Consider the following 114,130-nt stretch of genomic DNA (forward strand, 5'->3'; position numbering starts at 1 on the left):
ATAGAACATGTAATAGAATATATCAGTAGAAGATGCTTTCAGTGTAAACCTGAATCCCTTCATATTGCTGGTAAAGGAGTCTTGTGTTCAGGTTCTTTGCAATGGCAGAACTGAGCCCACATGTAAAATTTTCTTTGACTGTATTGACCTGGCCTGTTTTAAATCAGAGCTATTTTTTCTCTCTTGACCTGTTGGTAAAATATAAAAGATGCTCTTTTTTTTATGTTGCTTTTTAATCTCTGAACTCTCACACATTTTTTTTTTCCTTATCAGCTACCTGGCTCTGTCCTGCTTCTTGTTGAAGATGTTCAGCTGACATTGAATCAGTGAGATATTAGAAATCATCTATTATAAAGTTTCTACCATATATTTCTTTATCTAGTTATGTGCTCCTATTTCTGAAACATGTTACTTTAAAATCTAGTGGAAAAAAGTTTTCCCAAGTACCCATCATGCCCTACAGCTTCATCTTCCATTTTGCTATACATCAGGAATCTAATCTCTTAAAATTCTTTAATAACCATTTGTTGCCATATTCTTTTTTAAGCTATACCGAAATCAATGATTCTCACATTTTAGTGTATTCAGTAGCATTACATCAGGTACTTGTTCAAAATAGATTCATGGGACTCAATTCAGATCTCATTAATGCACTTCTTTGGAGATTTATTATGCAGGTGGTCTCTTAACCAGATGGAGAAACAGTAATCTGCTGCATGTGTGCCCATTGGTCATCTCTTCTTCATACTCTTACATGAAATATTCTTTTTACTTTGTTTCAATTATTGACATCTCAGTTTTTTTCCTATAATTGTTGACATCCTTAGTTTTTCTCCTAAATTCAGTGGTTGAAGAGTTTATCCACCAGATATCCAGGAAACGGTTCAAGATGCCTTTCCTTATTTGTCAGGATTTATCACTTCCCCTTGCCAAAGCACACACGTTTGGAGGTCAGTATATACATACTGGCTATGTGTACATAATAATACATGCACGTATTTCTAATATATCTTGCTAGTGATTTTTAAAGGTCTCTTTCCCAAAGGGGGAAGAACTGCATAATACTTGGTTTTATTTTTAGTTTTTCCTGGCAATAGGATATATTGTAGACATCTAAATATTTGCATTGAATCTTTACTGTGCTATCACTTGATTGCTGCTGACTCTTAAACCCAGTCTACTAAAGGTGGGTTATTGTTTTTCTATATCAGATTTTCCCATATTACATTAGCCTTGAAGCCTGTTGACTTTTCCCAAAAAATTTAAGTTTTTAATAAATTCCATATTGACTGTATAGTTGAACTCCTTATTTAAATGATTTTTCCTAAAATTCAACTTCATGGTTCCACATAGTAAAAAGTCAAATTCCAATTATACACATCAAACACAAACTCAGGATGTATTAGGGCCCTTGCTCTGTAATAGTCTTTATAATTACACCAGCATTTACTTTAAGAATTGTTATTTGTTGACTGGAAAGGTGTGTGTGTGTGTGTGTGTGTGTGTGTGTGTATAATATGGTGATTACCTCTTACAGAGTTAGGATGGTTAAAGAACAGTAGTTTTATTTGTAATACAAATTTGAGTCTTTTTCCCATTTTTTAAAATCAGGTTGTTCAATTTTCAGAGTTTTTATACATTCTGGTCTGCTATCCTTTGTCAGATGTGATTTATTTTCTCTAGAATCTTTTCCTTTTCATCCTCTTAAAGGAGAGCAGAAGCTTTTAATTCAGGTGATATTCAGTTTGTCAGTTTTTTTCATTTATGTATCATGCTTTTGGTGTATTATAGTATCTGAGAACTCTTCTTTAAACCAGGGTCACAAAGATTCTTTTTTTCATCCAGAAGTTTTAGACTTTGAGGCACATTTTGACTCACCATCACTTTGAGTTAATTTTTGTATATGGTACAAGGTATGGTTTGGTTTTTGGTGTTAGTTTCTTTTTGTATACAGATGTCCCCGTTGCTCCAGCACCGTTTGTGGAAAAGCACTGTCTTTCTCCACTGATGCGTCTTTTCACCTCTGTCACAATCAACCATGTGTTTAATGAGTCTATTTTTAGACTTTTCTTTTCCATTAATAATAATACATTAAATGTATAGTTAAGTCTTGAAATCAGATGGCATAGGCCTTGTAACTTTTTCTTTTTAGAAAATGTTTTGGCTATTCTGATTTCTTTTCCCAAGTAAATGTTAGCAATAGCTTGTTGATTTCTTTACACACACCCCACACATACACTCCCCAAATAAACAACTTGCAAATTTGATTGGGTTTTACATTAAATCTGTAGATCATTTTAGAGAGAACTGACAACAATACTGAGTCTTCCCATAACTTTAGTTCATTTTCTTACCAGCATTTTTAATTTCCAACACAAAATCTTGTACAAATTTAAATTTATACCTTAGTATCCCTGTTTTCAATGTTATTGTAAGTGGGTATAATTATTGTATAGATGAGGGAATAAGTAACTTGCCCAAGCTGAAGTGGCAAAGCCAGTATGAAACCTACATTAGGTTATAAGCCACTATCCTGGTTTTCATTATGATACTGGTTTTCTTATTCTGAAATCATGGTTATAGTGGTGGCAGAGAGGAAGCCCTAGTTTTATGGCAAGAAAAATCCCATTACCATGCAGGTATGATTTCTCCAGAGTTTATGGATTTCCTGAGTTTAGGTTTTCCAGATCTGCTCAGATCATAAATCATGCTTATCTTAATTTAGAAGCCTCTGATCAGTACAGTTGTGAACTAGTATTTTTAAGTATATCTTACCCTTTAGTTAACTAGTATGAATTATTTCATTTTTAAAAATACCCTTCACATTTGAATCCCTACCGTATGCTCACCAGTAAAGATACAAAGATGATTTCTTGAACAACTCCCATGGGAGGCTAGGTGGGGTGGAATACATTTATTATAGTAAGTATTAAACACTGTAATAAATACATACACATGGTCAGTAAAAGCTTTTACTTGGTTGCAATTAAGAGTAGCTGTACTCTTGTTTCATGTTTTAGAATTCCTTTTAAAAAATAATTTGAAAACAGTTAAGTGGAAAACATGTAAAGGGCTTTGAGAGGGAGAAATCTGTCAATCATGTCATAAGGATTGCTTTTGCACTTGATGGGGAATCCTTAGGAAAGACCAGTTAATAAATAACCTAGGCATGATAAATGCAATATGGTGTCATACAGTGTAGGAAAGTAAAAAACGTTCAGTATGAGTTTCATTTCAAAAGGTGAGGAACAATATTTGAGTTTCTACATTAAGACTTCATTTTTCTCATTTGTGGATTTCTGACTTAACAGCATTTAGATAAATGTATTAATGAGAATTAATTTGTAATCTGAATTTGCTCTTCAAATTTTGAGTATTCTAATGTTTCAATCAGTTAAATATATTGAGGATTTACAACTTAATTTTTCTTATTTTTCAGATCCCCTTGTGAATGATAGAAATGAAAGTTGAATGGATAGTCTTATCAGATAAGTGTTTTTTCAGTCTAAATGTATTTTTTTCCATAAGATGGCTCTAGTGCTAATCTTTATTTGAAACAATTTTGTTACATTGTATCATGACAGCTGACATATCAGCATGCACTTTAAAAAATGTTATAAAAATGGGTGAATTTTTGTGTAGCTATTTTAATATTGAAGATGGAAGAAAAACATTTTCAGCATATTGTGCCTTTTTATTTCAAGAAAGGTAAAAATGCTACTGAAACACAAAGATTTATGCAGAGTATGGAGATGGTGCTGTGACTGATCGAACATCTTGCAAGTGGTTTGCGAAGTTTCATATTGGAGATTTCTCACTGGACCATACTCCCGCTTAAACTAGCTAAAACTTGATGAAAAGCATCTGTAATTAGTCAATAGAAAAAGCATAGTCTTCCATCAGGATAACACAAGACTGAATGTTTGATGACCAGGCAAAAACTGTCTTAGTTTGGCTGGTAAGTTGATTCGTTTTCCATATTCTCCAGACAGTAAGCCTTCAGATTTACATTTAGTTTGGTCTTTAAAAAATTATCTTAATGGAAAAAATTTCAATTCCCTGGAAGACTGTAAAAGGCATCTGAACAGTTCTTTGCTCAAAAAGATAAAAAGTTTTAAGTGTCAGAAGACAGTGAAATAAAACAGTGACTACATTCTTCAATAAAGTTCTTGGTGAAAAGGAAAAAATGTGTTTTTTTTTTAAACTTAAAAATTGAAGGACCTTCCTGGCCAATCTAGTATTTGTAATCTGTAAGCCAAAACTGTATTCCTTAAAACTTTTTTTTTATACTAGTATCAAGATTCCTGAAAATAAATTTGTAACCTTGTGAAAGCAAACTACCTGCCATTTTTTTCTCTCCCCAAGACCGGTTATACCTCAGTTACAAAGTGCCCATGCAGTTGTACCTAGATTATTTATTAATCCTCTGTATAGTGTATATAGCTAGATATATCTGCTTGGTTTTAGATTTATCTGATTATGTTTTGAAGTGGCTTAACTGCTTAAATTTAAATTTCATTAGAACCACTGAGTGAACTCCGGGAGTTGGTGGTGGACAGGGAGGCCTGGTGTGCTGTGATTCATGGGGTTGCAGAGAGTTGGACACAACTGAGAAACTGAACTGAACGGCTATTCCAGTGTGAATTTAAGAACAGGTGTACTTAAAGATGAAAATAGAAGATTCGTGTGCCATTCATACTTGGAAGCAGGAAGTATAGAATGGTCAGACACTGGGTTAGGGTATTAAGCTTATTACCCAATTAAATGTTCTTTCGGTGTTTCTCCAAGGCCACTGGGGTCATTCTCAGTTAAATACATGAGTTGTAAAATGTAGCAGATAATTTTACTTAAAAGCAGCCATGATAATGAGAATTGGTTTTTAGTTGTTTGTATAGTAGTTAACTATTCTTGCATGATTTGCTATTTGAACTATACAAATGCTCAAAGTCCAACAACACCCTACTGCCAAACTCTGACCTCAGGAAACTATGACAGTTGAATGGAGTGACACTGGCATGAGGCCAGTATAGGGTGTGTGTATACCTAGCATACTTGGCCTGAGTTCAGATTGTTCCTCCTGTGAGTGCTACTGTTCCTTGAAGGCCACAAAACTGATTATACCACTCAATAACAGTTTTTTGTTTACAGAGCACTTACATATGCATTCTAATATATTTTTAAGCATAAAATACGGCTTTTTAAATTTGAACTTACAGATCAAGAAATTTTTTAAGTGACACAATAGGGACTTTCTGAATCCTTAAATCCACTCCTCAAAATAAAAATAAAATTCTAAAGGTTAACAGTGGCTGTTAACGAACAATTACTTCATTAAACACAAAGCTGAGCAGTGGCATCAGTTACCTATGAAGCTGGTAGATGCAAAACACAACAGTCCAGCAGGATATGATACAGATGAGCGATGGGGTTTTAAATTAATCTGATTCCAAAGCCTCTGTCTACAGTATTTTCACTAAGGAATTTACAACAGGCATAAAGCTACATCTTAATGCTGAATAAACAGGTGCTCAATTACCCCCACCAGTTTTGTCAGGCAAATATTAACCAAACTTGAATCGTTATAAGACAAAAATTTAATGAAAATTGGTATGTAATAATCCAAAGGGCTACATAGTTACATGGGACTGTATTAGAAATTTAATATACAAGTAAAATGTTACATGTTATCATCATCTGATTCATCTTCTTCCTTCAAAGATTCCTGGTAAGAGAAAAACAGTGTTTAAAATCAATTTTTAGCACTGCTATAACAACCTGAATCTAAGTGCTTGTCATTCAAAATTCTTTATAAGTAAAATGGAACACTGGTTTAGAATACTACACTTTACATTACACTTTACTTGAATGTCTTAAGTACATCCTGCCCTATCAATGACTATATTCTTGATAGGATACACACAGTATGAAAGCATTAAATGTTCTCAAAAAACCTTGCCATTTTCACATGCACAAAAAAATTTTTTTGGAACCAGGGCAACTCTATCCCCATTGAGGATAACCTAGAAAGTTTCTTTTAGTTCAGCTCAACTCTTAAGTATTATTTAATTGAATTCAACATATTTCCACGATGCTTTTACCTTGAGCTGTTTTCATGCTATGGCTTACCTTGGCATATTTCTCTGCCTCTTCCCTTATATCTTTAGGAACTATTTCATGTCTTCCATTAGTTACTGTAAATTAAGCCATATATTTAAATGAATTAAAAATGAGAAATGTCACTGTGATTTGAAAAGACTAAATAATCTAGCCAATCCAGATAATACCAGATTCTTTGACCTCATCTTTGTTCTTCCCCTACATAAGCACTTACAGTAAAGAAATTATGCTATGATTTATCCTTGTGCTATAAATCCTGAGCATTCATTCACATACATATATTCACAAACACAGTCAAAGCTATGGTTTTCCCAGTAGTCGTGCTGATGTGACAGATGGACCAAAAAGAAGGCTAAGTGCCAAAGAACTGATGATGCTTTTTTGAATTGTCCTGGAGAAGACTCTTGAGAGTCCTTTGGACTGCAAGGAAATCAACCCTGAATATTCACTGGAAGGACTGATGATAAAGCCAAAGCTCCAATACTCTGGCCACCTGATGTGAAGAGCCAACAACATGGAAAAGACCTAATGCTAGGAAAGGTTGAAGGCAAAATGAGAAGGGGGCAGCAAAGGATGAAATGGTTACGCAGCCATCACTAACTCAATGGACATGAATTTGAGCAAATTCTAGGATTTAGTGGAGAAGAGAGGAGCCTAGTATACTACAGTCCATGGGGTTGCAAAGATTCATGAGTCAGCGACTGAACAATTTATTCACAGCATGATTAGATTTTAAAATCTGTCCCTGAAGCCCTATGGTTGCCTTCCCAGAAAGGAAAAAGGTTACTTTCCAATATGTTTCAAAGTAAACTACTCACAATATATAGTCTCTTATTAAGCAGAACTTTTCCATCAGAACTTTTCCATACCTCCTAAATTTATTCTAGCTTGGTTTGTGTTAGAAAAGGACCCAGCAGTCAGAACACATTGTGGCCAACACTGCAATTGAATGAATGCTTATTTCATGATCCACCAATTCCACTCTTAACATAAATTTCTAGAATGCTACTACACATGCATGCCACAGTAGATGTAAAGGACATCCACAGCTGCGTTATTCATTTCAGTAAACACTGGAAAGAGCCCAGTTGTCTACTGGAATTCAAGACAGTGGTTACTTTTGGAGAAGGTAAGGGTTGTTGACTTAATGGAGGCCTACGGGTTGAGTTATTCCAAATCCTAAAATATGATGCTGTGAAAGTGCTGCATTCAGTATGTCAGCAAATTTGGAAAACTCAGCTGTGGCCACAGGACTGGAAAAGGTCAGTTTTCATTCCAATCCCAAAGAAAGGCAATGCCAAAGAATGCTCAGACTACCGCACAGTTGCACTCATCTCACACGGTAGTAAATCAATGCTCAAAATTCTCCAAGCCAGGCTTCAGCAATACGTGAACTGTTAACTTCCAGATAGCTGGTTTTAGAAAAGGCAGAGGAACCAGAAATCGAATGGCCAACATCCGCTGGGTCATCGAAAAAGCGAGACAGTTCCAGAAAAACATCTACTGCTTTACTGACTATGCCAAAGCCTTTGTGTGGATCACAATAAACTGTGGAAAATTCTGAAAGAGATGGGAATACCAGACCACCTGACCTGCCTCTTAAGAAACCTGTATGCAGGTCAGGAAGCAACAGTTAGAACTGGACATGGAACAATAGACTGGTTCTAAATTGGGAAAAGAGTATGTCAAGGCTGTATATTGTCACCCTGCTTATTCAACTTATATGCAGAGTACGTCATGAGAAACGCTGGGCTAGAAGCAGCACAAACTGGAATCAATATCAATAACCTCAGATATGCAGCTGACACCACCCTTATGGCCGAAAGGGAAGAATAACTAAAGAGCCTCTTGATAAAAAGTGAAAGAGGAGAGTGAAAAAGTTGGCTTAAAGCTCAACATTCACAAAACTAAGATCATGGCATCTGGTTCCATCACTTCATGGCAAATAGATGGGGAAACAGTGGCTGACTTTATTTTTCTGGGCTCCAAATGCAGCCACGAAATTAAAAGATGCTTTCTCCTTGGAAGGAAAGTTATGACCAACCTAGACAGCATATTCAAAAGCAGAGACATTACTTTGCCAACAAAGGTCCGTCTAGTCAAGGCTATGGTTTTTCTAGTAGTCGTGTATGGATGTGAGTGTTGGAATACTGAGTGTGGAAGAATTGATGCTTTTGAACTGTGGCTTTGGAGAAGACTCTTGAGAGTCCCTCGGACTGCAAGGAGATCCAACCAGTCCATCCTAAAGGAGATCAGTCCTGGGTGTTCGTTGGAAGGACTGATGTTGAGGCTGAAACTCCAATACTTTGGCCACCTGATGCAAAGAGCTGCCTCATTTGAAAAGACCCTGATGTTGGGAAAGATTGAGGGCAGGAGAAGAAGGGGACCACAGAGGATGAGATGGTTGGATGGCATCACTGACACAATGGACATGCGTTTCAGTGGACTCCAAGAGTTGGTGATAGACAGGGAGGCCTGGCATGTTGCAGTTCATGGGGTCACAAAGAGTCGGACAATACTGAGTTACTGAACTGAAAACTGAAGGGTAATTTGGCAGGCTGGTCTACTGTTGACCAAATTAGTGTTTCACTAATGTATCCATGCTGTTTGTTATTTGTGTACTTTTCTATGGGTACATGCCATTACTAAATTTTTTTTAAGATTGAAAAAAAATGGCAGTTAATAGTAAATTAGGCTTGGTACAGATGACTGTGAGAGCAAGTAAGTACAGAGTAATCACTTACTTTCACCAACCCAGCTGAGCTCTAGTTCAAAAGCTTTATCCTTAACTTCATCGTGTACTATGTAAATTCTAGAACAGAAAGAAGAAATTCACATTTGGCCATCTACAAACATAGTTCATGCACCCAACTCAGCAAATCAACATCCATTCCTAATATAAGGACTTATAAAATTATACACACAGTATAGTCTATATTATGAAAATTAACTAGGACTGATAAAAAATTAAATACTACAAAGGATTCACTATACCTTATACCTTTATACAACGCAAGCTGTTTACTTTGATACATTCTTTCAGAGACAGAACTAAGATGTCTCATAAGGAACATTCAAATGGGAGAAAGCTATTACCTGTGCCTTTCCAGGATATTTGGTATTTTCTATTCATTAACTGATTTTTAAACAAAAACTAATTTATTAGCTTACAATTAGTATTCATTCTGCACTTTCTTGGCAGGAATATTTTTAAACCCCTTTACTATTCTGGATGTCCCTAAACCTGGCCTTTAAACAGTGCAAGACAAACTGCAGCAAACAAGGAAGCAGTGTCACACAACATATGAAAAGCAGAAGTAAAAACAAGGCTTCCCTCATGACTCAGTGGTAAAGAATCTGCCTGCCAATGCAGCAGATGGGTTTGATCCCTGATCCCAGAAGATCCCACACGCTGCAGAGCAACTAGACTATGGGCCCCAACTACTGAACCTGTGCTCTTAAGAGCCTGGGAGTTGAACTACTGAAGCTACCAGGCCACAGTGAGGAGCCTGTGCAGGACAAGAGAAAAAGCCTGAGCAGCAATGAAGACCCAGCACAGCCAAAAATAAAATTATTTATAAAAAGTAAAAACAAGTATCAGCAAAGCTTTTTTTTAAAAAATTTTATACTTTACCATCTCCCACAACAAAGTAGCAAAAGTAATTTGGAGGGTATTCCTAAATCCTTGCTATAACAGCTGTAACATAAGAAAGCATCTTAAACTTTCCAGAACTAAAAGAGGCACAGTGCTCCGTTTTATTAAATGATGAAAGGATGGCTTTCCTACACAGAACAATATAAAAATAAAAGCTGTGGTAAGAACTGATAACCAGATGACTTCTCGATGAAGGAAAAAACTGTTCTACAATTCAATGATTATTTACTTCTTATTAGTTCTATTATATGTTAGTTGCCAGTGTCCTCTAGGTTGTCGTTATTAATAAATGACAATCACAGAATGGAATGGATTCCCCTTCACAAGAAAGGGCAAGGGTCTCATGGTAAAAAGGCAGTAGGGGAAGGAGGGCGTCAGTAGCAGCAGTGGTAGATTAGTATAAAATTATAAAACATTTGTGAGTTTAATATTTTGTTACAACCATCAGTACACAGATTAAGACTATCAGTCAAATAATAGGTTTATCATGATAGACCCTCCTGGACTTTTTTTTCCCCTTGCACATATTATTAGATGTAAAACCTGCTGACTAGACCATGATGACGTAGTTCTAATGTGGAACAGAGGTGTTATGAATTCTCTGGAATATTACATTTATTACTCTTGAACTCTGAAAAGCTGACTACAAAACCAGCATTTTATCAGATTTTTTGAAATACTAAATGCCTGCATTCTTTGATCTAAAAAAATAATGTATTTTGAAGCATGGTCACTGAGATTTTACTGGCATTGTTGCTGCTTACTGTTACACAGCTTTCTACCTAGGTATCTGTAACATAAACTACTTCAGGCTTTCTTAAGCTATTTCTAGATGTTCTGAAATACTTCTCTATTCATCTTGTTATAAGAACTTCAGCTGTAGACCTTTAAAGCTATAAGCTAAGGTTAATATTATTGGGACTTCTGAGATTTAAGAAGTCGAGAGCTAGCAAATGAAGTCTCTAGAGGTTCACTATATCCTCTAAACCTTGAACTCTGTCAATGGAACAGGAGTATATTTTATCAAAAGCTGTTTTTTCCCATCCTATTCGCTGTCACTTAAAATGAAGCCTCTCAGAATGTTGGATTCACCTAAAATTAATGCAATAACTAATTTCCAAACAAAACAGCCTCTTAGGATTAATGTATAAGGTAAGGTCAAGTGAAATATTTGTCAATACTAATGAAAATTTCAACTTACATTTTTGCAACTTCTTTAACAACATCACGGCAGGTCATTTCTTTCATCTACAGAAAATAAAATATATATTCATTATGTTACAAGTCAAAGGAAGAACACTTTCCACTTGTGTAACTTTTCAGATTCTTTTTGCAACTTTTATCAGTAACCTATGCTCTTAAGATTCTTAAATATAAAACCAAGGAAAATAACCTTAAATTCAAAAAGACCAGAACTTAAGTTTTTTATTGTTTAATGTTTTTTAATGATTATCCAAAAAAAGCCTTGGGCACCAATAATTTTGTGAATTAAACTTTATAAAAATCTAGACTCCTTTATGAATTTATTCACAGGCAGACCGTGACATTTAAGATTACCAAGAAATGTTTTTTTCTTTATAGTGAATTCAGGATGAGAAGAAGTAAACAAACCACAAATACTTCTGTATGTTAGATAAACAAGGATAAATTAACCCTCATGAAACTGTTCAAGACAAAACTGCAAAGGAAAAGCTCTGAAGGGAAACTGTCAGGGAAAGCTCTGAAGAACCAAGATCTGAGTGGAATCTTAGAACACAGATTTATCTGATTTGATTATGAGGAAGATAAATGAACTGCAAAAGTGAACATATGGAAATCAAGGCAGAAAAATAGCGTTTAGATGCCCGGCAGAAAAGTCTATCATACTAAAGGTACTTCAAGTAACCAGTGCAGAAATTTTTTTTAAGTATATGTGTTTCTGAACACATTTGACAAAATTTTTTAAAATGTGCAAACCTGGTATTCATATTCTGAATATGTGGAGGATGGAAAATAGTGAAAAAATAATGAACTATCATACAGCAATCTAAACTAGAGGTGGTTTAACTACTGTATCTCTAAATTGGGCTTATTAATATTTTATTTTTTGTATTTTTTTAATATTTACAAATCTTGATGCCCAGGCTCATAGAAATAGGAAAAATATTGGAAAGCAACAACTGTTCAGTCTAGATAGAGATGTTTGTTGTATGGTATTTTTCCTAATTGAATTTCTGATTAAACTTTTTCATGGCAAATTGGGGGTGAAGAAAAGGAAAATACTGATATTCATATTTTTGCCCTTACAAGTTACAGTTTATATTTAGTAGATTAATTGTAACATACAAAGGTAAACTTAAACTTGAAGCGATACATCTTAAATGTCAAATACATTGTTACATACGTTGGTAAAGTTTACTTTGTAAAATTACATTCTTGGTAAACAGAACACAAGTAGAAAAGCAGACCAGAGTAATGATTGAGAGCAGGGGCTGGCAAACTCTGTTAAAGGGCCAAGTAGTAAATATTTTAGACTTTCATCATAGGGATAAGGTTTTCAGTCTCCATTCCAACTACTAAACTCCACTGTTGTACTAGAGCAAAAGCAGCCCGTGACTGGATATGGCTATGTTCCAATAAAACTGTAAAAAGCATTCCAACTAGAGATTATCATACAAAGTCAAGTAAGTCAGAAAGAGAAAAACAAACACCGTATAATATCACTCATATGTGGCATCTAAAATATGACACAAATAAACTTAATTATGAAACAAAACCAGACTCACAGATTTAGACAACAGAGTTGTAGTTGCAAAGGAGAAGGGAGAAGGGGGCTAGTGGAGGGATGGAGCAGGACGTTGGGATTAGCAGATGTAAGCTATTATATATATAGAATGGATAAACAAGGTCCTACTCTACAGCACAATAAACTACATTTAATATCCTATAAGCCCTAGTAGAAAAGAATATATGACAGAAAAGACCACTGGTCTATGAGTTATAAGGTCTTGGATTGTTTGTAAGCAAGTCTATGACTCTACCCAGTGTGTTTCAACCGAGGGTTGGACTTGGGCTAAGTGATCTCTAAGGTCCTTTTGTCAATTTTATCAATCCTAAAATACCAAACATAAATTAGGCTTTTACAGGTCTAGAATTTGGTGTTAAATTCCAAGCGCTAAAAGCTTAGCATTAAAAAAGCTGAAAGTGAATTAGCTGAACAAGGTTCCAGTACAGCATTAACATTAAATGTACAAGAAATTTTTGTCACTAATTTACCAAAATACTGCTAAATCATATGCCTGTCTTTTAAGGAAGTTTCTGATAAGCAATGAAGAATTTGTGGGTACTATTTCAATGTCAAGTTCATCAATTTATAGCTAAAAGGAAAGCAAGCAAATTTTTAAGAAACTTTTTCCACACTAATAGATGTTGGGAACAAAGGAAAGAGAAGCAAAGGAGCACAGACTTTAATGTGTAAGACTTCAGACAAAAGCTGTTTTCTAGATGAAAGAAATGATAGAGTAAAAGACCAAAGTTCTGAACCTAAGGGGCACAGGGTTCAGTGAACGGGTCTCCAGGATTTTGTGAAATGATATGAAATTTTTTTTTTTAAGATTAGACAGCCATAAAAATCATAAAAGGACCCATGACACACCTCTAAAGATAATATGCTGCCAGCTTTCCTGCTCAACCAATCTAGCAGCTTCAGAAAGCTTGACTCAAAATGGCAAACCACACTTGGGACTAAAAGCTTTAGTCTGTGGTGATGAAACTTAACCACATGAGAATAATGGTATAGCAGAATTTTAAACAATAAAAATTATTACCTGAAGCTTTTCAATTTCTGTCTTTGCAGCCTGCCTGGCTTTGCCAATGGCACAGCCCCAATAACCCTATTTAAAAAGAACATACACCAAAAAAAAAAGTATTATTAAATTAATATACTATCGTAAGTCATTAATGACTACTGTTTCTATTTAAAGATTAATAGAAGGATGCTAAATGATATTCAAAACCACATATGGACAAATACAGTAAAAAGACATTTACTAAAATGAATAACAAGGGACTCAAAACGTTTAAAATATCAAACTTAAGTGTAGAATAACCTGGATTATTTTTAAGAAATATCCAAAGGAAAACAAATTATATTTTACACACACACACACACACACACACAGACCATGAGCTAGAGGTGTATTTGAGGCTAGAAATAGAAAAACAATTAGCTTTATGAACTGGAATGATTTTTGAGAGAAAGAAATAATCCCTAAGAGTTAAATACGCTAAGCCTTCTAAATGAATATATACACATTTTTCGGCAGCACCAGTGCAGCTTGTGGAATTTTCAGTTTCCCAACCAGCAGGCAGTGAGAGCACAGAGTCCTAACCCATGGACCACCAGGGAATTCTCTAATTTATATTGTAAAGGTTTTTTTTTTTTTAATTAAGTATGTCCAGTCATACTTGTATAACTATACTTGTATGTAATGACAAAACCTAAAGAGCCTTAATTTTGTTAATGAGTATAAAAACCATTAAAATCTCAGAAGACACTTCAAGAAAAGATTATTAGAGAAAGATCCAAGAAATCCCACTTAAAATCCTTTGTACTGGGGAATTCCCTGGCAGTTCAACAGTTAAGACACAGGCTTTCACTGTCATGGACCTGGGTTAGATCCCTGGTTGAACCCTGTTCAGGAAACTTAAGAGCCCACAAGCCATGTAGTGAAACCAGAAAAAGAACAAAACAAAACCCCAAAACAACATCAAAAAACTTCAAAAGGGAGGGCATTATATTCATTTTAAAGACACTGCTAATATTTATGGTAATAAAATAGCACATACCCAAAATTTTATGTTGACTATGCAGTTTCTACATGGCAACCCACTCCAGTATTCCTGCCTGGAGAATCCCAGGGACAGAGGAGCCTGGCAGGCTACATGGGGTCGTAAGAGTTGGACATGACTCAGCGACTAAACCATGCAGTTTCTACAGTAGCATATTAAAAGCCACAAATCTGGGACTTCTCTGGTGGTCTAGTGGTTAAGAATGCACACTCCCAACACACAGGGCACAAGTTCAATCCCTCGTCAGTTCACTAAGATCCCTCATGCCATCTGGCACAGTCCAAAAAAAAAGTCACAAATCTTTGCTCTGTCTCATACCCATAGGTTCTTATTAATGTTAAATAAGACAATATTAAATGAATATTAAAGAAACATCATATAATCAATATATGATTTAAGTGAGAGACCATTAAACTGGAAATAGAATTTCAGAAGATTCAAAATTAACTCACATATGAAACACCCGATGGGTCAATCATGTAGAGTTGTGCACCGTCATTCACACTGTAAGACCCTAACATGAAACTGCACAAAAGTAATCATTTTAAACCATGGTTCTTAATACCAGAAAAGTATTAAAAAGTACAGTGATAAAAATCCAATTTACTTTCTAAGGTAAACATTGACTAATACCCATATAACTGACAGTAAGCACTCTGATAATATAGTCTGGATAAAAACTAGTATATACTTGAAAACGTTCAAAATTCATGTGCCTTGGTTTAGTATTAAACTTTCGAATCAACCTTTCCTGCGAGGATAGCTCTGCAGGGAAAGGAGTACTGATACACAGACATAACACGAGGGCCCAAGAGCTAAAGGCATAAACATGAAAAAGCCAAGGGAACAAAATTCTTGCTATGAACACACTGAAGCTACCTCAAACTCTTGTTCCACCCTTCATTCTTTCTTGGCTATTCCCGAATATTCCTCCAATTATTTTCCTGCAATAATCCAAATTGATTCAATGCATTTTTTATGTGCAACAAAATTAAAATTAGGGTACTGAACAATCATATGAATTACTGATTCTTTGGAAATTATAAATAGAAACCAGCCTCATCTTATATTACTACTTCATGTGCAGAATACCGTAACAACCAATTCCCATTTAAGTGCATTTTACCTGTTGCTTACACAAGATAAGACAGAAACTAATGAAAAAACTAAGATGTCAGTACAGTTGACTACGTGATAACAACAAATGAACTCTATTTTAAATCAGTTTGGGGGGCTTCCCTGGTGGCTCAGTGGTGAAGAGTCTGCCTACCAGTGCAGGACACACAGGCTCGATCCCTTATCTGGGAAGATCTCACATACTGCGGAGCAACTGAGCCCATGCACCACAACTATGGAACCTGGGCTCTAGAGCCCAGGAGCCACAACTGTTGAAGGCCACGCACCCTATAGCCTGTGCTCGGCAACAAAAGAAGCCACCACAATGAGAAGCCCACGCATCACAACTAGAGAGCAGCCCCTGCTCTCCACAACTAGAGAAAAGCCTGCACAACAACAAAGACCCAAAAATAAAATTTTTTAAAAAATTTTAATAAAATCAGTTTGCAACTTCCTGAAAATGTCTGGATCTAATTTCAGAGAATCCTGCCCCAAGTTTTATTAATAAATAATTGACATGCATCACTACATTAAATTTAAGGTGCACAGCATAAAGGTTTGATCTATATACACTGTGAAATGCAATGATTACCACAGGTTTAGGTAATATCCATCATGTCACATAGATACAATAAAAAAAGTTCAAGTACATCTTGATGAAAGTTCATTTCTTAAGGGTATAAAAGGTTAATAAGATGCTGGGAAAACAGATAACTGTAGTACAGATATCACTGAATATCTCACTAAATTTCATACCTGCAGCCAAAAGGTCTAACAGCACTGTAGAGCGTATACGCGTGTACATACATGGCCACTCTGTCTGCAAGATGCTGTGGGGGTAAAACAGAAGAGTTTATTAAGACTCTTCTCTTGCTGTTCCAGAGGCTCAACCGTTACCAACTTACTTTTAGTGGAATGTTATATCCAAAGTTAGATCTAAAGTTGGAAGCCTCTTCTCTTGCAATGTCTGCTAAAGAACGAGCATCTGCCAACAAACCTGCTACTGCCTGGAAAAAAAAAAGTACCAATTACCATTCCTATCACAAATGAAGGAAAAGCACGTGACTGTGACAGGCTTACTTGATAGTTTTAACAAGCATCTTCATTAGAATCAGTTATTTAGGCTTAAAGGTCTTTGCAAGAATCAGACACAAATTAGTGACCAAACCACCATCTTTGCAAGGCATCCTGGAACTTCGATGCTTGAGTATGGGATAACAATTTGGAAATTTCCCAACTGTGACTTCATTCTTTTGTCAAATGACCACATTAAAAAAAACTCCATGTCTCCCTATTTCCCACTTCATTATAAAGACTAAAACAACCACAAAGAAGAATAAAACCATGCATGGGTTTTGGTTACAACTGGTTTTTAATTTAAAGCCATTCTATCTTTAAAAAGTTATTAAAAGTTTTGATTTAAAAGGCATAACCTCAAAACTCCTTTCTTTTTCAGTGTACTAATGAATTGTAATGCCAAACCAAAACATGACAAACCACAAATCTAGTGGCTTAGAACTGCAATTACCAAACCACACACTGAGATATCCCAGAGAACTCCAGTAAACTCAGAGTTGTGGGGTGTTGTAAGTTTTGGGGGAAACACATATTGAAGTAGTTCAGTTTCAACATCAGATCATTCCACATTCCTTTCAATGCCATTGGATCACTGAGAAGCTGGGGCTGCTGTGATAGAAAATAAGCACTGTGCAAAAATCAGTGTGAAACAGGAAGCAGAGTCGGGCCATCTAATCCAGTTCCAAACTTTAAGACACTGAACAGTACACGTTAGTAGTAGTTGTTGTTTGAAAATAAAAACATTTTTATTTTACTGTCATATGGTGAGGTTTTGTTTTTATAGCTACTAAGTTTTTAGAACATAAATATTTATTTAGACCTACATATATAACACACAGAACCACTGGGTATTTCTTTGGGTCTAGGGAAGCCATGAAAACAGAAATGTTGAAACAGTTACAGGTACTGGAAACCACTGTCATAAGAAGATTTTTAGAATAAATGTTATCAAAAATTTTAATAGCCTTTTCTTCTACTGCTACCTAGTCATAGCAATGATTATGAAAATCCTTAATCCATTATTGATCACTCATGACATGCTAAGCATTTTACATAATTACACATGAGGATAGGCACTATTACCACCATAGTTTTGCAGGTGAGGAAACTGGAGTTTAGAATAACCCAGGTAGTAATTTTCATGATTTAAATAATCTTCCATTGCTTTGGATAAAACTCACTGTGAAGTTTAGTAATTTGTCAAATTACTTGAAGATGACAACTGTGGAGACAGACTATCAATCCTTTTTTTCTCCAACCTTCTTCAATGTCTAATATTTTGCCAATTTCCAGTTGGATGGAATGCCATCAGTTTTTAATAACAAATGGGACAAATTTGAAAATTCTAGAAAAATCTTTCCACCACTGAACTACCTATAAGCATATATGATTTTTTTCAAAATACACCTACCGAAAGCTATCTTTTTTACTAAGTAAAAGAAAGCAGAATTCACTAATTCCCTTCTACCAGTTAGGTTACAATCTGGCCAAGTTTATGTCATACCAGCTGCATGAAATAAATATAGTGATGCTTATGAAGCTACTAAAAAGGATGTACTCACTTTTCCTTTTGTCAGACATCCCTTCCTGATACTCCACCTTACTATGAAGGTATTCTCTTTCTGATAACATCTTCAGTGTGACAATTATCCCCAGAAAGGATACAAAAAACTAAAGACTTATTGCCTCTCAAGCATGTGCCTTGATTGGCGATCTATGCTGCCAAGATTTTTTACCCAAGCTTCTCACTCCTCTCCCCTCCTCATTTGCTTCAACTTGGTTTTTTGTATGTATCTCCAATTGGGTGATAAGAATGCCACCAGTATTCTTCCTGGAAAATTCCATGGGCAGAGGAGCTTGGTGGGCTACAGTCCATGGAGTCACAAAGAGTTGGACATGACTGAGCAACTGAGCATGCATGCCTGCACCTTTCTTTTAGACAGTGAACTGTTCACAAACCAGTCTTTCTGATTATTTCTATGGCTGCTCTCTGATCTGTTTTTGCCTCAATGCTAAAGTCATAAATAGGTTCTTATAATTACATTTTGATATATTCCAATTAATTACGTCACAAGAAACAGGACAAAGCAAAAAGGAACATTTTTAAATGTGACCTTACCATTCCAACATGTCGATCAACATTAAAAAGTCGTTTGTTGGAACCTTCTTCATAAAGTTTAGACAGGACTAATTTTTCTACCCCAAAGACGACGCCGTCTTTACATCTGATTCCAATAGCTGTACTGAAACAAGTAGAAAAAAAATCAATTTAACTGAAAATAAAACAAACTTTGTAAACTCAAGTTAAAAGAAACAAAAAACGGGCAAATTTGTTTCTTAGAATATATCAAGTTTTTAAAGCAAATACATTTGAAAACTAGAAAGGGCAAGTATCCTAAAGTGTGATGAATTGGATCCATACAAATAATCATGTCATGACATGGAAAGACAATAATACACAAATGAAAAAGATGCTAACAAAATGTGTAACAAGTGGCACAGTATCTAGCATATGCTGGCTATCTTATGACAAATGCTGACTAGCCATGTCCATTAAAAATGGTATATAACATGCACATAAATGATAGGCTACATACAAACTAAAAAGTTGACGGTTTCTAATCTGGGTGGAAAGATTATAATCCTTTCCCCTCCTTTTGCTTTTTCTGCATTAACAATGTGTTCCTTACAGTAAGTGTAAAAGAACAAACATTCTGTTCTACTGTTTAAAACAAAATTGATCAAAAAAACAAGTAAAATGTGGAGAAATTATATATCGCCATTTTAAGAAAAAACAATTACTTTAAATCTTCTAATTCTTTTAACAAAGAGAATTTATCAGAAACAACCAGAAAAATGAACTGAGTCACATGCACAAATTTTGTAAAGAATTTCAGACACTCCTTCCCCCACACTTCAGGTACCTTTTCAAGTTTAAATTCCTTGGTCCAAATTTCCTAACTCCCAAGAATCTGCAAAGCCCATCTAGCTAATTCAATTTCATATTATAAATTCTGTGCTCTACTGAATTCAACCTCATTGTTGTCCCTCAAACACCATTTTTGCTTTCAAGTCTTTATCGAAGTTATCCTGGGTACTAGAATACACTTCCTCCTCACCACAGCACATTTAAATAAATTTCCACAAACTTTCTCAAGTTTACCTGAATAGTCTCAGACAGCCTTTCCCAGTTATTACAATTTCTCATCTTCCTCATTTTTCAGAATCTAAAATGTCTTTTTCCCTAAACCAAAAGTTCTCAAAGTGTGGTCTGTCAGGTCAAAACTATCTTTATAAAAATACAGAAACATCATTTGACTTTCTTCATTGTGTGGATGTTTGCACCAATGGTACTGGCTGACAATAAACGGTAGCAGTAAATACCACTCATTGTATTCTTTATTGCTACGCTCAGTTTTTTTTTAAAACATTTTTAGTTAAGCATGTCCCTGATAAAGTTGTAGTTAATTTTATTAGACATTAATCCTTAAGTATCTATTTTTTTTTTTATCCTAACAAAAAGCAAGTTAGCCAAGTTCTTCTGCTGCACATCAAAATATGATGGTTGCATATAGGAAAAAGCACTAATAAACTGCTTTCAAATGTAAATTTTTTCATGGAACATCTGTTTTTACCATCAAAGAATAATAACTATGGTTATTTACACTTAGGTACGTGGCAGACTTTTCTCTAAAATGAACAAAACAAGCCTGTCACTTCAAGGAAAACAAAAGAGTATTTTCTTGCCAGTGATAAAATCTGAGTTTTCAAACACAAACTGGAGTTTTGGAAAACATATTGGTGGTGATATTTAAAAATGTGATGTTTCTAACAGTTTATAATGAAATATGTCTACTTTGGAAGGTCTGTTGTAACTCAGTGAACCAATATTTTCCAAATGACCAACAATGTTACAAATCGTGCACAGATAAAACATGCAAAGTACAAAACAGTGCAATAGATTTTAATAACAGTACAAAATTCATTATTATGTTTTCAGACTCCACACTACAATTAACCTTTAAGATACTAAAATTTGTCCAGTACGGTACAGTATTAATAAACAACATGCATAAGGTTATTAAATGACTCCTCTCTTTTCCAACTACGTATGTATATGAAGCCTGATTTGTGGCACAGACTTCAACAAAAGTTACAACATACTGAAGCAGCAGCAACTATGAGACTCTGCCCTTTATTAAGACTCAGTTCATCACTGAGATTTTCAAGAATGTAAAACAACATAACTCTTCTCACCACACTTTTTTCCCATGCTTTGGAAAAGTAATTTTCATTAAAAATGTTATCGTTACTTAAGTATTTTAATAAATGTTAACATAATTTTTGTTAACATGCAATTTTATTACTGTTATTTAAATAAATTTAGAAGTATTTTTTCTTTTTTGGTTTTAATTTCTAATACAGTAAATACTGATGAACCAATAACCTGCATAAATAAATGCTCTTTGGGGTGAGCATTATGGTAAATACTTATAGAACCTAAGAGACTACTTAATTAAATACTCATCAAGGTTCTAATGATTTTTTTTCAAGTATAAGGATGTCCTAAGACCACAATTTTGTGTACATTTTTGTTCTAAACAATCTAGCCTCACAATTATGTTGCACAATCTTCCTTTCATATCTTTTCCCCTCAATGAGGATAAACTGAAAAATTATAATTTAACTCCTTTTTTTCTCTTGCATATTACCTTCTAGGGGCATCCTTTTATAAAATAGTTATGATCATCATATGTAGGTTTTTTTCAATAGTGTTTTAAGTATCCTCTCATATGTTCTTAATTATATGTTTTGGTAGTTCCTGTCCCTAACAAAGTGAAGTAAAGTGAAGTCACTTAGTTGTGCCCGACTCTTTGCGACCCCATAGACTGTAGCCTACCAGGCTCCTTGGTCCGTGGGATTTTCCAGGCAAGAGTACTGGAGTGGGTTGCCATTTCCTTCTCCAAGGGGATCTTTCTGATCCAGGGATTGAACCCTGGTCTCCCGCATTGTAGGCAGACGCTTTATCGTCTGAGCTACTATTAACCTCTCCCTAACAAAACAGGTACTCAAAAATATCTAACTTTTAAATCCCCAAGATTGAATTTCTAAAGAATTTATCTCTAGGACTTCCTGGTGGTCAAGTGGTTAAGACTTCACACTTACACCTCAGGCACACAGGTTTGATTCCTGGTTGGGGAACTAAGATCTCGCATGCTGTACAGATGCAGCCAAAAAATAATAATAAATAATGAAAATAAAGACAAAAATAAACAAATGGGTCCTAATGAAGCTTAAAAGCTTTTACACAGCAAAGGAAACCATAAACAAGATGAAAAGACAACTCTCAAAATGGGAGAAAATAATCTGCAAAGGAAGCAATGACAACAGATTAATCTCGAAAATATACAAACACTCATACAGCTCAATATCAAGAAAACAAACAACCCAATTAAAAAATGGGCATAAGACCTTAACAGAAATTTCTCCAAAGGAGACATAAAGATGGCCAACAAATACATGAAAAAATGTTCATCATTAGTTATTAAATAAATGCAAATCAAAACTACAATGACATATCACCTCACACCAGTCAGAATGGCCATCAGCAAAAATTCCACAAACAGTAAATGCTGGAGAAGGTGTGGAAAAAAGGGAACCCTCCGACACTGTTGATGGGAATGTAAACTGGTATAGCCACTAAGAAGAATAGTATAGAGGTGCCTTAAAAAACTAAAAATGTAACTACCATATGACTAAGCAATCCCACTCCTGGGCATATACCTAAAGAAAATCATAATTCAAAAAGATACATGCACTCCAATGTTTACGGCAGCACTATTTACAAAAGAAAGGACATGGAAGTAACCTAAATGTCCATCAACAGAGGAATGGAAAAAGAAAGTGTGGAATATACATACATACAACAGAATATCACTCAGCTATAAATAGGAATGAAATTCTGCCATCTGCAGACACCTGGATGGATCTAAAGATTGTCACACAGAGTGAAGTAAGTCAGAAAGAGAAAAACAAGTTATTATATAGTAATGCATACATATAATGATTTCCAGTGAAAGCTAGAAAAATACTATACATGAATTTACTGCAAAGCAAAAATAGGGACACAAATATAGAGAACTAATATATGGATATCAAGGGGGGAAAGGGGGAAATGTGGTGGATTAGGATTTACATATGTACACTACTAAGAAGCAAGAGAGTTTCAGAAAAACATCAATTTCTGCTTTATTGACTATGCCAAAGCCTTTGACTGTGTAGATCACAATAAACTGTGGAAAATTCTGAAAGAGATGGGAATACCAGACCACCTGACCTGCTTCTTGAGAAACCTGTATGCAGGTCAGGAAGCAACAGTTAGAACTGGACATGGAACAACAGACTGGTTCCAGGAAAGGAGTATATCAAGGCTGTATATTGTCACCCTGCTTATTTAACTCATACACAGAGTACATCATGAGATATGCCAGGCTGGAGGAACTGGAGGAAGCACAATCTGGAATCAAGATTGCCGGGAGAAATATCAATAACCTCAGATATGCAGATGACACCACCCTTATGGCAGAAAGTGAAGAAAACTAAAGAGCCTCTTGATGAAAGTGAAAAAGGAGAGTGAAAAAGTTGGCTTAAAGCTCAACATTCAGAAAACTAAGATCATGCCATCTAGTCCCATCACTTCATGGCAAATAGATGGGGCAACACTGGAAACAGTGGCTGACTTTATTTTTTGGGCTCCAAAACCACTGCAGATGGTGAATGCAGCCATGAAATTAAAAGACGCTTATTCCTTGGAAGGAAAGTTATGACCAACCTAGATACCATATTAAAAAGCAGAGACATTACTTTGCCAACAAAGGTCCATCTAGTCAAGGCTATGGTTTTTCCAGTGGTCATGTATGGATGTGAGAGTTGGACTGTGAAGAAAGCTGAGCGCCAAAGAATTGATTCTTTTGAACTGTGGTGCTGGAGAAGACTCTTGAGAGTCCCTTGGACTGCAAGGAGATCCAACTAGTCCATTCTAAAGGAGACCAGTCCTGGGTGTTCATTGGAAGGACTGATGTTGAAGCTGAAACTCCAATATTTTAGCCACCTGATGCAAAGAGCTGATTCATTTGAAAAGACCCTGATGTTGGGAAAGAATGAAGGCAGGAGAAGGGCACGACAGTGGATGAGATGGTTGGATGGCATCACTGACTCAATGGACATGAGTATGGGTGGACTCTGAGAGTTGGTGATGGACAGGGAGGCCTGGCGTGCTGCGGTTCATGGGGTTGCAGAGTCATACGTGACTGAGCAACTGAACTGAACTGAAGAATAAAACAGATAACTAATGAGAACAAATTGTACATCCCCAAAAACTCTACTCGGGGCTTTGTGATGACCTAAATAGAGAGGATATATATGTATACATGTGGCTGATTCACTTTGCAGTATAGCAGAAACTAACACAACATTGTAAAGCCAATAAACTATACTCCAATTAAACAGCAAAAATAATGATAAACTAAAAAATAATTTATCTCCTTTCAATGCAGGCATATAATCTTATTTAAAATTATTTGGTTAAATGTTTTCTAAGAATCAGTCTATATGTCTCACTCTTAAGAAGATTCACATCTAATTTTTCTATTTTCCACTTAGGGAATGGCTACCCACTCTAGTATTCTGGCCTGGAGAATTCCATGGACAGTACAGACCATGGGGTTGCAAAGAGTCGGACACAACTGAGCAACTTTCACATTCACTTTTTCAAGCTCACAAAACACGTAAAAATTTTCCAATTTCATTTTTCTGGTAAGGTATGGGAAGCAGTTAGATTAGATGTCTGCATCCCAGTTTTACAGATAAAAAAGTGACATTCAGGGGACTGAATACTGGAACCTTATATATTATTACCATTTGGCAGCAGCTAGCAGGAAAATTCACATCTTCTGATCCTCATCCAATATTCTATCATACCAGGTGACATAGGTCCCTTTAAAAAAGGAACTTTCCAAGTGATTTTTCTTTATGTAAAAAAATATTCGTTTTTAATGTTTCCAGTTTTTAAAATTACATTTAAGTTTGCTTAAATGTAACTGTTCACATGACCCTCCCAAAATTAAATGTAACTGTTTAAAGTCACATTTAGAAATAATTTATAGAAAACAAATTGCTAAAATACACAGACCTCACAGCCTAATCTCAATTTTCTCAGTTACAGATGGTTTCAAAATGTATCTCCAGTTCCTCTTAGTCAAGACATCTTCCACCTGTTTTTTTACACCAATGAAAATGCAAAGACGCAAAGGAGGAAAAGAAAAACAATAAACTACCTCAAATCTTGCTCCAACTCATTGGCCCAAGAGCCTATCTTCTTTTATCAACAGGGGAAAAAAACGTCAATTTTTCTTGAATTTGGCTCTGTTCTGAACTCTTTCAGGCCTTGTACACAATGACAAATATAGTTCAACCTAAAATTCTTGCCTCACTTCTACTTTATTATCAGATACTGACAGTTTGTAAGTACTTATATCTATAAAAATACAACATTTAAACACAAAATCAACTAGCTTCACTAACAAATCCCATAAGAAGACTCAAAATGTGTATTTGTTCAAAAATTTTTAAATACTATTTCATAAACCATTAGAAATCTATACATCTTCTTTCTACCACCAAGAAAATGGCACACACAAAAAATGAACATCTATTTATTCAGTATCTACTGAGGGCTATGAGGCTTCCTAGGTGGTACTAGTAGTGGTAAAGAACCCGCTTGCCAATGGGTCAGGAAGATCCCTCTGGAGAACAGCATGGCCACCCACTTCAATATTCTTGCCTGGAAAATCCCATGGACCGAGGAGCCTGGCAAGCTACAGTCCATAGGATCACAAAGAATCGGACACGACTAAAGCAACTTAGCATGTACACACTGAGGGCTATGTGCCAGCACATGCAAAGACCAGTTACTATCTATAACCTCATGAAAATTCCATAATCGAATATTGAAGGTATTAGTAGAAAATGAGAAAACTACATCTACACATGGGCTTTTCTAATATTCTCAAAACATTTTCCTATTATACAACTTTTCATTACATTTAAAACATTGAGCTCAAACATCAACACAGCTAATTTAGCAACCTAAAAAAAATTTAAGAGGTCTGAATGACATGAAAGAAAATTTTTAAAATCTTTTATCTCATACCAAAGCTGCTTTATATTCAAAAATACAATGATTACTTATATATATATTATATAGATATATGTATAACTGAATCACTATGCTATACACTTGAAACTACGTTATAAATCAACTATACTTCAATTAAAAAATTAAGAATGAAACCTGTCTTGGCAGACTATTCAATTAGAAGTGATTTTTTTTAATGATCATATAATTGATAAAAATCTTCAATATAAGACTCAGAATTTGTCAATAAGCCAGTAATTCAACTAAGATGTTACAGTGGTCATTTTAGAGAATTACTCTAAACAGAGTGTAGAGAAGGAAATGGTAACCCACTGCAGTATTCTTGTCTGGGAAACCCCATGGACAGAGGAGCCTGGTGGGTTACAGTCCATGAGGTCACAAAGAGTAGGACATGACTGAGCGACTAACACTAACACTTTCACGCTCAGGGTGGATTTTCTAGCTCCAAGTCACCCTTCAAGGAACTGCTTCATTTTGTACTGCTTTGTGTAAAAATAAAGATTATTGTTTAAGACAAAAAAAAAAAAAGAGTGAAGGAAGTAATCCAACAGGAAAATATCTTGGTGGTCCTACACCTTTTGGGGTATGGCAGCAGAAGAGAAAAATAAAAAATATCCCTGCTGAGATGATCAAGTGACCAATTGCACAGGGGACTGAAATCACAAGGAAATAAAAGATTAGACAATAAAGTCACAAACCTATTGGCCAAGGAAACCAACGATATAAGTCAAGAATCTGAAAAAGGGAAAAAGGACTAGCAAAGATGTTGATAAATTTGGCTTTACACACTTGAGACATGGTAGAATGTTTAAGTGTGTAATTCTGGAGTCAACTGGAAATATAGTCACATGGAAAGAGCTGGCCTAAAGAGAAATGTGGAAATGACTAATAAATTGAGATTATTTTAGGGCATGTATTATTTGTGCCAAAGCAACATAACAAAGCCTAATTACCAAAAACAAAGAGAAGGAGACATTTAATATTTGGCTAAAACACACTAATTTCAAGTAAAACATTGTTTCTTACCTACTATTTTCCACAGCCTTCATAGCATATTCAACTTGAAAAACTCTTCCATCCGGAGAGAATGTAGAAGCTGACAAATCATACTACAAGGAAAAGGCAATAACAAGCTTAGAAGGATGCACCTTTGGCAGTAATAACAATTTTTTTCCTAAATGGCTTACACATCAGAAATGTGTGTTCAATCTCAGTGAAGATTTTGCTGTAAAGAGAAAGGGAAAGCATGTCAAAGCAGGAACAGCAGCTAAGAGAAAAGTTACACACTTTAGATTTCTGCTATTGACAAGCAATGAACACAAGTCCTGGGTAAAGTCAGAACTTTTCCCACACAGAACATGGCTCATTTCTGAAAAAATTACCATTACCAGTGTAGAAACAACACTGGCTTCTCTTTAGTACCACAGCTTCTCATAGCTGCGGCAGTAATGAACTAAAGGAGCTTGGATACATCATTCAGCATTCAGATATTTAATAAGCATCTATTATATGTCAGTCACTATGAGAAAATACAAAGACTACTCATTCTTAAAGCCCTTTATTTTCAAATCAGACCTCAAACAGATCCAGGTGCTGGAGATAAAAGGTTCTAAAATAAGACAAAGTGAACTTATGGTCTCAGGGAATACCACAGACTACCTGATCAGGAAAGGCATTGCTACAGAAATTATATTTATGTTATTTAAGCTAAGCCAGACCTAAAAGACAAGTAACTACTCATTTAGAATATGGAGGAGTGTCCTGGCATCTGGTATAAAAGACCTCAGGGTAGAAATAAGAGCAGCAAAATTAAGAAAAGGAAATAATAATGCCACTGAATCTTGAGCACCATAAATGGTAAACAGAACAGTAAACTATATTAGAGGCATATAAGGGCCAAGTTATGCTAAGTCTTTTATTTTAGGCTGGAGCAGGAAGTTTACATTTTATTCTAAATGCAATAGAAAGTCATTGGAGTTTGGGGGGGGTGAGGGGAAGAGGTTCTAATTTTTTATTAAATGCTGTTCATCTGGTAAATGAATTACAGAGAAAACAAGAGTGGAAGCAGAGATAGGGTAATCCAAAGGGAATGTCTTAGACAAGAGAGAAAGACGTGGAAGGTGTTACCCTTTGAGTGTGCAGTCAAAAAAACCTTGCTAATGGATTGGCTTTAGGAATCCAGTAAAAAAGAACTCAGAAGTGCATCATAGATTTTTTTTTTTCATTTAAGCAACTAAAATTGAACCATTCACTGAAATGTAAATTGCAGGAGATGCAAAATGGCAACAGAAGTAGAAAACTCAGATCTACTCTGGACGTGTCATTTGAAATGCCTATCAAATAATCAAGTGGAGAGAAATGTCAAGACAGGTCTTCCCATCTGGAGTTCTTGGGACAAGACAAGCGTTAAGTCTTCAACAGTGGTGTTTCTTGCCTCTCAGCTTGTTGGTCTGTTAAAGGAAGATCTTTAACTCTACCAGCCTATTTATATCTCACCTATTTATATTATCAAACATTTTTAAAGGGTTTATAGAACCTTTCAGAACACTATTAATCTAGGGTAATTGGTCTGTTGGTCTGCCAAACGAAGATCTTTACCACTGTAATACTCAAAATATATCACCTATTTATATTATCAAATATTTTTAAAAGGTTTGTAGAACCCTTCAGAACACTATTAATCTAGGGTAATATTAATGTAGCTGCAAAGTCAATTTGCTACAACATGCATTACTGAGCATCAACTAATCCAAAAACGGTATGACAACCTTAGTATAAATTGTCTATTATCCAACTCGGAAAACCTAATGGTGAGAATCAAAAACTAATGGGCCTAATGGTGAGAATCAAAATCTTATGCACAATGGGAGTAGATGAACTGAGAAACCCATTACCCAATGCCTCTAGTGGAACCAATCAATAAATATTTCTAAACACTATGTTTTCTATATGGGGAAATACATAAAAGGAACAAGCTGAAGACTGTATATATGCAGTACGTTTAACAAAGGAAAGTTAGTAGGCCGAACAAGTTAACAAATCTAGCTCCAAAATCCTGGACAGTCTGTTCAAAGAAGCGGTTAAGTCCGTAGCTAATCATTTAAACGCTTACGGAACCGAGACCTCACACTGCTGTTATTCCTCTACGAGAAAAGCTGGGACAACGGAAAAATGGAAAAGATTCTTCAGATTCCGCTTTTTAGACTATTTTCCTTATCAGTTCTCAGAAGGTTCCAGGGACTCATACAGAGAGGTCCATCGGTAACCTCGAAGGTAAGGCAGAGAATCCCCGGGAGTCAGCAGCACCCCAGGAACCGCAAGGGTGGGGAGGCGGGGAGAGGTTCTTGGAAAGCGGCGTCACAAACTTTGGACTCTTAAGCCGCCTTGCCTCAGTGGTGCTCAAGAGCTTAATTGTTGCCCAAGTCCTTCACAGCGCGTGCACACACACCATTTCAGGCCTCAAGAGTTTCCACTTTCGGTTTCCCTAAGTGGCTAAAGAAAGTGACTCAGCAACCTTTTAAAGAGGCTCCAAATCTCACTGCTGCGCGGCCAAGCCCGCTACACCTGAGCTGAGAAGCGTCAAGTCACGGTCACCGCAGGCGCGGGCCTAGACCGCCCGGCACCGCACAGCTGGAAGCGGCCCACCTGCCCCCAGGCAGTCCCAGAGGACCCCGAGTCCGCGCACCCACCGCGGTCTGTCCGCGTTCCCTTCCACGCTAATCCTTAGCCTATCACACAGAGAAACAAAGAACTCACCCCGGTGCCGATTGAGCTCATGGTGCCCAAATCACTAGGACCCTTATGGCTTCAGGCCTAAAGCGATCCCCCAGCACCACAGTAAGAGACTAGTAACAAGCTCTCTCATTGACTATTCTTTCAACCAATAGTCTTTTCTGTAGCTCGTTCCTGGAGCGTTGGTCCACGGAACAGAGGATTGTGGGAAAGGAGGGGGCGGGAAATGCACCTGGCAAGTAACGCGCATGTGCAAAAGCAATCTCACCGGGGTTAGGTGGGCGCTTGGTTGTTTCGTCTTCTGTTTGGGTTCGTAGATTCATTCTGTCTTCTGGTTGCTTGAGAAGCTCCGCCAGTCCTTTTCCTAGAATTATTATTTATCTTTTATCCTTCTCTTTCGCTTCCTTATTTTTATTTTTTAAAGCAAAACGGAGAGATGTTCTCACACCCTTACAAAGTCCAGAGAAAATGGTAAGGGAGAGGTCTCCCTCCACCATTGGCGGCCTGGTTCTAACCCGATATATTGAGGCAACCCTATCATCCACCTATTCTAACAAGAAGGAAGAAAGTTGTATTCTTGCATTCTAAGGGTATCACCTCTGGGCTTAGGTCGGAATTTTACAGGATTAGTACCCTTTGTATAACTCTAGTAGAATTGAGGATAAGCTTGATTAAATATTATTTGTTGAACTCTGTATGTCCCAAATACTCAAGTTACACCCTGCTGATGAAACGATGAAAGAGACGGCACCTCATCCTTTACACTCAATGGGAAGAAACAGGCAACAGGGAGTAAATGGGCAAATAGTTGCACCTTTTGGTAAAAAAAAAAAAAAAGAGAGAGAGACAATGGAAGTTTGAACTTTAAACCTGTTATTTAAGGAATGACTTTCCGAATAGGTGATACTTAAATGGAAATTTGGGATTGTTATCTCAGTATAAGCTTGGCTTATAGGAACTGTCAGGTCAGTATGGCCTTAAGCGGGAGAGAGTGACAGGAAATGAAATCAGAGAGGTGGATATGGAATCAGATTTCATAATAGTTCGAATTTTAATCTGATTTTAAATGGAAAGCTGTCAGCATTTTTTAAACTGCTAAATACTTCCGTGTGTATTTCCCCCAAAAGAACATCATTTTAAATATCCACACTGTAACTGTGAAAATAGAAAAGTACCATTCCTTTTTTTTTTTTAATCTGCAGACTTTGTTTACAGATTTTGGCAAATCCCTCAATAATGCCCTTCACAGCCAAAGAAAATCCAAGATCACATGTTGTATTCAGTTGTCATGTCTCTAGTCACCTTTAATCTGGAAAACACTTTCTTAATATTTCTTTAGATTTCATGGCATTAACACTATTGACAAAAAACATTTACTTTATAAGATATTCCACAGTTTAGGTTTGTATGATGTTTTTTCATGATTCGATTTGGATAAATGCATTTTTGTCAGGAATATGACAAAAGTAACCTTCTATTCATATTAGAACTTTATGTTAGGAGGCACATTGTGTCAATTTGTTCCACTAGTGATGATGTTAACTTTGATCACTTGCTTTAGATTTCTCCACTGAAGTTTCACTTTTGCCCTTTGTAATTTATAAACATCTTATGCAGAAATACCTGGAGACTATGTAAATATCCTGCTATTCCTCAACCTTTTACCTGCTAATTATAGTATCTGATGATTCTTATGATGATGGTTTCCAAATGGTGATTTTCTAATTTTTCTCTTCCCTTTGGGCTTTATACTATGAGATCATCACAGTTTTGTAAGCAGAATGATATAATTATTAAATGAAGTCTCTTGCTTCTGTATGGAGAATGATACATATATGAAAGCGTAGAAGCACAGAGACTCCTATGCTTTATTGGCGTTAGAAGAAAGAGTAGAAGCACTGTGCTTTACTGGCATTATACTATAGGAAAAAGAGTAGAAACACAGAGACTTCTGTGCTTTATTGGCATTACACTATGAGATCATTAGCAGTTTTTTAAGCAGAATGATATGATTATTAAATGAAGTCTCTTGCTTCTGTGTGGAGAAAGATAAATACAGGGAAGAATAGAAATACAGAGACTAGTTGGAAATCTTGCAGTCCAGTGGGCAAGCAGTAATGGAGAGTGAGTAGAGTTGTCGCAGTGGAGGTGGAAATATGTGGATGGATTTTAGATGTGCAGGCTTGCTGAACAATTAAATGTAGAAAGTAAAGGGAAAAGGAAATTCAATTGCTTCTTCCTATTAATGAAGCATTATAATCAAAAGTTTTTATTCATGAATAACTGGATAAAAAGGATATGGATATACTTGGAAGACTAGCAGTTTAATTTGTCTGACCCTCACTGAAATATCCTAGCTGCAATTTTTTCATGAAGAGTCCTGAGTTAGACCACTGTAGGCCAAGAAAGGACTTCTTCCCAGGTGTTACTAGTGGTAAAGAATTCTCGTACCAATGCAGGAGACAGATGCAGGTTTGAGGCCAAGAAAATGCTGAAGAAAGCTAGAGTATAGTCCTAGAAGGGTTCACCTTGAAGGTACTAGTATTAGTACTCCAAACTTGTTTAAGGATCCAGTGAAACCCTTAATTAACTTTCCTGTTTGTGTGTGATAAACACAATTTGAGTGCCTACGGCCTACTGTGTATTCATTAACAATTATGAATTTGGAGCTCTTTCTGAACCCATTATCAGATTAACTGTTTATGTGGGGGCTGGATTGTTGATTTATCTTGTACCTTGGAAAAATGCATTGAGTTTATGGTCTAAGGTTCATGATTATTTGCCTAATTCATTAGAAAACTTAAAAGGTGTGAGTATGGATGTGTTTTAATTATTTTAAGTTACTTTTGGAAATAGTACATCTAAAATCAGTATGTAATCTACGCATATATCTTTCTTATAGGGTGATAAAGGCTTTTGAGGTTATCAGAATCTGTTTATACTTCCATCTATTGGAATAGTGCTTTGCACATGGTAGGTACTTAATAATTGTGTTGAAAATGCAAATAAATACAAATTCATTTCCCAGGTACATTCTGCCAAGTTATAAAATAGTTACAATACACCAGAATTTGCAACTGCAAGAAAAAAAAATTGTTGGTGAATAATTGCATTAATATTTCAAGCTTGAAAATTGTAAATATTCTACTTAAATCCTAGGGCACTTTGAGGAATCTAAACATAGTTTATGCCACAGTTTATGACTCTGTTTTAATTAAAATAGCCCTGGAAACATGGTGCCCAATGTGTTTAACTTGTAAATAACTGTGTTTTAGGGTTTCAGAAATTACTATTCCTAAGAATTCTTTGTGACTCCCAGGTTTACAATTAGGTTTTATCTTGCTGTTCTGAGCAGTAGAATAGAAATCTGCAGATTTCCTTATCTAGAGAACTGCACTAGTATCTCAGAATATATATATTTCTGTAGATTATTCCATTATCTCAGCTTGTCATAGTTTGATCAAAATCAGTTCTTTTCTCCTAGAATTAATTCTTTACCATAAGACTCAGACTCTACAATCCTTTCCTCTCAGCATGTCTTTTGTGATGGATGTGTAATAACAACCTCTGAGGGGCCTATCTCTGAATTGTCAGGCAATTATGAGAAAGGGGGCTCATTTTAACTGAACCGGTTTCCTCTTCCTCAATTTAGCTTTCCTTGACTAGATCATATTAAAGGGAAATAACTAAGCTCCACTGTTATTCCGCATGTGTAACTAACTTCATTAAAAACTGTATTTACGCTGCGTCCAAAATGGTAAGAATCCATTATGACATTCGATAGAAAGTGAACAGTCTTGATACGTGTTTATGTAAAGAAAACAACTTATCGGGTAGTAAATATTTTAAAACACTTCAGAAAAAAGATTCAGTGATTCTGTAATGACAGACATAAATTTTCAGTGCTCTTGTGATAGGCCCACGCTAAAAAATTGCTAAATATAAGTACAGTTAAAGAATTGTTTTAAAGAATTTTTAAAACCAGTTTGGAAGTTAACGTCTCATAGCATGACATAAATGTTTTTTATACCAATAAAGAAGTATAAGAAAACAAAATCAAATATAGTTAAACACTTTAAGAGGAGAAAAATCAACACCTTCAAGCAGGCGCCCGGCTAGCTCAGTCGGTAGAGCATGGGACTCTTAATCCCAGGGTCGTGGGTTCGAGCCCCACGTTGGGCGTATGAAGTGTTTTTGGTTTCTCACTTTGCTTTAACATTCCGAGGTCTCTCCACAGCATTGTAACACACGAGGGTTTTTTGTTTCGTTTTGTTTTTTAAACCGATTTTAGATACTGTCAGTGTTAACCAAATCTCTGGAAAAAAGACGAGTTTGCAAATTAAACAGTTCTCAAATTGCGCTTGCGTACTTAAAAAGCACTCGTTCCTATTCCTTTCTCCTATCCCTCTCCTAGCTCCTCCTTCACTGAGGAAACTGAAACGGCCAATGTTTACAGTTGAAATTGACTTTCTGTGTTACTGTGCCTTGCTGCATTATTGCTGAGAGAGGACGGTTTTTTATTTAATCAGAACAAAATTCAGTTCAGTTCAGTTCAGTCGCTCAGTCGTGTCCGACTCTTTGCGACCCCACGAATCGCAGTATGCCAGGCCTCCCTGTCCATCACCAACTCCCGAAGTTCACTCAAACTCCTGTCCATAGAGTCCGTGCTGCCATCCAGCCATCTCATCCTCTGTCGTCCCCTTCTCCTGCCCCCAATCCCTCCCAGCATCAGGAACAAAATTAGGAGCCTCAATACTGGCAACTTTTCTAAAATTTAAGCAATCCCATGGAAAAGCAGAGAGTCGGAGGACTTCGAAGTTCTCTCTTGTTTATTTTACGTTTTTTCTCAATATAGGGCTTTCCTGGGGTAGGGACGGGGAAATGTCTTCTGGCGAAACATAGAGTGAGAAATGTTCCATGCTGTTGTGAGAACCAGGGCGCAATCAGGTTTTCTTCCACTGTTCGTGGGACTTATTTGGAATCTATCCATCCAGTTGGATAAATATTAGCAAGTTAACATTCCGGTAAAGGGGAGGCTCTTTGAAACGAAAGCACAAAAGAACTGAGATGTGAAACTTCGAAAGGGCAATTGTTACTAAGTATTATGGAATGTAGGACTTCCGCTTTTTTTACCCTCTTCGCTAAGAACTTTGAAATAACCAGGAAGCGAATGTGCACACCACAGCCAGTCACGTTCCAGGATCTCACTCACCGGCCGCTGTAGGTGAAGCGCCAGGTTCCAACCTGAATTACTATTTCCTGTACGCCGCATGTTATCCGCTAGCTTTCCTTCTACTAAAGGACAAATTTGTTTCGGTTTTTCCCCTCAACATACAAACATGCTGTTAATTCTCTATCTTAAAACAAAACGAAGAACTTTGACCTAGTTTCCCTGCAAGCTACCATTTTACCGTATTTCTCTGTTCCTCTTTGAAGCAAGTTACCCCACAGTGGCGCAAGGTCACCATTCTCTCCTCACACCTGACAATGCCCTTCAGCCGAAGACCAAAAAACAAAACTCCTGTAGTTGAACAAGTTTGACTTATAACCCCTTGCGGCGAGGGAGACCTGTGGGGTGTCTCAGTAAGAGGGTGTTAGAATCTACTACAGGACTTGTGTTTTAGTCAGGGAATTTGAGAGAGGGTCTAAGGAAATGACCCTGGTGGCTCAGAGGTTAAAGCGTCCGCCCGCAATGCGTGAGACCTGGGCTCAATCCGAGTCAGGGAGATCCCCTGGAGAAGGAAATGGCAACCCACTCCAGTACTCTTGCCTGGAGAATCCCATGGACGGAGGAGCCTGGCGGGCTACAGTCCACCGGGTAGCAGAGTCCGACACGACTGAGCGACTTCACTTTCACTTTAAGGAGATGAGGGCGCCCCCTGGATTTCTGGTGTTCTCAGGAAGCAGGGGCCATTCTATGATGAGAAGGCGATGGCAGCCCACTCCAGTACTCTTGCCTGGAAAATCCCATGGACGGAGGAGCCTGGTAGGCTGCAGTCCATGGGGTCACTAAGAGTCGGACACGACTGAGCAACTTCACTTTCACTTTCCTCTTTCATGCATTAGAGAAGGAAATGGCAACCCACTCCAGTGTTCTTGCCTGGAGACTCCCGGGATGGGGGAGACTGGTGGGCTCCTGTCTATGGGGTCACACGGGGTCGGACACGACTGAAGCGACTTAGCAGCAGCAGCCGCATAGGGAAAGCAGACTAAAGGAGGAATAAAGCTTAAACTGATAAAGTCGCTCGTTTAGGACGAAAAGTTGTTCAGTGTTCTGAGTGGGATACGGACCAACTCGTAAAGTGAATGTTCTATGAAATGTGGATTCCACGTCCAGGCCTCCCCAATTTGTGACCAACCCACCATACGGTCTCTCCTGAGGTTTGTTAATTTCCTGGAATGGCTCACAGAAAAGGATACAACTCAGGAAGAGCTAAATGGGAGAAATGCTAAGGCAAGGTGCAGGAAGGAGCATGGAACTCAGGTTCTTTGGCATGCTGCTCTCCCAGCACCTGAAATGTTCACCATTCTGGAAGCTCTGTGAACCCTGTATGATAGGGATTTTTATGAAGGCTTCATCACACAGGCATGATCAGTTATTCACTCAATTTTCAAACCCTGTCCTCTCCCTAGAGGATGGGGCAGGCAGGGGTGGGGCTGAAAGTTCTTCAAAACATGACTTAAGACTTTCTGGTGACCAGCTCTCATCCTAAAGTCATCCAATAGCCCTCCAAGAGTCACCTTTTGGTGAAAAGTACAAAAGGCACTTCTATTACCCAGGAAATTCTAAGGGATTTAGAAGCTCTGTCCTAACACCCCTAATCATGCAGGAATCAAGGATTTTAGGAGCTGTGTCAAAAACTACAGGCAGAGAGCAAATAGATTTCTTGTGTCACACTTGACTAATTTGTCTGAGTCACTATAAGCCCCCAATCACCCTATTCTAATTGGCAATTAGCAGCCCCCCCCATTCACCTCATCCTACATTATTTTTTCTATAGAAGATATCTTCTAATTCTTGTTATTATTTGCTTTACTTTCACATCCTTGGAACGTAGATCCACAAGGGCAGGATTTTTGTCTTTGCTCTCCAATGTATCTCAAGCACCTAAATTAGTATCTGGCAGATGTTCAATAAATGTGTTTAAAATTAGTGAATTAAGAAGGCTTTATTGGTTTCTTAAAGCTGCCATAAACAAAGTGCCCCAAACTGAGTGACTAAAGAAATGTACTGTCTCCCAATTCTGAAAGCTAGAAGCTTGAAATCAAAGTGAAAGGAGTCATGATGTTAAAGGCTCTCTTGAAGAATCTGTTGCCTCTTTCTCTTAGCTTTCTTGTGGCAGAAGCAACCCTTTGTGTTCTCTGGTTTGCTGGTGCCTAACTCCAATCTCTGCTACATTTTCCTGTTTCTCTCTCACATGGCATTTTCCTTTTTGTATAATGACACCAGTCCTAGTGTCTGATTAGAGCCCACCCTAACAATCCCATCTTAATGTGGTTACACCTGCAAGTAAGGCCACATTCACAGGAGCTAGAACTTGCAACATCTCTCTCTAATGCACACAGTTCAACCCTTAACAGAGGGCTCCATTTCTTAACCTCAGTCACTGGTGTCTGCCACTTTATAGTATCTATAAAGTTGTATTTCAGCTAGAGACCTTATGTTTTACATTATTCAGTAATGAAAACCTCCTAATAAATCATCCAAATGCTACAAAAGACAATTTTATGTTTACTACAAGAGATAATGTTAATACTGAATCCATACAACTGACAATTAGTAGTACACCTATTCCTGGCCTAGTACACTTACAGAGATTTCAAAGTTAAGAAATGGAGCTTTGTTCTTATGGAGCTTACATTCCAGAAAGAAGATAAAACCTGAATAGAAACAAATACAAGGTGAAATTTTAAGTGCCTTGTTACAGATAATGTGCTTATGGGAAAGAGCACTACTTTGGGGAAAAAGGTGCTGTGGGAAATGGTAAGTCGAGAGGACAAAGGAGTCTCACTTTAGGAATGAATATATTGGGAAACTGAATTTTCAGTTTTATTTACTGGTTTAATATGGCTTTCAAGTTCTTTGTGGTCTAATTGTAAATTATTTTAGTAATGCCTCATCTCAGTGTCAAATGCGTTAAGATTTTTGTGCAGAGCAATCAGTTCAGTTAAGCTAGAGTAATCCCCAATTATGGATATTCTCTTCATTCTTCAGGAACAAGGTCAGAAGCCTCCTCTACGAAGTTTCCCTGGCGCACTGGTCAGAACTAACTACATCGGCAACAAGCAATGGATCCCTTGATGGCACATACCACATTCTGTTTTGTATCACTGGTTGTGTACACATCCACTTCTGCTAACCTGCAACCCTTCCAAGGGCAGAGGTCCATGTCTTACTGTTGTAGCATTTACAGGATCTAAAACTATACAAGGTACACAGCCGAGAGTCGATAAATACTGAATAAATCATAGTTTGGGGCTACTAAAATAGTAGTACACGGTGACAAAGTAAACCTAGATGTATTTTAAAAAGCATCACATACACAAAGATAAAAATGAATCTTTTCCTATTCTTCATGCCAGGATCCAACTCTTTCAAGAGCTACTTGGTGTTAGTATCTTCATATACAGAGCACACAGCAAAACTAGGCAGGCTATAGAAAAAGGACAAACAAAATGATCAAACTATAAGTAAAAACAGACTTGGGACATATAGTCTAAATAAATTCTTACTCAGTCTTTAGGACTACAAGAATACATATATATTTCCTATCTTCACAGGTACTTAGAATGAAACCAGCAACATTCTATTGAGAGGTAGTTCATTAAAAACAAAGGAAGATAAACAAAAATAAAAAATTAAACAATGACTGAGTACATATTACAAAGAACCCTGCTTTTAGAAAATAAAAAGCACAAAAGAGTAAAGACATTATGAATACATGTTTAAATAGCAGTTGCATAAAAATGCATGAGTATCTTTGCATTAAAATGAAATATCTTTTCCTTAGAAATTCACAAACTATAAAGTTAAGAAAGTGAACATTTCCACATTTTGCTTACCAAATGCTTAACTATGCTACCCAAAATTATCAGTCCAAAAGTAGCATTATTATAACCTGGATACAAACATCAAAACAAAAGGATCTTAAGACACAGACCCATGTAAATATTTGAAATAACTAGAAATGGTAACATTATTCTTTAGATGAAATAATTGATGAAAATAATGAAATTAATGAAGTCTCTGATGCCCAAGACAGATTATGTGAATTATGGAGAGATGCTTTTCCTCTTTTTGAAAACTGAACTATGTAACAAATCTCCAAAATGAAACCGTTTTAGTATATTTTATTGATATAAATACAACTAATATCATAAGCATCAGCTACCATTCTACCATTACACAAGAGAAACCAGTCAAAATGATTAAATATTAATGTGACATATAATTACAGAAATGCTTTCACTTCTACTAGTGTCGTCTCTAACAGCATTCTATACACTTTGTACAATTTGCTTCTAATTGATGAGATATTTGAAAAGAAGCAAAGTTGAATTTTAATCAAACTTTCATTTTTCAGTGGAAAATGCTCTCTTCATCAGAGGAGGCTGATTCTTCCCAACATCGAACATCATTTCTAAAGGTGGATTATTAAGAGAACACCAATCAGGTATACGGCCTGTCTGGTTATAATAATCCTTAGAGACTGAACGGCTCCCAAGTATGTCTTGAAGTGCTCCAAAAATAGCTCCTGTGTGGTAAAAAAAAAAAAAAAAAATTTATAGCTGATATGAAAAATTTTACTGAAGATTTTATGTACACATATATCCACTTCATTATATGACAAGAGAGAATGGGTAAAATTCAGTAAAGCATATTCACAGTCTTCAGATTAATTCCAGTTAAGCTGTTCCATATCCTATATTTTGAAAAACAGGGTAAGCCATAACTCTTGTACTGAAAATAACTTAAATGGCCTAAACTAGATTATAGTGAAAATGACTGTGTTACTATGTTTAAATGCAGGTAGAGTACGGTGGAAATACTTTCAACTCTGTACACAAAATAAATAATCATCTTAGTTTTCTTAGCCAAAACTATACGTGGGATGACTTTAATGGAGAGAAGTTCATTTAAAAAAAATCAAAGTGCAAATGCCAAGAGAAAATAGATACATAATTCTGAAAATAATGTAAGGAAAAGTAAATGGTCAAAGAAAATTGATTAATTAATTGTTCTATTAACTAAATAGGCAATTTCTAATAATGAATCCTCTATAACCATTAGTAATGTCATTCAGGAACCATTTACTATATAATCATTATTTTAAAAAATGAAATTCTTGAGAATTCCCTGGTGGTCTAGTGGTTAGGACGGTTCAATTCCTGGTCAGACAAGTAAGATTCTACAAGCTGCAAGGTAAGGCCAGAACAAACAAAATTAAAAAAAAAAAATTCTTACCTCCCAGCCATGCTACACAATTAGCCTTTGCAGGTGGAGTATGAATTCGGAATGTCTTGGTAGCAAGCGTTTTTTTATATTTTGGTTTTTCTACCAAATACCTTATTTCTGCAAGTAGTCTGTGAAGGAAACCTGGCAACATAGATGTGCCACCTATGACTACCAAATTCTCTGCTAGCTGCTTCCTGGTGTCTATTGGGCACTGTTAACAGAAAAAAAAAAAAGAATTAACTTTAACCATATAAATAATGCCTGATTGAATTTAAGAAAATATACAGATTATTAGGTGATCATTTGTATCACAAAAAAGGGTCACAGCAAGGTTTCTTTAACAAGGGATTTTTTTTCCCGTAACAAATATACCACCATGATAATATTACCATGTACTTAAATAAATCCTTAAAGATTTAAAAGCTAATAGTGCAGAATTTTAAATTCCAGAGGGCATATAGTAGTAATATGGGAGTATTCTCATTTTCAGGGCAGAATGTCTGAGTTGAGCACAGAACATAATAAGAAATAACTTTTTGTGGAAACCTAATTTTTCGAAGGTACTATTTTCATGATATCCAGAGTCAGCTGTCAAGAGATAAGATAACATTCTTGGAAAAACCGTTTCCACAACAGTTCTCTCTAAGCATCAGCAATGTTAAAATCCTTCACTGATGTTATGATTTTCAAAAAAGTCCCTAGGCAGAGTGGGAGAAGTAGATAATATCTCCCAAAGTATTTTACAGGAGTTCTATGGCTCCACAGTCATTACATAAAAGAGACATAAATACCCTGTGGAATGAAAAACTTAATACTACACAAACATGCATGTGAAGAAACTACTAAGTACAAAATAAAAATCTGGTATTGTTACCATGGAAAAGAATGCATGATACATCTATAGCACAAACTACCCTGGGTTTGAAATGCTGTCGGTACCATATCTCAGTCTAAAGTAAAACTCAGTAAAACTTCACATAAAAGATAAAAATGTAACCAATGGCTAAAATTAAAAATACAGATTTTTAAAAATTCTTTATAAAGGACTGTAATCATAAAAAGAAACCATTTACAAAATAAAAATACCTGCATAAGGGAATCCAATATTAAAGTGGCAACTGATTTCTCTTCATTATCTTGCTCAAAAAGGATCTCCACAACAGAATCTCTAATGAATTAAGAACAGTGTTTTGTTGGCATCACATAACACAACACAATACAACAGGTCTACAGACACATTCTTAAGTGCCAGCTCTATGTGAATGTAGAGTAACAATTAGAACACAAGGTGCCTGCATTTGTAAATGAGAAGAACAACAGTACCTGCCTCACAGGTGTTGCAATAAAGATGCAATGACTTAGTAGAACAGCGCCTGGCACATACAAGGAATGCCCTAAGTACTAGCTGTAACTATCACTATGTATAGATTTTGGGGGCTTCCCTAGGGGCTCAAACAGTAGAGTGTGCCTGCAATGCAGGAGACCCCAGTTCAATCCCTGGGTTCGGAACAGCCCCTGGACAAGGGAATGGCAATCTACGCCAGTATTCTTGCCTGGAGAATTCCAAGGACAGAGGAGCCTGGAAGGCTATATAGTCCATGGGATAGCAAAGAATGGAACAGGACTGACCAACTGACACACACATGTATAGATTTACATATATTTTGTCCACCTTAAACCTAATAACAAAAAGGAGTGAAAGTCTGTAAAAGTTAATGGAATTCAACAAATATATCAATAGTGATACAACAGATTTAAAAACAAACCTTACCCCACCCAGCCAAAAGTATTTCTTTGTTGGTAAAAACAATACGTGGCAAAGATGGCTATTTGCCTAATAAAATACTTATTTTCCTGTTCATTCTCAAATTAAAAGAACTCTGTTTTTGGTAGCACAAGGAAAATCTTTGTTGTGATGTAATATTTCTCTACCTTGACTGTGGTGGTGATGAATGCAGAAACCTACACATGATAAAATCACAGAACAATATATACATATTGGACCAATGCTACTTTACTGGTTTTAATATTGTACTATGGTTTATATAAGATGTATCCATTGGGAGAAACTTTTGAGGAGTTACATAGGACATATCTATATTACCTTTGCAACTTCCTATGAATCTATAATTAGTTGAAATTTTTAAAAAAAGATAAAACTACATTTTAAGCTGGATACAAAGCCCCTCCCCAGTTGAAATACTATATTTAACAGCCTCTCTTGCAGCAGAATGTAGCTAAGCACCAGACAATGAGATGGAGGCAAAAGTGGTACTTGGGACTGGTAGAAAGTCTCCTTTACAAGGAGAAAAAACACTTTTCTCTTTCCCTTCCTAGGACTGCATGCTTGAAAAACATATGTAGTGGCTAACTCCAGCAACCACCTTGGAACCCAAGAACAAGGGCTATGCCCCCAAAGATGATAGGTGGAAGGAAACTTGGGTCCCTGATGGCAATTTTTATACCATCCTTGGACTATCTACCTCTGAACTTCTTTTAAGTGAAAGACAAATTCTATCATGTTGAAGCCAGTATTTTCAGGTTTGTATATCTGGTAATCAAACTGAACCCTAACCAATGCAATACAATACCATATATATAAATATACATATAATGTTAAAATAAAATTTGGACCACACTATACATACTAAAGTTTTTTGAATCTTTTTCGAAACATAAAATTCTCTTCCTGATATTAACATACTTGCTAACTGTCTATCTCATAAGCATAGATATCCTCTATCCCATGAGAGGATACTGAGGCCTAAGTATGCTGAACACTCATTCACTCATAGTTAGCCACCTGCCTCTAGGCCTGCACACTTTTGCTTCTACCAGCTGAGCTGATGCTTACAAAGCATCAGTTTTCTTTTTCCAAATCTTTGTCAGTTAATGTGATATTGAAAAGACATAATTTTACAAGTAGTACTTTAGAAATGAGGGCTTCCCAAGTGCCTCAGTGGTAAAGAAATAAGATGCCAATGCAGAGACACAAGTTCTCTCCCTGGGTCAGGAAGATCCCCTGGAGAAGGAAATGACAACCCACTCCAGTATTCTTGCCTGGGAAATTCCACAGACAGAGGAGCCTCGTGGGCTATAGTCCACGGGCTCACAAAAAGTTGGACACAACTGGGTGACTGAGCATGCACACACTTAAGCAATGAAATAGTAGGGCAGAAAATAAACACTTATTTTCTTCATTTTTTATTCTGGGCTCCAGTAAACAATCAGGAGAAATTTTAAAACAGTACATTAGTGAAAATAATTTAAATAAGAGGTAAAATGATAAAAAGTTACTACCAAAGAGTATTACATTCTCACATTTTTGTTTCCCCAATCTACTATATTTAACATCTGTATGTCTATGTTTATCCTTTTAGTATCTCAAACTCTATGCTAACTATCTAAAACTCTTAACAGGATCATTCATATTTATATAATTCTTTTCTGTGCATCTTCTGATCTAATATTTTACAGATGAAACTTTTATAATACAAATTTCATATAGCTTGGGTATAAACAAAAATTACATTGTTACCAGTATAATTATGTAAGTCCTTGGCAACTTACACTGCATTATCATAGTAATAAAAAGGTGAATTACAAACTGGTCCTAAAGATTTAGTACCTTTGGAAGAATGTGTTCTTTCTAACTAGACAGTATTTTAAAACAGGAATCAGCAAACTATGGCCTGCAAGTCAAATCCAGTCACTCTTAGGCAGTCAGTCTGTTCAGCCGCTCAGTCGTGTCCGACTCTTTGCAACGCCATGAATCGCAGCACGCCAGGCCTCCCTGTCCATCACCAACTCCTGGAATTTACCCAAACTCATGTCCATCAAGTCAGTGATGCCATCCTACCATCTCATCCTCTGTCATCCCCTTCTCCTGCCCCCAATCCCTCCCAGCATCAGGGTCTTTTCCAATGAGTCAACTCTTCACAAGAGGTGGCCAAAGTACTGGAGTTTCAGCTTCAGCATCAGTCTTTCCAATGAACGCCCAGGACTGATCTCCTTTCGGATGGACTGGTTGGACCTCCTTGCAGTCCAAGGGACTCTCAAGAGTCTTCTCCAACACCACAGTTCAAAAGCATCAATTCTTCGGCACTCAGCTTTCTTCACAGTCCAACTCTCACATCCACACATGACCACTGGAAAAACCATAGCCTTGACCAGACGGACCTTTGTTGGCAAAGTAATGTCTCTGCTTTTGAATATGCTATCTAGGTTGGTCATAACTTTTCTTCCAAGGAGTAAGCGTCTTTTAATTTCATGGCTGCAATCACCATCTTCAGTGATTTTAGAGCCCAGAAAAATAAAGTCTGCCACTGTTTCCACTGTTTCCCCATCTATTTGCCATGAAGTGATGGGACCAGATGCCATGATCTTAGTTTTCTGAATGTTGAGCTTTAAGCCAACTTTTTCACTCTCCTCTTTCACTTTCATCAAGACGGTCTTTAGTTCTTCTTCCCTTTCAGCCATAAGGGTGGTGTCATCTGCATATCTGAGGTTATTGATGTTTCTCCCAGCAATCTTGATTCAGGATTGTGCTTTCTCCAGCCCGGCGTTTCTCATGATGTACTCTGCATATAAGTTAAATAAGCAGGGTGACAATATACAGCCTTGACGTACTCCTTTCCCGATTTGGAACCAGTCTATTGTTCCATGTCCAGTTCTAACTGTTGCTTCCTGACCTGCATACAGGTTTCTCAAGAGGCAGGTCAGGTGGTCTGGTATTCCCATCTCTTTCAGAATTTTCCACAGTTTATTGTGATCCACACAGTCAAAGGCTTTGGCATAGTCAATAAAGCAGAAATAGATGTTTTTCAGGAACTCTCTTGCTTTTTCCATGATCCAGCGGATGTTGGCAATTTGATCTCTGGTTCCTCTGTCTTTTCTAAAACCAGTCACTGTATGTTTTTGTAAATAAAGTTTTACTGGAATCCAAGTCATGCTCACTCATTTACATACTCCCTAGATCTCCTGGAGGAGGAAATGGCAACCCACTCCAGTATTCTTGCCTGGAAAGTCATTAGGAGGAGCCAAGTGGGCTACAGTCCATAGGACACACACACGCACACGCACACACACACACACACACACACGGCTGATTTTGCACTCCAACTGTAGAGCAAAGTAGTTGCAAAAGAGACCATATGGCCCACAAAGCCTAAGGTATTTAGCATTTGGCCTTTATAGAAAAAGTCTGAGGGCTTTCCTGGTGGCTCAGTGGTAAAGAACCTGCCTGCCAATGTAGGAGACACCGGTTTGATCCCTGGTCCAGGAAGATCCCATATGCTGCAGAGCAACTAAGCCAATGCACCGCAACTACTGAGACTGTGCACTAGAGCCTGGGAGCCACAATGCCAAGCCTATGTATCACAACTGCTGACGTCTATGCGCCCTAGAACTTGTGCTCTGTAACAAGAGAAGCTACCACAATGAGTCCCCTACAACTAGAGAGTAGCCCTCACGCACTGCAACTAGAGAAAAGCCCGCACAGCAACGAAGCTCAGCACAGTCAGAAACAAACAAAGAAAATTTTTTTTTAAGTTTGATGAATCCTGTTTTAAAGCATCATACTTTATTCTCCAACTCAAAGAATGGCTAATTCTGAATTACTCTGAAGAAGAGGAAAAAAAATTTTTTTTTTAAGTTTTAAAAAGCTGAATAATAAAAATAATGATAAAGTGTGTTAGTCACTCAGTCGTGTCCGACTCTTTTGTGACCCCACTGATTGTAGCTGGCCAGGCTCCTCTGTCCATGGGATTTTCCAGGCAAGAATAATGGAGTGAGTCGCCATTTCTTTCTTTCTCCAGGGGAGAAATTCTACAGGAATTGAACCTGGGTCTCCTGTATTGCAGGCAGATGCTTTACCATCTGAACTACCAGGAAAGCCCCAGTGATGAATGATGAAGCTTAATGAAAAACACATAATTAGTAAATTAATAATACTAAAGGCTTCAAAAACATTAATGCCAAAAACTTATTTTAGTTCATTATTTTGCTTGTAAAAATGAAAGTCTAACCTGATTGATCCAAGTACATGTAAAATCTTCTCTCCATCTAATGGGTAGTCAACATCTGGGGGTGGTGAGGGACGCTGAAATATAAATATCACAAGCGTAAGTATACAAAGTACAACCTGCTAAAAGAATATACATTTCTTTTTCAGCTTACCTCAGTATTCCCATCAATATTAAATTTTGCTGCCTGGATGTTTAGTCCACGCTTCAGATCACTAACAAAGCAAGTGCGCACTTAAAAGTAAAGGAGACATCATTATGGTTTGTGATTGAGTCAATGTCCCAGTTAAAACAATTCAAGTAAACATGTTAATCATCTGTTCTTTCCGATTTTATAAACTAACTCTGTCTTTAGTTAGCTTACAATTTATTCACATCTAAAAAGCTTTTCATTCACCACAGAATCATAAGACATGCTCCATGTTCTTGCCACAAAGCCACATTAAAAAAAAACTTGGTTGGTCAGAATACAAAGCTAAATTTTGGCCTTAGCTGCAGTAACACTCTTTAGTTTATGGTTTTTTCTCCCTCTTTGCACACTACATCCCCTTCTTTTTTTCACTTTGAACATTTATTCTTTTAATTATTATTTCTGCTTCAAAGTACCTTTTGTAATAAGTGGCTTCAAATTATTTTCATAAATAGGTAAGAAATAAAAAATTTTTTCACAAAGGGACAAAACTGACATTGAGAGCAAGAAAACTAATGATTTGGTTACTTACTTACAAAACATGTTGACATAATGTTATATTATACAAAATTCTTCACATTTACTGATTCAAAATATACTTGTGAAGAATCTAAAATATGCCAAGGACCTACTGCATAGCACAAGGAACTATATTCAATATCTTGTAATAATGGAAAAGATTCTGAAAAAGAAGATGTGTAAGTGGGGACTGCCCTGGCAATCCAGTGGTTAAAACTCTGTGTTCCCAGTGCAGGAGGCACAGGTTTGATCTCTGGTCGGGGAACTAAGATCCCACATACCTCATGGTGTGGCAAAAAAAAAAAAAAAGAAAAGAGAAAGGATATATATAACTGAACCAGTCTGCTGTTCCCTGAGATACTGTAAGTCAACTATACTTTAATTAAAAAAAAAAAAAAGGAATTTACAGTATGCTAATATGTTAGACAGTAAGCTAGTGCTCAAGTTACGACTTTAAGTCTTCATTAACTATTTAAGAAATGTAAATACTCAGATCCTCAGCATCTTACATACTTAGCACATGAAGGTGTTCTAATTTAAGGAAACTAAATTCACTGAATTAATAATCTGAGAACAGATAAATTACACTTAAGGATTTTAAAATAATTGAAAAAAACTTAGGTATTACATAAGTAACATAATGTGTGAGAGTAATTATACATACTGCATATTTGTTTTTAATATAAATGGGTTCCTACTACACATTTTTTCCAGCAACATGCTTTTTCCCTTCATATATTATTGATACCCTTCCAAATCAATACATCTATCCCGTCCTTTTTAGAAGTTATATGGGTCCCACCTGGGGTACCCAATAAATAAATAAAAAGCCATATGGTAATCCTTACGATGAAGGTATCAAATTTCATTCCACATTCCCTCTTGCATAGGGTGCATATTTTTCAATTTTTATAAATATGCCAGAGTGCCTTCCAAAAAGGTTAGTTTTCAATTCTTACTAATAGCAATATATTAATTTTCCCATAATCTCACAAACACTAAATGTCTTGTCTTTCAAACTTTTGCCAATCTGATGTTTGCCTGGCTAATGGAAACTTGTTTTCACAAGTTGGAAGCTATATGGAAAGAAATATTCCAAGAAGTTATCAACTGTTACATTATGGAGAATAGGACTGGAAGAATGGAAGAGAAACTATTCATTTCATTTGAGATATTTCCTCTATTATTTGAGCTTCTGCAAAAAGAATGAACAAATGACTGAAGTTTTATAATAACTGAAGAGGTTTTAGATAATTATGCCACGTAAGTAAGCAATGTAATGAAGAACAAGATCCATTTTGCAGCCTTAGCTCTCACCTTACCCACTGTGTGACAATGAACAAATCATTCACTATCTCAGGGACCCAGCTGTGTCAGAATATCTCCAGGCCCATTTAATTTTAAAATTCATTATTGTCTAATTCTCAATTAAACATTCTAGAGTATTAATTTTACATGACAGTAATGAAGAACATTATAGTTTAGCTGATTTCCTTTCAGTGAATCAAGATACCAGAAAACTCAATTTAAACATTATCATAAAAATATACTCTAGCAAAGGAGGAATACTAATAACATATCTTATTAAAGTGAATCTAATATATTTACCCAACTGTAGAATTTCTGAAGTCAGTAAAATGATTTTTTTAACATCATAAAATTCATTTAAAATACTAAAGAATAAAAAAAATGCTAAACAACATAAAATCAGTAGTTTCCATAAGCAGTATAATTGTTAATTCATACTGTGAAAACTACTAATTCACTAGTAACTCTGTATCTCTATCACTGAGAAGTTTCTTTAATAGTACATTAAAAGTAATGACAGAAGGGAATTCTCACGAAGTCCAGGGCTTAGAACTCTGCACTCTCACTGCTGAGAGCCTGGGTTCAACCCCTGGTCAGGGAACTAAGATCCCACAAGCTGGTGGTGTGGCCAAATTAAAAAAAATAATAATAATGCCAAAAGCTTCCACAAATTTGAAGAAAAACCAAAATTTTATATACATTATTCCACAGGATATATGTTAAGTAGTTTTAGGTTATTGCATTATAAATTTAATACATTTTGTATCTGTATAAATACTTAGAAACATGCCCTCCAAATGAATACTTAATGATGAAAGGAAAAAAAATAGGAACTTAGTTTACCTTTAATGTCCTCCAAGATACCTTCTGGAATTGAACCTAAAACAGAAATTTTATTTACAACTATAGAACTTTAATAAGCAGAAACAGTCTATTAAATTGCACTCACATTTCCATCTTCCATTTCAGCAAACTATTAAAAAGTACTATAATTTTTTTTAAAAGACAAATAGAAAAATCAGGTTTACTTTTAGGGAAGAAACGTCAGCATTCAAAGTCAAGCCAAAGCACAGAAGTTGAAGCCAGATGTACACAAAGTACTAAAGAATGTGACTAATACTCATAAATTTGATTTTTAAAAAAAAGACCTTAAAAATATAGCAGAATAAATGGCACTGGATAGGAACTGACCAAGGAAATCTTTTCTACCATAGAAAGATTTGCTGGTTTTCTTGTGTTAAAATACTTACAAGAAATAGGCTTAAAAGTGAGCTACCTACTTTTCTTCTACAAAAAGGGAAGTTTCAAGTTTGCTTATCTTTCCTATGATAATGAATGACTGTCAGTGAGTGACATACTAACTAAATACATATTTGTAAAAAGAATCATGCATAGACAATTTTCTTCAAGGTAAACATGACATTTTTAAAAATGAGTGAGACAGTACCTATTATATAGATTTCTTTGAAATTTTAGAAAGATTTTAAAAGATAATGTTTGGATATGTTAATTATTTATGTCAAGAAAGAAATTTATAGCTATAAAAGGAATCATGATTTAGTAAGGGTAATCATGCACTTCTTCCATCTGGAGCTACATATCTTGTCAGTTACTGAAACTGAAAGAATTAAAATTAAAACCCACATCTTTAAGATGCTAAGCCATAATCTTTAAAAATTAATAAACTATTTAATCACACCTTTTTTGAGAGGGAGCAAAAAAATTTACTATTAGTAAATATGACTTTGGAATTATTATTTTACCTTTATTATATGGTCCTTCCCAAATTCTTTTGTGTTTTGTAATATAGTAATAATGATATACATAAACTTTATAAATTAGTATAAATGTAAGTGTGTATTGCAGGTACATATTCAAAATTTTTTACTGGTGAGGCCAGTGTGTGATTAAAAAGTTTGAAGACTCCTAAAGTTAAATGTTAAAATTTATCCCATGGAGAATATAAAGATTTCCAAATCAATTTAAACCTGGCTATATACAGATGAGAGAAATGTAACTAGATTATAAAGAATGTACAAATTTAAGAATAAGTGCTAAAAACTGTAACATTTTACATGTGCTAAACTCTCTCTAGGAATATTCAAATGAATTCCAATATGTGCCAAAGACATTTGGTAATGTGAGAAAGTTTTCTCTAGGCAACATGGAAGGCAAGCTTGAAAATAAAAGGCTTATTTTAGTTAGGAGTAGATGCTGGCTTTTGGAAGGAGCTTCTCAATCTTAGCGGTTTAATCACAGCCATTTAGACACTGCAAATGAGGCATTCATTGGCTCTGGCTTTGAAAAGTCGTATTTAAATTTCAGCTAATTTAGAATAGTAAGTATAATATTTTACATATAATTTACTTTTCAACTACACTTTTCAAATCAATGTATTTAGTCTTTGTAAGTTTTAAGTTAGTATATTTATTCTTTTTTGAACAAGGTTCTAAATACTAAATAAAGGTCACTTAAGGATACCCAAGTATATGTAGGTCTTAGATCTAATCTTTGCCAAAACCATGACAAGAGATATTTAAATATATTTGCATTTCTGATCCTAAGTGGAAAGTAAAAGTGTTAGTCACATGTTTTTGTCTCTCTGCTATCCTGTGGCCTGTAACCCGCCGGGCTCCTCTGTCCATGATTCTCCAGGTTAGAATACTGGAGTGAATAGCCACTCCCTTCTCCAGGGGAGCTTTCTGACTCAGAACAAAACCTGAATCTTCTACACTGCAGGCAGATTTTTTACTGTCTGAGCCATCAGGGGAGTCTCCCTTCTAAGTGAATCCTTCAGCAAACAGTGATATGATTTAATTCCTCAACTACTGGGACTATATGGCTAACTATGACAGAGTCAAGATTTTGGGGCATATGAGAAGGAAAGATTAGAATCAGACTTTAAGATAGTTGGTTAAGAAAAGGGTGTCCAACCTAGATGTCCATCAACAGATGAATGGATAAAGAAGTTGTGGTACATATATACAATGAATATTGCTCAGCCATAGAAAAGAACGAATTTGAGTCAGTTCTAGAGAGCTAGATGAACCTAGAGCCTGTTACACAGAGTGAAGTAAGTCAAAAGGAGAAAAATACCACGAATTGACGTGTATATGTATGGAATCTAGAAAAATGGTGCTAATGAACTTATTTGCATGGCAGCAACGGAGAGGCAGACAGAGAACAGACTTGTAGATACAGCAGTGGAAGGAGTTCAGTTCAGTCGCTCAGTCGTGTCCAACTCTTTGCGACCCCATGGATCGCAGCACACCAGGCATCCCTGTCCATCACCAACTCCCAGAGTTTATTCAAACTCACGTCCATAGAGTCGGTGATGCCATCCAGCCATCTCATCCTCTCTCGTCCCCTTCTCCTCCTGCCCCCAATCCCTCCCAGCATCAGGGTCTTTTCCAATGAGTCAACTCTTCGCATGAGGTGGCCAAAGTACTGGAGTTTCAGCTTCAGCATCAGTCCTTCCAAAGAACACCCAGGACTGATCTCCTTTAAAATGGACTGGTTAGATCTCCTTGCAGTCCAAGGGACTCTCAGGAGTCTTCTCCAACACCACAGTTCAAAAGCATCAATTCTTCGGCACTCAGCTTTCTTCATGGTTCAACTCTCACATCCATACATGACCACTGGAAATACCATAGCCTTGACTAGACAAACCTTGTTGGCAAAGTAATGTCTCTGCTTTTGAATATGCTATCTAGGTTGGTCATAACTTTCCTTCCAAGGAGTAAGGGTCTTTTAATTTCAAGGGTGGGACAAACTGAGAAGTAGCATTAATACATATACATTACCAAACGTAAAACAGACAGCCAGTGGGAATTTGCTGTATGACACAGGGAGCTCTAACCCGGTGCTCTGTGACAACCTAGAGGGGTGGGATGGGATAGGGGTAGGAGAGAGGTTCAACAGAGAGGGGAAATATGTATATTTATGGCTGATTCATGTTGATGTATGGCAGAAACCAACACAGCACTGTAAAGCAATTATCCTCCAATTAAAGATTAAAGAAAAGGAAAAAAAGTGTCTAAGAACACACAGTTCAGAATTTTAAGGAAACGTTAAAGTCAATTTTAATGAAGACTTTTATTAAAAATATCTTGGGGGACTTCCCTGGTATCCAGTGGTTAAGACTCTGTGCTTTCACTGCAGGGGGATGGGTTCATGTCCTTGGTTGGGGAACTAAGATCCCACATGCCGTGAACCAAAAAGAAAAAAATCTTGGGATGCTACACTAAACTACACTAAAAAGGTAACAAAGTTTATCTGGAATGGATAAACAATAATCTGATCTACAGAATAAAGAATGCTATTATCTTAACTATCTAAAGAACAACAGGAAACAATATATGTAAGGATAAAAGTCCTCTAACAACCTGCCCTTCTCTTTCCAGGCACTTGAAAATAAACAAGACAGGGATTCTCAAAGTCTATTGATAGAAAAAGTTAAAATGTACTATAATTAATACTGCTGAGGGTGTAACAGAGAGGGGAGTAATTTATTCTGCTTAGGGAAATAAGGAAGGCTTCACAATTCAAATGACCTTTCTGTCAAGGAGAGAGATCAAAAACTCAAATAGGTAAAGAAAAACATTCCAGGTAAAGAAACAGTATAAATGAAGGCATGGGGTTATGGAAGAACAATGGTGCCAGGACTATAGCCTGGAAGAGGTATGAAATTTACTGCAGCTGAAATAAGGTGCAAAGGGTTGAGTTTAGTAGTTAAAGCTAAAGCTAAGTTAAAGTTAAAAGGTAAAAAGTTGGATTGTAAAGAAACATGTGTGTCGAACTGATCATCTGGATTTTAACCTGTGGAGACCAGCAAAAATTCTCAAGCAAAAGAACAATGTAATCAAATTAATTCTGTGAAAGTTATTCCTGGCAAGAGTATGAAATAGACTAAATGGGTCCAAAGAGTCGGCTCCAAGAAAGAAGCCATGAGGACCTAGTTTACAATGTCTTTGTTTTCAAATGTTCTGTGTCATGCAGGACAGAAAAAAAAAGAGACAAAAAAACGATTTCTGAGGGAGAATTGAAAGGATTGATACACTAGTTTTCTAAAATGTGAGCTCAGGAAGAAATAATCTAACAATGATTTGTTAGAATGAATTTAGGGGAAGAGATAATGTGTTTACTTTTAGAAGCCTTAAGTTAGAGGTGCCTAAAGGCATATGTAGTTTCTATCTAAAATGAGCTGAAAATATGAAGTTTAGAAGAAGGGTCACGCTCAGTGATACAGTTAAGAATCAACAGCATACAGATGTAGCTGAAGTTATGGGAACACATGAGATCACATTTAAAAAGCCAGTAGGAGAAAAAAAAAGGAACAAAAAATGGATGCCTAGAAGAACATCAGCAGGGAAAGAAAGCAGGAAACTAAGAAAGAATAGTTGGAGAAATAAAAGAAAACCACAAAGGAAGAAAAGTCCTGAAAGCTAAGGGAAGACATAGTATCAGGAATATATGACAATCCAGATACAAACTAGTACATATAGCAAGGATAAACAACAAGGTCCTACTGTATAGTACAGGAAACTATATTCAATATCTTGTGATAAACCACAGTGAAGAATAATACGAAAAAAGATAAATATATATATGTATAACTGAGTCACTTTGCTACACAGCAGAAATTAATGTAACATTGTAAATCAACTATACTTAAATAAAATTTTTTTTAAAAAAAGAGAGTATATGATAATCCATGATGTCAAAAGTTCTGGAAAGAATGATTAAAATTTAACTACTAGATCTGGTGATTAATAACAGCTCAATAATGACCTTATAATTGGAGCCAGGACATCAGAGTGATGTGAGAAAATGAGAATAAGTATGCAATGTGGAGGGGGGGGAATGAGTTGAATGTAAACCTTAAGTAGATTAAAATGATTTTACCCATCACAGAGGGAAGGCTCTGTTCTTTAGCAGCACCTGTGTCAACAGTACATTGTTCCAACAGTTGAGTTTCCAACTCCCTGAAGAAGAAAAAAAAGTTACTGTAATTAAAATATTGCAATTGATATCCTTTTCCTATTTAATACTTTTACTTCATAACATGATGCTTTAAATAACAGTGGTTTTACCCTTAAAAGATGAACATACTCAAGGTTAATAAAGTGAAGTCGCTCAGTCGTGTCCAACCCTTTGTGACCCCATGGACTGCAGCCTACCAGGCTCTTCTGTCTGTGGGGTTTTCCAGGCAAGAGTACTGGAGTGGGGTGCCATTTCCTTCTCCAGGCGATCTTCCTGACCCAGGGATTGAACCCAGGTCTCCCGCATTGTAGGCAGACGCTTTACCGTCTGAGCCACCAGGGAAGTAAACAATGGAATAAATAGCAATGAATGTCCACATTACAAGTCTTCTATTGATCACTGTCAAAAAAGCAGCATCTTTTTTTTGTTGTTGTTATCTTTCGCTTGTTTTTTATTTCTTCAGCATCTGATTTTTTGGTACAGGTGAAGCAATGTCCTAAATGCCAAGAAACTTACTTGTGAAGAGCTTTTCCTCCTAAGGGGAGTGCTCCCCAACAATTCAGTACTGGGATCCCTTCATATATCTGTAAGGTAGTCAAGGATATTACTATTTGAGGAGGTGAAAATGTGTTTCCCTCACCTCTGCACTGTTATTCTACATCAGCCTGGCTGGCTAAATTCTTTAAGGAGTTACAGAAAAATCAGTCTTTTTTTCTTCTCCAAAGAAAATAGCTAAATATATGCATACAAATACATGGTAAACAACACACACAGAGAACTCATCTGTTAGTGCTTGGGTGTCCAATAAAGTAGCCACTGTCCACATGTGGCTGGTCTGAACTAAGATACACTATAAGAATAAATACCACAACAAATTTAGAAAACTGAGTAATTAAAAAAAAACCTGTAAAATACCCCACTATAATTTATTATGTTAATTATATATTTAAATAATATTTTAAATATATTGGACTAAATACACTACAATTTCATCTCCTTCATGTGTATTTGTAAAATTTGTAGCTCTTAGAAACATTTTAAATTGCACATGTCTCACACTGTATTTCTATTAGAGCTGAGAGAACAGTGAACGATACTGTACTATGGATTTGCTACCTTATTTTACATGTTGTTTTTCCTGATGTTTCATAAAGTACATTATTTATGAAAAGCAAAAAGTCTATGGGTTAGGAACACTGGCTTTGAAAACTAATGTGGGTTTGTATCTTGGCTATACACTTCTATTAACTTGGGTCAGCCACCTATCTCAACTTTCAGCTTCTCCTTTATATAATAATACTTTTTGTTATGAGACTTACACACAAAATACTTTCTATTTTAAAAAGCTATTGCCTAATTCAGTTCCTGAGCAGCTAATGATCCTTGATCTCCTTCCCATGATTATTTCTTATAACACACATATAGATCTCAAAATTCCAAGAGTTTTGTACTTACGTACTTCAAATTCCTTTATCTACTCTAACGTTTACAAGAAATATTTATACCTATACTCTACTTAAATTCATTTAATGACTGGGAATGGACCAGTTTATAGTCAGTAATTTCATTTTGTAACAGCTGAAATTACTAGGGAGTTCTTCCCTATGGCAAATGATACAAAAACCATAGCACTTACTGTGCAAGTTATGTGCCAGGTTCTACACCAAATACTTCACACATATTATCTCACTCTAGTCACACAATACCCCTATGAGGTGCAATTATTATAATTCCCATTTCACAGATGAGGAAACCTGGGCCAAGGGGAGATTAAGCTACTTGCCCAACATCATACAACTAGAAAGCTTAGCTGAGACTTAAACTTATGTATTTGATTCCAAACCCCAAACTCATAAATCCTACGCCATACTGTCCCCATGATAGCCTCAGGAAATTGAGAGAAAAAAAAGGAATTTACTTTTCGACAGTGAGCCCTTCAGTTATTTGAAGGCAGATCTCATGTTGTCATTAGGTTTTAATTTTTCTTGATTTAACTTTCTCATTTGTTTCCAATTACTCTTCATATGACTTATCTTAAAACTTGACTATCCTATCCAACTCCTTTGATCCTAGGTCTGATCTCTGGAGTATATACTGGGATCAAACCATAATTGCAATTTCTACAGAAAGTACATTTAAATCTCAAAATCCTGTTAATTTTTTCCACATATATCCTATTTGTACATGATAATCCAAAATAGCTTGATGCAACAAAAACAATTTGTAATAAGCCTAACTAATTATTTCAAACTAGAGTAAAAACTGCAAAATTAGCTGGTTTACAAAAAAGATACAGGTAACACCAGGCTCTCCCTATATCCACAATCTAGGACCATGGCAGAGTTTATTCCAAGTGTAAGAAGAGCCATTAGATGACTTGGAGCAAGCAAGACAGATGGAACCTAGAAAACAACAAAACCAGAATGAAAATCAGTAGTTGAAGGTGTTTCCTTTACATTTCAAATATATTTGAAAAAATTCATAATTATGATTCTTATTCAACCATTTTATAGCACCTAATAAAGAATTAACTGATCTACTTGAATTCACACATAATCAAACTATACTGTAATACACAAAAACGTTCTATAAGTTGTTTCATTTTGAAATGACAATTATAAAGCATTTCTATCAACTCAGTTCTCTTTTGGAAGAAAAACTGAAAACAATAAAGGGATGGTCCAGAAACATACATTCAAAGAAACTGCTAAATTAAAAAAAAAAAGAGATGTTTTTATCATCTTTTTTTTTTTTGCTCAGCCTGTGCACACGGGTTGTGTGAATGGGTTGTGTGAAGCATTAATTGATTTAATTTTAGTAATTTTTTTTCTTGATTTCTTTTTTTTTAAATTTATTTATTTTAGTTGGAGGCTAATTATTTTAAAATATTGTAGTGGTTTTTGCCATACATTGACATAAATCAGCCATGGGTGTACATGTATTCCCCATCCTATTTCTTTGTTTCTATCTACACCAGATAAGAACACTAACATAAACACAACTCAAATAAAGATAAAGACATCTCTTTCTTTTTTAAATTTAGCATTTTCTTTGAATGTATGTTTCTGGACCATCCCTTTATTGTTTTCAGTTTTTCTTCCAAAAGAGAAAGAACTGAGTTAATAGAAATGCTTTATAATTGTCATTTCAAAATGAAACAACTTATAGAACTTAAAGAATGTTTTTGTGTGTTACAGTATAGTTTGATTATGTGTGAATTCAAGTAAATCAGTTAATTCTTTATTTACTGCTATAAAATGGTTGAAATAGAAACAGAGAAAAAGAATTCCTGACTGTCCTTACAAAGTTTATAATATGAATTATATTTTTTAAATGTTATAATACAGTAGTTAAGAACAAAAGTGAAGAACTACAAAAATCCTTAGTTCTAAGTGACGCTTTTCAGTGAAAATCCTGCCAAATCTAACACCCTAAATATCAGATAAATATTCAATCAAAATATGGAAGTCCATTATAACCAAATGGCAAACAAAATAATGGATATATTTCCCTTACCTAAGTACAGCAGGTATTCCAGTAATATACTAGATAAGAACACTAACATAAACAAAACTCAAACGCTAAGTTCCAGTAAAAATACAAAAAATCATCTATTTTATTTAGATAAGAGCTGAAGTAACTTCTTACTATGTTTTGCATTCTCTCTACTGCAAACCAAATTCCTGATTTAGTGACATCAGTTAAGTATAGGAGGGTATGTAACCTGTTTCTCTGTATCTGTCCTACTAAATTATAACTTAGAAAAATTAATTGCCCTTATCTCATAAATAAATTGTAATTTTTGATATATTTTGTGTTCAGTAGAATGTATGAAAATTAAATTTATATGTGCTCAACTTCTTATATATTGTACACATTTTATATACTCTTGCTAAAAAACTTTAAATTTCCAAGGCAGAGATTTTTAAAATGTTGAACAATAAAGATTTGGCTTACTATGAAATGTAATCATCTTATGTCATAATTTTGGTCTTTAAAATAATCTTACTTAACTCATATAAAATGATAGTTATGAATAATATCACTAATATCAAGATCTAAGAGCCATTCCTGGCATTGTCCACTTACTCTATGGGAGACATTATTTGAATACTTCATTTACTAGGAATTTAAAGCCTACAAAATGAAAATGAAAGAGCTGGAAAATTTAGAATAGTCAGCATACCTAAATAATAAAAACTAGAGAGACCTGGAAGAAAAACATCATGAACTTCACCAAAGAAGTTTTTATTTCAGGAGAAAAAAAAAACAAACCCAAAACTTAAAACCTGTAGTAAAATAAGTAAGAGAAACAGCAATAAATAGGAATCTTCAATTATCCAATTATCTACGTATTAGATAAAATGCTAATTATGCATGAAATAACCATACAAAGAAAACAGATGGTCAGTTTATTTTGTCATCCAATTCCTCTTTTCAACGAAGCAAATAAAATGAGGACCTTTTAGTTTAAGCTTTGAGTACCTACTAAAGACAACATAAAAAACAGGTACCTCAAAATACTTGAAAAGAACACGAGTGAGTGTCTCTCTGAAGTGGGAAGGACATAATACAGACTCGATAACCACAACTCTGCGGTCTCTGGGATTCACCAGTAGATGCCTGAAAAGTGATAGTTTTTAACAGTTTAAAAGTTTGTATTTTTTCACATAATGCAATTTGTTAAGATTAAAGAAACTGTACCAACTTCACTTAAGAAGCTTTATAAAAGACATCTTCATTTTATGATCCACGAAAGACAACGTTTATCGCTGAGTATTTTAATGTTATAAAATTTTTTATTCAATTTTTAAAGGTTATTTTCCATTTACAGTTATTACAAAATATTGGCTGTATTCCCTATGTTGTACAGTATAGCCTTGAGCCTCATACACCTAAAAGTTTGTGCCTCCAGCTCCCCTACCCCTATGTTGCCCCACTGATACCTTTAGTTTGTTCTTTGTGTCTCTGAGTCTGCTTCTTTTTTGTTATATTCACTAGCTTGTTGTATTTTTTAGATTCCACAACGAAGTGATAACATACAACATTTGACTTTCTGTCTGACTTACTTCACTTTGCATGTGTTAGTCACTCAGTCGTGTCCAACTCTATGTGACCCCATGCACCGTAGCCCCCAGGCTCCTCGGTCCATGGAATTCTCCAGGCAAGAATACTGGAGTGGGCAGCCATTCCCTTCTCCAGGGGATCTTCTTGACCCAAGGATCAAACCCAGGTTTCCTGCATTGCAGGCAGATTCTTTACTGTCTGAGCCACCAGGGAACCCCTCACTTGGCATTATGCCATTCAAATCCATCCATATTGCTACAAATAGTAAAATTTCATTCTTTTTTTATGGCTGAGAAGTATTCCATTGTATATATGCCATAGAAAGACAACATTTTTGATCTCTTATTATATGTCATGCACTGTGTCAGGAAATTTACACCTATTTACATTTATCTCAGAAAACAAAAACTACAGCCTATTATGAATACTAACTTGAGTAATTAAAAGGATGTTTTGTCTTTTTAAGCTACAAAAGTAGTATACACTCACAAGACTCCAAATATTATAGAAGTTTATAACTTGGAAAGTACAAAAATACCTTATACCTCTTCTAACCAGAAACTATTACTAACAGCACTTTGTGTATTTTCATTACTGTGTGTTGTTGTCGTTTAGTTGCTAAGTCGTGTCCGACCCTGGCAACTTCATGGTCTGTAGCCCTCCAGGATCTCCTATCCATGGGATTTCCGAGGCAAGAGTACTGGAGTGGGTTGCCATTTCCTTCTCCATCATTGCTGTGTATGTATATGTATATATTTTAACAGAAATATTCATCCCATAGATGCTGTTCTACAAGATTTTAATTAACAGAATATCTAAGATCATTATATATCAGTACATATGGATATAAAACTTTTTTGACAATACAGTGTTTCACGATATGGATCTATTAATACAGTAATTAAATTATCCAATCCCCTTTACTAATGCACATAGTAAATGTCCTTATGCTTGCCAGTTTTCTAGTCTTCAAACATGCTTTTGAAAAGACTGAAAATGAAAAAGTTAAAATGGCAATTGGAAATTAACCTCTTCTTTTACATTAGAAGTAATATGACCAAATATCACTGTTATGGGCACTAGGAAAAGCTGGGGGGTAGGGGGCAAGGAAAACACAATTACATTTTACCTGAAATACAGTATATGGATGAATTCCTTTAGGTAGGAATATAGTTCTTCTGTATTGATGTTATATTGTACAACTTTGATAGGCTATAAAAAATTAAAATGATTTATTAATTTACATTAATAAAATAATCTCAAATTAAACATGCTTATTTATTTTACAAATGGATTTTCTGGTAATAAATCAAAAGCAATTTGTATTTAGACTAGATGCAAATATTAAAAATAGATTAATCACTTAAATTAGAAATCTTTAAGAAATGGCATGTCCAAGATGACAAACATTTTGGTTTATAGAATAAGTCTGTACACACAGTGAGTAAAGACCAGTGCTCATTACATTTTTCATCTGACATTATTTTGCCATCATCAGTAAAAAGCACCATCAACTAAAAAGCATCAAAGGCTTCATCAAATACTCCAGACTTGGTTCAGTTCCTGTTATTTAGTCCCAAAACACTGACACTTGTCCTTTTGTAGTATCACTCCACTTGATATATTCACTTTTAGTTGACACAGGGACAGTCCCAAAGTAAATCAGCTCATAAATATGTGTGGAAAAATAAAAACATGCACCATTAGCACTAAAGCAAACACTACCAAACCAGGGTGGTGCTGCTGCTGCTGCTAAGTTGCCACTAATACATCACAAGGGCTCCATTCACTGCATCCTGCTCCAACTTGTGTGTTTTTAAAAACAAATATGCTCATATTTGTTAAATAAGGGAATAATGTCTATATAATAAGGAAGGTTGTATAGTTCATATTAGGCAAGAGGAGCTGAAATGATAATAGCAGAGTTATAACCTTCATCAAGGTAAAGGAAGTCATCAACTCAATGGTCACAGAAATGGGCATTCTTTCAGATTTAGTTTTAAAAAGTTTAAATGATCCAGTATGTCGGGGGCTACCATACCAGAGTGAACCCTTTCAAGACCTTTTATTGGGCTGCATTTCTTCCTGGTCCCACCTTAACAATAGCTCAAGAGGCTCAGAGCTCACTTCTGTATCTTCATTGTCTCAGCACCCATCAATCAACAGTTTCAACTATTTTATTTTATTTTAAATATCTCTAAGAGAGCCTTCAGCTCAGCTGTATCTTAAAGTTATTCCAATTTTTTCCTGAGGTATTAATTTTTGTTTTTGCTAGGGCTCAGATTACAAAGTTACATGGGTTTTAAATTATCTGCTCCAACCCTATTTTCCCCCCAAACCTGTCTGTTTGCAATCAAGAAGAGGTTTTTCAGGAATGCAAATATTGAGTTATGGTAGGAATATTTGTATTTTATTTTAACAAGCAAATTTTATGGCATGCAAAATTATTCTTTCTATTGTTCTACAATTCCTAATCTGCAAAATTAACTTTGGCAAGAAAGTTTCTTTTAAAAAATGTGTTTTTCACAGGTCCTTTGAATTACAGATAAAGAAATGAGAATCTGGCTCATATTTTTGAACAGGGTAAGAATAAAATGAATTCTATAATTACATTACAAGGCTCATGCAATTATTTTACTAAGTTTAAAAACTTTCTCTTAATGTTACAAATTACATTTATATCCAAGTTGTATAGAAAAAGCAAATCTATAGAGACAGAAACAACATCCATGGTGGGATAGGAATGACGATCAACTATAAACAGGCATTAGAAATCTTATTAGAATGATAAAAATGTTCTTAAACTGAACTGTGGTGATGGCTGCATAACTTGATATATTCTAAAAATCACTGAACTGTGTGCTTAAAGTAGGTAAATTTTATGATATGCAAAATTAAACCTAAATAATCAAAAAAGTTTTCTTGGGTTATACTCTAAGCTATACATTTAGCACTGTTTTAATCAATCTTATTTAAAGTCACATTTAAAAATATTTTACAGTACGGCATTTATTTTGCTAATTTGTTTTTTTAAAAAAATACCTTAGGCATGCCAGCTTTTTTTATCACACTGGGAATTATACATCTTGGACCAGTTTCTCCAGCAAATCCACATCTGCAAATAAAATAGAAAATTGATACATTCAACTATTATAACATTCTTTCTATATATTTGTCACAGAAACAAGGTTTTCTGCATTTTTTTCAAAGCAGTGGTCACAAAAACATCTAGAAACATCTATTCCAAGGGGAAAAAAAACTAAGGAAAAATTAATATCACCTATTGTCATGTCCTACTCTTTGCAACTCCATGGATGTCCATGGAATTAATTCTCTAAGCCAGAATACTGGAGTGGATAGCTTTTCTCTTCTCCAGGGGACTTTCCCAACTCAGGGACTGAACCCAGGTCTCCTATATTACAGGTGGATTCTTTACCAGTTGAGCCACATGGGAAGACCTAGAATACCCACCCAGGAATCAAACTGGGGCCTCTTGCATTGCAGGCAGATTCTTTACCAACTGAGCTACCAGGGAAGCCTATTCATTAAGTAAACTAAAAGTAAAAAAAATAAAATCACTTTGAATTAGTACTAGTGAAATAAACCAGCATATTATTTTATGGTAGCATTAACTTTTCAGTTTTCAATTTTATTTGAATTTTAGGTAATACATCTCTACAGCCATGAGTCTGTACTCCAGTTTCTGATTTCATTCCTATAGTTCATGTTACTCATAATTCCATCAATCTAATATTATTTAGTTTCCATAGTGAAGTTTCCTTTGGTCTATTTTTAAACCTATGCATACCTGACATAATTATAATCACACTGTTCATATAACATGAATTCATAAAATAAGCTTCTGCCCAAACTGTTTTCACCGCCATCATTTTTTAAATTGCATATAAGATTTCATCCTTTTTTAAAAAAATTTTTTTCCTTTCTTGACTATTTAAGTATTTCCATTTCTGTTTCCCACAAGACAAAACTTTGCTAAAAATGCTGTTAAAAACGGTTACCATGTAAGTTCAGTCTCAATATTATCTCTTTTTGTCCTGTCTGGTTTTCAGTACTCATCTCCTCATATTCCCAAATAGCTTTCTCCATCTTCTTTTAGCTACACCCCCAGGTTGACCTGGTTCAGTGTTCCTCAAACTCCAGGATGTAACCCACTGGCTGGATGCATAAACCCATCTCATCACCTTCCTGTTGTCTTTGTCAATAACCATTCTCCTATATAATAGCATTCCACTTCTCATTTCCTCAATATACCTAAAGTAATTATCTTTGGGTATCAGCCTCAAGGTACTTACTATGCTATTAAAACAAACCTTTAAAATAAATTTAACAATGCACTTGTGGGAAGATCTTGCATAGAACAGTAAGAATATTATGAACCAAGAACTATGTTTAATCCAATTATGGAGCACCTGATGTCCAATTCTGTTTTTTTTTTTTTGGCCATGCTTGGTAGCTTATGGGATCTTAGTTTCCCAACCAGAGATTCAACCCAGGCCATTGGCAGTGAAAGCACCAAGAACTAACCACTGGACCGCCAGGGAGTTTCCTCCAATTTCTTAAACAGGCTCTTCTGACTGCTTGTTCAACAAATAGTTATTAAACACACACTGTATGTCAAGGCACTATTCAGGGATATACAAAATTTTTTCAAATAGTTTCCATTATATATATGCAATTCTGGCTGTCACGTTCCTTTTTTCTTGAGCCCAGTGCAAGGGTTCTAAATGTGGAATCCACAGACCACTGCGATGGTCCACCAAGCCCTGAAATTGTGTTCAAGTATTTTAAGGTTTGTGTATTTTTTGGCTTTCTTTCGGTCATCAATAGGATCTATGTCATCCAAAAGGTTGAGAATCACTAATCTAGTGTTTACAAGTTGCCTTTTAAAATATGGTAAATTTCTTAATCTAAAAGCTGTGGGGGTGGGTGGGGCAACAAAGGATCTCTAGTGTCTACAGGGTTTCGGGTCGTTACGCATTCAGTCTTCCTAATTCGACGTCCCACTCTTGGGAAGCAAGATACATTTGCATTTCCAGCACCAATAGCATCTCTGTTCAATAAATTTTTAATAATGAAGGCCGTCATCAAGTATTACAGTGCGGCTCCCACCTAAGGAGATGAAACTAGGATAAGCAGGGCCTAGGTCATCGCTGTCATCCCCTGCATAGGTGACCCCAAAGGGTCCGTTCAGTTTGGGGGTGAATACAGGGGCGGCAGTGAAGGCCATTCTCTCGAAGCCTCTTGGGCCTCTCTAGGAATCAGAACCAGCCCGCCCAACGGATCCCCGGGATTCGCATCGCCCACGGTGCAGGTAACAGAGGCCGTCATTTGCGGAGGTCCCGGGGCGAAGTGGAGGCCTAAACAGCCGCCCCCGAGACTGCGATGAGGACCGGGACTGGGCCCGGGGCTCGGCTACCCGACCTCCCTTCCCGGACGCAGTCACTCACTTGGTAAAAGCCTCTCCCAGATCTATCACGACCGCCGTTTTCTCCCCGCCGCTTCCCAGGCCCTCGTACAGCGGCATGGTAGCAAACAGACCGGTAAATACCCGGAGACCTACCGACCCCGGCAGCCGACAGATCTCGGCGCTCGGGGGGCGGGGCCGGGCGACGGCGAGCGTGCGGCGGCGCCGGCGGGGACCTCGCGTGGGCGCGGCGCCCGGGGTCCGGGCTGTCCCTGGCTGTGCCTCACTCTACGTCGGTCCTGAACCCTCGCAGGCGCCCGCGTCCTGGGCACTAGGAACCTACGAGTGCACGCGGCCGCTGTTCTGGATACAGGTCGGGTAGGGGGTGGAAAACACCGAGGGCCCAGGCGATCAGGCGCGCCGGGCGCCCCTAGCTGGGGCGGAGCCAAGCCCGGGTCCTTCCCTCCGGACCGCCCCTTGGGGTAAGGGTCTTAGGAGCGATTTTGTGGCTTGGGTGTTAGAACGTATCCATTGCCGAGCTCTCTTAGGGAAGACACGACCCCAAAAGCTTTGATTCGTGCCTTCTTGGGACGAAATTGCTGTGCCAGGTGTTTTGCCTATCACTTATTCTTCGCAAGAAACACAGAAAGTTGGTTAATTCCTTGCCTGTTCGAACCGAATGTTCCCAGTGCCCCATCTAAAGCCAGGATTGGACCCGAAGACTTTCTGATTTCAAACCCTGTGCTACTTATCCCTTAGAGAAGAACAAGTAAAGACAAATTTTTATTTGGTAGTCATTCGGCTGAAAGGTCATTTTAATCTTAAAAAACAATAGCATCTACAATACTATCAAGGGGGTTTAATGGAAGGAACATTGAACCAAGGGTCCTGTTTAAAACAGAAAAGTTAGTGAACTTTCTTTCTGTGCCCATTCATGCTAAGTAGCTTCAGTCGTGTTCCACTCTTTGCAGTATTATGAACTGTAGCCCCCTCTCAGGGTCCTCTGTCCATGGGATTCTCCAGGAAAGAATGGTGGAGTAGGTTGCCATTTCTTTCTCCAGGGGATCTTCCTGACCGAGGGATCAGACCCGGGTCTATTAGGTCTCCTGCATTGACCTGCGGATTCTTAACCACTGGCGCCACCTGGGAAGCCTCTGTGCCAGTATGAATACACAGTAGGAAGTATGATACGGACTTCTGATAACTTTGTCATGTCACTGCTCTGTTCTTTCTGCTGAAATTGCCCATGAAAACTGGAGTCAGTGGTGTAGGTTGCTGCCTTGTCTCTCTGACTATAGAAAGAGAAATGATCTGTTTTCTGTTTTTCCCCCGTGTGTCTTTCTTACTCTAGATGCCTGAGCCTCCCTACTGAGGGATACGTTCTTTCTGTAAGAGTGAAGGCTACATACAGTGCATAAGCTTGTACAGTGTGACAGTAGAATTCATTAATCAGTGGTCTTTCTGAAAGTGAGTTGCTGGAGGTAACAGGATGTAGTTGGAGTTGTGATGAGGAAGGAAACTTCAAAAAGAGAAAGAATGAAGCATTTTGCTCACTAGAGTCAGACTGTTTGAACAGGACTCTTCTCTTGGATTTTAAGTTCTGTTTCTGTCAAGAGTCCAATACTTTTGATCATCCATTTTCTTATCTTGTAAACTGTTCTGCCACTTCTCAAGGTGTTTGAGAAGATCTGCTGACATTGTTTTCCCTGACTGCTCATCAACTGTATTAGTTTTCTAGAGATGCCATTACAACATTTTCTAGGGATGCAAGTACAACACATTGTTTGGCTTGAAGCAATAGAAGTGGGGACTTCCCTGGCAGTCCAGTGGTTAGGATGCCACACTTCCACTGCAGAGGGCATAGGTTCTATCCCTGGTCAGGGAAGTAAGACCCCATATACCCTGTGGCACAACCAAGAGTAAAGGTTAAACCATACAGATGTATCCTCTTATAGTTGTAGAGGCTAGACGTTTGAGACTAAGGTGTCAGAAAGGTCGTGCTCTCTGTGAAGGCTCTCTAGCTTCTGGTGGGTGCTGGCAGCCCTTGGTCTCCCTTCGTTGGTAGATGCATCACTCCAATCTCTGTCTCTGTTGTCACCTGGTCTTCTTGTGTCTCTGTCTTCATGCAACATTCTCTTCCCAGTGTTTTCACATTTTCCTTCTTGTCGTTCTCTGAGTCCAAATTTCCCTCTAGTCAGTTGAATTAGGGCCCTGATCCTAAACCAGTATGATGTCATTTTAACTTGATTTTATCCACAAAGATTCTATTTCCAAATAATATCACATTTTAAGTTTTCCAGTGGAAAAGAATTTGAGGGGAATACTGTGCAACCCATTTGGGGTCGGGCAACATTTTGCCCGACAGCTAAATGTTCTCTTCCATACCCTTCCCTCAGACTTCTTTTTTTCTTATTGTACACTGTCTCTTTTAATAACCTCTTTCACTCTCCTGCATATACCTAGAGCTAATATTTGTTGAGTTCTATTTGCTAACTCTATTTGTTGTATGTAATCCCATTGATTCTCACAATAGCTTTATGTGCTCAGGGTGCTTCAGTCGTGTCCAACTACTTGTGATCCCATGGTCTGTAGTCCACTGACTCCTCTGTCCATAGCATTCTCCAGGCAAGAATACTGAAGTGGGTTGCCATGCCCTTCTCCACAATAACTTTCTCCATCTTACAAATGAGGATACTGAAGCCAAAAGATATTAAATCACATGCCCAGGGCCTTTCAACCGGTTAGTAATAGAGCAGGAATTTGAACCCAAACTGTCTGACTCCAGGCCAAAACTATATAACTAGATTATAATGCAGTTTTATATTATTTCAAAGAATTATATTTTATCATAGAATTATACAATCTTAGTATCTGAAGTGATATGAAAGTTTTTCGAGTCTGAACTCAACCTAATATAAGACTTTAATGTCCATCTGTGATGAGAATTACCTCCTCAGATGGTTCCAGTGATGAATAGAAAACTCATGACTGGTTGGGATCTACAAGATACTAAAATACATTTGCTAATACATGTAAAGTTTTAAAAAGAAAAGGGAAAATGCTACAAGAATCACTTTTCCCCCTCTTTGGCCACACTCTGCAGCATGTAGGATCTTATGCTGTCAATTGACAAGAAGTGATGGACCCAAATCATTAAGCCCTTTACTAATATTCTGGGGAGTTTTGACTTTATACTACAGTTATTAGTCACTGTTCAAAATATGTACGGGAAAGACAATGTCAAGTTTGTGTTCAATTTAATCAGTTTGTGTTCATTTATTGTGACGTGGGGTAGACTAAGGTGAAACGGAGGGGACTGAGACTGGTGATGAGAAACCAATTTGCAAGCTATTACAAGAGTCCATAAGAGAAATGGGGCTTCCTAACTGGCTCAAGTGGTAAAAAAAATCTGCCTGCCAATGCAGGAGATGCAGGACATGTGGGTTCAATCCCTGGGGTCTGGAAGATCCCCTGGAGGAGGAGGAAATGGCAAACAACTTCAGTATTCCTGCTGACATAATCCCATGAACAGAGGAGCCTGACAGGCTACAGTCCATGGGGTTGCAAAAGAGTTGGACACAACTGAGCACACCCAGTACAGGAGATAAGTGATGACTGTTAATTAGAGAATTATCATGTATATGTGACAAATTACCTTTAAAATGTCATCCATTGGGAAAAGATGTAATTCTTTATTTATCAAGAATAAAATTGCGATAAGGCATTGATCACAGTTTGAAGCTGTTTTCTCAAGCACTGTGTTAGAAAAATAATATTCTGATTTAATCAACCATTAAGTTACATTATCAGAGAGACTTTATAGTTCCAGTTTTTTTAGTGCCTCCTAATTAATCTTTTCTAAAGTACAAGATGTGATCATAATTGCAGGTCTCATAATGTAGCTTTATTTTTAACCTCTTTTTCAACTACTTCTGCAGGTTATGTCACCAAAATGAAAACAATAACTAACTCTTGAACCCATGTTAACAAACTGTTCATTCTTCATCATCAAAACCCTCCTTAAAGCTAATGATCACATCTGTCTCCAGGAATAACTCACTGGCTTTAACCCAGAGGCCAGTTTTGGGTCTAGAGTGGCTGGTAAGGTGGCCTAACCTTTAGGCTTCTTGAGTACATTAGAAAAGCGCTTCAATTTTTAGTTGATGAACAAGAGTTTTCACCAGCACCAATATCTCAAGTCTCTGCATTTATAGCCAGAAACCTGTGTCCTAGTCACCTGTCGTTCAGTCTTTTCCTATCCTAATCAGTTGCAGAGTCCCGCAGTAAGTTTAGTATAAACCTAATCTGCTCCACTCCTGCTCTGCAATCAGGTCATGACTCTAGCTGCTTAATTGGCCTCTGCATCCTCTCCACAGTCCATTTTCTGTATTTCAGGCAGAATGAGCACTCTCACGTGAATGCAGTCATGACACTTTTTGCTTCAAGTTTTTCTTTTTGCTTCAAGTTTTTCTTTTTTCTTCCTTTTAAATCATTGATTTATTTATTTGGCTGTGCTGGGGCATTGTTGTGGCATGTGGGATCCTCAATCTTCGTTGTGGCATACTGGATCTTTAGTTGCAGTATGTGGGATCCAGTTCCCCAACCAGGGATTGAACTCAGGCTCCCTGCATTGAGAGTGCAGAGTCTTAGCCACTGGACCACCAGTGAAGTCCCTGCTTGACTTCTGCTGTTTTTCAGATAAGGCAGCAGCTATATACCAACCTGCCAGTTTCCCAAATGTATCCTGCTGCTTCACACCTCTCAGAGTGCGCCTGGAATGCGTTCTTTATCTGACCTCTTTTTAATCTTTCCAAACTCTGCTGAGGTATGTATCACCTCCCCTGAAAAACTTTCCCTGACCTCAAGTTTATTAGCATATTTAGATCCTCTTATCTGGGCCTTCATGGCATCCTATGCACATTATAGCAGATTAAAATATTTTTTATCTGCTTAGGTTACTATTGTGTCCCTAGTGACCTAACAGAGCGCCTGGCATATAGGAGGTTCTGGATAAATACTTGATAAGTGACTAACACTTATTACTGTAAAGTGATTTCTTATTTACTGTGCCTCCACCCAGACAGCGGGGGGTTTGTAGACGAGCACCAGGTATAGAATTGACTGTGGAGCAGGCCTGGGCCTCATTCATTTTTTGAATGGATAACAGTGGCATTGGGGCTTCCTAGGTGACTCAGTGGTAAAGAATCTGCCTGCCAATGCAGAAGGCTTGGCTTTGATCCCTGGGTCTGGAAGATCCCCTGGAGAAGGAGATGGTAACCCATTCCAGTATTCTTGCCTGGGAAATCCCATGACAGAGGAGCCTGGTGGGCTACAGTCTATGGGGTTACCAAGAGTCAGACACAACTGAGCCACTGAGCACACAGGCAACAGCAGCATGGAAAAGTAGCCCGCTGAACTGCTGCCAGCCAGCTCACCGTGTAGCTGGTTAGCAAAGGACATAGAAAACTGCTCTAGACTCAGCATGCAGCTATCCATCTACATGATTGACCACAGTAGCGCTTTTGAAGCTGACCTCTCAAGGAATATCTCATGCCACATATCATGAACACTCATGACACATTGTAATAAAACTTCAAGTAATGAATCAGAGCTTATAATAGGCTGGAATTATGGTGGTGTGTCCCCTTTTACTAAAGGGAAGCAATTCACTAGAGAATAGCACCAGGAACTGTGTTAAGGTCAGTACACATTTGGGCTGATTTATCATACTTTTCATTTCTGAGGAACTACATAATGAAGATTTACTGCTAACTATGAGGTATGGCAAGATCTTAAACCATCAATCACAAAATCAGTTGCCCAAAGCATATTTAAACCTGTAGAGGCAGAGACAACTGGCTTAAGTATTTAACACAGATTTTAATAAACCATACATTGAGCATAAAAGTATGTTTGCTGAACTAGCAACCTATTTCATTAATATTCTATTATAAATGATTTTCATTCTATGCCTACAAATGGATGGGAAAAAAAGAGGAAGTTTTCTGGTTTTCCCCCAGGCATAGTTCAGGCCAGGGTCCAGTTTGGAATCAAACCTAGGACTTGAAATTTTGAGGGCATTGTCTCTAAAATGAAAGAATGAGACTTTTTTGGTCTTTTCTGATTATTTTTGTCTGTTAGTTTCAAACAGAAAAGTTTGGTATTTTATTCTGAGAGGATAGAATAGATAAAGATGGTTGGATTGAACTGATTTTTAAAAAGTAGGTTCAAAATAGAATGATTTAAGAGTGTCTATCAGTTACAATTCTATTCCTATAAGCCATTTTTTACATTCAAGACAATGTAAAGTATTTCTTAGCTATCTGATCGTGTGTAGTAACAGTACGGTTTTGTTGAAGCATCAGTAAGAAATAATACAGCTAAAGAAAAACTGTCATTGGGGGAACTTTTGATAAATTATACACTTTTATTTGGAGAAAGTGATGGCAACCCACTCCAGTACTCTTGCTTGGAAAATCCAATGGATGGAGGAGCCTGGTAGGCTGCAGTCCATGGGGTTGCTAAGAGTCGGACACGACTGAGCGACTTCACTTTCACTTTTCACTTTTATGCACTGGAGAAGGAAATGGCAACCCACTCCAGTGTTCTTGCCTGGAGAATCCCAAGGATGGGGGAGCCTGGTGGGCTGCTGTCTGTGGGGTCGCACAGAGTCGGACACAACTGAAGCGACTTAGCAGCAGCACACTTTTATTATAGAAAAATCATCTTTTGTTAATGATAGCTATGATTTCTTCATGCAGGCATAATGCTAGATTCATTTCATTTAATCATCACAAATCCTTAATGGCCAACAAATGGCAAAAAAATTCTTGCTCAGAGAGGTTAAATAACTTGTATAAGGTCATACTGCTCATAAATGACAAAACTTGGGATTGATTATTCCAATTGCCTCACACAACCTTTTGAGAAAAAAAAATGACAGCTAAATTATAAATGTGGACATCAGGCATGCCTAAAGGGAAAAAAAGCCAGCGCCAAAATATTTAAATAAATGTGTCAAGATATATCTAAAATTAAACAGTACATCAAAGGGTGTTTTATTATAAGGGTGTGATTTATTCTGCTTCAGAAAAACTATTCCCAGACAGTCTAGATTATGTCTCTAATCAATATGCTTAGTGAGGGAAAGATATATTCCATTTTCTGAAAAAGATCCCACACATTTTAGGTGCAAATAGTTAATTAGTCATTTCATATCCAAAAGAGGAAGAATAATCCTCTAATGTCCATATGGCATATGTTTTCCAAGCTTATTTTTACATTCCCTTCTGTCCTTTAAATCCCCAGCCTGACAAGATCACTTGGAAGTATGAAGAAATGTTATATTCTATCAAGACATGCATGAACCCCTCTTCTCCAAGTCTTCATCTGACAGAGGTTCTTTTGCCATCTGGGCTGGTTGCTTTAAGTTACAAATTTGAATTACAGGAACAATGACTGGAAATTTGATGTTAAGAAATTATAACATTTTAGATGTGATCATGGTATTGTGGCTATGTTATTACAAAAAATTCTCGTGGAATTGCATGATGAAATATTTATGGATAAAATTAAATGATGCCTGAGATTTGCTGCAAAATAATATGGGAGGGCAGAATTAATTTGTGTGTGTCGGGAGGTAGAATTAATTTGTGGATGGGGCAGATTGGCCATGGTTTGCAGGTTGTTGTATCTGGATGATAGCTACTCGAGGGCTTTTTATATTTGTTTGTATACTTTTGTGTATTAAAAAGTAAAAGTTAAAAAAGAAAAGTAAAAAATACAAAATGATTGAATCACTTCTTGGGATATATATTCATTTTATGATAACATTGCCTTCAGCCATTTAGGCTGTACATACAGCTCTCAAGGTATGTTCTGAGAGGGTCACTTATCATCCATGGACATCAATGCATAGAGGACAATGTTTACATTAGGACAACATTTTTATTCCTATTTTGGCATAACCAATGTCATTTTTCTCATTGGGTTTCCCCCTCTCCGCCCCGCCACCCAGATAGCATCATTCTTCCCATTATTTCCTGGGAGGTTTTATTGTGGTTGCTATTGCTGTCATTGTCATTATTGTTTTGTGCTGGTATATTGCAGTGGCCACAATTTCAGAGTATGTGAGTTATCCTCCTGTGATTATGGCAGGTATATATCCTGTCACAATCTGTAAGACACTGATGTGGTGACTGGGTCTGATCACAATATCTTTATCTTCACCAGTTCCCCCCAGCTTACTTTATCCTTCACCAAAAAGTTGGCAAAGCCTAGCTTAACACTCTAAAATTGTAAACAGGCATATTGAAAGAACTAAGAGAAAACTGTCAGTCTAGGTTCTGTCACTCAGGGTTTAAGGGGGAAGCAAAAGCAATGTAGGAAATGTTCAACTGGTGAATCATTAAGCAAAATGTAGTGTGGCCATACAAAGGAATACTACTCAGCAATAAAAAAGGAGTGAACTGCTGGTTCATGCTGCAACAGAGATAAGCCTAAAAGTCAGTTATACTGGGTGAAAGAAGCCAGCCAAAAAGACCACCCAAACCATATGATATGATTTATATAAAATGTCCCAAAAGGCAAATCTATAGGCATGAAAAATAGATTTGTAGTTGCATAGGGCTGGTGTAGAAATGGGGATTAGCTGAAAATGGGCGAAAAACTTAAGTTTTCTAGGCCTATCCTCAGTTACAAAATGCTGGGTCAAGAGTTAATGACCAGAAGAATGTGAACTTGTAATAATATTCGATAGCAGTTGGGGAAGAAGAACTGGTAACAATTTGAACAAATAGAACAGCCAAATGGTAGAATCAGAGACTCTTTAGTCCCTCCCTGAAGGACATAGATAGTGTCTAACACATTTCTGAGTTGTTTTACAGATACTAAAACCCCCACCAGAGGGAAGAAGCCAACTGCTTGAAGAACAGGTAGACCCCAGACTGGCTGGAGCCTGAGGACTGATGGTGTTAATCCCTGGGACACATCACCCTGTTACCTCATCATTAACCAATCAGAGAACTGTGCACAAGCTGATCACGCGCCCTCCTACTTTCTCCCTCCACTGGAGAGTTTAGGTCTCTTGATTGTTAGCTGTCCATACTCTTTGGTTGGCCTTGCAATACACAATGTACTTTCCTTCACCACTCTGGAGAAGGGAAAGGCTACCCACTCCAGTGTTCTGGCCTGGAGAACTCCATGGACTGTATAGTCCATGGGCTCACAAAGAGTTGGACATGATCGAGTGATTTTCACTTCACTTCCTTCCACAGTCCGGTATTAGTAGACTGGCTTTACTGTGCATGGGCAAGGAGGCCCAGGTTTGATTTGGTAACAGTGACACTTGCATAATTTGATACATTTACTAAAAATCATTTAAGTGTATATTTAAAACTGGTGCATTTGATGATATTTACCTTAATAAATATTTTATGATACTGACTGAGTAAATTATACCTCAACTAAGGTACACTAATGACTTGGTTTTCACTCTGCATTTGACATTGCTGAACATGTGAGATGCGGTAGTTACCAAAGTTGTGAAATGGGATGACCCAGGGAGAGAGTTTGCTTGTCACCTCTCACAGCATTGCAGATGCCTACTCTCCATCTGATTTGGAACTCCAGCACCAAGAAGCTTTGTATCACAAAGTTTTGGTGAGTGGTGGATATCTCATAGAAATACATTTGCATGACTTTCTGCTTATCATGGGAAAGAGGCTGTGACAGCCCTTTTTTCCAAAGTTAATCCCTCCAGCTGAGCTCTGGACCTCATCCCCCCTCCTCTCTGCTGGCATGCTTCTTCAATTATCTGCCTCCTTCTCTTTCTCAGCAGTGCACATGCATGTGTGTGCAGTTGTGTCCGACTCTTTGCCATCCCATGCACTGTACCCCACTGGGCTCCTCTGTGCATGGAATTTCCCAGGCAAGAATACTGGAGTGGGTTGCCATTTCCTCCTCCAGGGGATCTTCCTGACCCAGGGGTCAAACCCGCATCTCTTGAGTCCCCTGCACTGGCAGGTGAATTCTTTACCACTAGCACCACCTGGGAAGCTTAGTCTTTGTCTTAGCAGCATCTTTCCCAAAAAGAAAATCCTCTCTCAGCCTATTGTCTTCTCTAGCAACAGCCATATGGCTTGTTTTCCCTTCCTTACCTCATTGCAGTATAGATTTTGCCATTTGACCAAGATGGCTCTTGCTTAACACATCAGTGATTTTAGTCGGTAAATCCAATGGACACATCTCAATTTTTAACCATACATCACTTCTCTTCAAGTTTTCAAACATTTTTTTTTGTTTTGGAATTGATTTTAGAATTATGTATTCAAAATTTTGTTAATAGTTTTAAGACTTAAGAATTCCCTCCATATATAATATATATTAACATATATAGAATGCACAAATATAAATGTGCAACTTATCTGTTTATCAATTAGTAGAGAGAATTTATCAATTAAAAAAGAGCAAGTCTATATAGGCTCCTGTTTTCCCCAGAACATATTCTTGGGAACTGCATCAAAAAGTGGATTATTATAAAGCCAAGAGTTCTTTCCACAGAAACATTAGAATCAGGGGCCCTAAGGAATTCTCTAGTTGTCCGGTGGTTAGGACTTGGCGCTTTCACTGCCAAGGACCTGGGTCAGTTCCCGGTTAGGGAACTAAGATCCCACAAGCCGGTGGCATGGTCAAAAAAAAATTTGGGGTCCTAGTACTTCAGAATTTTGGCTTCAAATAAATCATAGGCATAACTAAATTCTTGAAGCTTTCTCTTCTTTTAGCTTCTATAGTAATGCCCTATATATGTTATGCTCTCTCTATGTTATATGACATATGCCCTATATATGTTATACAATATATAGCATAATATATTATGCATAATATATACATTATATATACATATATATAATATTTATAACATATTTTATGTGTATTTCTTTGGAGACTTCTGTTATTCTATTTACCCCTTAATGCAAATTCTCTACCGGTTGTCTCAAGAATTGTTATCTTTCGCTCACTTCTCTTCTTAGTTCTACACACTCTCCCTGAGTCATCTCTTTCTCCTCAACAGCTTCATTTACCATTTTATAATCATGCCTACCCACCTACCCACTCTCCAACAATCTGTACCTTCAGCCCAATACTATTGCCTGAGTTTAAAAGCTATATTATCCAACTACATGTTGATCTTGGTGTATGTCTTTCAACCGTCTTAAATGCTGTATGTCCCAAACTTAACTATTTGTAATCTCTTGAAAAGTGGCTCCATAGCCTGCTTTTCTTATCATTTTGAAAGACCTCCTTTCTAGGAGCCTGAACTGGAAATTGAAACTCCAGTACTTTGGCCACCTCATGAGAAGAGTTGACTCATTGGAAAAGACTCTGATGCTGGGAGGGATTGGGGGCAGGAGGAGAAGGGGACGACCAAGGATGAGATGGCTGGATGGCATCACGGACTCGATGGACGTGAGTCTGAGTGAACTCCGGGAGATAGTGATGGACAGGGAGGCCTGGCGTGCTGCGATTCATGGGGTCGCAAAGAATCGGACACGACTGAGCGACTGAACTGAACTGAAACTGGAAACACAAAACAATCATTCTCAACGTCTCCCTCCCTCTTACTTCCTACATTCAGTCATGAAGGCCTATGATTTCTCCTTCTTGTATATCTCAGTCTGTTACCCTTTCTCTATCCTTGCTACTACTACTGCACTAGTAATTCAGATTAGTTCAGATCTTCATTATCTTTCTCACTCTTTCTTTACTTTTGCTTATACTGCAAGAACTGAACATGGTAGCCACAGAAGGAGTCTCTGGGTTCTTTGCACTGTCACTTGAGTCTATATGATCACTAAATCCCTGAGAGTTAAATTTGGTGAATCCAGTCTTATTGCAGAGTTCAGGGGTCTGATAGCTGCAGGACTTGGAGATGGCATGAAAGATGGCTTTAGCAAAGCTGCTCAAGTAGAAGTACAGCTCTTAGCAAGGTTACAGCAGTTGTCCACATCAGTCATTAGCAGCAGTGTCTTAGGCACAAGAGCAGAGAGATAGTGTAAGTTGTTTTAGAAGCAAGAATAAGATGTGTCCCTAATGAGACCCAGCACCCTGTCACCTTGCAGAGAGAATATCCTGCCAAGAATAAAGCCCTTACTGATTTTGTTTTTCCCTACAGTTGCTTCATCTCACAGAATTAAGGTGGTTTGGTCAGAATGATGGCACCATGGATGATAGTTTCACTTTCTCGGGGCATTTGGACTGCCAGATCAACCCAGTGGTCACAAATTCCTTCAACCTCAATCATTTACTTCCCTGGATCTGTTTCAGAAAGGATAAGACTTTCAGGACCTTGAGGGATTTCCCTGGGAAGGAGTGAAAAAACCTCAGACTCTTAAGATGGGGAAAGAGAAGAAATGTCCTTCAGGGAAGTAACCTCCATAGCTTTGGCCAAGTGGGCCACCTTGTATAACAAGAACCACTCCTTGTCTTTGCCTTTGCCTCCAAGGGCCTGACCATCACTGCCAAAGGCTTCCATAAACTGCCTCAGCACTGTCCTCCAGAGTTCCTCCCAGGGCCTCAGGGTCCAACCAGAGGACCAGTGTCCTCATTTGTAACTTGATATGTTCTTTAAAAACCAGAAGTACTCATCATCCTTTTCCTATGTTACTGCAATTTTCTACCTTAAATATTGTCCTTCTTCACATTTCTCACAGTGCTGCCCAAGAGATTTTTGTAAAACCCAATCCTGATAATGCTGTCCTCTTACTTAAAACTGCTTAATGGTTATCATTAACAAATTCTAGATTTCTTAGTATGGTGAACACAGTCTTTCAGGACCACCTAGTTTTAGACTTCCCAGAGATAAATAGTTTTGATGTTTGCACTATTATTCTCTCTTGCATATGAGAGAAGGCAACGGGGAAGATAACTAAGGAGAACTGGGCTATCTCAATGAGCATCATGCTGCTTAACTCTACACACTTCTCCTGGCTGTAGTCTTTTTTTTTGCATTTATAGATCAATGTACTACACAGTGCAAATATATCATTAAACATATCATTCTGAGGTAGCACTTCTTTCTAATTATATCAGTTAACTGATTTGAAGTTTGTTTCTAGTTTGGTAAACAGGACACAAAGAAATGTCAAACTAAATACACTTGGCAGATATTTTGTCTTAAACACTAAACAACTTTTTTTTCCAAATGTAATTGTATTTTTATGGAAAAATTCAAAGATGCTTTGTAGTTTTTGACAATATTCAATCACCTTTTTTTAAGTCCAAAGGATAAAAACATCTTTTCAGTTCAGCTCAGTCACTCAGTCGTGTCTGACTCTTTGAGACCCCATGAACCGGAGCACACCAGGCCTCCCTTGTCCATCACCAGCTGCCGGAGTCCACCCAAACCCATGTCCATTGAGTCGGTGATGCCATCCAATCATCTCATCCTCTGTCGTGGCCTTGTCCTCCTCCCCTCAATTTTTCCCAGCATCAGGGTCTTTTCAAATGAGTCAGCTGTTCACATCAGGTGGCCGAAGTATTCGTGCTTCAGCTTCAACATCAGTCCTTCCAATGAACACCCAGAACTGATCTCCTTTAGGATGGACTGGTTGGATCTCCTTGCAGTCCAAGGGACTCTCAAGAGTCTTCTCCAACACCACAGTTCAAAGCATCAACTATTCAGTGCTCAGCTTTCTTCCCAGTCCAACTCTCACATCCACACACGACTACTGGAAAAACCATAGCCTTGACTAGATGGACCTTTGTTGGCAAAGTAATGTCTCTGCTTTTTAATATGCTGTCTAGGTTGGTCATAACTTTCCTTCCAAGGAGCAAGTGTCTTTTAATTTCATGGCTGCAATCACCATCTGCAGTGATTTTGCAGCCCCCCAAAATAAAGTTAGCCACTGTTTCCACTGTTTCCACTGTTTCCCCATCTATTTGCCATGAAGTGATGAGACTGGATGCCATGATCTTAGTTTTCTGAATGTTGAGCTTTATGCCAACTTTTTCACTCTCCTCTTTCACTTTCATCAAGAGGCTTTTTAGTTCCTATTCACTTTCTGTCATAAGGGTGGTGTCATCTGCATATCTGAGGTTATTGATATTTCTCCTGGCAATCTTGATTCCAGATTGTGCTTCCTCCAGCCCAGCATGTCTCATGATGTACTCTGCATTAAGTTAAATAAGCAGGGTGACAACAGACAGCCTTGACATATTCCTTTTCCTATTTGGAACCAGTCTGTTGTTCCATGTCTAGTTCTAACTGTTGCTTGCTATAGGTTTCTCAAGAGGCAGGTCAGGTGGTCTGGTATCCCCATCTCCTTCTGAATTTTCCACAGTTTATTGTGATCCACACAGTCAAAGGCTTTGGCATAGTTAATAAAGCAGAAATAGATGTTTTTCTGAAACTCTCTTGCTTTTTTGATGATCCAGCAGATGCTGGCAATTTGATCTCTGGTTCCTCTGCCTTTTCTAAAACCAGCTTGAACATCTGCAAGTTCACGGTTCACGTATGGCTGAAGCCTGGCTTGGAGAATTTTGAGCATTACTTTACTAGCGTATGAGGTGAGTGCAATTGTGCAGTAGTTGGAACATTCTTTGGCATTGCCTTTCTTTGGGATTGGAATGAAAACTGACCTTTTCCAGTCCTGTGGCCACTGCTGAGTTTTCCAAATTTGCTGGCATATTGAGTACAGCACTTTCACAGCCTCATCTTGTAGGATTTGAAATAGCTCAACTGGAATTCCATCACCTCTACTAGCTTTGTTTGTAGTGATGCTTCCTAAGGCCCACTTGACTTCACATTCCAGGATGTCTGGCTCTAGGTGAGTGTGAGTGATCACACCATTGTGATTATCTTGGTCGTGAAGATCTTTTTTGTACAGTTCTTCTATGTATTCTTGCCAACTCTGCTTAATATCTTCTGCTTCTGTTAGGTCCATACCACATCTTTTATTAACATTTATTTCTTGGAATATATTCATATGTATAGAAATATGTAAAATGTGCTCTTTCCTCCCACATATGTATAGATACATACACATTATTTTACACAAATGTGATCACTGGTTCTAAAACTTATTTTTCACATAACTTGGAAATCTAATCAAGTCTGTAATATACTCTCACCTCTCTCTTTTTAATAGCTATAGTCTCTTTTTCTTCAGAGACCTATTGTTGACATTTAGGTTATTTTTAGCTTTCCACTATTATCAAAAGCTAATGAACATCCCTGAATGTTTGTGAACATGGACAAGTATATCTATGGGATAAATTTCTAGAAGTGGAATTGCTAGTTCTGTTTCAGTATCTATCTATATAGATAGATATACCCTTTATGTATCCTCCAAAATTGTACCAATTTACACTCCCACCAGCTGTAAATAAGAATGCCCATTTTCTCACCTTCTCAAGCACAAGGTATCATCTTTTTATTCTTTGCTTATTTGATAGACAAAAAATGGTATTGCATGATTTTTTAATATAATTTTTTATAATAATGATTGGTATTGAAAACCACGTGGTTATTTTATATTGCCTATTTATGTTTTTGCTAACTATTTTACTGAGATGATATCTTACTAGTGGCAACACCAGAATATCTATATAGGAAGAGCTCAAAGGTAAGAAACTTTGTTGGAAAGATTAAAGCTAAGGACCTTGCTTGCAATTGTGATTGCACAGTACTTTACGTAAGACTGAGAAAAGTCAATTGTCCTTATCAAAGAGTAGAGAACAGGGAATGGAAATAGGCTGTCAATCTCCCAGTTCCTCCTTGATTTCATCACTGCTTTTATTTTTATAAGAGCTCTTTGTTTATTAAACAAATCAGTCCTTGTATGTCATGTTTGCTCCAAATATTTTTCTTAGTTTTTCTTTCAAGTCTATTAAAGTAATTTTTACCTTTAAGAATTGTAATTTTTATGTGAACGATTTTATCATTTTATGGCTTCTGGAATAACTGTAATATCTAGACAATATTTCCATAATGGAAGACTATAAAAAAATTTACCCATTTTTTTCTGGTACATTTATGGTGTCATACACTTAATTTCTGATCGACCTCGGATACATTTTTGAAAAGAAAGAATACAGAGATCCAGCTTTTTAAGAGTGGTTAGATGGTTATCGCAATGGTACTTCTGAAATTCTATCAAGAGCTAACCTGAGGAAGGAAAACACATTAGCTTCCTTTCAATGCTATTGCTCAGAACTGCTTTCTGTTGCTCTGTAATATGTCAGTGAGGACACTATTTTTTTGTTGTTGCTAAAATATGACTTTTATTTCAATTGTTCTACAGTATGACCTGAGATTTAGCATTTCTTTTTTTAGTGAGGACAGTATTTATCCAATATTTATTCTGGTTCAGAATATACCTTAAGACAAATTAAATGCTGTCAAAATTAAGTGATCTCAGGAGAATAAAATATAAAATGGCTAGATACCTACATACAGTGTAGTGCAAAATGAAGTTGAATTTATTGTCACCAATACAAGACAATTCTTTGTGAGCAAGATTCTATTATTTTGTGTGTGTGTGTCTGTGTGTGTGTGAGCGCATCCAAACGAATGTGTGTGTGTCACTCAGCAAACCTGCCCAAAACAATATATTATCTAACTGGTAAAAAAGACGTTTTCTCCTTGGAAGAAGAGTTACGGTCGACCAACCTAGACAGTATATTAAAAAGCAGAGACATTACTTTGCCAACAAAGGTCCACCTGGTCAAAACTATGGTTTTTCCAGTAGTCGTGTATGGATGTGAGAGTTGAACTATAAAGAAAGCTGAGCGCTGAAGAACTGATGCTTTTGAACTGTGGTGCTGGAGAAGACTCTTGAGAGTCGCTTACACTGTAAGGAGATCCAACCAGCCCATCCTAAAGGAAATCAGTCCTGAAAATTCATTGGAAGAACTGATGCTGAAGCTGAAACTCCAATACTTGGCCACTTGATGTGAAGAACTGACTCATTTGAAAAGACCCTGATGCTGGGAAAGATTGAAGGCAGGAGGAGAAGGGGATGACGGAGGATGAGATGGTTGGATGGCATCACCGACTCAATCGACATGAGTTTGAGTAACCTCCAGGAGTTGGTGATGGACAGGGAAACCTAGCATGCTGCAGTCCACGGGGTCGCAAAGAGTTGGACACGACTGAACGACTGAACTGAACTAAACTGAAGATGATATATTTAGGTGATTTCTTATTGGTCTCTTTTTAAAAGTTAAAAAAAAAAAGCTTACTAGTGTATATGATTCTTAAGGGAAGAAATATGTTTTATTGAAAATCACAGTGATAATAAATAATTTTGAATAAATAGATGAATATTCAAGCTTTAAGGTAAATATCTTTAAAAAGTAAATTTGCAATCATTAAATTTGGGATTTAGAATTTTAAAAAGTGAGGTAGTTTTCAACCTGTGATTGGGGAGCTTCTTCTGTAACTTTTTCTTTTACTAAAGAAGAAACCTATGTCATATTCATATCCAGAGTTTATATACTGAGCATATTTTAGTTTAAAATGTATCAATAGTTGAAAGATGTTGTCCTTGGATACAAAAGCATCCAACCAGAAGAATGTCCTCGTTTATTAAAAGAATCACAAGTAGGACAGATTACTCAAGACAGTCCTCTCCTCTACTGAGTCTTGGGAGTTAACAACCCAGGACAGCAACAGATAAGCCTATGCCCTTGGGGCTGAGGGACCAGGACAATGGTATTCAGCAGTGGGAGGAATTGGGAGAAAATAGACTGAACCCAGACGATCTGAGCCTTCTGAGCTTGCCGTTCGATATTCCGCAGAGGCTGATGCCCAAGACTTAAGCTACCTCCTTTGGTCCTCTCTCGAGCTGAGCAGATGAAGCATATCCATGGCCTTGGTTTAGGACGCTTTACATCACTTCTGTTTTGAGCCACTTCTAACCCTGGGGAAAGTGTGAGTTAGTGGTCTTTCTATTCTGGGGCCAGAAGCAGGATATTGGGTAATGGCTTATTGGTGTCATTTTTATATTTCCCTTTTCACCTATACATATACTAAATGGAACTTCTCTCTTTTTTAAAGTGTGTGATTCTAGTGAGTATTTAATTCAGTTTGATCATTTGGGTGGGCTTAGAAAAATACAACAGGCTGTAATTTTATTTTTTTTTGTCATCCCACAGAAGTTGTCAAATGAACAAAAACAACCTTGGCTTCTGCAAATGTAGGCAGTAATTAAGGTGAAGATGTAGGCTTTTTGCTTAAATTACTAGGAGAGTTTCTTTGATTTTCCTTTTACCAATGGAGCATTAAACAGGGAGAACAACGTGGTAAGATTTTTGACTTCTCAGTTTCTGAAGAAAAGCTTCTCAGGGACATAAAAACCACTCTCATCACATCTATTTGCTGATTTTTATGTATGTTTTGATGTATGTAAGATATGTATTTTTCTTTATTAAAAAATATTTTTTCTTACCACCCTTTCCCTATTATCATACAATAGAAAAGTGTTCCTCAGTCATTAATTATTACCCCCAGGTCTTTTAAAAATGTCTTCTGTGGTTTTAGTTTTAATTACAAAATTAATACATGCTCTTAATAAAATAGTTGCAATACAAAAATGTATAAAGTAAATTTAAATACTCCTTTTCTTAACCTACTTCTACTCTTTAGAAGTACTCACTGATAGGTAGTTTGGTGTCTTTTCAGATATTTTTCTATGTGTATAAAAGCATTTTAAACAGAACTTATTCTTTTTTTTTCACAACTCCATTTGTATTGTAGAGAAGAGACATCATTACTTTTGGGGGAAGATTTTTTAAAATTAATTTCAGAATTATAAGAAAATTGCAAGGACAGTACAAAAGTTCTTCTACACCCTTCACTCTGATTCTCTACTTGTTGGGATTTTGCCATTTTTACTTTATGATTTTCTGTCTATATACAGACATATTATTTTCCCTGAACCATTTGAAAGTAACTTGTGCTAAAGGGTGCCCCCTTCACTTAAATACTTCAGTGTGTACCTCTTAAAACATTGTCTCTCCTAACCATAGTGAAGTGAAGTGAAGTCGCTCAGTCGTGCCCGACTCTTTGCGACCCCATGGATGGTAGCCTGCACCAAGCTCCTCCGTCCATGGGATTTTCAAGGCAAGAGTACTGGAGTGGGTTGCCATTTCCTTCTCCAGGGAATCTTCCCAACCCAGGGATCAAACCCAGGTCTCTCACATTGTAGACAGACGCTTTACCATCTGAGCCACCAGGGAAGTCCCCTGATCATAGTACAAGTATCAAAATCAAGAAATTAACATTGATGAAAATACTGTTATTTACTGTGCAGCCTTTATTCTATTCCTCACTTTTGAAATGTGTCATCTTGGGATGTCCCTGGCTGTCCAGTGGTTAAGTCTCTGCCATTTCACTGCAGGGGGCTCAGGTTTGATGCCTGGTCAGGGAACTAAGATCCCATATACTGTGATACATGGCCAAAAATAAAATAAAATGAAATCCATCATCTTTTCTGAAAGGAATATATTAACAGATTATGTGCCTTAGGGGCTTCGCAGGTGGTGCCAGTGGTAAAGAATGTGCCTGCCAATGCAAGTAGATGTAAGAGACACAGGTTCAATCCCTGGGTCAGGAAGATCCTCTGGAGGAAGGCACTATTCTTTCCTGGAGAATCTGATGGACAGAGGAGCCTGGTGGACTGCAGTCCATATATATGGTCACACAGAGTTGGACATGACTGAAGCAACCTAGCACACACAATGTGCCTTAATTTTTCTTTTTTTAACAATTGTTCAAATGAGCAGCTATCCTTAGCGTTTCCTGAACCTGCCTTGCCCCATGCTGTGGTTCACATCCTCACCTCAAATGTTGTCTTCATTCCCCTTTTCTGGCTGGCGAAATTTCACTTCACCTTCAAAGCCTCTTTCTGACACTCCTTACAGACCTTAGCTCTGCTGTGCTTCTGTTCCCTCGGCTTTCTGTCCAAGGCTGCTTTGTAGTATTTCCCATTACAGCATCACTGTCTGGATTTCAACCTGATACTCATACTATTTTAAACTTATGGAAACCAGCACCTAGTTCAGGGCTCAAAATAGAAAGAACTGTCAATAAATGCTCATTTAATACTGAGTGATCTATAAGTCTTCTTTTTCTCGTAGGTGGGTGCCAACGAAATGAAGGAAATATTGATTGCCTTCCTGTAAGTTTTACTCTTTTCTTATTTGATCTAAAGTGTGTCATACTAAGCAAGGGAAGAAAACATTATAGTTTAAGAACCTACCCTAGCTGAAAACTACAAAACATTTCTGAAAGAAAGAAGAAAGAAGACTGAAATAAATGGAAAGACATTCTGTATTCATGGATTAGAAAACTTAATATTGTTAAGATGGTAATACCCCTATTTACAGCTTCAACACAATCCCTATCAAAATTCCAGAAGTGTTTGCAGAAATGAAAGAGATGGTCCTTACATTCATATGCAATTGCAAGGGACCCAAAAGGCCAAAACAATTCTGAAAAAGAACAAAATTGGAGTAATCACACATTCCAATTTCAAAGCTTATTAAAAGCGACAGTAATCGAAACAGTGTGCTGTTGGCATAAAGACAGATGTATAGACTCAGTCAGTTGGTCAGTTCAGTTACTTAGTTTTGTCTGACTCTTTGCCACCCCATGGACATATAGACTAGTGGGACAGAACTGAGAGTTCAGAAATAAACCCATTCATCTATGGTCAATTTACTTTTAAAAAGTGTAGTAAAATACATGTGATATAAAATCTATCTTAACCATTTTTAAGTATTCAGTTTAGTGACATTAAGTATATTCACATTGTTGAGCAACTATTGCCACCATCCATCTTTAAACTCTTTTCATCTTGCAAATCTGAAATTCTATACCCATTGAACAGTAATAATATGACCAATTAATCTTTGACAAAGGCAGCAAGTCTATTCAATAGGGAAAGGATAATCTCTTCAATAAACAGTTCTGGGTCAGCAGGATTTCTACACGCAAAAGAATGAGGTTGAACCACCCTACCTCATACCATATATAAAAATTAATGAAAAATGGATCAATAACCTAAATATAAGGGAAAACCTATAAAACTCAGAGGAAAACAGAGTAAACCTTGATGACCTTGGATTTGGCACTGAATTCTTAATTTGACACCAAAAGCATAAGCAACAATTTAAAAAAGTAGATGCACTGGACGTCATTAACACTGACAACTCTTGTCCATCAAAAGGCATCAAGAAAGTGAAAGACAACCTACACAATTTGAGAAAATATTTGCAAATCATATATCTCATAAGGATTTAAAATACAGAGTATGTAAACAACTCCTACAACTCAACAACAAAATGACAAACAACCCAATTTAAAAATGGGCAAAGGAGTTAAGTAGGCATTTCCCCTGAGAAGGTATACAAATAGCTAGTAAACATGTGAAAAGATGTCAAAATCATTAGTCACTGTAGACATGCAAATTAAAACGACAAAGAGGTACAACTTCACACCTGTTAAGATAATTATAATTTAAAAACTAGAAAACAAATGTCATTTAAGATGTGGAAAAAGTGGAACCATAGTACATTGCTGATGGAAATGTAAAATGGTGCAGCCTCTGTGGAAAACAGTTTAGCAGTTCCCTAAAAACTCAGTGGACGTAAGTTTGAGCAAGCTCTGGGAGATGGGGAAGGACAGGGAAACCCAGCATGCTGCAGTCTGTGGGGTTGCAGAGTCAGACACGACTGAATGATTGAACAACAACAAAAAGTTTAACACATGTAACCTAGCATATTACCACAGCAATTCCACTCCTCGGAATATACTCAAACTACTGAAGAGAGTCATTCAGTCAGATACCTACATGCTAATGTTGATTGAAGAATTATTCACAATAGCCAAAAAGTGGAAAGAACCCACGTGCCCATAAACAGATGAATGGGTAAATAAAACATGATATACCTACGATGGGATATTGTTCAACCATAGAAAGAAATGAAGTTCTGATATATGTTATAACTCGGATGGACCTTGAAAACATTATGCCAAGCAAAAGAAGCCAGATACAAATACTGTATGATTCTATTTACATGAAATATCTAGAATAGTCAAAACTGTGGAGGCAGAAAGTGGATTAGAGGTTACCAGAGTTGAGTTGGGGGCAGGTGAAATAGAGAATCATTGGTTAAAAGGTACAGGATTTCTGTTAGCAGTGATGAAAAAGAAAATAAATAGTGGTGACGGTTGCACAACATAATTTGATATCTTTGAATTTTACACTTAAAGATGTTTAAAATGGTATGTTTTATCTTATATATATTTTGCCACATCAAAAAGAATCTATTTGAACCTACCTCAGTCTGAACTGCCTGTGGTTATTAGAGGCAAGTTACTTTCTTTAGACGGTAGGGGGGAGACAAATACAAAAATTCAGAATCAAGGTGAGGAAGACTATCCTTCTGAAATCTAGAATCTAAACCTCTCAGTTTTCAGCGTTAGTGTGCATCAGATTCCCCCGATCCAGATGACTTGTCCCTACCAATAAAGATTCTAATTCATTAAGTCTGAGGAGTGCTGGCCACTAGCATTTTTAACAGGCTCCCCCCAGATGAGTGACAGGCAAAAACGGTGAAAAGAATTTGTCATCTGCTATTGCCTGGGAGAACCTGTCTGCAAGATTCCATCGAATGTTTGCCCTTTCCCTTTCAGTACTCAGGTTCCTGCTCTCACTGTCCGCCCCAGCTCACAGCTAGGGCTCCGGACTTCCATCTGTGCCCTCAAGCCTGGGTCCAATCAGGTCTGTCTTCCACTGACTCAGCATCAGGTCACAGTGACTCAGCACCGGGTCACAGCTGTTCCTCCTGCTCTGATCTTGTCACCCAGCTCCAACCTTGTTCCCGTTTTCTATCCCAGTTTTGATAACTGGGTCTTTGTTTTGTCACCAAACCCTGGTCCTTTTCTCACCAGTTTCCTCAGGGGAGGCTGTCCCTGAATCTTGGTCCCAGGACAAAGATTTTCCAATTTTGGCTTTTTTTTTTTTTAATTGAAAGCACTTGCCTTCAGCACTTTGTAAACCCCACTCTATTCCAAAATCCCTCCTCATTCCCGTTCCCTCCCTCTATACACATACTTCCTGTTTAAACTCCCTTCCTGTCTGCTGGGGCCCACTTCTGACTCCATTCACCTTCCTATGAACATCTGTGAACAAGTCCTGCAGGTGGATCCCAAAGCTGTTCGACAGCTGTGAAGGTGTGTCACCGGCACCCTGGGACCCAGCCTTATTCTCCAGGCCTTGCCTTCTCTTGGTGTCCCTGGTCCTGGGCCTGGCCCGGATGCCTGATGAAAAATCCTGTTAGCTCCACTGCTTCCTTCTTGCTGCCCACTGAGGAAATAGAAAGGGAACTAACAGCTATGGGCCTCTTCCATGTTTTGAGAGTTTGCTGAAAGGGATATTGCTGATGGGGGGTTCCCAGGTGGCAGTAGTGGTAATGCAGGAGAGGTAATGCCAATGCAGGAAACATTAAGAGACATGGGTTTGATCCCTGGGTTGGGAAGATCCCTGGGAGGTCCATTCCAGTATTCTTGCCTGGAGAATCCCATGGACAGAGGAGCCTGGCAGGCTACAGTCCATAGGGTTGCAATGAGTCAGACACGACTGAATCGACTCAGCACGCACGCAAGCATTTTGCTGATGACATTTAATGTAACGCATTATTTTAACTTTTTTTTGGAGGGGTGGGCAGGGAATAAGAATATGACACAGAGGACTTCCCTAGTGGTCCAGTAGTTAAGACTGGTCTCCAGATTTATTTATTTATTTATTTAAGCAATCTGTTCTCCAGCTTTATTTCCTATGACTCCCCTATGCAAATTAAGGTACCAGAAAATGTATGTTCTCACTCCTAGGCCTAGCTGATCCCATTCCCCCGACTTGAACACCCTACCTTTGTAACCTTGAGTCCTAAGTTTCCTGTCATGCTAGCTCAAGCCGCACTGCTCTGTGGGAAATTTCTCTATCACTTCAGCACACAGTTATCTCTGCTTTCTCTCCTTCTCCTTTGTTATGTAGATCATACACATACTCTGCTTGGCACAGGGATCCTGACATATACTAAGTGTTCAGTGGAGCAGGCAAGAGGATGGACTCTGGAGCCAGACTGCCTGAGTTGGTATCTCAGTTCTGCTGCTTGCTTGCTGTGTGACCTTTGACAACTTACTTAACCTCTCTGAGCCTCAATTTCCTTGCCTGCGAAATAAAGGTAATAACTATACCTCACAGGATTATTATATATAAAATTATTTATCCTTCTAGTCTGATAGTCCATTTTCTTCCCCTAATGTTTGCTTTTTGAAGGTAGGTATTAGCCACTTAGGCTTCCCAGGCGGCTCACTGGTAAAGAATCTTGCCAATGCAGGAAAATGCCGATTCGATCCCTGGGCTGGAAAGATACTTTGGAGAAGGAAATGACATTCCACTCAGTATTCTTGCCGGGGAAATTCCATGGACAGAGGAGTCTGATGGGCTACAGTCCATGGGGTCAAAAAGAGCTGGACGTGACTTGGCAACTAAACAACAACAACAATTAGCTACTTATGCCACTCATCCCAAACACTTCAGAGAGAATTTCAGTTTAGGTACAAGGATATAATATGGAGGAATACATGACTGAGAAAGCACTATCTTGCAGGTGTAAGTTGTGGGATAGCACTGGTGGGGAAAAAAACGTCCAAAAGAAGACGAAAGAAGGCTTGGCCCTGGAACAGAGGTGGGGAATTCAGAGGAAGAAGGGATGTCAGCAATACTCCTGAAGGAAAGGCATTTCAGATCCTTAGAGAGGAGAGAGGAAAGGATTTTGGCCAGTGGGTTTGAGGCCAGTTTATTTCCTTTAGAAAGGGAATGCCTTTGGCCACCTGGAGGGCTGACTGGCTGCTTATGATTGGCTTGAGGCTGAAGGGAGCAAAGGAGGAGAGACACAAGTTTTCCTGCTGGGATGCCCAGCCCTGCTCACTGGACTTGGAAGGGAGACAAAATTTCCATCTGGTAATGTAGACTGTGGATTCGACCAGTGTGTTCCTTGGGCTGAGTCACTTAGGGTGATGTGCTGGGCATATGGGTTGGTGCTGGTGTTAGGGATACTGGAGTGTGCGTGTCTGCATTGATGAGGTCGTTGCATGTGACAGACATATGTATATGTGGGCAGGGAGCACATATGGGGAGCATGCTGGGGAATCGTACAAGCTGGGAGGAACACAGGCCAGGGAAAACAATGTTTCGGGGGTTGCAAAACAGGCTGCAGAATGATTCCAGCTGGGGAGATACATCCTGGTGGGGGCTATAGACTGAGGGGGATACACACTGGGGAGATACAGGCTGGGTGGGGTTGTGTTAGTTTTCTATGGTTGCGTAACAAATCATCACAAATTTAGTGGCTTAAAACAGCATCCATTTATTAGAAGTCCAAGTCATGGTGTGGCTGAATTTTCTGTTCAGGGTATGACAAGGTTAAAATCTAAGGTGTCAGCTGGGCTGTATTCCTTTTTACAGCTCAGGGTCCTCTTTCAGGTTTCACACAGCTGTTGGAAAAATTCAGTTCCTTGTAGTTATAGAACAGAGGCTCCCCTATTCTTGCAGGCTGTTGGCAGAAGCCACTCTTAGCAACTAGAGGACATCTGTCGATTCTTGCCCTCATGCTTCACATCTCCCTCATTTCTCTGTCTCCAACCTCTAGACCCAGATTTAAAGGGTTCATGTGATTAGATCAGGGCTTCCCAGGTGGCTCAGTGGTAAAGAATCCACCTGCCAATGCAGGAGACACAGGTTTGATCCCTGGGTCCAGAAGATCCCCTGGGGAAGGAAATGGCAATCCACTCCAAAATTCTTGTCTGGAAAATTCCAAGAACAGAGGAGTCTGGTGGGCTACAGTCCATGGGTTTGAAAATAGTCAGAAATGACTGAGCATGCATGCTTGCATGTGATTAGATCAGGCCTACCCAGATAATCTCTGTATTTTAATGTCAATTTGGGACCTCAATTACATTTGCAAAATCCCTTCACAGCACCACCTAAATTAGAGTTGGACTGAATACATGGGAGAAGGTGTGTGCATATCAAGGGCTGGGAATCTGGGAAGCTGTTTTAGAATTTTTCCTTTCACAGAGGGATAGAGGTTGGAGGGATTAGGTGGGTATACACAGTCTGGTGGGGAAAGATGCAAACTAGGGTACATTGAGATAGGAAGGGATGCAAGCTGGGAAGGATATGGCCTGGGGATATGGACTTATTGGAGAGTCATATTGCTTGATGGGGAATATGTTGAGGGTATGGAGGTTGGGAGGGGTATAGGCTAGGAGAATAAAAGCTGAGAGGGATACAGGTTGGGGAGTGGTACAAACTTAGGGGGAATACAGGCAGGGGCATGATGCAGGATAAGGGGAGGATGCAAGCTGGAAAGTGATAAGAGGCCAGAATAGGATTCAGGAAGCAGTCTTCCTGAATGCAGAGCATTCAGCACTAATGCAGAGACTGAGTACCTAAGAAGTAGCTATACTGAACCTGAGGGCTATGACACAGCTGGGTCCAGGTTTGATGGGGCCTGAAGAAGGGCACTCAGCCCAGCCTGGGTAATCAGGACAGTTTCCTGGAGGCAATGCTCCAGGTGAGTCCTGAAGAAGAACATGCATCCATAGTCAGCCAAAGGAGAAAGGAGACACAAGTGTGCAAATCAGAGGCAAGAACAGGAGCCCAGGTTCAGAGGTGTGTCAACATAGATTATGATGCTTCGCTGTAAGGCTAAATCTTCAATTAAGACAAACAAGTTTCTCACACTTTGAAACAGTTCATGTCACTGAAGATAGACTGTGTAGGAGAGGAAGACGGCCAGGCTACAGATCCAGAGGCCAGGATGGGCTTTTCCCAGGCATCAAGCAGCTTTTTGCAGTTTCAGTGTCTCATTTGATAAATAAGGAATTTGGAGCAGAAACATACCTCCAAAACTATAAAGTGTTCTAAGATCCCTAAATTAGATAAATATATTGAATGTCTGTAATAGGCCAGATGGGCTTCCCTGGTGGCTCAGCAGTAAAGAATCTGCCTGTAGTGCAGGAGACACAGGTTCGATCCCTGGGCTGGAAAGTTCCCCTGGAGGAGGGCATGGCGACCCACTCCAGTATTCTTGCTTGGAGAATCCATAGACAGAGGAGCCTGGCGGGTTACAGTCCACAGGTTCGCAAAGAGTCAGACATGACTAAAGCAACTGAGCATGCATGCATACAATAGGCCAGATACTATTACAGTTCCAACCTATTTTCAGCTATGTAAGCAATGTAATTGGTTGTAGTTAAGTGCAGTTTCATAAAATGCCAAATCATTTTAAATGATCACATAATCTCAGCAAATTAAACAATATTTTCTCCCTATTTAAGAATATTTCAGTTTGGGGAAATTTTTATGTTAATGAGAAGATGCTGGTGGACATAATCCAAACTCCTTAGTTAAATTTGATAACTTTATTGATTAAATTTCTTTGGTGAAATTCCAAGAAAATGCTACAGAATTATATCAAACTTATTACTTAAAAGATCTATGCCCAGAAAATAATTCTGTCCATCAAAATTTGAAATTTAAATATCAGAATGTCAATAGGTTTACTTCTGCTCTCAGAAAGGTCCTCAAAAGAAAAAGAAAATCCATTAGCCATCAACTCAAGAAATACCTCCTTTTATATCTAAAAATCAATATCTCATCAACTGGGTCTGCACTCTGTTTCAAATAATAGTATTTATTGTACATATAATGGGCATTAAGGACACTCTGCTAAGCACTTTCCACACTATCTCATTTAATTCAACAATCCTAGGCTAGCAAAACTATTATTATCCTAATTTGAAGCTTAATGCACCTCTTGGTTCCTAAACATTACTTCTACTTAGGTTCTAGAACACTTGTTTGCTCTCTTAGGCTAGAAGGCCAAGAATCTCCAGGTAACCTATGCAACAATCATGAACAACCCAACTACAAGCACTGAAATCGAAACTGTGATTAAAAATCTCCCAAAAAACAAAGGGCCAGGACCAGATGGCTTCACAGGTGAATTATATCAAACATTTAGAGAAGAGCTAACGCCTATCCTTCTAAAATTCTTCCAAAAAATTGCAGAGGAAGGAACACTTTCAAACTCATTCTATGAGGCCACTATCACCCTGACACCAAAACCAGACAAAGACAACACAAAAAAAGAAAACTACAGGTCAATATCACTGATGAATATAGATGCAAAAATCCTCAGCAAAATTTTAGCAAACAGAGTTCAACAATACATTAAAAAGCTCATATGCCATGATCAAGTTGGGTTTATTCCAGGGATGCAAGGATTCTGTAATATCTACAAATCAATCAATGTGATACACTATATTAACAAATTAAAAGATAAAAACTCTATGATATCCTCAATAGATGCAGAAAAACCCTTTGACAAAATTCAGCACCCAATTATGATTAAAACTCTTCAAAAAAATGGGCATAGAAGGAACCTACCTCAACCTAGTAAAGGCCATATATGATAAACCCCCAGCAAACATTATTCTCAGTGGTGAAAAACTGAAAGCATTCCCTCTAAGATCAGAAACAAGACAAGGGTGTCCACTCTCACCACTATTATTCAACATAGTTTTGGAAGTTCTAGTATGGCAATCAGAGAAGAAAAAGAAATAAAAGGAACCCAGATTGGAAAAGAAGAAGTAAAGCTCTCACTATTTGCAGATGACATGAAACTATACATAGAAAACCCTAGAGATACTATCAGAAAATTAGTAATGCTAATCAGTGAATTTAGCAAAGTCACGGGATACAAAATCAATACACAGAAATCACTTGCATTCCTATATACTAACAATAAAAAATTAGAAAGAGAAATAGAGGAATCAATTCCATTCACTATTACAACAAAAATTATAAAATATCTAGGAATAAACCTGCCTAAGGAGACAAAAGAACCATATACAGAAAATTACAAAATTAAAGAAATCAAAGAAGGCATAAATAGATGGGAGAGATATTCTATGTTCCTGGGTAGGAAGATCAATATTGTGAAAATGACTATACTAATGAATGAAAACTACAGATTTAATGAGATCCCTATCAAATTACCAATGGCATTTTTCACAGAGCTAGAACAAAAAATTTCACAATTCATATGGAAACACAAAAGATCCTGAATAGCCAAAGCAGTCTTGAGAAAGAAGAATGGAGCTGGAGGAATCAACCTTCTAGACTTCAGATTATACTACAAAGCTACAGTCATCAAGACAGTATGGTACTGCAACAAAAACAGAAATGTAGACCAATGGAACAAGATAGAAAGCCCAGAAATAAACACACATACCTATGGGTACCTTATTTTTGACAAAGGATACAATAATATCTTATGGGGGCAAATATAGCCTCTTCAATAAGTGGTGCTGGGAAAACTGGACAGCTACATGTAAAAGAAAGAAATTAGAACACTTTATAACACCATACACAAAGATAAACTCAAATGGGTTAAAGACCTAAATGTAAAACCAGAAACAATAAAATTCTTAGAGGAAAACACATTAAACACAGGAGAACACTTGATGACATAAATCAAAGCAAATCCTCTGTGACCCACCTCCCAGAGTAATGGAAATAAAAACAAAAATAAGTGAGTGGGACCTAATTAAACTTAAAAGCTTTTGCACAGTAAAGAAAACTATAAACAAGGTGAAAAGATAACTGTCAGAATGGGAGAAAATAATAGCAAATGAAACAATTGACAAAGGATTAATTTCCAAAACATACAAGCAGCTTATACAAGTCAATACCGGAAAAACAAACAACCCCATCAAAAAGTGAGGAAAAGACCAAAACAGACATTTCTCCAAAGAAGACATACAGATGGCTAACAAACACATGAAAAGATGCTCAACATCTCTCATTATTAGAAAAATGCAGATCAAAACTACAAAGAGATATCACCTCTCACTGGTCAGAATGGCCATCATCAAAAAGTCTACAAACAATAAATGCTGGAGAGGGAATGGAGGAAAGGGAACCCTCTTGCACGGGTGGGAATGTAAACTGATATGGCCACTATGGAAAATGGTATGGAAATTCCTTAAAAAACTAGAAATAAAACCACCATGTGGCCCAGCAATCCCACTCCTAGGCATATACCCTGAGGAAACAAAATCGAAAAAGACACATGTATCTCAGTGTTCATCACAGCACTATTTACAATAACTAGAACATGGAAGCAACCTAGATGTCCATTGAGAGATGAATGGATAAAGCAGCGGTGGTATATATACACAATAGAATACCACTCAGTCATAAAAAGGGACACATTTGAGTCAGTTCTAATGAGGTGGATGAACCTAGAGCCTATTATACAGAATGAAATAAGTCAGAAAAGAGAAAGATAAATATCATATACTAACGCATATATACGGAATCTAGAAAGATGGTACCAATGAATTTATTTGCAGGGCAGCAATGGAGAAATAGATATAGAGAACAGACTTACGGACACGGGGGAGAAGAGAAAAGATGGTGAGATGTATGGAGAGAATATTGTGGACATTACCATATGTAAAATGGATAACCAGTGGGAATTTGCTGTATGACTCAGGGAAGCCAAACAGGGGTTCTGTATCTGCCTAGAGGAGTGGGATGGGGAGGACAATGGGAGGGAGGTTTAAGAGGGTGGGGACATATGTATACTTATGGCTGATTCATGTTGATGTTTGACAGAAAACAACAAAATTCTGTAAAGCAATTATCCTTCAATTAAAAATTAAGTTAAAAAATTATGCAGTAAGTTCTACTTCCTTCTACAAGGCACAGGCAGAACCCAAAGTAGGAAGATTCACTTTAAAACAAAGATGCCACTGTGGACTATTTAGTCTGAAAATGTGCTTTTGGAGGGAGAAGATCTTTCTCATATTCCCTCTCTAAAGATGTCACTGTTCTGCTTTAACCAGAGAAGCTATTAAAAATAATTCAAATGGTGTGAGCCTGATACTAACTGATCAGAAGTGACCCCTGTCTGTGCCAGGCATTACCTGCTCCCCCACATTTTAGTCTGGGATGATGGGGAGTTGGTGGAGGAGTTGAAGCAAAGGGGAGGGCTTCGAGTAACAGCTTGGGATCATGGCTTTTCACCAACTGATAAATGCTTTATTTTAACAACTGGTGTGACTGTCCCGGTGTGTTTTAAAGGAAAATCCCCCGGTTGGCCAACCCCACTGAGCTTTCCTGTAGAAAGGGCAGGTCTCAGGCATATCACCCCAGACCTAAGCTGCACCTCCTCAGTGTCTGCCCTCAAGGTTGCTCCTGAAGAAGGTGACAAGAAGGAAAGCAGCAACCTCAGAGTTCCTGCTCGATCCCCTAACTCAAGTGCCTCCTTCTTCCATTTCTGTGGTCGGAAGTCCAGCTCCTGGGCTTGGAGGAAGGAATGGAGAAGGAGCAAAAGGGTGGAAGTAGTCCTCTTTGCCTTTGTTTCTTTCTTTGTGATGAGGAGAATGTTTCTATATTCTAGTGTTTTTATTTATCCTATATCTTTTTTTAAAAATCATTTGCCTATGATGCCTTCTTGTCTCCCACATTTCCTCCTCCCAGGTAGAGGAGGTGAAGCCAACTGCTGAGATTGTGTCTTGGGCAAAGTAGTGGGTCTGTCAACTGCTCATGAGTGAATAGGGCGTTGCACCACACAGAATCTGGCTCTCGTCCTCAGGCTGCCTCAAACATGGCGGCATACTGGAATTCAAGACTCTAACAATGGCTGGGAGGCGGGGCAGTGAAGCTGACAGCCCTGGCACATGATTTGGGACAGGTTTGGTTTTCTGGTGGCTCTGTCTGTCCATCTGGCCACGGGCGCCCTCATGGCTGGCCCAGCCAGTCAGGTGCTCCTGGGCCTGGTCTTACTGTCCCAGCCGCTGATGTACATGACGGTGCTCCTCCAGGTAGGGTATGAGCCGCTTTCTCCAACAATAGGATGAAATATTTTGGGGTGGCAACTGTGTCAGCTTCCTAGTCTAATTAATTATGCTCAGTGTATTGCAATCTTCCATGGAAAGCATGGGTTGTTCACAGGCTTAACTCCAAGACTGTGTTCAGAGGTCCTTGGAACTGTGGTCCATGGTAAAGTTTCACAGCATTACCAAGAATGTGACAAGGCTAAGGAATTAGGATCTGGAGATGTACAGAAAGAAGTGTGATCTTCCTTTGACCAAGTTATCAGGGAGATAGTCTGAAAGGGGATGGCTGCTTCTGCTGCTACTGTCATCACACATCGCTTCCATGTGATCACTCTGAGACCTTGGGTATAGCTCACTGGCAGAGAATCCAAGTACTGTGGACTTGGTGACTCCATAGCAACTATCTCTCAGGAAGAGGGCATCCTAGGATGTTTTGTGTTTCCACCATGAATGAAATGAAGAGTTACTCCCAAGCTGTCATGGATTTTTTGCCAGTATGTTGACCTGTACCTTTGTGCCTGTCTCTAATCTTATGGCTGTCAACCACTGTGGGCTTCTTGGTGGATGCCTCTCTGCTCCCCAGTATATTCTTGGATAGATGGTTGGTACATCCTACAAAAAGGGGGAAATATGAGCCAAGGAAATAGCTTGTTTTTCCAGAAGTTACCCTTTGGGAAGACTTGCTGTTGTGACCTGAGAATGTTCATTTGAAGATGTGGGGCAGGGACAGTGACATTTCTATAGTCCTAGTTGCACAGAATTATGGGACAGAATATTGATTTCCATATTATTGCTTTGAAAATAATCATTTGATCATGAGAAAATGAGAAAAAAAGACTATGAGATCAAAATGGATTGGGCCAAAGTGCCCAGACTTGCCTCTTCAAAACTAGGAACAATATACACACTGGAGAAGACAATAAATTACAAAAGTAGCAGTATGGAATCTAGGAATCAAGCAGAGGTGTGATAAAAAAAGACCACAGAAGTAGACTTTACAGGAAAAATGAAGTCTGACAGAAAGAAAAAGAAGTCTTATATTTTTGATGAGCTAAGCAGAATATGATCTTAGTGAAAAGTGCTCGTCCATGGAAGATGACTGCTGAGAACAGTGTCGTAAAATGAACATTAGTTGGCAATGGTAAGTGCCTTAAAATGCCTTTTATAAAGAGGGAAATGGAAGGAAAACAAGATATGTCACTAGGCCTGTAAACCCCTTATAGAAAGCTCCTAAAAGCAAAAAGAGAAAAGGAAGAACATCAAGTGATCATCCTACGTATCCTTACTAGGAATCTTTTGGGGACCAATTTATTTCTTCTTTTGTGGTGATGCCTCACACTTTAGATTTAGACCAGTCCAAAAGTAAATAATTTTTTTCTGTGTGAAATATATTTTCAATCACTCTGATCTGAAGGAAATTTTTTTCCCTTTGGCTATTTTTATACACCAGTTATGGAGGAATTGCTTTGAACTGATTCTGTAAAATGCATCTTTTACGTCCATTTTATATTGTAGGTCATGACAAAGAACAAATAAAAACAAAACCTATTGCTCTGGCTATTTCAAGGGATTTGGTCCTGGATAGAATATGAGTTCTGAATTCAGCTTGAAGTGTTTTTTTTTTTTTTTTTCAAATCTTATTCTCAGGCTGTATCTTGTTTTCATATGCTATTTCTCTTTAAGTGAATGTGAACTTTACCAATGAAAAGGATTGCAGACTTGTGCAGGAAGGTGACTTGATATATCAATTGGCCTAGTCCCCTGGTTTCAGATAGGACATATACAAGCAAGGAATAATTCCTTCTTATAAGATATAAAAAATAATTAAATCCTGAGTCTCAAAGCCACTTCCCTTGAAATGTGGTGTGTGTGCCCAGTCACTTAGTCATTTGTGTGACTCTTTGTGACCCCATGGACTGTAGCTCGCCAGGCTCCTCTGTCCATGGAATTTTCCAGGCCAGAATACTGGAGTGGGCTGCCATTTCCTTCTCTAGCAGATCTTCCCGACCCAGGGATCAAACCTGCAGCTCTTACATCCTCTACACTGGCAGGCTGATTCTTTACCACTAGCGCTACCTGGGAAGCCCTCCATTGGGATATATCTTCCTAATTTGCTTGGGATTAATATATTTCATTCTGAAGCTGGTCAAACTTCCTTTTCGGTTAGTAGTTTTAGTTTGTGCTTCATAGCTGTAAAATGATTAGCATTACAGTGCTTATTTTGGCAATAGGCTTATGGCCATAATTAGTCAACAAATACTTTTTGAACAGCTGCTGTGTTGCGGGAGATGTGAGACTATATAAAACACACTGTCTTCATTCAGAACTTACAATTTTAGGGGGAAGGGGGAAGATGGTTTTATGTAGCACATGTACTTACTACATCAGGGCGTGGCCTTTCTGCATAGGCTTCCACGTAGGTTTTATCAGCTAGTTCCTCTCTGTAGTGGTATCATGAAAAAAAGATAATAAAAATCAGTGCCACTTTTAGATTATTGAAGAAACATATGAGGAAATTTTATATTATGTGTTATTCATAACGTTTTTGTGTGTATAACCTTTTCCTATCAGCTAAAACGAACATCTGTGAGGAAAGTTAAGTTTGACTTAGATATCTTTACAAGAACCACATTCTTTTTCACAAAACAAAAACACATGCTGATTAACCATAGAGCTAAACTCAGTGCCAAGATAAATGTATAGCCTACATTAAATGATGTGCTTCTCATTGCTCAATGACTGTGAAACCTGGACTCAATTATGCTGTTTCTTAGACAGTGTAGCCAGAAGAATTAACTAAAATGTATACGGACAAAGAATTTATCAGGAGGTTGAGTGCAATACTGAAGGAAAATCTTTTTTCTTTTTGCACTTACATCCATGCCATATTTAAACCTTAGTAAATCAATGTTCAAAATGTTCAAATTGTTGGTACTATTCTGATTAAGAGTCTCAAGAATGTCTTCATTGTAATGGTATTGATAACCCCTTCATCATATCCTGTTCTCTGCTTTTGCTGTCAGGGTGCTACAGACTGATATAATGTATCCTGAGTTTGATGTTAATGCCCAAGTCGCATTTTTAAAATGTGAGATAACATTTGTTGGAAACCAGATAATGAACAACAATATAGTGAGCCACAGTCAATATATCTGGTAGTTTTCCCACACTTAAACCTATCCCTGTAATTTCCTTGTTGAGTGAGCTAATGGTGTTTAACCAGAAAACCCACATCCCAGCCAAAATAAAATTTATCCTTTTTTAGAAACCTAGAACAAAAGAGAATATATAACCTCTTTAGCTAATCTACTTCCATTTCTAAGAACTTTCTTTGACAAGAGTTGTTCCTTGGGCCCGAGTTTTGCCATTCCTGGTAAAGTCATTTTTAAAAATTCTATCGTTGATAGAGGCAGAAAGGAGTAAATTTTTCTTTGCAACATAGGCAGTAGGTGTGTACACTTACACGGCTTGCCTAGTGGCTCAGATAGTAAAAACTCCGCCTGCAGTGTGGGAGACTTGTGTTCAATTCTGGGTTGGGAAGACCCCCTGGAGGAGGGCATGGCAACCCACTCCAGTATTCTTGCCTGCAGAATCTCCATGGACAGAGCAGCCTGGTGGGCTACAGTCCATGGGGTGGCAAAGAGTAGGACACGACTGAGCGACTAAGCACCCAGCACACATACATGCACACCCATGTCAATAATAAATATCTCGTGCTCATTACTTAATATAATGAATCTATTAAAGTTATTGATTTAGCTATCATTAGGCATGTAAAAAAAGAAAGGATGGAGTTAAAACTCTTCGACATTGTAAAAGGCAATTCATATCTTTTCTAGAGTTACAGATGTCATTTTTGAATAGAGTTATTCATGAGGACCAACTCAGGATTAAAGGGTATATTCCACAGAAGACATTAGATCTGTGATGTTCAAATCTCTTATTTTTTATTTTTTTTGCTGACAGTCTTACAAGGACATTATTTATGGCCGAAAAAAGGAAGATTTATTTCTTATAAATGTTTTCACCCATGACTTTATCTAAAAAGTTTCTTTTTAAAGAGCTGTACTGGTGAACATTTTGCTTTTGTACCTACATCAGTAGCTCTTTCCTCTCTTATCTTGCTTTTTCAAGGCAACAGTCAAAATTCCATTTGTTAGAACAGAATCGGAAAGTTCAAGGCCTAAAGAAATCTAACACTTAATGAGGGAAAATAGAAAATAACTGATTTTAAAAAGAAGGGACTATAAAGCATATAATACTCTGCTTCAACAATTATAATAGGGTTCTTAGGGGAAAGCAAAGAAACAAGAGGATTCATCTGTGTGCTTGCATAATAAGAGTTAAACAATAAAGAGTTAAACAATAAATATTATGGACTTTGTGTTGACAGTTAAAGCAACTTCAGTGTACAAAGATTTGCTGTTACAGAAACAGACTCATAGACATAGAAAACTAACTTATGGTTACCAAAGGGGAAAAGGGGGTGGGAGAGGGATAAAGTAGGAACTTGAGATTAGCAGATACTAACTACTATATATAAAATAGACAACAAAGTCTTACTGTATAACACATTGGATATCTTTCAATAAACAATAATGGAAAAGAATATGAATATATGCTGCTGCTGCTAAGTTGCTTCGGTCGTGTCCGACTCTGTGCGACCCCATAGACGGCAGCCCACCAGGCTCTGCCATCCCTGGCATTCTTCAGGCAAGAACACTGGAGTGGGTTGCCATTTCCTTCTCCAATGCATGAAAGTGAAAAGTGAAAGTGAAATCCCTCAGTCGTGTCTGACCCTTAGCGACCCCATGGACTGCAGCCTACCAGGTTCCTCTGTCCATGGGATTTTCCAGGCAAGAGTACTGGAGTGGGGTGCCATTGCCTTCTCTGTATGAATATATATATATATATATGTAAAACTGAATCACTTTGCTGTATACCAGAACTAACACATTGTAAATCAACTATACTTAAAAAAAAATTGCCACTCTAAAACTTTGCTTAAAGAAAATCATTTTATTGGATTTATTCTACTGACTTGTCTTCCCAATAAACTTCATATTAAACACATAATTTAGTACAAGGTAGAAATCTAAGCTCATTAGTACTGAAATAGATACTCTTAAGTGTTTGAAGGTTTTGAATGCAATGAAAACATGTATCAGAATTTCAACAGCTTATTCTAACGTCATTCTAACGTTATTCTAATGTCATTACCATTATTTAGTACATCATCACCACAACCATCAAATATTGAATACCCAGAATGAGTTGATTATACTTAGCATATGGAAGTCTATTCCTAGGAATTTCAACTTAAGAAATTAAAAGCAAACAGAAAGCCCTTGACAGAGAATTTGAGTCAAGGAGGACCTGGGGAGAAGAACATTGCAAGATGCTGCAAAACTCGTGTTCATAAACACTTAGGAAGGCCAGGAAGAAAAGACAGGCTTCTACAGTGAGAAGGAAAATATCCAATAAGTAAATGACTGAGACTCTAGCAGCTCCTGTCCTTCTTTTGTGGGTGGATCTCTTTGTTGGCTGCCTTGGGAGACTTATAAGAACAACAAAATCCAAGGAAGGAGTTTTAAAGGGGTCAAAAATAAAGGAAGGGAAAATCACTGAAAAATAAGAACTTGCAGAAAGTTGAGGGAAATGTTTTGAGGAGATTCCGGGGAAACACAGCCTTCCAAGAAGAATATTTTTTCATGTGCCTCTTTCATTTCATTTTGTTCTGCTGCCTCACATGGTTGTCGCTGGTATAATTTCAAATGAAAACAAAACAAAAATAAACAAACAAAAAAACATCCTCATCAAACAGCGGTGCAGAGTCTGGGGAAGTCTTGCAGCTGGTTTTCAAGAGCCCTTAATGTGAGCCCTTAAGTGATACTTCCTTTGATGATGTTACCTTGGTTACAGACACACACAATCCAGCTCACATACACTCATTTCAGCAGTGCCTTATGGGCAACATACACGAGGGATCAAGCTGTCAGATAGAGTACTTGGTACTTGGTAAAGAAAATTAGGTGCTGTACTGAGGAGCATTTCTACTCAATTTACTGATAACCTTACCAAGGACACCACAATGCTCAGATCCTATTGCAAAGACTCACTTCTGGGTGGTATTTACATGGATATCATCCACTCTGGCTCCTGGGGTTGGTTATCCAGTTCTTCATGTGACCAGATCCTCTCTGACACAGGTTTTTATCAGTCAGAACCAGGTGATGACCTAATACAGCAAAGATGATCAGATAAAATAGTTAAATTTGAATTTTGGATAAACAAATCATTTTAGCATAAGTACGTTCCAAATATAGATTGGAGATTCTCTATTTTAATTTACTAAGTCTGGCAACCCCAAAATTGTCTTCCTGAGCTTCCTTTCTTGTTACCTTGATTGGTGTTTTGGGTATTGCCAAACACTTTTAATGTATACATACAATGTCTTGCTTTACTAGTAAAAGACTAACAACATTCATTGTATGCGGATTTACCGATTAGAATGTAAGTTTCCCTGATTTATAGTTTGTGTGTGTGCTGGAGTGGAAGAAAGGATCTTATTATCACTGCCATGTACCCACAGCAGCTGTTGAGATAAATTGCATTCATCAGAGTTGTTTAAAGCAATACGAACCATTGAGGGGAGGCTAAAGGAGGTGTATAAATGGGTTCCAATAAGATCCCTGTAAAGTAAGCTGAAATAATTTGTATCAAGGAAAAGGAGAATAGGAATTCTACCATGGGAGAAGGATAATTTTGGAGAATGGAAAACTTTGAGAATAAGGCAGCCTGGGAAGCGGAGTTCTGTAGCTGGGACTCGAGAAAATCACAGGTGTTTTAGAAAAACACTAGGATGCTTGAGAGGGATGCAGAAAGGGAGCCAGGAAGATGTCAGAGAAACTGAATATTTCAAGTTTGTGTGTAGGGCTGACTCTCCCTGCATGGGGAGCTGGAATCCCTTTCTCCTACTTGCTTCTCCTATTCTCCTTGATCCTTTGGTCCACCTGATTTTTTTTTTTAATTAGTACTATTATTTAACTGCATTTGGGTAAATAGAATCAATTTTGTGGTCCAGCTGAGAATCTCACCATATAACATTATTTTTATGAGATGTGGTCTGAATTTCAGACATATGACATAAAAACAAAATGTTACAACACTTCCTGGTCAGGCTGCATGTGTAGCTTATCCACCTGGTGGGTCTTGAATCCAGGTAGAAGGCCTGGTCACACAGTCCAATATATTATATTGTATTACACTGAATACGTATCAGAAACAGATCTTACAGATCCAAGTCAATCACGTTCAAGAACTCTTTGACTACTTTTCTGGAAATACAAACAAAATATTTTAAAAAGAGGTGGAATAGGAAAGATAGTGCAGAGTTGTGCAGTGTTCATTATGGAGGTCAAAGGTGCAAGACCTTGCTCTGACTTCAGAATGTTTACAAATAACTACAAAACGAACTCACCTATTATAAAGCAGGGAGTTAATAAGTAGAAGAGATGATTCATGTGGATTGCAAACATAAAGTGCTGTGAGGGTTCTTCTAGAATGGCTTTTGGATTCCTGACACCTCCTTCTATCCAATATTAGGAATATTAGGTAAAGGAAATCAATTGAATCCTTCAGGAACTCAAGAAAATAAGTCATGAATTCCCGGGGCCCACGTTAGCCATAAAACCTTGGGCAAGTTCACAACCTTAAGCCTCAACTCCCTCCTTGTTAAGGGGGGTTTACCGATATCTATCTTTTAGGGTTACTGAGGAGATTATTAATAAATGCCAGTTCCCTTACGACTCAGCGGTAAAGAATCTGCCTGCCAATGAAGGAGACGCAGGTTGGTTCCCTGGGTCGGGAAGATCCCCTGGAGAAGGAAATGGCAACCCACTCCAGGAGAATTCTTTCCTGGAGAATTCCATGGACAGAGGAACCTGGTGGTCTACAGTCCATGGTGTCACAAAGAGTCAGACACGACTTACCGACTAAACAACTACAAATAGTGAAGCTCCTAGCATTGCTCCTGGCAGAAGCACGGGCTCAATAAACCGTACTTCTTATTACTACTTATCTGACTGAGAAAGAACACTTTGTGTGGGGCTCCTGTACTGATTCCTACTCATGGGCATGGCTAAGAGACTAAAACCGTAGTTTCCACCAGGAACAACCTGCGGCCTCGGACTTGCGCCCCTCGCCCCAAGGACCAGAGAAATTCGGGCTCTTTTAGAGAAAACAGTGCCCTGGTCTCTCCTCTGTAGGGAATTAGGAAGAACTGTCGCGGAAGCCCAGGGAGCGAAGAGAGGCCGAAGGGCCGGGTGTCTCAAAGGGGTCTCGTGAGCCCGGACGCGGGTAAGACCCGCCCCCGCGGCTCGGCCCCCAGCGCCCGAGCGGAGGCGGGGAAGTGGGCGCGGAGGGGCGTGGGGCGACGGCTCGGGTTGTCCGTGCCCGCCGAGCCGGGGCGGGCGCATCTTCTTGCCGCCCAATCCCCAGGCTTAGTCGCGGCCTCATGAATAAGCAACAAAGCGAAGCGCCCTCCCCCTGGCGTCCCAGACGGCGGAGGGAGCCGCCGCCGCTGCAGGGGCCGCCGCGGGGATGCCGAGCGCGGGCGCCGCCGCTCTCTTCTGCGCGCTGCTCTGCTGAAGGTTCACAGGTGAGGACGGGCTCGGCTTCCGCCACTCGAGCTGCCGCGGCTGCAGACGGGGCGGCCGGCAGAGACGGAACCGGAGTCCCTGGCGGCACGGGGCCGCCCCGGGAGCTGTGCGGTCGGGGGAGCACGGCAGCCCCGGGCGCGCCAAGCGTGCGCCCCGCGCCGCTGCCAGAACGCGGTGCCCCGGCTCGGGGTGCGCGGGGGCAGCTCCGAGAGCGTGGGGCGCGGCGCGCAGGCCTCCGAGGACTAGCCTCACTCCTCGCTCCAGCCCAGCCTCACGGCTCCGCACCAGCGAGCGGGCCTTTGTGCTGCCGGAGCTCGCAGGGCTGGCTGCTTTTGTGTGGGCTTTTCTTTCTTCTCTCCCTCCCCTCTCAGTCTCACAGCGGTGGTAGAGAAGTTCCCGGAGACTAAGATCTGCTCCTTTGAAAGCTTTGATTGCAGTGTCCCCGATGCCAGTCAGTGGTCAGCAGCCGAGGAGCGAGTGGGGGCTGCAGTGGTCACCGAAATGTGTTACTTTGCAGAGAACAAACAGTTGAGTGTTTAGCGCAGGGATGTCACAGAACCTCCTTGCTCAGACCCTGACCGGTCCCCCAGGACACGGTGAGAGGATGCTCCTTGGAAAGGTCACTTGATTAGAAAGAGGGCCTGCGGGTTAGACTCCAGAATGATTGTAAGGTGCTACATGGATGTGCCCAGATGCCTCCTGTGCGTCCGGGTCACTGACAGAACCCGACTTGCGTACATTCGGAACATGTAGAGCGAAAAATCTGGCTGGCGAAAAATCTGCCAGGCGCTCAAAATAGAGGACCCACAAGAGTTTGGAGTTCTCAAAGAAATCTTTGCCTTCCCAAGCTGATGCCAAGGATCGGCCAGGATCTTGGCTCCTCATTTTAGTGTAGAGCTGCTGTGGATGAGAGGATTTAAAGGCTGATTTAAAGAGTCTGCCTTCTTTCTATGGAAGTTTTAGTTTGCATCTTCAGGGAACGGGGGAGTGACTCACAAGACCATCCAAAAAACTCTGAAGGATTTTTTTTCCGTAGGGAGCAAAATGTGTGGCCAGAATTTGCATGTCTCCCCTCCTTTGTGAATTTTCTTGATCACAAGTGATACTGTTGGGCTCCAAGGAGTCTTGTTTAAACATCTACAGAGTCTAGTCGCTGACCCACCTTCTGCTTACTTGCCAGCAGAATCCCACTGTAGCATTTATTGGAAGAAACTCAAAATTGGGTAAGATTTCACGGTATCAGAACATTTACACACAATAGAAATTTAAGGACAGCCGGACTTACTCTTATGCATAAGGTACTGTTGTTATATTTGTCATATTAATGAACCAAGCACTTATGCAACAGACTTGATATTGATTGTGTTTATTCACAGAACTCCCAAGACTCAGCAAGTCTAAGGTAGCTACAGTAACAGAGCCAATTAAGATGTGGATGCCTTTGTTTTCACGGGAGGTTCGGAACATTATATTCGGCATTTCTTGCTAGACCTTTCAATGTCATAATTTGGTTTAACAGAAGTAGTTTGATGCTAAACATAAGTATAGGATCAAAATGTGGAGGATTTGCTTACCTGTTACGGAAAATTTCTACTCATCAACTAAAGGTCGTCTTCACTATTTATTCGGCAGGTGTTTGCCTGAAACTTGTGTAAGGAATTGTATTTTTTTTTTTTTTCATTGAATTCTGTTTAGTCTCACTTAGGGAAGCTGGCTATTCAGAGAGAATAATCTGAGTTTAATCTCTGTAAAATGAAAGCTTACTCTCTAATTAAGATGTGTAGTCAGTCCTGTTTTTTCACATAGTGTTTACGTGGTGATTATAAGAAAAGTATCTGAATCAGGTTTCAGCTTGAAGTGTTAGATATTATGTTTATTCCTTGAAATGTCTACCTGGGGATTACTTTCTCCTGCCAGCTAGTATTTAGAGATCTTTTTAAGCAGATGAGGTTTGTGAACTACAAAGAATAGAAATGAAGTATCACATTGGTTTGTTGAAAGGAACTGTATATAATGGATGGACAGGAGCTTGTTGATCGAGATTGATTAGGATGGAATTCTGCAGACATCGGACAATTCCCAGGTCCCTTTGTCTACATGAAAAGTTGAAAGGGGAAGCTCCATGGAAATAGCTTGAGGGGAAAAGGGTGTTATGCATCTTTCAGACTGCTCACATTTTTATATTTTGAGGGGAGTGCATGGTAGTATTGCAAAGATTGAAGGCAGAAGGAGACGGGGACATCAGAGGATGAGATGATTGGATGACATCACGGACTCAATGGACATGAGTTTGAGCAAACTCCGGGAGATGGTGAAGGATGGGGAAGCCTAGTGTTGTGCAGGCCATGGGATTGCAAAGAGTCAGACATGACTGAGCAACTGGCTGAACAGCAACAATATGTCTTAAATTGCTTGATACTTAAACATTTTTTTCAAACCATTTTTATGTCTGTTATCACTGATTTGGTCCCTCTTCCATCTTTATAGAAAACAGAATGAACATTATTATCTCCATTTTGCAGAGGAGACTGAGTTTCAGTGATTTCCCCAAGGGAGAGCTGGAAGTTGAAGCCAACTTTTAAATCTTCAAGTCCAACTTCTTTTACCAGGAATAGGGTAATGCTCTAGAGTGATATACACCGGCATCTTCCTTTGTCTATATTGCTAAATTGTAGAGAATAAAGCTTGTGGGCTTTATGTGTAGAACTTAGTTGTGGTCTGCAGGAATGGTAAAGTACTTTGCTGGCAGTTGCCAGAGTAACCATCTCGACCCCAGCCTACTTTCCTCTTCCCTGTCAGCAGGATGCCTCTTTCCTCCTGTGGGTTACTTTGTGGTTACTCTGTTCTCTCTCCTTCCACTGTGGTTGAACATGCTACTGAAAGGATCATCTGTCATCCCAGCCACTTAATTTATAGTGAAGGATGAGTGGGGTCAGATCATCTTAAAGCCAATAAATCAGACCAGTAACAGTCATGCAAAGCACAGTAAATCAGAGATGGGGTACCTTAATGCTGTGTGCCACAGCTGGGTTAATAGGGTCAGAGTCTTGATAAGCTCCACTTCAGACCAACGGGATATTGTTGGCAATGAGAACCTTAACAATTAAAGGAAAGTAAGACAATGACAAATAATCATTAAGGAGCAGGAAAAACACAAAATGGAGTTATTAAGACAAAGAAGGGAAAGAGTTTTTTTCTTCTATTATCAAAGAATTACTGTTACTTAATTGGATTTTGAAAGGTGAAGGGGTAATTGGTAAGCTCTGAAGCCCTGAAGCTCTGAAACTTGTTCCTCTGTGATATCTGTCTCTTTTTAATGAAATAAACTCTGAAAAAACCTGAAGTACAGGAGAAATGAGAATACATAAATTACTACTATTATTAAAATCACACATTGAATAAGTAGCCAAAATTGACTAGGTGATGAACAAAACATAAGCCATGAAATGTTATTGAAAATCTTACAGTGTAAAGAGATTCCGAACCTCTTTTTCACATTCTTAAATGGATATTTCTGATAGCTCAGTTGGTGAAGAATCTGCCTGCAATGCAGGAGACCCCAGTTCGATCCCTGGATTGGAAAGATTCATTGGAGATGCTACCCACTCCCATATTCTTGGACTTCCCTTGTGGCTCAGCTGGTAAAGAATCCACCTGCAATGAGGGAGACATGGGTTTGATCCCTGGGTTGGGAAGATCCCCTGGAGAAGGGAAAGGCTGCCTACTCCAGTATTCTGGCCTGGAGAATTCCAGGGACTGTGTAGTCCGTGGGGTCCCAAAGAGTCAGACACGACTGAGTGACTTTCACTTTCAAATGGTTATTTATATTCACTTCACACCACTAAAAATTGAATACCTCACCTATGTGTCTACCATTATTAGCAATTGTATGGCAAAGGAAGCTGAAAGACTAGTGTTTTCATGCAAAGAAGGTAACCTTATTTGAGGTGACGAGACTTATAGATGTGATGATTTATGCTGGAGAAGCTAGGAGAGGGGCAGGAAGAGGATGGACCAGGCTGTTTTGTGATAACAGTCAGTAAATAGGACATGACCTGGTGGACCACGGATTGGATACCAGGGGCAGGGAAGGAGAGAGCATTCTGGCTAGTGCAGCGCCATGAGCAAAACTTAGGAAGCTGAAATGAGTAAGGCACATAAGAGGGCAATATGTCCAACTGGCAATGGGTTTGTACTGGGCACTGATGATACGAAATTATGTTATAGATATGGAGGTTGGCAGTTATATGTTTGGGGACATTAAATGATGTGTTTTGGGAAGGTAGAGTTGTCGCAGAGACATGAAACTTGATGACTAACAGACATGATTACATAGGTAAGTTAATTAACCTCTGTAAGCTGGTAGTTTTCTCACCAAAAAAAAACAAAAAAAGTGAGAGAGAAGGATAATGATAATGCCTGTATCATTAGGTTGTTGTAAAGGATTAAATAAAATAATTTCTATAAGGCACTTAAAACACTTGGCATCCCTGAATGGTAGCCATGCCATTTTTGATTTATTATTGTCATTTCTTTCCTTAAGACTAAACCATCTAGATTGTATACAGTGGATTGGAGAGGAGAGAATCTGATCAGGATAATAAATTAAGAAGCAGGTAACATAATGACAATCCAGTGTTCCTAAGAAGGGACAATTCCAAGAGATATTATGAGGGAAGGACCTGCAGAAATTGTGAATCTAGAATGTACAGGAGAGAAGAGTTCAAGATGACACCACAGTTTAGATGAAGATAGTGTGTTTGAAGTAGCACCCAAGTAACAACCAGTAGAGATGGAAGTCAAGGGCAGCTTTTTTCCCCAAACCCCACACCAGCTGTTTATGGTATTTGTGTTTATCCTGCAAAAGGAAAATATCAGGCAGATTGTCACCATTTTTTTTTTTTTTTTTGGCATACTCTACAGGTCTCCTGTGTCTTGAGTACCCTTAGGGCAATGCTCATGTTCCTTATATATTATACATGAAACTCAATTTGCTTTGAAAAAATTAGCTTTGTCACTGATGAAGTGATTGACCACGCTGGTTCCCTTTTGTGTCTGCGTTTCAGTAACACACTGAACAACAGCCGCATACTGTTTAGTTGGAAAGATATTGACCAAGTGTTTGACAACACCTGATTAGTAAGTCTAACAAGATGGCTAGGCTGTATATTTTTTATGTTGTCTTTCATTTGTCTTTGAAACTTGAATATGCCTAGACTTGACAAAGAGATTCTGGACTGTATCTATTTAAGATTGTCGAAGATAATGCTTGACAGAACAGCTTATCTGCTCACTGGTGGCAGAAATGCAGTAAATTGTTCAGAGGACTGCCAAGCCATTAGGATACCTTGATAGCGAATGACAGATAAAGTGCTATGACTGGCTCGGAAAAGGATGCTTTTTAAGCTATTAGAAGCTGATATCCACTATCAGTGAACAACTGGGTTAGAGTTCATGTATCTGAATTAATTTGCACTGATGGATAGAGTGCAAAGAAAGGAGCTGCCAAAGTCACAGTATAAAAAGAAAAGTTAGAGAAATGTTTTGTTTTATTTGTTAAATATTCTGATATTTGAGTTAATTTAAGATAATTAGGACATAGTTTCTAATAAGCAGTGAAATCTCTCTCCTTCAGCAAAGCGGGCTATAGACATTCATTTGTTTGTTCAGCCAGTATTTACTAAGCATTTCCTTTGTGCCAGGCACTTTGCCAGGGAAAGGAGACATTGTCGAGGAAAAAAAGAAAAGGCCTATAGCCTTGTGATTACAGATGGTTACTTAGGTTTGGAAATATTGTCACTGAATTGACAAGAGTTAGTCTTTCCTTATTTATTCTCTGCCATCACGCAGCTCCCAGTGAAGGACTCCAAACTCATGGGAGTGGCTATGTGAACCTGTGCTGTGCTTGGAAAGACAGAGAAAGATCTGGAACTTGAAGGTCATCTACCAATTTATCTGAGTTGCAGATGTGTTCCCTACTGCTGTTTCAACAGGCTGTCTTTTCTGCCTCTCTTAAAGTTCAGGCGTCACTTTGAATAGCAGGGAGAAGGAGCATATGGCTGCAATACACAGACATAAAATAGGTGTGCAGTTCACCCCACTTTTTCCTATCGTAATTGAATTTAGAAAGCAGGTGGCTGACACTTAATTACAGAAGGAAGGTCTTTTAGAGCCATGGCAGAATTCCCTTCACACAAAAATTCTAAAGCTTAAGGTCTAGATGAAAATGAAACCTTGAAGGAAAAATCTGTTTTGGAAAGGCAGTAGAGATTATATTACATCTTTTTTGTTTGTCGCTACCACCCTCCAAATCTGATTTGTTCATAAAATTCTCCTCTCAGTCCACATGACTCCAGAACATATGAATAAAATGTGAAGCACTCATACAGTCATTTGGGTGCCCTGCTTGCTTGATGACAAAGTTGTGGGAATATGAAAACATCTGCATGTTTCTTGTATGTTTTATAGATAAAATAAGAAAATGGAATCATGGAGATAGAGGGATTTCAAAGATTATTTTTTTTAACTCCTTATTCTGTCAAAGGAGAGACTGAGGGTATTTGTCTAGTGTCACATGGCATGTTTTATCAACAATAAAGCTAGGATTTATTTTTCTCATGCCAGTCTATGTCCTTCTAAACTCTGCTGCTGGGAATTCCCTGGTGGTCCAGTGGTTAGGACTCCATGCTTCTGTTGATTGCAGGGGGTACAGGTTCAATCCCTAGTCAGGGAACTAAGTAAGGTCCCACAAGCTGTGCTATGGAGACCCAGCTTTTAGGCCTCATCCTGAGTCTCCTGAGGTAATATTTCATTGAATTGGAAAAATATTTGTTTAGGAAAGAGCAGATCTCTGAACAAGTCACAAATGAACCAGAGAGTTCTATAGCTTTTATGTATCTTTGACTATATAATTTATAGTTCAGCCTGTATGTTCAGAAATCAAAGGTGTAGTGTCATCAGCTGTGAGCACTCTTGTTATACAGCTGTCACATGTGTTTGTTTTAAGGAAGGAAAATAGAAGCCACAGGCCAAATACTGCTACCAATTCTGTTACCTGGCTATGAACTGGGCTGCATTATGGCTCATCTGAAGTATGGGGATGACTAATTCCCAGAATGTTCACATGCTATTCCCTCTTTTAAAAATATCTTTCCTGGATTCTTTCCTTTTAAAACAATGTGTTTAAACAATGTATGCTACCTGTTTGTAATTTAGTATTCAAATATAAGTGCTTCAACCCCTCATCCTACAGATGAGGAAATTTAGCATCCCCTTCACTATCTGAGGGTGTCCCTGGTTGCTCAGATGGTAAAGAATCTGCCTGCAGTGCAGAAGACCTGGGTTCAACCCCTGGGTTGGGAAGAACCCCTGGAGAAGGGAATGGCTACCCACTCCAGTATCTGGCCTGGAAAATCCCATGGACTGTAGAGCCCATGGGGTCACAAAGAGTTGGACACAACTGAGTGACTTTCACTGAAACTTCACTCACTATCTGAAGATTCTTGGGTGGGATGGCTTGCATTTCTTCTAGTCATCTCTGGATTCAGTTTTCTTTTGCTTCTAAATTTGTGGTCCCTGATATGCTGTTCCATTTTTGCACATGGCATCTCATGGCATCTTTCCATTCCTATATTCTCCCAAAGTAATTTTTTTGGGTAAAAAATTATTGGTGGCAATAAATATTTATGGTCTCATCCCAAGTCTGTGTACTAGGAACGTGGCAGTAGCTTAGTTGAGTGGTTTTGACTCCAGGTCTCTCAAGAAGTTGCAGTCAAGATGGCAGCTGAGGCTGAAGTCATCTGAAGGCTTGCCTGGGCTGGAGGAGTTGCTTCCAAGATAATTCATTCAAGTGGGTGCTGGTAGTTCAGCAAGAGGCCTCAGCTCTGAATTCATGGATTCCTCTTTCCTCTTGTAGATAAATTCAACCTTCTTTTTCTCTTTGGCTATCTAAATCTTGACCTTAGTGCTTGACCTTTTCTCTGTCTCAAAGGGGCCTGGAAGACTAACTGGATTAACATGTAGAAGGTTCAACTTCTTAAGGGAAGAAGACCCTATGAAAATATAAATTTTTATATTTTGTGTGTGCACATCATAAACTTAATTAACCCTGATTGTTTAATGATTAGACATAGGAGAAAGGAAAAGTATAACTTTTATAAAGATAAGGTTTTTATTTTTAGATTTAGAATTTTCATTCCTAGGTTTAATTTTCTCGAAAAACTGGAGTATCTAAGAACTTTCTGATGATGGGATAGGTAAAAAGATGTAAAACCCTTAAGGTTGGGGGGAAATTAGCAGTTTCAATATAATTTTAGTTGTAATGATGGTGTAAGTAGTTTTTTTTTAAAATAAATCTTAATCATACAATAAATGTGTATTCAGTAAACATTGATAATTTAAAATGTGTTTTGGTTCTCTGAAAGAGCTTTTTTTCCAAAATATGCACTCATTTACATTAACTATTTTACTTTTTCTAATTGTTTTGAGACATGAAGATTTGGCCTATAATTTTTATAGTTGTTGCAGAGAAAACAAATGCTTTAAGTATTTTAAAGATACATTTTTATTGTAAGTCATTTATATACTTTAAAAACTCTTGAATGAAACTGGTATTCAGTATTTTATGATGATATTTAATAAGTTTTAAAACATACTTAAAAGGTTCTGTGAATGTAATATAAATAAATGTTAAGGTTTGCTTTTTATTTCCCTGGACGTGTTGCTATTTCTACAGTCATTTGACTCCATGATTAATAGAAGAATTGGGAAGAA

General features: G+C 37.9%; 2 protein-coding genes, 1 non-coding gene and 1 pseudogene across 4 annotated transcripts; 2 read left to right on the forward strand and 2 right to left on the reverse strand.

Moving 5' to 3' along the window:
* Window positions 1–5,585: 5,585 nt before the first annotated feature.
* PSMA3 (proteasome 20S subunit alpha 3) lies at window positions 5,586–29,893 on the reverse strand. Of its 2 annotated transcripts, none has more exons than XM_068964433.1 (11): window positions 29,769–29,893; window positions 27,039–27,121; window positions 18,915–19,038; window positions 16,624–16,725; window positions 16,475–16,548; window positions 15,055–15,106; window positions 13,579–13,644; window positions 10,974–11,020; window positions 8,862–8,929; window positions 6,127–6,191; window positions 5,586–5,722 (listed from the first exon to the last, which is right to left on the reverse strand). In XM_068964433.1, exons 1-11 carry the CDS (start codon window positions 29,787–29,789, stop codon window positions 5,678–5,680), a joined length of 747 nt encoding a protein of 248 aa, XP_068820534.1. In that variant the 5' UTR covers window positions 29,790–29,893; the 3' UTR covers window positions 5,586–5,677. The 2 variants fall into 2 exon arrangements, with proteins under 2 accessions (XP_068820534.1, XP_068820533.1); XM_068964432.1 differs by having other exon boundaries at window positions 15,055–15,127.
* A 3,960-nt stretch (window positions 29,894–33,853) lies between these two features.
* On the forward strand, window positions 33,854–33,926 carry TRNAK-CUU (transfer RNA lysine (anticodon CUU)). Its single transcript has one exon. It is a non-coding gene; the product is annotated as a tRNA-Lys (tRNA).
* A 3,793-nt stretch (window positions 33,927–37,719) lies between these two features.
* ACTR10 (actin related protein 10) lies at window positions 37,720–64,883 on the reverse strand. Its single transcript, XM_068964262.1, has 13 exons — window positions 64,758–64,883; window positions 62,332–62,404; window positions 60,419–60,501; window positions 58,737–58,845; window positions 56,517–56,624; window positions 54,739–54,806; window positions 54,145–54,224; window positions 49,084–49,119; window positions 46,378–46,457; window positions 46,227–46,300; window positions 41,287–41,368; window positions 40,210–40,411; window positions 37,720–39,499 (listed from the first exon to the last, which is right to left on the reverse strand). The coding sequence occupies exons 1-13, from the start codon at window positions 64,832–64,834 to the stop codon at window positions 39,318–39,320; spliced, it is 1,254 nt and encodes a 417-aa protein (XP_068820363.1). The 5' UTR covers window positions 64,835–64,883; the 3' UTR covers window positions 37,720–39,317.
* A 31,719-nt stretch (window positions 64,884–96,602) lies between these two features.
* On the forward strand, window positions 96,603–97,409 carry LOC138074335 (mitochondrial carrier homolog 2-like; annotated as a pseudogene).
* The last annotated feature ends 16,721 nt before the right edge of the window (window positions 97,410–114,130 follow it).

This window comes from Capricornis sumatraensis, chromosome 2 (genome assembly GCF_032405125.1).
Source record: "Capricornis sumatraensis isolate serow.1 chromosome 2, serow.2, whole genome shotgun sequence".
NCBI classification, from domain to species: Eukaryota; Metazoa; Chordata; class Mammalia; order Artiodactyla; family Bovidae; genus Capricornis; species Capricornis sumatraensis.

Bases quoted from the DNA above. Each gene is read 5' to 3' on its own strand.
- ACTR10 (XM_068964262.1), bottom strand. From the start codon at position 64,834: ATGCCGCTGTACGAGGGCCTGGGAAGCGGCGGGGAGAAAACGGCGGTC. The intron at 46,458-49,083 runs GTAAACTAAGTT...TTTACTTTTAAG, and splicing joins TATCTTGGAGGACATTAAAG to TGCGCACTTGCTTTGTTAGT. The intron at 46,301-46,377 runs GTAAGCTGAAAA...TTTATATTTCAG, and splicing joins ATATTGATGGGAATACTGAG to CGTCCCTCACCACCCCCAGA.
- PSMA3 (XM_068964432.1), bottom strand. From the start codon at position 29,789: ATGAGCTCAATCGGCACCGGG. The intron at 16,549-16,623 runs GTAAGTTGGTAA...TTACCCCCACAG, and splicing joins GATATAACATTCCACTAAAA to CATCTTGCAGACAGAGTGGC. The intron at 8,930-10,973 runs GTAAGTTGAAAT...TTTCTGTTCTAG, and splicing joins GTTAAAGAAGTTGCAAAAAT to AATTTACATAGTACACGATG.